This window comes from Phaethon aethereus (assembly GCF_964289735.1).
Source record: "Phaethon aethereus genome assembly, chromosome: 6".
In the NCBI taxonomy this organism is placed as follows: Eukaryota; Metazoa; Chordata; class Aves; order Phaethontiformes; family Phaethontidae; genus Phaethon; species Phaethon aethereus.
In genome coordinates this window covers 28,272,252-28,405,236 of record NC_138580.1, presented here as the reverse complement: position 1 = coordinate 28,405,236, position 132,985 = coordinate 28,272,252, and the positions used below count along the sequence as shown (strand labels likewise).

General features: G+C 39.8%; 1 protein-coding gene across 3 annotated transcripts; it reads left to right on the top strand.

Annotated features, from left to right (window-relative positions):
* Window positions 1-74,526: 74,526 nt before the first annotated feature.
* RAPH1 (Ras association (RalGDS/AF-6) and pleckstrin homology domains 1) lies at window positions 74,527-132,013 on the top strand (the record flags this gene model as incomplete). Of its 3 annotated transcripts, XM_082001319.1 has the most annotated exons (15): window positions 74,527-74,646; window positions 78,128-78,233; window positions 79,093-79,612; window positions 91,318-91,393; window positions 98,871-98,945; window positions 109,461-109,538; window positions 110,895-111,054; window positions 114,670-114,791; window positions 116,758-116,823; window positions 118,260-118,403; window positions 119,630-119,740; window positions 123,462-123,560; window positions 124,166-124,286; window positions 125,359-125,501; window positions 130,037-132,013. In XM_082001319.1, the coding sequence occupies 15 exons, from the start codon at window positions 74,527-74,529 to the stop codon at window positions 132,011-132,013; spliced, it is 3,918 nt and encodes a 1,305-aa protein (XP_081857445.1). The 3 variants fall into 3 exon arrangements, with proteins under 3 accessions (XP_081857445.1, XP_081857446.1, XP_081857447.1); XM_082001320.1 differs by lacking the exon at window positions 91,318-91,393 and having other exon boundaries at window positions 79,093-79,607; XM_082001321.1 differs by lacking the exons at window positions 91,318-91,393; window positions 98,871-98,945 and having other exon boundaries at window positions 79,093-79,607.
* Window positions 132,014-132,985: the final 972 nt, after the last annotated feature.

Genomic DNA, 132,985 nt, shown 5'->3' with positions numbered 1-132,985 from the left:
TCATTGGTATAACAGTTTAATTAGTGCCATCTTTGTGCTAAGGACAGCTCTAGTCAAAATGTGACCCTGCCCAAAAAGCTCCATCAGCTTTAAGGCTAGGCAAGGACTGCAGAGACACATCTGAGCTGTGAAATCCAGACCCTGATTCTGAGCGCAGCAGCTTGTCCGTGCTGCGCGTCCCAAAGACAGAGGCATGTCACCCTCACAGCGACTACTCAGGCTAACCTCAAGGGGTAAAGGCTGACGGTGAACAGGGTGATCCTGCTGGTCTGTTGCGCAGCCCCCGGGGTGCAAGAATAGCATCAGGAGTGTGCGGGAGAGGAAGGCCTTTGCACCCAGAGCACAATGCACCCTGATTACTCTGGACTGCGTGAGTAGCCCAGAGGACCCATAACGGTGGCACACTGGTGAAGTCACTGTATAATTGCTCACTTCTTCCTCTGAAGCCCCACTGCACATGGCTCAGGAGGTGGACCCTTGCATTTAATCTGCACATATACAGAGGTCAGTGCTTTAAAAAGCCCCGATCAGTTCCCTGAGCTGCCTGAGATAACCACTGATTTTCAAATTTGTAAAAGCCTTCCACAAACGACAGAACAAATGTTGAGACACTCAGTGTATTTTGGGGGAGCAGCATTGCTGTAAATGCTTTGTCAAAGAGAGATTGTCAAGCATAATAAGTATAAAGAAGAGGTAGAAGTTTGGCATGTGAAGAAGAGAGGAGGAGCAAGTTGCTACTGGTAGGTGTAAACACCGGTGCTAAAAAAGACTTGATGTTGTTTGAAAGACCTGGAGGAGCCTTCATGAGGAATGAGAAAGGAAAAACAGGGGAGAAAGGTTAGAAAACAAGGAGAGGAAGTTGGAGCTGGCTGCAAAAGGGAGAGGAAGCGGGAAGCCAGGATCAAGAGAGGACACAAACTTACTGCGGGGGTGCCAAGGTGTGACAAGTTCAGGGTCCCATATTCCCCTGCATCGGGTGACAAGGTTTATGTGGGGGTAGGCCAGTTGTCAGACGTAGAACCTTTACTGACTGCCCATGTCCTTCTCTCTGTCAGTTAGCAACAGGAGGTGGCGAGGCACTTACGTTATGCGTGCTGTGCATGTTAGCTGCCGGAGTTGCAGCCCTCTAACCATTCAGTGTTTTCAGGGAATGTAGGGCTCCTTTATCAGTAACATAAAGAAGTTGCATTGATCAGTAGGGGATTTATTATAAGGCCAAATGGACAAATTTGTGGTATTTGGCTTGCCATAAATTGTCTCACACCGAACCTTTTCATTTTGCAGTCGGTGTTCTCCTGAGGGTTAAAACATATAGCTCTCAAAATGAAAAACTCGGGAGAGCCTGGGAAAGCAGCGATATTGCAAAAACTATGTGTCCCTCCTACACCTTCAGTACAGTCCCCTCATTACCACAAACTGTCCCCAGGAACACTTGATCTGAATTAACTACAAGATTTGCAATATTTTAAAGATCTCTCTAGGCCATTTCCTGCCCTCCCCATGCTCCCTTACTTGGGCAGATATCCCAGTAAAGATCCATGGGAGTTTTGCTTGAGACATCTGTTCAGATTTCCATTTCTGCTTTTGTCTTTTCAGCCAGTGTTTTGCTCCTTTTCTCTGACTCCTTGTTATTCTCCCCTTGCTGCTTAGTGCAAAGTGAGGAGAGGAAATGACTAGATGATACAAAGAGAGGAGAAAAAGAAACCTGTCAGAAATGAGCAATAAGGGCCAAGGGTAATGGGAAAGACTGGAAACCTGGTCAAAATTCATTTCCTGATACCTCCCAGCAATGCTGAGACAGTTTGGTGGGTACACTTGGAATTCAGCTATCCAATTTTTATTTTTGTCCCACAAAACATATCCCTTTTGCTTGTAGATGTAGTTACCAGGTCAAAGCTAGCTTAATTAAGCACGATGGAAAAGGCAGATTTTCAATCAACAGATTGCCTTTGGCAGCTGCCCCTGGTATTATTTCAGGTCTGAGAAGGTTTGGTATTAAAACAATATTAGGTAGGAATTAGATTTCTGTAGGTCTGAGCTACCTCTTTAGTGTCCTCTTGCAAGGTGCCTCTGCCTTTGTAATATCACCAATTCACTGTGTCAACTCAGTAGGTTAAGCAGTCACTCAAAAAGCAATGGCAGACAAAATGAAAATACAGTTCATTCTTCTTCATGGTTTGAACCACCCAGAGAAACCTGCTTTCCTCCTCAGAAAAGGCACGTCACACCGCTTCAGCCAGGAAGCAGGTGAAAGTCACAGATGCAGCGATGCTTATTTCTTTTTCTGTGATGAGCTGACATGTCCTTGTGTAGACATGAAAGTGGCTGCACACATTTTTTTCTCATTTAAACATATCTAGAAACCACTTGGTTCTATTTCCTAAGCTGGGTTTTGGCTTATTTTCTTTTTCAATTTCAACAGGAGAAATTCCAACCTAGCTTCTTGTCGCAAACATTCTACTTCATGTTTGTCCTGCAGAGTAAGTGTTGCTTAAATATTTTAGGGATTCGATTGCTTCACTTAAGAATTTCTGTCTCCATGACAACCCTTCTGTGCTTTGTGATACCTTTGGCAAACACAGTGGCACTGACTATTATTTATTTCAAATTATATAACATCTAGCAGTGAAGATGCAAAGGGAAATGGAATTAAAAAAAAAAACAAAAGAGCTAATTTGCACCATTTTCTTTAAAAATAATTTTAAAAATGATCACATTGTTTACTGTATGGGAAGCCTGGTCATGTCAAAAATACCTCATTTTTTCTCAAAATCCACTTCTGGGCCCATTCTTTATCTCACCACTGTGTTCTGATATGGGCAGGCTGCAGAGTTTGGCCTTCAGTGTCATCTCTATGACCTTTAGTGTTCTGTGAAAGAAAATTAATTTCATGTTGAAAGTACTTCCCAAGCATTATATATCTTTTTTTTCCCAGGCATCCAAATCAACTGCTCCCACACTGCAAAAAACAGAACTTTCTTCTTGCCTGGGGTGATGGATGATCATCTGCCACGTGATGGAAGGTGTGGCAGGGTCACACAGCTCTTGTGAATCTTAAAGAAGATCCCATACATCCATTATTTGGAAATGTCAGTTATGCAAATAATATCCTGTGTATGGAATTTCAGTTCTCTGATCTATAGCTGTGTTTGCTTTCTAATGAAAAAAATACCACTTACAGTCATTTGGCTAGGTATTTTCCACTCTATCCTCAGACAAATTCCTACATTTGTGCCTTTCTCTTTCTTCCTGATGCTGTCCTCTATCTACCTCAATTTTCTAGTTTAGACCTGCTTCATATATGTAGTAGCTAACCTGTGTATCTCTCAGATGTCAGACTTCTGACGGTTGTGCTTTGCGTGAGCTCTTTGTGAATAAAGCTCCTGGTGAGGATGTTTTTCAATAGTGGCTTGATTTCTGGGTGCATCTGTAGATGCATCAAAACAAGGCCTTATTTTCATATGATGTTAAATGCCAGGGTCTTTTTAAATCAGACCATGCAGAAGTGGTTAAAGTTGACCATGCCACATCACCAGTGCCTGCTGAGAGGTTTGCTGTGTAATGTCTTAGTGCTTCCATACCTCTGCAGAGCAGGAATAACAGGCAAAGACTCTGTCTCTGTCTTCTCTGCTCCAATGTCATACTTTCTCAGAGAAATAAGGAGCCAGGAACTACGTGTGGCCTGGGAATTTTGATAAGATATCCATATAGCAGTGTTGCTTGGTGTTAAAAATATCATATATCTGAGAAGCCTTTCAATTTTTCCCCCTCTGTTTTGAAGGCATATTTAGAGCCTAAAACTTCATGCTTAGTCCATAAAGCATAAACACTATCCATGCTGATCTATTCTGTTGTTTAAGCCACCCTCTTATTCCTAATATATAATGTTGTTTCATAAAACCCATGAGACGTAGCCCCAGAAGTCTCCCATGCTCTTCTGATTCCTTCCACCTTGATTTCTAAAGCCACTCAGCCCTGCCTCCTCCTAGTCATCAAGCACTGTAGGGCTCTGTCATGAGAGAACTCCTATAATTTATAGTGTTAATGACTCTAGGTGGTGCTACCTTGAATATAAAAGCAATCTAATTAGGCCACCTTCTGGCTGAATCTGATTTAGTCTTTGACTCAGGAGAGGCAGGGAAGATGAGTGAATGTGTGTATGTAATAGTGACTGTTGTATAGAGCAGATGTTGCTGAACACGTTTTTTTTAAGTTCTGCTGCCTCTTTTCTTCTTTGTTGTTGTTGTTTCCTTTTTGTGCTTGGAGCATCAACAGAAAATCTTGGTGTAATATGATATAGCACTTAGGACAAGCAGGATGATTATAAATGGCTCTTGCCTCACTTCTGGATCCTAGAGATGTTACATGAGGTTTGATTCTTCCTGATTCTATAGTTTGATTTTAATGGCTAGATACCATTGGAGCATGCAAGTCCTACAAACAATAGCGTCCTTTTACATCCAGAAACATCTGTTAGCTAGGCACTGTTGTACAGCCTGAACTCTACATGAGCAGAGCTGTGTTCAAACACCAGCATTTTATACCAGCATGGCAGACAAGCATTCTCAGGAGAAACAAAGTCTAATATGTCTTTTCTCATTTTGTAGAGCTTTTTCTTTCCCCTGTCCTTCATGTTTCTCTTTATTTCATCTACTACTTTTAGGGATATGAAGTTTGAGAGCCTTTTCTAAGGGCTCAATGCAGCCTGGGGACCAAATATGTAATTCAAATAATGGTGCTTTGCTGTTCCCCTGAAGCACAGGACCGAACTGGCGCCACTCAGAGTAATATTTTGGGCTGTCACTATTTGATCAAAGAACTTGGACTGGATCTGCCAGTGTTAATGCTTTTAGGATGGAAGACTCCTTTGCTTTAGAAGGGGTTTCCAGTAACCGAGGGCAACACACAACATCTTTGAAATGCCTGTGTTTGCAGAGCAGTGAACTCTCCATGGTAGTGCCCTGCGGGCAGCCTCCAGGGAAGCAGCAGGTTACAGAGCTCATTGGCACATCCCTCCTTTTCCTCTTCTAATTTGTGCTCCTGCCAGTTTGGTCTTGTTTCTGTAGATTTCTATAGCTTTCCATAGCACTCAGCTTGGGGAACAAGCCTGAACTCAAACCCAGCTAACAAAGACAGTTTACTCATAGCCGTAGGCTGTAAGGAATAAGTTTTAAAGATGCCCGAGTTCTTTAGGCTTGGAACCACAGTACTCTCATGTCAGCTAAGTACGTTTTATGCCTTAAGTGCTGTACAATAAATGGTCTTTATTAAACAGCATATCACATGTACTACTAATGCCTGCAGATTAAAACAGCTGCCAGGCAGCAAAACTGTTGCATGCAAAAAAATCAGGTGGACGCTCAAATTTGGAGCTTAAATTAATTCTCAATTAGGAAGCTGCAAATCTTAAGGCAACTTCAAACAAAGCATCTTACAGAGGTTTGAAAATTAAATTCACAGCAATTGTTCTCAACCTGTGTTTAGCTTTGAGGGCAACTGCTTTTATTCTAGACTTGAAGAAAACTTGCCTGGTTTTCCAGTTATATTGGTCTAATAAAAGTCATTACTGCTCTTTAAAAACACTGCCTCACATAGTGTGTAGTTAGGTCATAACAAAGCCACTACCATGTGTGCTTGGAACACAGCCATTTAACACTTTGTTCTTTGTATTCAGAGCATCTCGCTGCAAAACAGCAACAGTTAGAGCTTTCAGAGGAAGTTAGCAAGTACTGGGGAAGGAACATTTGTTTCTAATAAACCAGCCAGCTGCCCACTTACTTTTCAAGTAAATCACCATATTCAGTTAACAGATTTCAGGCCTGTTTAGAGTATTTCTGAAGAGAATAATTGGACTTACTAACTTTATTATTTATCTTTTTAACAATTAATTATTGTAAATTGAAATAACTGAAATTTAGGTTCCAAATAGAAGTATATATTCACTGTAGCTAATTTTGAAAGCCATATGTGAAAATTGGTACAAAGGTTCAACACAGTTAACTTCCCTGCCATCATGCTCAGAATCCTTTCTTAATATTCCTGCTCTCTGTATTGAAAAAAAAAAATTGCTTCTCACTGGGCAATAGGTAGGTACATTTGGCAAACAAAACACAGTATGAGCGCTAGAAAGTATAAAACATAGGAAAAAAAGAGAGTGGGATTCTCCAGAAGAACAAGCCTCTTAGCACAACTTCATTTCCATTTATGTCACGTAAGAATTTTTAAACAGAGCCTTGTATGTGTTGCCACTACACGTTGTTTTGCCTTTGACTCTCACTGTCATTTAGTCCATAGACAGTTCCCAAAGTACCAATATTCAGTGTTTCTTCCCTGCTTCTCAGCCGATTAAATCAATCTGCTCCCACCAGCCTTCCTGAGACAAAAGTTATTTCATCCATGGCTGTCATTCATACATCTCCCAGATAACATTTTAATGTAGTCCTACCAGTCACGACTTTCATAAACTTGATTTACTGTTTGGTTCATTGACCTCACTTTGCAAGGCTTTGCCTCCCTTCGTAACAGCTGGGGACACGTTGCCATAACAGGAGTTTGCCTTCTGTACACCAGCAATTTGCCCTTTCGTGTTCTGAAATCTCCAGGGAAACTCTGGTGGTGTTAATCTTTAATTCCTGGGAACCTACCTCATACTCAAGACACTCTGGTCATCTTAATAAAAATGTAACTAAGGAAATAATTCAGGGTAGCTGAGCAATGTTCACTAAACTACCAAGACTACAAAGGATATTTTCCAAGCAAATTGTTTATTGAGAGTAATATCCTTGGTTTCCAAATGAGTAAGAATTTAAAATAGGCATGAGAGTACATTTGGGAATGTACAGAGCATGCACAGTGTCACCTTTGACTAGTTTGCTCATGCCAATCTAGACCTTCATATTCTCCCATGTCAATAGGTTTCTATTCCACACGCCTGTTGGAGTAATGAGAGACGGATCTCTGCAGCTGAACAGCCGCTCAAGAGCTGACTGGATCAATATATATATTTGTAACCTCCCACTGTATGTGTGGGAATGGCAACAGGAGCCTACTGCATATGCAGGGATATAGAGAGCTGGCAGCTAGGGAATGAAGGGAAATGGGACTGCAAGGGGCAGGAGGAAATGACTAAGAACTGTAGCAGGGATGAGATCACGCTAGTACACAAGCTGAGCAGCAGAAGCACAGAAAGGCAAATGCAAAGGTGTAGAGGATGTGGGAAGAGAAGGAGAAGTCCATAGGATGCGCAGAAGCAGAAGGCAGAGAAAATTTTCGTGGCTTAAATAGCTTTTTTTATTGAAAAGCCCTTCTGCTTGTTGAAAGTTTTAGGCAAAGAAAGCTGAGGCAAAGATGCAAAAATACATAGACAAAGGAAAAAAATGGACTGGAAATAGTCCCTTGTGATGCCAATAGTGCAATTAAGTAGCTTCTGTATAAAATAGAAAGATAAGAACTGGGTAGCAGGGACAAATTCCCACCTCCAGTAGTGTCCCTGGCAAAGGTCTGCCTTTCTGAAGGAAGGCTGTGATTTTGTCTTAGGTGACCAAAACTAATCAAAACAAGGAAAAAGACAGACATTATATTCTGTGGGAATCAACAAGAAGCAGCTTGCAAACAAAGGTTTAGTGCCAGACACAGCGGAAGGGAGGTTGAACGGTTAAGGGCAGAGCGAGGAGCAGACACAACCTAGGCAGCAGCCTCACTGCAGAGTTTCCTGCCTTCTGCTCCCTCCATTCACCAGCGCACTGAACAGCCCTTCAGCAGAAGCTCCCAAACTTCTTCTCTGTTGCTTCTTTATCAGCATTTTGATAAGCTGGCTTGTTGGCACTCCTGAACTGAGGAGTGTTGCCATGAAGTGCCTCTTTCTGTGTTACTAAAAGTTACAGCCTCCCTCTACTGTGGAATTAGCAGATGAACTTTCAGAGGGCAATTATAAGAAATATCTCGGAAGCATGAGAGCCACTTCTTCTTATCCAAGCTCTTAGCCCAGCCCCGCTGTCCTGTCACATGTGCGTAGCAGGAATACTTGTGCAGAGTGGGATGTCTCCTGGTTTGATTTGCAGGGGAATACATTCTAGGATGATAATATTTGACTGGGTCATGGCAAGAGGTTTGTGGTGGAAGAAAAATATCTTAAATTATTCATATTCTGTCAGGGGAAAAAAAGCCATATAATATTGGATTATGCATATTTTATCATCAAGTTGTATGTGAGCCATTAAACTGCATATGATTCTTGCAACTCTTTGTTTTATGGATTAGTTTTACAAAGCATTTTGTGTTCCTGCTGAACATAAACAGCCTCTCATATCTCCACCTACTACACCAAGTATTCTTCTGATTAATTCATGAAGTCTATAATATTCAAAAGGAACCAGGGAGAAGAAATAAGTTTTTAAGCCCTCTCCTAGCTTGGGCAGAGCAAACTATCTGTGTTCAAGTCAGGAAAGCAGATTCCTTGATTGTTTTTTTCAACACAGCACACGTTGTTGTTTCATTGGCATCACATCTGGTCCTCTGTCTTTGCAAGGAACACACATTAGTTCTGCAGCTACACAGTGGACATGATGGTGGCTCTCAGAGGTTATCATCATCAAGGATAATGCTAGAAATGGAGGAAGCATCAGGACAAAATCAGGCTCAGTTGAATCTTCATCCAGAACTAGGTGAAATCCCAAACCTCAGCTCTTCCCAACTGGGGGGACACTGGCACCCCTCGCTACACTGGTTCCCAAGAATCTGCCAGGGCACTGCGCAGAGGCAAGTTCTGTAGGTTCTGCTCGATGCTACTACAGTCACCCACAGCCACACCATGGTAGAGGGGAAGGACAGGCATTGAATGGGGAGACGTACAGCCTCTCCTGGCCAGGTGGGTAGAGCGACATGGCAGACTGAGCTCCCTGGGTGCTCATCACTCTGGCCTCTGCTGGGCTTTTGCCTCAGCATCCCTCTACCTCAGCGCATGTTGAGTGGCTGTAGGCTAATGTCCAGGCATAGAAAGTAGTCCTGAGACTTCAAGGATGGGATGACATAAACTGAAAACTTCACCAAGAGCAAGGACAGCTGCTTCACAGCCATGTTATGACCAAATATAACATAATCTCAAATAGGTGTTCTCTTATCCACGGATGTCTTCCAGGGCCGAGACATCTTCCAGGATGTCTGACACAGCAAGGGATGCTCCGTGTGTAGTACATTGTTTTCACTTTCACAAAACCGATTATCACAGGCTGAGCCTGTCTGGCCACAGGCATGCAACAGAGCCAGAACAGTAATCCCAGTATTTCTAACTGACCCACTGAAGGGAAGTACCAGCAGAAATGAGGGGAAAGCCCAGTCTCCTCAGGCTTTGCAGGCTCCAGATTGCTGGCTGGCTCACAAAAGGCTGACTATTGTGCTCAGCCAAACAAACACTCATTGGAATTTCATTGCTTATTAGTTGACAGCCCTTGGAAAACCTCTGTCTGAAGAAGAAGATGGAAAAACAGTCCCCAAAACAGATTTTTGTGTGTCCCTCATTCTGTATTTCTGTTTTGCTGACAGGCTGTATGCATAATGCAGCAGCAGGGCATTAGAGTGAGCAGTATCACTTTGGGAAGTATCTGGGGAACAAGGTTTTGATGTCTTTCTATTATCTATAGTCTGGCAGGAATGAGGGGGAGACAAGGAAAGGTTGGTTCAAAGTGCTAGCTGTTGTGCCCTTGACTACACATTGATTTTTGTAATGAACTAGGTATCTATCCTCTTGCACTGGTGACGAGCTAGGCTTACTGAACGTTTTCAGAGCTCAGTTTAAAGCAGATGTCATTCTGCTAAATTAAGGAGGCATTTAAAAAGAAATCGCATGATGGTATTGTTATCCTTTCACCCCAGAGGCTCCAGGTGCTCTTAATTCTCACTGGAGTGCCAAATACTCAATTCCTTCAGAAAAATCTGACAAATAAAGGTGAAGTATGTTCAACGCATCACTTTTGGCCATGTCCCTTTAACTCAGGTGTCAGCTGGAGGGGTTCTTGCCACTGTTTCTTGTGTGGTTCTCTTAAAATCCCACTAGATACCATAGCAACAGCTGGATCATGTGCTCCTCTGGTGTGCTCCCTATAAGCAGATGTGAACAATGCTGGCTAATAAAGTCTCAGCAAGTGTTGGACAGGAAAAGGACTGGATTCAGCTTCCACATTTTTTTTGGAATAACTCCCAGCAAAGGCTTTCCATCATTTCTGATGACACAGGTATATCCAGATCTGCAGGCAAAACAGATTTAAGTTACTTCCTCGCTTAATAAAAAGACTGTCAAGGTATCTGACATTTTACAGCCGTTTTCTCCCCATCCTATGTAAACGTTTCTTGGAAGCCTGAGGCTGAAATATGTTTCCATACTCAAATATGTTTACAGAGCCTGAATGAATACTATCCCTGCTTTATTGATGGGTTAGTCCTGCTGTTAAATTGATTACACTCTTTGATATTTTTTGAAACTACCCCAAAGAAGGAATTCAGAACTATACTTATGTCAACTGAATGCTCCATATTCAACTGTGCTTTAATTATTTTCCATGCATGTGGCAAACATTTAAAGTAATACAGGTCAGTTTGGCCTAATAATTATGTCATTGTTTTTTAAATCACAGAGTAAAGCTTTTCACATGTCAAATGAACATTTAATAATGCCACCGCTTAGAGAAAGTGTTCATAATCCTTTTCCTTGACTAATGCGGAAAATCTATGTACAGCCTTATTTATATGCATATTTAGGCAAGTAAAAAATAGTAATTCTCTCTTTTAATCTGATTTCTGCTTCCAAGTATCTCCCATAAATTCCTCCTATATAACTCTAAGCCATGTGCAGTCTCAGCTGTGTCATTCTCCCCAGGTTCAAAACTGACTTGCAACGCACAGAGTCCACATCTATGTCAAACATTGTGTAATCAATCTGTACTTTAATTATGGGTTCTTACAAGGACAAATAAATCATACCTCCATGCAGCATGATGGAAGGACTAAAACCCAAAGTGGGTAAAGAGAATATTAAATTTATTCTCTTAAGCAACTAGATGGAGGTTTAGTAAGAAATCAATGCTAATACTTCTGATGAAAATCTGGAGTAGATTCTGTGATTTGTAAAACCTGAAGTGGCTCTGAAATTGCAGATGCCTGTGGAGTTCTTAAACTAATACTTGTTTATAACGTCTGCATCAATTTAGATGCAAACACTTAAGGGATCTAATTATTTTCCTTCTGTTTTACAAAGTCTCTTTCCATAACACACCATCAAGTTAGAAATCCAGGGAGGAAATATTAAGTAGTAATGTCTGCTGTTGATTTTAGCTCTCTTTTCCTTTTGAAGACTAATGTATATGTGTGTGTACCTCACAAAGGGTCTGCTTCTGCCACCCCCTTGGTAGTGTTACACGAAATTTTTGGTGATTCCTGGAAAAGCTCACTGGTACGGTCAGAGAAAGGGAAACAGCCTCCGGTCAAGTAAAATGACGGCCCCTGCTCCAAAGCCCGAGGTCATCGCATAGCAAGCTGCCTGACAGCTGCATGGCTTCCATAGGTCTGGAGCAGGCTCTGAGCTGTGTATAAAGGCACTGATGCTTAAACAGTGTGGGCACAAAGGGTGGAAGGAACACAGGATATTGATAGCATTGTAATGTTTACTTGGCCGGGCAGGTGCAGGTTTAGATGGGACAGTATCTGCCATTCTCAGGGTCTGTGTCTGAGCCTCTCCCACATGTGCCTCCAGGAGAACGGAGCGTAAAAGGAAGGGAGCATCCTGGCAGGCAAAGAAGAGACACCGAAGGCACGGAGTATCCCAATGCTCAGAGCAGCTCAGGTGTGCTGCTGGTCTGCCGGACTGCCCGTCACTGCCACAGGCTGTTGTGTAGCTCCCTGCGAGCAAACAGTCTGGAGGGTGGCCCACGCTGGCTGGCCTCAGGACAAACCCTCCAGGCCAGGTGGGCCAAGGGTGCTTGTCCTGCTGCTGCCCCTTGTAGGGAGACACAAGTCTATGGCCCCCGGGCTGTTGGTTCAGCATTTCTCACGCGAACAGCAGATGTTGAAAGAATGACAGTGCTCTATGAAAAAGTAGACCAGTTCAGGCTAGGAAGATAAGCTTCTTCTGTACCAGCTGCAGTGGCTCTCTGCCCCTGCCCCGCCACCAGGGACACGTCTTCCCCTGCCAAACCACCCAGCTCCAGGAAGGATGCAGGCACAGGCCTGTAAATTGATATTGCACTTAAATGATTACAGGCTCTTCACCTTCAGCCTGATTGCAGCTGACTTGAGGAAAAGCAAGTCCAGAAATCGAGTTCTGTCTGTCTAAGGGTTTGCTGAATAACTGGGCTATTTAAACCAAGCTAAACCAGAAATTAACAGGCATTGCCCTGGGGATGGTCTTGTAAGCCACGAGGGAAGGAAATAGGCAAATAACCATGAGCAGCTCCTATGAGGATGAATTGCCTGCAGATAGACAGATTTAAAATCAGGAATAACAATTGTGCTTAGAAATGGAAACAATTTGCTTTATAGTTTTATTTGTAGTCATTGTACACAAGCATTTTTGCTCAAATCTCAGGCAGACCACTTATGTTTGTGGAAGGACAAAATCATTTTTAAAGCATAACCATAACCACAAAGAGATTGTTTCATCTCAGATCTGTTTACTGACCTTTCACCACCAGAAAATGCTTTTTTATTGCAGTCTGTGGCAAGAGAAATTCCAGAGAACTGTAACATGCAATTAACAGAGGGTCAGCATTGCAGCTAGGATAAGTCAGGGTAGCTACAACCTGGAGATATACTTACCTACATCAACTGCATGTCTGGCCCCAAGAATGTAAAATAAGATCTGCTCTGCAGAATGAGACTACTGTTACTGAGGATCCCATGACTAGCCTTTATATGGTGAGAAAATGCAGAGTTAATAGGATTTTGCTATTAGTGAATTTGATCTGATACTGTGCTTTATTTTATTCCAGAGCAGCCTGGCAGGTATTTAGCATGAACAAAGCAGAAACTGTAAGAGCATTTCTTACGTATTGCGAACAATTTCCTAAGTGTACCGTTACTCCCCAGGAAGCGGGAGCTCCGGGCGCGGGAGCCTGCCAGCGGCTGGGCTGCGGGCAGCACCTGGAGTTGAGGCTGCCAACTCAGCTCTGGCACCATCACCGTGACACTCCTCACAAACGTTGAAATGCAAACCAGAAAAACCAAGCTGCACCTCTTTATTTCTTGTTGAGTTCTTAAAATAGAAATACTCTGACCTATTTTATTTTTTTTTAAGCTACTCCTGACTATTGATATGTCTTGATATGCCCATGTAGAAAAAAGCTGCGTGTCACTCTTCACAGCAGCCCTGTTCTCAAGACTTAGGTCTGGATTCAGCCCAGCAGCCCTATACTAGTGAATATCCAGCCAGCCGCACTGAAAGCAGGGGTCATTTGACAATGGCTCAGAGCAACCCTTTTCAAGCCTTGAACAGCACAGCTCCTCAAATAATAGTCACTGCCTGCTTTGCTCTTTTCTAGCTTGGCACTGCAATAATAAAAAGCCTCTTTAGAAGATAGTGCACAGTCTTGTGTCGCTCACCCTTCCTGTAATTTACAGGAGCCTAAGGACACTAGTAAGGTCCAAGAATAACAGGCATTTCTGCTGCATTCGAAGATACATTGGCAAAGATTAAAAGAAAAAGCAAACAGTTTAATACAATCCCTAGGCAGCATTGCTCGTGTCTGGCTTTGAATGTAGATGAGGCCAATCTTGAGAGGGCTTTGCCTGTACAGCGGCTGGTGCCTCCGTGCCTCGGGGCAGCAGAGCTGAGAAGGGAAACCCTGTGGGGGCAAATGCCTGAGCCCTGCCCAGGCTGCAGGGACGGTCAGTACTCAGCTGGGCAAGAACCTGTCCCAGGAGCGCCCTCGATGCTGGCTGTGGGTGGGCACGGCTCTCTCCTCATGTAACTGTCTGAGGACTGAGTACAGCGTCCAGCTGAGTAGAACATCTCCCACATTTTACAGAGCCTCTGTTCTTGCTCCCACCAGCTGCTGCATGGCCTTACACACAGTGCTTTCCTTGTTCCTTTGAAGCAAGGACCAGCCTTTCCTGCTGCCTTGTCTCACTAATGGTGGAAAATCCACAGGCCAACACTATAACACTCATCATGACAAGATGGGAGCTTTTGTCCTGACTGAACTTTACCTCTGTCTCTGAAGTGTTTAGAGATTCATGGGAGGAAAGCTGCCTTTTCCTGATACCTTGTCTGACGATGTGACAACCTGGACTGTCATCACAGGGCAGATGCTTTCTGCAGCAGCTGGGCAAAAATAATTAGTACAACCGAGGTATAAGCAATCTGCACTGTCTGTTCCTCAGCAACAGAAGCCTTAGGCTTTGGCTACCTGTGCAGCAACATGAAAAAGTGGTGTAGTCCGAGGGATCTATTACACTAACCTGAATTCAGCTTGCAGCACAGTTTGATCATTCAGTTCATTCAGAACACCCATCTTTGACCTCATTTGATTCTCAGTTAATGTCTTTTGCTCCTCATTGGTACCAGCACATGTATAACAGAGGCCTTCTGGAGGGGAAAAGAGAGGTTATCAATCTGTTGTGTAGACTGTTAGTAGCTGGACTCAGAGGAGCAGCTCCTTGACAGAGTGGGTTTTGTTTCATGGGTTATAGACATTCCTGAGCAAACTTTTCTCTCCTTCTCTTATTTGCATAGTAGATTGCAAACTTTTCAGGCAGTCTGGTTGAACATGAAATCCTTGCAACCAAGAGGTCTGTCATTTGACAGATAAATAACATCATTGATAAAGTATTAAAAGAAATAATAAATCTTTTACCCTCTGTGTCTTACAGCTACCCTGGGTCTGTGGAGATCCCAGCTGTTTTTCAGGAAGGAGACAGATTTATGTAGAGAACTAATGGGCATGTAAATCTCTTCCCCCTATAGGCTGCCTCCTCCTGCATTGAATTTTAGCCTTGGTAAGAACAGTCATAACATCCAAAACCTTTTAGCATTGATTGAAGAGACTATCTGCCATGAAGCCACTCCTCTGTTGAGTCTTTCTGAATTGGGGAAGGAAGAAAAACTAAATCGGAGACAGCATTACAGTCAGTAACAGATTCATACTGATCAGATTCAGAAACATTCATACTGAAAGCCTGCAGTCTGTTCCTCTCCCTGTGAAACTCCTGTTACATATATTGACAGAAGAGAAGCACTTCTGTATCTGTGTGGGACCTTCCAAACAAAGGACCTTATAATACTGCCAGACTCTCATCTCACTCATTTGAATGTCTTAAGAAGAAGCATAAATCTGACATTACCGTAAGGTTCCTACCCCATAGAGAATTTTCATTATATGTGATAGAAATGCTGCTCCAAGTTTATGCTCAGGGTTTCAGGTTTCAGAACAGACTGTAAGTACTAAGAGGAGCAAGTTCATGATAGAACACAGCTCTAGCAAAAAATGGGAAGAAGATTGAGCCACATAAGGGTATAAATACAGAGACTACCAGGCAAGCTGTCTTGCTTGGATGTGGTCCTGGTTGGCATCACCCTGCCCACCAGGTTTGTCTCAGAGAGGTTGCCCCTCCCTGCCTCTGTAAAAGTAGAGAGGGGAAGGACTAGATTTGTCTCCTACTGCCTGTACAGACCCCAGCTTCTCAAACCAGGGGCTGCTGCACTGCAGCAGACCTCATGAGCAGAAGCCCAGTGTACACTGACCATGAAAGAGGACGCACCTGGAACAATGTGCATCTTCCAGGAAGATCATAGAAATCTAGGATTGCTCAGTGACTCTTGTCTTGGGTGTTCAGGAGGGATGGTGAAAGGTGAGAGATATAGTGCAATGTGGCTGCAATTTCTTTAACTCCAGACATGCAGAAGTTGTCCATTCCTAGAAGGGCAACATTTCTCCCTCATGCACACTGACTCAGGGGATGAAATTTCTTTCAGTATAACAGGACCTGTTGCCTGACTGTCTACTTTGCCAGAGAGGTTCCTTCTGTGCTGAATGAATCCAAATGCAGAGCTCACGCAGACTAAGACCTTGAATGCAAGCTTCATTTCTTGAATGGGGAAGGGGGATAATATCAGGCTTTCCCGTGACAAGCTGTGGGATGACACACCAAGGTTAGGGGGACGCAGTGCTAGTGAGGGCCCTCAGGCTGTTGCTTTGAGATGTGCTGGCTATGCTGCAGCACACCTGAAGTCTTATGCAGATGACCCAGGGGCTCCTGAGGTAATAAGAGCCAAGAGGGAAACACCAGTGAAATACCTCAAAGGAATTAAGGGGTATTCCTCTAAGAAAGTGACACAGCCGACAGCCCAGCTGAAGTGCCTCTACACCAATGCAAGCAGCATGGGCAACAAACAGGAGGAGTTGGAAGCCATCGTGCTGTTAGAAAGCTATGACCTAGTTGCACTACTGAAACTTGGGGGGATGAATCCCATGACTGGGATTGCACCTATTGATGGCTCCAGGCTGTTCAGAAGGGACAGGTGAGGAAGGAGGCAAGGAGGCATTGCCCTCTACATCAAGGATAGAGTGTGAAGAGCTGTCTCTGAAGAATAGCCATGAGTGGGTTCAAAGCTCATGGGTAAGAATCAGAGACCATAAGGTCAGGTTGGATGGAGCCCTGAGCAACCTGACCTAGTTGAAGATGTCCCTGCTCATTGCACGGGGGTTGGAGTAAATGACCTTTAAGGGTCCCTTCCAACCCAAACTATTCTATAAGTCTATGATTCTATGATTTCATTTTCAAGAAAGGGTCAAACACTTGATCTGTTCTCTTGTGAGCCATCACCATAGGCAGCGTATTTTCCAGTATCGGCACATCCCAACAACGGCAAAAGCCTGCAGCTGGTTCACCAGCCTCTAGCACTGCCAAATCAGAAACTATGCACCACTTTAAATCCACCGCAAATTAGTCTGGATCTGAGACCAAAGAGTATGCCCCGTCTCGAACACCAAAGCAAGATAGCAGCTCCACCCTACAAAAACCATTCAGCCCAGTATGGCCTGCATACTGAAAACCATCCGTTAGCATTAGCATGCAGATTTAAACATGGCAAGGCAAAGAAGCTGGCAACTAAAATTAAGACGCATAGGGCACAGAGGAGTCCCGTTCAGCTTCTTGCTCATATTACACCAAAAAAAAAAAAAAAAGAGGGAAGAGAGATGCCTTTTGTATTATTTTTTTTAAACACAGCATTATATAGAAAAAACCAATCCTTTTCATTTAGCAAATCCATTTTGTTTCTTGGAGGGTTAAATCCTGCTTGCCTCAAACAAATGAGTAATCCAATTGGCTTCAGTGTGACAACTCCGAAAAGGCAAACAGGATTTGACTCCCTCCAGAATGTAGTACATTGATTTTGTGAATGAGCTATTTGAAATGCTGGATACTTTATGTGCTAGCTTTGGTGCTGCCCATTAAACCCTTGATGACTGCGTCAGCCAGTTTTTCTTGTGCTGAACGTTTAAATGGCTTCCTATAGCTCTAAATTTAAACTAGGGCCTCTCGCTACAAATCATAAATTTGGCCACGTTGGTTTTGTAAGATGGAGAGAAAAGGGAGGAGAAGGAAGCACTCTCTCTGAAAGCAGTAGTTAGGGCAAATTTACTTTTACTGGATGTTTTAGTTTCTTGAGAACCATGTAATCTCCTAGGACTCTTGCAAAACTGTAACTTCTGTACCTCTAATATGAGCGAGCAGGAGTGATTGAGCCACACTGTATAAACTTTCCCAGTTTGCTGGCACCAGGGTCTTTCTCATCTCTTCACTGACTGAATTTCTATGTTCTTACTAAAACTTCTCACAAGAAAGCAGACATTTGAGCTTGCAGTTTGTCTCACATTTGCTACTGACAGTGAAGGTCATTTTCAGAGTAACTTGAATTTCTTTTCTTTGACACCTCTGGTTACTTCACAGAAGACACTTAATTAGACACCTCCCAGCACCCACCTACAACACTTGCACCTCTACAGGAGGGAGGTCCCTTGACAAAAATGTTCATGCTGGCAGGAAACCAGATAAAGAAGATAGATAGTCAAAAGTCCATATGGATGAAACCCATCCAAGGAAAATAGCTTCAGTGATCTAACTTTGAGAGCTGAAAGAATGCGGAAAATCACCCACTGGCTGTTTAAAAACAGTCAGATGCGTAGAGGTGCTGAGTCCAAATAGCAAGAAAGAGAAGATAAAATTGTGACAAATAATGTCCCAAACACCTTGTATGTTGATTTAACTATGCCCAAAGTCAGACTTAGTGTCATCAGACAGAACTTCCGTGTCTTTAGGTTCTCTGTACTTGCCCTGATTGCTCAAACTGCAGTCTCCCACTGCCCCATATCCCCTAACAGGTAGCAAGGATTATGCAACTTGCATTTTTAGACGAATATTTGCATACTTTTTTTTTTGTTGTTGTTGTAAAAGTAAAGCCTACAGAAGGAGAGGGGGAGTGGAGAAAGCTGTTATATAAGCATATAACATAGGGGAATTCTGATTAGGCTTGTAATAGAGAATAGGGAATTCTGATTAGGCTTGTACTGCGGGCTGCAAAATAAATAATCAAAGAAAATGAAGATGCAGGAGCTTACACCAGGACTGAATGTGGTTCAAGGTTTTGTTTCCTGGACACTTCTTTCCTGGTAATACAGATAGTGTCATGGGACTCATCTGTGCTACGGTAATCAAGCGATCTGACACTACCGCATACAGTACGTCTCACCAGGAGGGAGTGTATTGGAAACTGGCCTAGTAATTTTTAACGTGTGCTGCTCATTACTAAATTCAAGCATCATATTTTAAAGAAAAGTCTATGTATTCAGAACAGGCCTCAAACAAAAATGCTGGATGTGAATACCTCCTGTCTGCTGCACCAGGTTTCATTTAGGATCACTTTGGAGCAAGGGACTCTGTGTTCCAGTGCTCCTCCCAGAGCGTGAGGGTGACAGCAACTACAACCCTCTGGCAGGAGAAGGGCACTGCGGCCAGTCTTGTGTGCCGCTCTTGGCAGGATAAAATGCTGGAAATTCAGGGCAAGTGTGCAGGCTGTGCCATTCTCTCCAGAGAAATTTCACACGCAGGACTATGTAATCCATGACTATTTGAAGAAGAAAACTGTTGCACACAGTCCTAAATTGCTTATAAGGACTTTGATTTCAGTAATATTATAGCTTTTATTTTGGTAAACATGAAACAGACTCCCAAGCCTTGAAAGAGCAAATATCATCAGAAAAGAAGACAAAAGTCACCCATGAGCTAATTTGCTCTTTTGCCCAAGTTGAGATTGTTCCCTGGAGTTTATTTTCCTAAGATTTTTTTTCTCCAGTCTAGTCAAAGGTCCTAATTAATAGATCTCAGTAGAAAAAAATACAAAAGTAAAATAATCCAAAGCTCGTGGTATGATCTGAAGTGCTTTCCCGTTCCACTGCGTGAAATTTACCTCCCAACAGTGTGTGGGAAGCCCTGAGAGCTTGGCTCCTGCGGAGACTGTGTCGGCACAGAGGTGGGCTGTGGGATGATGAAGCTGTACGAAGCTGTACAAACCTCGTCTGTGTGAGTATCCCAGATTTGGGGTTTTTTCTGCATCACATGGAGGGCATTTCCAAGCCACCTTCTGGGAATTTGCTGCCCCGGATCTTGTTCACTGGAACTAGGTATTCCAAATCCCCTAGTTAGCCCTACAAATCTTTTTCTTTAATCTTATAAAAACATTTAAAATCTTCATCTTAAAGGTCATAAAAGACAAAACAGTGCTCAGCTTCCCTCTTCTGAAATCCTGTTGATGTAAATTAGAGTGAAATACCCGGCTGAAAGTGAGTTAAAGGAGCAGGGATGAGGCAGAAATTTTACAGTGACAACCAAGACTGCTTTAAGGTTAAAAAGTTTTGCTTTCAGAACCTGCAGTGCCATGTAGGAAGAGTGAAACAGGGATGTAACCGTGAACCCAGCCAGTCAGCCAGCAGGCTGCACTTACAGAAGTTTCAATCCAGTAGAAAACTATTGATTTATTTTCTGTGAAAAATCAAGGCAAATGTTTCAGTAAAAACTTCCCTCTTTTCAACAAATGCAAGTCTAGAAGTGTGGGTTTTTTCCAACGTCAATTGCCAGCAAGTACCATAAATACCTACAAGAACAAATACATTTAGAGGAACAAAAAACAAGCGTTCTACTGGAAGATTCCGTGCGTGCAGCTGAGACTGTGTCTGAGCACATTTGATGGCCAGTGCTGCTGCTGGATTCATAATCCTTTCCAGATAACTCTTTGAAGAAAGAAAGCTTAACCCCATTTGACCTGCGCTTACTCAGGGTGTCTCTTCCACTTCAGCAGCTTGAGCCGCATACAAAGGACCTTGTTTTTGCAATGGTTTTGATAGATTTTCAGGGACACAAACGTGCCTGATTCTGAGGGAGGGCTGAGGCAGTTTGTGCCTCTGGAACTTGCGTTCATTAACCCTAGTTGCAGCTGTGGAAGTCCGTTGTGCCCAAATAATGAAATGCAGCCCTGATTTCCTTTCTTCTGGGTCAGAAGAATCAGGTCTTGACAGCGAGTGACGTTCTCAGCTCTGATAGCAGCTGGGGTCAGCTCAGGCTTTCAGAGAATTAGGCTCTCTGTCTCTCTATGGAAAGTCTTTGGTCTGCTGTGGCTGTTGCTTTGATTTTCTAGTGATGTGTATTTTTATACATGTCTGTAAAAACAAACACAGTTTACCCTACTGCCACACAGATCCCTCGCGATCCCTTGTCAACAATGTCAAGGCAATGTTACACTCAAGCCCAGGAATGACTCATTTTTCACAACTGCGGTCTTCTGAGAACATTACAAAGGCTACAGCGGAAATGGTTTAATTCAGAAGTATTTCCTGCATCACCATCAGTGGCTTATTTTTCCTGGGTCTCCATTTCCTTTGCTTTTCCAATGGTTTGGGTGTTCTATATTTAGCCAGTTCACCGAAGCACACGTGGAGAACTGAACTAAGCACTTGTACAAAAGGTTTTCCCTTGAATTTCTGCCTTCATAGTAGAACCCCCTGTAATTTGACTGTCTTGTTACTCCCACTCATCCCTGCTGAATACAGCTGTATAAGATTTTAGCAGCGCACACTGCATTTTTAATTCACTGTGTGCCTCTCCCTCAAATGAGAAGCAGATGACATCTGCTGCCAGGGTGACTCAGCATGCGAAGAACTGCAGTCGCAACCCAGCAGCCTGTGCTAAATAACCTGACCCATTTACTTCGAAAGTCAGTCAAATCTAAATGCCAGATATTAGATTAAGGTGTGGGTGGGGATTGGAGTGAGCCTAGGAGAGGTGAGGGAAGGGACAAGCACCAGAATAGGGAGCAGTGCCGAGGTGGGCAGTCCTGGGCAGGGTGCGTGCTGATCTGTAGCCCACCCAAACACAAATATCAGGCAAAGGTACTACTGTAGTTGAAGGGGGAGAGAGAGATATGCAGGGGCAGACCAGGGGAGCCTGTAGGAACCTGCCTTCTGCTGTAGGAAGCATAAGGAGAAGGTAAAACGACTGGTTTCGCAGGTGGCTCAGGCAGAGGATGGCCTGCGGGCAGGAGAAGCTCTCAGGAAGCAGTTGCTCGCTTTATCTCCAGCAGTATTTTGGGAGGGAGAAGAGAGGGCACTATCCTGCACATGCCTTGGCATATGAACGAAAGACATTAGGTGGCCAGCAGTTAATCCATTGAAAAGGTGGATTCCCTGCCATTGTAACAACAGATTTTCATTTCCAAGTGGACGAGATCTTTGAAGGGATGTCACATTAACAATCTAATGCTTCTCGGTCTGCCTGGTCAAGTGTAATTTTCCAGCAGTGCTTATCAGTGTCTGAACTTGATTTTCATAGGAATGCAATGTTTTTACATTAGCCATGTTTGGTGGCTGAGCCTCAAAAGGGCCTTCCTGTATGTGTGAAGATATCGATATTAGTATATTCACTGAAAGCTGCTGGTTATTTACAAGCCTGCTACAGGAGAGTTGGGCTTAGTGCTGCTTTCTTTGTGTGTATGACAACACTGTCATATGCTTGTCATATTTTCCTTCAGAGTAGAGGAGTTTTCCATAGATCTCTAAGCTAAGCACCTCCCTACAAAAAGGTTTCCTTATTCGGAGATGAGGAAACTAAACCAAGAAATGATTCAGTGGTTTTCCCGAGTTCACACAATGATTTGGAACTTATTTCATGTCTCTGATGGAAGAAGGCAGGTTTTGTGGCTGAATCTAGTGGCAGAAGTCCTTAGGTCTGAGTCTTTACCCTTTTTGTGACCTAGAAGTTATGTCACAGCTACGTGCTTCCATGTGCCCATCTTTTTGTTTAAAGCGATCAGGATGAGTTCAAAATTTACAGTGATTGTGTTTGGAAGAATTAATGGCTGAGGTGAAATGCCCAGGAGTTCGTGGAGGAGTGAAAGTGTAAAGAATTTGCAGGTTCTGTCTTCAGTCAAAAGGCTCTTTCCTCCTCTAGTAATGTGACTCCTGTTGCAGGGGTCTCTTTTTTTAGGAGCAAAAGGTCCTAGATTACTTTCCCCTGAGATCATTTGCGGAGCTCTCTGCGAGTCCTGGTGGCTTTGACTGTATAGCGTTGCAACGTGCGAGTGAGAAGATGTGGAGGCAGCTGGCATTCATTCCAGAAATACGTGGGCACTGGACTTTGCCAGGGCCACGCCTGGGAATGTCTCAGCTCTTCCACTGCAGGGATGCAGAAACACAGACTGTTTCTTCCTCAGAGCTGGTTACTTCAATTTGGCAAACTCACCTAACTTACTTCTTGGAAAACAGTTTTGTGCTTGAAAGGTCCTTACCCTTCAAAGGTATCGGAGCCTTTGCGCAGACTCAGTCAGAGAATGGTCTGGAAAAGGTGGACTGTTGGCCATGATGTATGTGGCAAAAAGCCAGCCTCAAAGAGGGTTTTAATTTCAAAATGCCACATCACATGCATTACGAAATTATATAAAAAGCAACAGCTGCTCTGCTAATAATTCTCTACATGCCTTAAAATGAAACACTTTATGAACTTGCTATCCTTCTTAGACATCCTTTATCATGATCTCCTAGCAGCTCAAGCTATTTATATTATCATAACAATAAACAGTGTCCATCTTGCTGTCTCATCCACACAGATATCCTTTATGAACATTAGCAGCCTCTCTGAAGTTGACGAAGCCACTTGCATGCATAAAAATGTTCACAGCGAAATGTCAACGATCAGTCCCAGCTTTCATTTTGTTTGGTTATGTTTCACAGGCATATACATTCAGTCATTTCCCAGTCCTTACCTAGAAAGCATCCGCCCCTCTAGTTACACAGGGAGGAGTGAAGAAAAGAACAAACTACAACACGCAGGCGCTTCAAAGGCAGGGAACAATGATATCTGCAGAGCAACACATACACACAGCCTACACAGCCTCTTGTCCACAAGGAGCTGGGTGAAAAGACTAAAGTAGCAACGCAGAGAAGGCCAGCTGTGTCTTCAGGCACAATTTCAGTTGTCATGTCTACTGTAGCATAGAAGATACACCTTATTTTCATTAGTCATGCTGAGGACGAAGTGAAGCTGAGCTGCCAGACAGTGCCTTTAGATCCTGAGTGCACTCTCCAAACATAACATGTAATGAATGCATTAAACAGTTCTACTTGAACGATGCAGCCCTTCAAAGCGTGCGGCGTGAGTACGCTGTCGTTTCATTGCCTGCTCTGATACAGCTCTAATGTCGGAGCCTTTGTCAGCAGGGACCGGAAGGGATGTTAGCTACCAGCCAGCCCTTCCAAACAGTATATAAGGCTGACTGTGGACAAGACGTGTGTCAGAGCTCTAAGCTTCCCATCAGATCATTGAAACGCGAGACCTTTAAGGAAGAGCGGAGTGAAAATTTACTGCGTAAATTCAGTAGTGTACCACAAAAACACTTTGAATGTGAGCTGCGTCGTAAGTAATCAATACTTAATGTTACACTGAGCGCTTCTTGGTTTCAGAAATACCATCTTAAAGGTACAAAGCACTCAAAGGACAAAAATAATCTTTGCATGTCCTGCTAAGATAAACGGGGGATGTTTGCACTGAGTTGATCCTGTTCTGTAACTGTAAGGCTCTAGCACACAAGACAGTGCTCTATTGTCTCATACTTCAAAGACCGTCTTCTCCCTCACCAGAACAGGAACAAGTCTCATTTGAAATGAACAAGCCCATCACTAATTTAAGATGAAAAAAAAGTGAGTCAGCCTACAGATTCCTTTTTCTTCAAATAGCAAATTCCTGTATTTATCTCTGAAGTTCTCACATGTAGTCGATGTGCTGGGGAATAAACTGTACAGCAGCACCAGAGAGCGAGTCATTAAGGCACATATGAACTGATCACATTAACGCATAATTAGCACCTAATTTTCTGGAGATCCCATATGGCTCCAATCATATAATTACAAACAGCAGCACATCGTATCATCCAACAAGAGCAGGTCAAACCCTGACTTTTTTCTAGTGTACATGTTCTGATAATAATAGATATTATTTTTGGCTAGAAATAGACTTGTGGTGTAATTTATGACCCAGCTAATTCTTCTTTTTTCTTAAGAATGAATGTTCTCTTTGATGATCTTGGTGGTGGTGTCTGCTATCTTGCTGCTGTGGCTGACAATAACATAATAAAGCCAACTAGATCACCAGCCCAGTCTTACAACTAAGTAAGGGTCTGGCATCTTACCAGCTCAAATAGTGGTGCACTGGCTGCAGGGCCCAGGAAAAAAACACAAATATTTCAGCTGTGTAGACGGCTATACAAATAGTAGAGCAGAGGCAGCCTCATCTGGGGAGACAAAAGGTATGTGTGATGACCTCCTTCCTTCAAGTTAAACAAGTAAAATCCTACCCTGGCTCATTGTCACAAGTTCCCCTCCTCTGTGAATGTGCACAAAGGGCAATGCACTATATCTGCAACTTGGCAGCATGACAAGAGCCTGGAGAGGATGTTCTGTGGTCAGGTCTCGCTGCGCCCTGTCTGTGTGCCTGCTGCGTGTGGTCAAGGTGCCTGGGGCTGACTGAACACACAAGGCAGCACAATGCCAATGCAAGCTGCCACATTTTCTGCCCTTCTGTCTCTGCTCCTCCACCGGCATCTTTGGTGTTGCCATTCCATGTGTTTGCTCTATCTCCCTGTGGCGCTCTGCTTTTCTTGCACTCTCTTGAGGGGGCACAGAAGTTTGGCAGGAGAAGTGGAAGCTGCCTTCTCTCTCTGAATGTCCAACATCTTGGTCATTCTCCCTTTTCGGCATGGTAGGCTTGGATGTTGGGGCGTGATAGAGCTTTCCTTCTCCATTTCTATCTATCAAGTCTGGCACAATAAGCAGCCTCAGCTGAGATATTTTTGGCTGACAGTGTCCCAACATGCCACGCATTGTGCAATGTACTTGGCTTTGCTTCTTACCACAAAAATTAACAAAATCCATAGCACTGCTTCTTGCCTGTCAGGAAGCTATACTCTGCATTAATCTCTCATTTGAGAGACAGGCTATGTGACAGAGATGATTAATCCTAGCCACAGATAACACTTCCTGTCTTTAAATAGTTTTGGTAGATAAATAACTTCTATAATGAAACACTATCCCACAATGGGGTTTTGGTCTATGCCAGGAACTTTTGAGTTTTAATTCTGGCTTTCAGACAAAATCGCTTTGTGGATAAAAGTAGAAGCCTGATTTTCTTCACAGAGGAGGTACACGCTCTGCTTTTTTTCACACTCCTCAGGTGTTCCAGCTCTTCAGCACCTACAGATGCAACCCTGCTTCTCTGGCCACTTCTTTCGCTATAAACTAGTCATAGAGTTTCCCTACAGATGTATTGAAAGAATAAATTACTCAATGTCAGAAAGATTTTTGTCATGGCTTGAGGCAGATTACAGTCCCGCACGGTGCTCAGAGGCTGCTCTAGGGAGCCTGCATTGTCATCATGGTCCCACCAGTACTCAGTCTTTACCTGGAAAATGTACCCAGCAGACAAAATTCTTGAATCTGGGTCACACATACATTCACTACTGCTCATGGGTAAGATCTGGTCCAAAGCCCATTAAAATCAGCAAGAATCTTTTCTCCCCCTAATTTAAATGGGTTGGAGTCAGGGCTTTGCAGGATGCATGAACCCCAGCCTTCCCCACTTGTGGATAGCACAGTGGTGATCTAACACACAGCTGCCTTCTGAGAGCATGTTTACACAACTGGGGAAGTCTTGGCCTCTAGAAGATAAAGGACTTTCTACCATCGGCACTGTCCAAATGGTATTTTAAAAATAACATTCAGACTCCTGCAATCTCTCTGCAGTACTTGCCATTTAAATCCTTTTTCAAACCACTCAAATAGAGTATGTATTGTATTTTGTATATGTATTGTATGTATATATATTTATATACAATACATATTGCATATGTAGTGCATTGTATTTTTCTTCGATTCCCTTCCACCAGAGAAACTAGAGAGAGGGAGCTGTGACCACCAGGTCTTGGGGCTGGACAAACAGAAAGATGAAGCCAAGTTCCACCCTGTTGCATAATGATTTTTCCTGGTACAAATGCAGGCACAAGGGTCTCGGTGACGGAAGGGAAGTGGTCTTTGATCCTTTTTCAGAGCCAAGTGGGAACTAAGACCCAGTATCCCTCCCTCTGTTCCCTCAAGAGGAGCCAGTCACTACAGTAATGGTTAACCAGAAAAGCAGATTGGCTCACCTGTTTAGCCTCCCGGATCAAGCAATGAGAAGCAAATAAAGTTTCTATTTCATAAATTAGAAGCAGAGAAACTCTTTTACCTTGTTTGCTTTTGGCTTGGCATTTACTTGGAAAGCACTTGGGCAGCGTGATTGAATGACTATGCTAATTCAGCACTACCTGTGAGAGGATCCAGGCACCCAGCTCTTCTCAGAGGGCAATGGTACCTCTGCCCAGGATGGAAGCCACACAGCTACTTTTTCTGATGTTATTTAAAACCAAATGGCCCAAATAGCAAAATCCTTATTTTGATAACAGTTGCATTCAAACATGCTTTTGCTTGTGAAAATGCTGACTACTGGGGCTCATATCCATGAAGACCACTGTTGTCAGAAGAGTTCCCAAGAATTTTCTCAAAACAAGTTTCTCTGCCAGAAACCTAGGCTGCAGCTAAGGTGTCTCAGTGTATGGGTAATGTTTTCAGAGACGGTGGGAGGTCAGCATAAGAATCATTTTTCCTAGTTAACTGTAACCTCTACCATTAGATCAGACGTCCTACTTCAAAATAGGTTTTAGATACTCTGGCTTAATATTTTAACTCTGGGAGATGAAATTTAAGCTCCAAATGTCATATTTAAACTCCTAAATATAGTGGCCTGATTTTCCAGGGTGTTAAGCATATGAAATGCCTGTTGATTTCCGTGAGAAATGCGGGTGCCTGCCAACCATTTTGGAAAACCAGGCCATTTTATTTAGTCATTGACACATAGATTACTAACTTTAAGCAGCCAGGTTTGAGACCTTTTCTAGCTTCATGCAGTCCTGCTTCAGCTTTAGCAGAAAATCACTTCCATTAAGAAGTACCCTTGGCCTACTCCCTTCCAGCCCTATTTTGCATGCTCTTGTAAGTATTCATTTAAGACTGATTTTGCAGAAGCAAACAACAAAACCACATCAATGTGAAATATTCCATTTTATTTTTATGCAGAATAAATAATTTCACAAACATTTTTTAAAATGTTCCTTACAGAGAGGGTGACCTCATTTTTATACAGCAATTACTACTTAGACAGAAGGGAATTTGTGCTGCAGAACTGTTCTCGTTAGTACAGATGACACATTTCAGTGGGAAAGGCAAAGTTAGATATATAGCAAAGCTAAATATATAGCAAAGTTAAATACACACACTGGGTTCCAGCCATATTTGGACTGTATCACAAACTAAATAACACTAGAAAATTAAAAGAGAGCACTGCTTCTCAAGTCTAATCTAGATTGATAGTGCTAATCCCACGTGATGCTTGATCAGAAAGGAATAGGAATGCATGTATCAGGAGAAAACATGCCAGGTCTCTGCTAGAATGAATTTGCCAACTATTCAAACACATTGTCCTACTGGAGAGACAACTAATACAATGGAAAACAAATATGCTTTAACCCATATAGCTTACACTAGTTCAGCATTAGTTGCAGTGACCAAAATACTTTCCTCTTAGAACGCTCTCATGGATGTTAGTTATAATTGCTGCCAAAATTTCCTTTCTCTGACTGATACTTATATAATGGCATAGCTTTTTAGTGGTCTTAGCCTTAATCTTAGACTTTCAGAGAGAATTAGCAGCATGTGTTGCTTGCACACATCTCCTTGCCATCTGTGGATTCTTTAGGTTCAAAGAAGGCAACAAATACATCAACACTTAGGGAGCCATTTGGATCCTGAAATCTTAAAGCGGGAAGCATTTAGGGAAGGTTGCAAATAGTCTGAACCTTCACAGTGGCATGGATGTTGCAGACTAAGATGTCTCAACACAGGCTCAACAGAAACAGAAAATTAATTAGACATACCTTTCAGATAGCAAGGGTAAGATGGTGAGGAGGCAAGTGGGGTTAGGGAAGATTTTGGAGACCTAAGGATGTATCAGAGGGAGAATTTGTCTCTTTGAAGTCTTTTGAAAGGGGGACATTTGTTTCCAAGGGATAGCTTTCAGCTTCAATACATCTTACACTGTCCTGCACACAATGTTCTGACCAGCAGTAATGCAGGCTGTGGTTACATTCTCTTCTGGAAGAGAAGTTATGCTTCTTCCCTCAGTATGCCCAAGGGTTTCTGCAGGTCCACTGTGACATGCCAAAAGGTGGATCTGCACAGGGGCAGTCAGGTGAGCAGGGAGTAGCTAACCACAGTCCTGCTATCAGCTGTTTAACATGAGGCACTACCAGGTTTCTCACTGAAAGGGACTTTTGGAGCTATAGTGATGTGGTCTTGGCATGCTGAGGATCTCGTTGCAATTTGACACTTGTATTTAGTGGCAGGATTTCTATTTAGCTAGCTAAAATTGTTTACAATGGTGTAAGAATAGCTCAGAACTGATCATACTCCCATTTTTCTGACTTTCCAGACACAACCATAGTGTTTTAAACACAGGTGTTAGGCTCAGTCTCATGTCTTTGACAGTGTACACAACAAACCCATGGCATAGTTGGATCCTAAGTAAACCCATATAATAAACACACCCAAGCAAACAAAAGGCAAAGAACATATGGGGTGCTGCTGGGGCTGATTTCTGATTGGTTGTAAAACAAAACCAGTTGTTTTATTGATTCACAATTCACAAAAAGTGAGCACCACTTATAAACTATTGAAAGGAGACACAGCTGTAATCACCACCACTCCCCCAGCCTGGCCAAGCTGCACAGACCCTACCCATCACCATTTTTCTCCTGTGGCACAGGAGAGCTTCTCAGGAAGCAGCCGCTGCATTAATAGCCTTGTAACAGAACACAGGCTCCTATGCAAAAATTTTGTCCTGGTGAAGAAGATGGATGGGGCTATTTGTCTGGAACTGCTGAAGCAGCCTTGTGGGAACTGTCACTCTGGCCAGGTAGCTCAATAGCTGGGCATCTCCAGTTTGGCCACTTTAACCAGACCAGTTGTCTACTGTGTCCCACGGCATCAGGCGTACTGCTGGCACACTGGCCATTAGGGCAGCAGATCCGTCGTACAGCTGGCGCAGCCTGGTTACGTGGGATTTGCTGCCAGCTCCCCGAGTCAGTATTGTCACCCCAGCCAGGAGTATGGGTGTGGTAACGCAGATCCCGTCTCTGCTCTCAGTGCTCTTTTATGTCAAATGTTCACACATATGTAACTACGTCTTGCTAAAGAGCTGACAGTCGGTTTTGACACAATACAAAAAGTGGAAGAATATCCAGTGGAGGAAATGGGAAAGGAAAGACAAGAATAGCAAAGATAAAAACAGGCAGTTGCCCACACTGACTTTGTGCAGTGTAAGCATTGCCAGATTGCTATGTTCGGGCATTTGTATTCTTACTGGTTGCTGTGGTGGTGTTATCAACTTTACAGATGTCAAACTGGAGTGCATATGGAAGAGGTTTGTAAGGGACCATGCAGTGTCTTCATATATTTGTCCAGGGAGTTTATTTTAGGACACAAAGGAAAAGACAACTTGTACTTACAGGAGAAGAGAACAATGAGTCAGTAGAAGAGGAAGAAATGGTTACACTTTGAGTTTTACAAGGATTTGAAACTTATGTGAAGAGGGTCTACTGGGCAAATTGGTTGACATGAATGGACCTCTGGGAGGATCTGGAGGAAGTAGCAAGACTGCAGAATGACCTAGCAAGAGAAGTGCCATTGAGGTGACTGCCAAATTACGGTCTGGAAGAACTCACTGAGGTTGCTAAACATGAACTGGCTACACTAGCTAAATGCATAGGCATACTGCTGCTGGGGGACAATGGGCTCTGTCCTTTGAAGCTATTTTCACACTGTGATACCCAGTTTGCTACTGGTTGGTATATACAATAGATGGTGCAAGTTTTTTGTATCTATTTTAGGCCCAGTTGTCAGGTAAACAATCAGGGAAATCATGGGGTTTAAATCTAATATAAAAAATAACTTTTTAAAGTAAACTTACAGATTTTTCTGGCTGAAAATCTGTCAATTTAGTGTAGGCTTATGAGCTTTCCAGTAACATTTATAAAAAGGCATTTAATAAGAGAGCAGCATACAGTTATGACTGTAGTCTGACTTACATAAAAACTACCTGCCACAATATGATGATGAGTCAAAAGAAAGCACTAGGTCCTCTCTTTCTCTACATATACATATTGATACAGTACAAGTGAAAAATGAGTTTCAAGATTCTAACAGAAGACAAAGTACCTTTCTCCTAGACAGTATAATTTTGCAGGATTTCTCTCATAACCAGTACCAAGCTGTGAAACTATGACTGTCAATCAAGGGATTGACAGCTTGTCAAAAAGCTCAGAAAGCTTGTCCACACAAACAAAGAAGTAATCCTCTAATAAGCAATATAACTGTGGCAGAGTAAGATGGAGGGGGATTTTATTTCCAGCTTTCTTAACACCATATGTTCGCTTAATCCCACTCTTCATTTAGTTAGAGGTAATCCCTGAGTACTTCACTATAAATTACATGCAAACATACATTATGTGTATGGGTGTTCCTGTATATAACACTTCACATGTCTCTCAGACTAAGAGAGAAATCAGACTGATAGCTAAGGCGGTTGCAGTTTCCTAACAGGTGCTCCCAAGTCATCTACCTCAAAAGTACATGTTAAAATTCAAGAAGGATAGTTTCTCTGAAAGAATCACTAATGAAGATTGCTTGGATTTTTCCTCATCAAACCTTAAATAAAGATCTTCAAAGTTGTGCTGAAGTGCCATTTAATTTTTCCTACCTCATCACTAAAATTATTAAAAAAATCATGACAGCCATCTTTGATAAGTCCAGAAGCATCACACAGACCATGTTAAGCATGCTGAAATATTTGTTTTCCACTTTTGACTTCAGAATGAGAGTTTTGAAATAAATTGTAAAAGTTTCAAAATACAATGAGAAAAAAGCTGAAATTGACTTTTCAAAAATCTACTGTCCTTTCATCTACAGCTGTTCGAAAGAGTCTGAAACAACACAACTACTTTCAGTCACTCACTAGTTAAAGAACAACTGCACCAGTTTAAACTACTTTTTTTAAAAAATGTGGCAAGTCCAGCTGATGTCACTTAAGTGGTCAAGACAGAAATTCCAGTAAATCCTAATGTATGATTTACAAGTCATATGTCAAGAATTTCACATATGCACAAAAATGACAGGAAAATAAATAGTTCTGCTCTGTAAACTTTTGGTACAGTTAAGTAACAGAGAACTTCTGGAGAAAGCTGTACTTTCTACTCAGTCTTGCAACTTGATTGTTGCCAGCTGGCTCCTGGAAGAAAAAAAAAGTCCACTTGAGCAAGTCACTATCCAGAATGAGATCTGAGAACAAGACATGGCTGAAGATAGCTGGGAAAGAACAGTTAATAGTAACTGGAAAAACAAAGGGTAGTGCCAGCACGGGGTATACCAGAGATGTGTATATCTATCCCTGCAGCCCCAGAAACTGTGCTACATTGCTGTACTATATACACACAAAGCTTCCCCCTGCAATTATGGCCAGTACATAAATGAGTCTGACTGAATTTAAAATATTTCACTCCATAAGGAAAGGAAGCTAACTGTAGTATACTGGATTTTCAAACTGCAGCAGAAGCTCCAAAATTCTGTTCTGTCTCAAACAGCAATGTGACTAATGTCTCTATTTTATTGCACATTCATAAAATCACTTTAATAATTATTAAATCAGATTTAGCAGGTTATTATTCTGTAATGAGGATTAACTGCATATAAGGTGTTTGGTCAGGAAGGAAAGACACTTTCAACATTTACATTAAAACGTTGCTCTTTTTCTAACTCACTTCTGAAGTGAGCTGAAATATAGAACCTTTTCAGTGTAAAATGAGAAATGTCATGGAGGAAGTAAAAATGGAAGGTTAAAAGTAACCCGAAAGGTAAATGACTACTTGTTGCATCTTTTATGCCTTACTCCCTAATGGTAACAAGGATAACATGAACTCTCAAGCCCTTCTCAGAAGGACTTTCCAGCCTGACCCAGAGAAATGCTTAATCCAGACCCCTGGATTATCCTGGGGCTCTTCCAGTTTGATATCAAGCACAGCCACTATGCCTACAGAGTCAGGAAGGCCATATCAAAAATGTCATTGCAAAGAGAGAAGAACTTTCATCAGAACTGCAAGACAAATTTGATCTGAATGTAGAAGTAGCAAGCAGAAACAAACCCAGTTTCTTTTCCATCCCACTCTGCCACTCATCTTAGTATTTTAACATATTGTGGGCTTGGTTTTTTTATGTAAAGCAATGGTTCTCATGACTGCAAAACTTCTGGTATACTTCTGTCATTTCACTGTGATGTTAATGACCAAACCTCTGCCGTTACACCATAGCAGATGGGATGTTTCAATGCTTTGGAAGTTGTGTGTGATGTTTGCTCCTATGCTGAAAATTCTAATGTTGTTTAAGTTAATGTGTGGAAAAAAATCAGTATTTGCATTTTAAGTGAATTATGTGCCAGAACCTCATAATTCTTATGAATGAGTAACCTCATAATTTTCAAGAGGCATCACTCAAAGAAAGCGAAAGATACTCCAGGGTGTATTTATTTGCAGAGTTGTTTGCAAAGTTATTGCTACAGCTTTGGCCACTTTTTTTAGAGTGGTCATCCTTACCATGTACTTCTTCAAAAACCGACCATGACAGAGTCAGTGTCCTCTACACTAGCATTTGTTTTTTTCATCCCCCTTGCTGTTGTTGGCACCTCATTCCAGTTCATGTCATCTTTTCTTTTTTTCCGATGCCTGTTCCTGGGCCTTTTCCAATTCATCTTCACCACTGAGATTTTTTTCTCCTGGTTTTAAAGGTACTGTCAGATGGAAAAGTATTGGCTCCTCCCTATCCTCCCCAGATAGAAAAGTATTGGCATTTTCTTCATCATCACCAAGAAAATGATGAAAAACCTTGTTTTATGAATGGCTAGTGCAACTACTGTGATTGGACCCACAGCTACATTATTTTCCCTCGTAATATGTTAAGTCAGATGAAGGAAAAAGAAAGGCAGCTAGAGAGTATTAATAGATCTTGGGGGCATGATAGACCTTAAGGCCTGTAACTGTGGTGCACAAAGCTACTCATTTATCTGCCTCTTTGCAAGAATCTCTAGTAAATAGAAGTATTTTACATTATTTTGTTCCTAAAGACATAAAATATATACATTCTAATTGCACTTTGGAGAAGGAAAATTAATAAAGACAATGGTGCCATTCCTCATCAGTGGAAATGCCCAACAGTTAGCCTGCCTCAAGCACTTTCAATATCACTGAATCCCTTGGGTGGGATTTTCCAAAGTGCCAGCATTAGCTCAGCCCTGCTCCCATTAAAATCAATTACTGACTTCAGCCCGGGAGGACAGTCCAGAGAGTCCCTGTGGTGCCCTGTATGTTGGAAGATCCTAATCTTTGTGCGTGCTGTTGCTTCCCTATATTTATGTGCATGGCTGCACAGGTGCTCAGACACATTCATGAGGGCCAGGATTTTCCTCAGAGGACCTAAAAAGGAACCAGAAAGTCAGCTGTGCGGAATAAAGAGTAATGGAGGGTAATATAAATCATGGAGGACAGGGGAACTTCACACAAGATGAAACTTCATCATGTGTCTAGTGAAGTCAGTTAATTGCAGCCTCTATGTCCCAATTCACAGAGCAGAATCTTCCTTAACACATTTTCAATACTACTTCACGCAGTATATTTTCTATCTATGGAATCCAATTGCCATAGGAAGTCATCAAGGCAAAGAGTTTAGTAGAATTAAAAAAGGGCTTTAGGAAGCTTTGGGAGCAAAGACAACATTTGCAGCTGCATGCATTAGATTAAAACAATGCAGCGGACAAACAAGCTTCCTGCTTCAGCAGCATAAGCTGATTGCTTTGAAGGTCAAGAAGAAACGTTTTCTTGCCATGTGTTAGCCCTGCTGATTTATTGAGATGTGTCATGGGATGTTTCAAGTTTTCACTAAAAGGAGTGATAATGAACGCTGTTGGTAGATTATTTGCTTGTCTGTATTATGGCAATGCTGGCACTTCCATAAAAAAAAGAGTGTCAATCAATGAGCCTGTGATGAAAAGCCACCTCCAAAGCGAAGGACTGCTTTTGCACTGATGAGAGCAGAGTTTAGATCCTGGCTAGGAATGAGGCTTCCTTTCGGACTGTAGGGAGGAAGCTTCCTCAGAAGACAGTACTTCTCTAGTTCTCAGAGGTGGAATGTGGGGAAAGTGCATAAAGAAGAGAGTGCTTATATTTTCATTCACAGCCATTCTGTGCTTTGGATTCAGAGCTGTCATCCCACTGTAAATCAGAAGTACTTTAGCTGGAATTATTCAAGATTTTCCTGAGTTAGACTGATGAAATGAGTTCATAAAATGGTGTTTTCATTTCACTGTTTGTGGTGCTCCTCTGTTTGAACTTGTTCCCACACGCAAATAGCAGCAGCCTTTCCTAAGAAGAACAGTAGCCCTGAGAAAGCTTAGCGGCCTTAACCTAGACCATGAGCGGTTTCTGCAATGGATTATGTATCATCCTGGCTGGCTTGAAAACCCAGAAGCTCCTGTCCAAGTCTTCATTCCTGTAATAGGTTACTGTTGTCCTTATACCTGTTGCTTCAAGGTCAGATCCTCTTCATGATATTCTTGTTTACTCTGAAGAGTAGATAAGATCTGAGAAAAGACATTTTTAATGTATAGGCTGGATGAGCTGAATTATTTATGTTAATGGCTATGGTTGCTATACCTGTTTCTAAGAAATGCTGTAATACTTCATCATAACTCCCATTTGGAAATGCCATTATAGTTGGCTGGGCAGCTAAAGATACAGTATAAGTTGAGCAAGCTATTGATGTGCACGAAAGGCTTTTTAATGGTTTTGTACCTTGAACACTGTAGTTGGCCAAAAATTTGATAAAGTAGCAGGGGGAAACAGACTGCTCTTCTCCTTGTTAGAGCTGGCAAGGGGTCACAGGTGCTCAAAGTTCCGTGGTGGGATAGCTGTATGTATATATAGATGTTACCTATATATGCACACATACATATATTTTTGATTGATAGAGTCTGGATCAGACACAGCTAGTCTTCACCAAAATGTGAAATTTCTACTGCACAAGTCATTGAGCTTTCTTGGGTCCAACAAAGCAACCAAAATGTTTTTTTGAATTCTCATATTTCCAGCCTTTGCCTGGTGTGTGGTTTATGGAAATTCCCGCAACTCTCTAATGATCCAAAAGTCTACGTAACCTTCATTTATTTATATTTTCTTATCATAATTATTTGAATACAATAAAAATAAAACCTTTGAAGGATTCAAAGTTAAGCTCAGCTGTCAATGCTGCTTAGCCATACTTAAAATTGAGATTGATAAACAACAGTTAGGGAGAAGGAATGGTCAATAGCCATGGAATTTTTGCCCTGATTGAAAACAATGATCCATTTTATCCTTTCTTATTTGGAAGCAGATACACATTTAAACTGACCTTTTAACCTACTCAAAAGGCTTAATTATTTTTATTATTTCATTAGCTGTTAATTTTATTGGCAAATGTATGACTAAACCCCCTATACTACTTTGAAAACCTTACCCAATGTCTACTGCAGGTATGCACTATTTTTCTGGCCTGGGGGATGATTTTACATTAGTAGCTGATGTATGTAATTGGATAGTAGGATGCACACAGATCCAATCTGGTCCTCAAGCTTAAAATGGTCTGTCTCTGATCTCTACCCTGCATTAAACTGTGTTGTCTGTTGCCTGCTTAGGCTCAGGGCAACTTAGCAAGTTTGATATAAAGGAATAACATTTCCTCGTGCCAAAAGCAGAGTTTGCATTAGTCAGCTGCAGCCTCTTTTTCCTTTTGATACAATTTCATAGTTGACTGTATGAAGCTTTGCACACTTCATGGCCATGCAGTTCCTGAGCTGCTGTGGTGTTGAACGTGACTTGGCAGGGCATTTGTGCTGGCTTAGATGTAGCTGGAGCTGCCACGGAGCTACAGAATGAACCTGGGCATGGCACACCCAAGCCACTCCCTGCAATGCCCGTGCACCCACTGTGCTCACCCCGTGAATCCGAGTCTGCTCCTGGGGGAGCTGCTGTCGTTCTGATCCCTTCAGGGTCACTGAGGATCATTAGGAAAGCACGGTGGGATTAACACAACCTGGAGACACAGTCTAAACCTGCCGATAACATCAGATTCATAGTCACTGCTAGCTCACTCTCACTGCTGATATTCAGCAAGTGCAGGACGGCACTGAAAATTGAAGTACTTACCACTTCTGCTAAATCATGTGAGCCCAGACATTTATTAATCGTGAAACATTTCCACAAATTATGAAGCAATGTAGTAGTAGTGGTCTATTATTTTGAGTGATTGGATCAAAATTATTTTATTAGCAACTCCAGAAGATTACTGGAGTCTCTTTGTGATGAACATATGTATTTTTATTCCACACTGATAATTTATGAAAGAAATTCAGAGTTGTGATTGAAACAGTCCGATTTCTGCATCCAGAACTTTGATCTCAGCTTGTCTGTGATATTGTCAATTGTCAACATTTTATTATGTTGTCCAAAGTTTGGAAGTGATTACCTGCTAAAGCTAACTTACATAGCAGATTTTTTGCTATGTATGTTGGAATTATATGTGTGACCTTTGTCTTTCACATGACTTAATTGTTTGTACACATGAAAATCGTTTTCTCCGTGCACTAACTTGTATTGTAAAAGTTGCCTCTTCACATTTCTTTTGACCTAGCTTATAACCTCGTCAGTAAATTAGTATTTACAGAAGTAAAACAACTAGCATGACTTTGCATACATTGTTCTCATTTATGGAAAATACTGTGCTTTAGCTCACCGAAGTTTTCTCCTTGTCAAATAATGACAGATAAAACCTGACATAAAACATGCCTATGTTCCGGCATGGCACGATACCAGTCCTAGCAAAGGGGAGAAGCACCTCCCCAGCCGCAGGCAGCACGAATGCCATCTCTGCTGCGCTTACAGCTTGGAGCACCAGCACACCGACATCTTCCCCAGCAGCCCACGCAATAAACTATATTGAAGCGAATCTCCTCTCGCATAGCATTATTTACAGTAGCACCCAGCGTTTTATCCCATTTTGTAAATAATTTAAAAAATGGTGATCTCGGCCCTGAAGTTGAGGTAGAATGAGAAACCAGGGTAAACGCCTAGCCGGGTCAGAGCGCGGCCGAGGCTGGCGTAGGGCAGCCGCGGCCGGCTCTGCGGGACAGACGACGCCAGGGTTTCCGTAGCATTTCCAGGATTTGGCAATTTGCTGCCCACAGAAACCCTCGGTGATGGGCGCGGGACGGATAACGTCCCTCAACGCTGCATCTCCGCACGGAACCGCACCGTACGTTCCGTGCCGCCAGCCGCCGGTGCCCGGCCCGGGCCCGGTGAAAGCGCCCTTGCCGCCGCCAGGTCCGGGCGGACCTGCCCCGCGTGGCTGGGCAACGCGACAGCCTGCGCGAGGGCCAGCGGCCCCGGGGGCGGCAGCGCTTGTCAGGGCCGCCCTCCGCGCGCCAATCGCCCCCCGCGCGCCAGCCGCCCCAGCGCCCAAACGCCGCTCGCGCGCCCAACCGCCTCCCGCGCGCCCAACCGCCTCCCGCGCGCCGACCGCCCCACAACCCGTTCGCGCGCCCAACCGCCCAGCAGCCGGCGGCTGCCCCAGCGCCACAGGGTTCTCGCCGCCCCCCGGGCGCTGGCCGCCGGCCCGGTGGGGCGGGGCGAGGTGCGGCCTGCGCGCCGGAAGTGAGCGGCGGGGGGGGGGAGCCCGGAGCGGCGGCGGGCGCTGGGGCAGTAGCGGCGTGGAGGGAGCGGTGTCTCCGCTGCAGGGCAGGGACGTGCTTCGGCGGCCGGGCGGAGGCGGTTCAGCGCTCGGCGGAAGCAAGGAACGGCAAAGGAAGGGAGCGGCAGTGGGAACCGGTGTCGGCGGCCACCATTAGTGGCTGCGGGAGGAGGAGCGGCAGCCGCGGGAGTCTGCAGGCGGAGCGGAGCCCGGGTGCCGCCGCCGGCGGCAGCGAGCGGGAGTGTGCCCGCCGCCTCGCCCCTCTATTTTGTGAGGGGTCGCCGCTGCCCGCCAGCCCGCCGTGGGCTCCCCCGGAGCCGGGGCGAGGTGAGTGGTGGAGCCGCCTTTTTTTTTTTCTTTTTTTTTTTTTCCTTTTTGTTGGGGGGGCTGTGGGAGAGCCGGCGGGCGGCTGCCGGGCCGTGGCGGGCGAGGGGCGGCGTTTCCTGCCGCTTCCCCGCAGCCCGACGGCGGGGCGGGGGCCGCTGTGGGATCTCTGCGGCCGGGGGCTGGGCGGGGAGCACCGTAGCGAAAGAGTGTGACAGGGACGAGGATTAAACGGGCCACGGTCTGTGTCCTGCGCCCCTCCACGCCCCAGACATCATCGGGTGATTTTTTTTCAAAACAGGCTTTGCAATGCTGATGACTGGTGGAGGTCTTTTGTGTGTCTGTGTCGTGTCGTGTGTGTCCGTCCGCGTCCCGTCTTCCCCCGCTTTTGCCCGTGGAAGGCATGCCTCAGAAGAGGCTGGGAAGTGAGCTGGGGATGCGCGAGGGATGTAGTCTGTGGCATCCAGACAATGTCAGCTTGGGTGAGTCTCCACCCTGTGGAGCTGCAGGCAGCTGAGTCCCCTGCGCGGGCATTGCCAAGTCCCTCTGTGCGACCCGGGGGAAGAAAACACGTTCAAATCCTCTTTCCGGGTGTAGAAAAGAGAGATTGGTTTGGATTGTTCGTTACGATGGTTTGTTTTTTAAAAAACAAACTTAAATCTTCTAAGCTTTTTAGCCATACGACTTACTGAGGGCAGGCTGGTTTGTGAAGAGCTTCCCAGGCAATGCTGGTGTCTGCATTGCTTTTCATGAAGATGGGGAGAGTGGTATGTTACGTTTTTTCGCATGGGGAATATCATTGATGATAGGAGGGAAGGGAGGAATGTCTATATACATGAGTGTCACATGACCTGTGTAAAATTCATATAGGTATACTTATTTTTCTTCTGCATTAATGGTAGTTGTTTTAAGAAGCCAGTGACTTACCTGTTCATTTTGGAAGGTTTTATTATCTTGTGTGGCAGAAAATAGTCACTTGTGTGTTTGGGCTCTGTCTGCATTTTATAATTTTTACTAGTATTTCAAGGCTTTTTGTGTTTCTACCTGGTTATAGGTATTCAGAAGGGAACAAACAGTAGTATGTGTAGTATAATTCCTCTTTTACTGGAGGAGTACAGGGTACACTCAGTTTGGCACAAATGTACTGTTTCATGTGGCTAATATCATTACATTGCCATTCATGTGATGGAGGAATGGGGAACTACTGTTCTGTGAGACTGTGGAATCACACCTGCTCCATTTTAAACAAATTGCCTCTTTTCATCTGTTCCCCCTCACTTCCCTGTCTTCCAGACGGGCATATTAACTATAAAACATCTTTGAGCAGAAAAATGAATTTAGATGTTTATTGATAAATGAATTTAGATGTTTGTTGAAACAGTATGTCTAAAACAGCAAAACTTCTGATTTTATTGTCTGTTTGATCAGCTTTTCTCTGCTGAGAAGATTCCTATTAAAATAGAGGAACAGTAAAATCACTTGCTAAATCATCTTGAAGAACAAAAAGATAGGTCATAAATTCTAGTTCTAGGGAATACTTTACATGTAGGTTATATAAAGATGTAGACATGTCCATATTTAATATGCAGATACCCTTCTTGGGTGTGTGGTGGATATTGGAATACAGAACTGTGTTTCTGCACCTAATTTGGTATGTGGTTTTTCGTATCGGTGGGTGATGCTCAAATTACCTTACAGAAATCCACATTAGGGAGGCTTTTTGCTTTCATAGAACAAGGTGGTAAGTGGCACTAAGGAATTTGTTTATTACCTTCCTACAAATTTCATGTTCAAATAGATATTTCCCTAAAATGGCTTGGTTTTCAGACTTACATGACATGCAATGAAGAGTCCTTCGACCATCGTTTCTCTGACTCGGCATGGGATGACAGAGGGAAAAGTATTGCTAAGAGATAAGCTACAGTTCAGAAAAGCAATGTAGTTTACCAGCTGTTAATCTCTTGAAAGAGTACAAAAAAAAGATGTGAAAAGGGACACTGACAAATTTTATATAATCTTCAATCTGCTTTCCTTGCACAATATCTTGAGACCACTGCTTTCAGGTTTAAGTTTAAAAATAGTGTTCCAGGGGAGTACCGCATTCACATAAACTGTTTTGCACTTCCTGTATATTGCAGCCTGTTCCTTTCTTAATAAGGTAAGCTGTGGTACAGAGAACACCTGTTGGTTTAAAGGCATGTATGAGACAGCTGTGGTAACTTTTGTAGGTAATGGTTCAATATGATTGATTTTTTTAAGAGGCTTCATTTTCCAAAAGGGTGTCTCAATCTTCCGAGTATCAGAATATGTGGATATTGCCTCATTTCTCCCTTCCCCCAAACCATGGAAATTTTTTTAGCTGTAAAGCTGTTACGTTGTGTCTTTATTTGAATTTTGCAAGAATATGAACATGTGCTCCTTTATGTCTTCCTTCAGCATTAGGATTTTTATTAAAGTCAGCTAGCTTTTCTAGCCAGAAATAGTTATTTCTTTGTGCTCTTAATTGAACATCTTTATGCTGTATTAATCTGATCTTTATTGGTCATACAACTTGCTTGCCTTCTTCAAATGTCTTTCAGCCACTGGAGGGGAAAAAAAAAAAATCTTTCAAACTGGGACAGAGTTAAATCTCAGTGACTAAGCCAGTTAGGCAATAATAATATGAATACTGCTGAAGGTCCTAGCCATTAAGTAATTTAGATCACATTCTTAATAGTAGAAAAATCCAAATCTTTTGTGTTACAAAATAATCACACCGCCTCTTCTGTTATGTTAAACAATAGTTTTATTACTGGATTTTCAAGTAGAACTGAAATAATGTGCTTCACAGCTTCCCATTAACATCTGTTCATATTGAGGACTCTGCTCATTAAATCTAGAACTTGTTACAGGCACTTGCCAAAGCCGAAAATGTCCAGCTTGTATTTCAGCCCCCAACACTTGATAAACCAAACACTTGATGGATGCTTATTTTGTGATGTTTCACACCCTTTCTGTGCCATTGCTAGAAGAAAACATGTTGATTTACAGCTGACTCGGGCAATCTCAGATAAACAAGCCTTATAAAAAGGGGCAATCCAGATCTGTTTTATTGCTAAGGTTTAATAATATGTAGAAATGACAGCAGACTGCTGAGTAGTCATGTTTAATGTATTTCTGTGTGAAATGTTCATTTTGTTTTAAGAATTTCTAGTCTCAGAAATTCATCAGGTTAATTTAAATTGATGTAATCAGAAACATGATTAAATGTTCATTGCCTTTGGTCTTTATTTTTAGGAGAACAATGTATAAGGTGAAAGTTTTTATACAAAAATATTCTAGTGAGTCTGGTGAGGGAATTACTATACACAGTAGCAAAACTGTTATGATATATTTACTTTTCTTGGGTAGATATTTTAAAGTGTTCAAGAACTCCAGTAGTTGCTGATAAAAATGCACTGATACTGCATGGTAAACTGAATGAGGATTGTTCTCATCTTGTATGAAAACTATCTTCAATATTATCCCTTACTGGAATGTTAACGGATTGTTCTAATTGTTGTATTTGACATCTGTTGGAATGGTCTTGTACTTGTGCCAGGGTGTCAGTACTCTGTCAATATAAGTGTTTAGAACAGCAAGTTGCGTTCATATACTAAAACAAGAGTGCTCTTTTGCTTAAGCTATGTTAAGGACAGATCCAAAACAGCTTACTGTTTCCTGCTGCTTATTACAGCACAATAGCTGATTTCTAGCAGATCAGGATTGGAAAGAAACAGGAGCAAGAAGTGACATCATTCTCCAGTTTTGTGGCTCTGATCAGTTTTATCACGTGTCAGTATTGCACTTTCATGTAAAAAAGTCTTGGAGAAGTTATATAAGAGAACCTGGTCATTTATATCAAATGCATGTATGAAGTGGAAAAATATGCTAAATAGAACATATATACAGAAAGGGGCTGGAGGGAGACTGACATCCATCATCCTCTCCAATAACTTTACCCTTCGGAAGGCTTTGGCAGCAGTTGCATGGGGACTGGCAGAAACTTCTGTTCATGTGATTGTGAGAGTTCAAGTCCACTGCCTATGGCTGGCATAGGGTCCTTTGCTACTGCCAGTGCTGTGATTATCTCATCTTATCCTTCCCTTTCCCCAAAGACTTACCAGTTTGCTGTGTTTGTAAGACCTGTAGTATTTGTGACATATTTTCTTGTCTTTAATATTTGGTTAAATAAAAATTAAAAAAAAGTGTAACCGCGCTGTGCTTAGAGTTGAGATGTGCAATACAGTTGCTTCTTATACTTGTGGGTTTTTTTAGTTTTCCAGTAGGAAGGAATAGTTTAGTAGTTGGCTCCCTAAAGGAAAGCTCCAAATAGAGCTTGTTGCTTTCCCATGGTACATGGATAGACTTTATCTTGATGCAAGTTCTGTCATTTTTTACCACTTTTCTGCTTTAAGAACAGCCATCTTTAGCATAGAAAAGGTGGTTAATTCTATGTGATCATAGTCTTAATGTCTGAACTTGGTTACAGACTCCTGGTAAAAGTGCTTCCCCAAACTAAAATTGTTGTCAAAGAAGTATTTTCTGCTTCTATTATCCTACCGTCATGTATCAGTGACTTGTGAAAAACTGTGCAGGTTCTGTGAGGAAGTGCTGCAAACTCTTCAAGGATTACTCAGTGCAAAATTTCACTTTATTTTGTGAAATCCAGTTAGTCATCATCAGAGGAAAAATGTTTTTGGAGGTGTCCAAAAGACTTAATTACTAGCCTTACAGAAGCTGTAACTGGTAAATTTGCATCATGTGCTTGTATAATTGGATTTTGAAGGCCATGTCCATGAAGTAGTGTTAGAAGTGCAAATAATGACTGTGTATCAAGCATTGGTGATAAAATAATTCACTTTCAAATGGTTGAATTCTTACTCCGATACCGCCTTTGCGGTTAAATCACTTCAGTATATGTCATAAAATTGCCCACTGAGCTAGGTGCAACATTAAAGGTTGACTGAGTTACTGCATATTGTGAAAACTGCTACCTTTACAACATAGAATTCATAAATGTTTTTCTGGTGTGGAATTTCATCATGGAACTTACAGATGGTGCAAAGACAGTTTTGCTTCAAATGTGTTGTTTCAATCAATCAGTGATAAAAAAAATATTTTAATGTGTCTGCATTTCTTTTAAATCGTTTCATTGATTATGATGAAATATCTCTGAAATGTCTATTTGATTGGTTTAATCACTGAGAAAGTATACTGAAACTATTTTTGCCAGATTTTGCTCTCTGTCGAAGGGCTTGTAGATTTGTAGTGGTACTCATGCTTAACTCTAAAGTTGTCAAATTGATCATTGTGATATACCATTAGTGAAAAGGCAAATGTTCAGAAGGAAACAGCTTGTGTACACACTTGCTGGTTTTTCATCTCTCCTCTTTCCATCTCTTCATGATGAGATGTCTCAGATAGAATTTGTTATAGATGCTATAGAAGATAGCATTAGCAAAACAAATGTGCAGGTTCTTTGGAAGAAGTAAAGTTGCTCCACGCATTGTTTATAAACTTCTTCCAATCCTTAAATCTCTGTACAGATGCATTTGCTGTGCCTGGAATAGCCACAGTTCTCCCTGCTTGCATCTCTGATAGTGCTGACCCAGTGTCAAGAACTGCATGTTCCACTCTGTGTTTTTTTCTAGTAGGTCCCTTAATGAAATGGTATTAATAAGAGCAAAAGAGAAACACCTGAGATTAGAGACAACTTTTTTTTTCTTACGCTTTACCTGGCAGAAGTATCCTTAGGTCTTATTTAGCTTTAGTGATCACTAAACTGTTGTATGTTAAAAATACTCTTAAAAAGAAGAGACTGGTGAGATCTAATCCATGTTAAGTTCTGTGATCCATTTTACCGCATGATCCATAGCATGCCAAATTGGTAAAATTGAAGGGGTGATGAATTGTGGTGAAAGGTTCTACCTATGGGGAGCTGTTGAGAGAGGAAGAGAAGCTACATCCTTGTATACATCTTCCTAGACTATGACTATATAGTTTTGCAAAATTAAAGGTTCTTTTATCTCTGGGATGTTAAAGCATTTTCAAAAATAAAGACAAACTCCAGGCTGCTATTTGCATCTTGTGAGTATTAAAAGGCATCTATCCAGGGTTTCAGAATCTGTTGTAAGAAATACTTTGCACCATGATTTTGTAAATGAATTCGTTTTCATATCTAGATGACAAATGTTATCTATACTTACTTAGGCAAGCTGATTTACAAAAGTAGGATGGTTTCTAGCTCAATATTGAAAATAGTAAGCTTTCAAGATGTCTTCAAACATTTCACGAATGCGACTGATTTTGCAGCTTAATGATGATCTTCGAAAGGTGAAATTGGCATGGGAAGCTTATTAGTTTTGCAGAAATACTGTACTTGCATACTAATTGCCTTAATTTTAATCCTTTGTTTTTTTCTACTTTGTGTCTGAGCTCATTGCTTGTTACTCCTCCTCTCTATGGTTTAGAACAAGAAGTATTGAATTAGGTGGGAAGTACTCTCTAACAAATGTGAAATCATTTCATTATCACTATGACAGTGTTCCCTCAGGTTTTCTCATATTATTGGCTGGGAATACACAAAGATAAGATCCAGTGTCTACAAGGATAAGACACCCTATGTGAAATAAATGGCATATCTACTCTATCTTCCTTCAGAAGTAAGGACAATGTTCACCGCACCCGGAGGTTCCTCACAATTGTTCTATGGGAGGTGAATTACTCATGAATTGTGTCTGGACTTAAAATAAAGCCTCAGTCTTTGGTATTGTGCTATTGGCTATTCCTAGGCAGCTTCCTGCTCATGTATGGTGGTTTTTGATTTCATCCTGACTTGCCTACTTCATGCCTGTATAGTGATGAGGCATCTTGCATAGGATTTTTGATTCCATGCCAGAAGCCAAGCATTCCAAGCTCTCTTTATTTATCCTTAGCAATTTTGCTTCCTGCTTTCCTCCTTGCTAGAAGGGTCACTATGATCTTGTTGCACCATTTAAAATTAAGTTAATCATTGTTGGAATCTGTTTTAATACACCAGTGCAAGTTTGGACTTCCCAGGTGTCTGTAATCATTCTTCTTCACAGGTGACTAAAGACCTTTTACACAAATGTGTTTTATAGTGCATTTAAAAACAAAAAACTCCTGTAGTGAAAAAACTCCTTAAGTTGTTCTGAGCCTTTAAAGAAAAATGCCTTACAGACCTCTGTTCTCCAAGGAAGTTGTCACTTACCTCTTTAATGCATGACTTAAGAAAATGACCTTTTACATGGATGTGTAGTTCTGAGTGGCTTTGATAGAAACATGGATGGTTGCACGCCATTCCTGGAAAAGCACACTGCAAGTTTGTTGTGCGTATCAGTGACCAACATTTCTAGTAGTTTGGATTTTACTTGATAGTAGTTGTCTCTGAAGGCTTAAGAAAAGCACTTGTATCTATTAAATAGTGGCATTTTATGTAGTGGGGGAGGAGGGAAGGAGGAAGGCCAGTAGTTTTCACTCGCTAGTGACTTTGCAAGGTAGTAATACTGACTAAAACCTGTGAATTCTTTTGGCCATCTCTGAGCACATCACAGGTCAGGAGGACAACTCTGCCTGAAGCTGGGTAACAGATCACTTTTTCTTTCACCTCTACTCAGATATGTCTCTCAATAAGTAACTTAGTGGTATCTTATGATCAGCTCTGTGAAACTGAAAGGCTGTTTGTCAGATTGATGTGAGTACCAGCAATAAATTCCTGCCCAGGGAGGAAGGAAAGGAATTATTTGCCTAAAGAAATGCTCAGTTGTTCTGGACTAGATACCTCAGAGATTCTTTCTAAGCAGCATAGCAGAAGTGAGAAGTCTCATTTTCAGCAATTACATGGAAGGAGAAGGAGGGCCCCACAGAAAAGCATGAATGTTTTCTTCCCTTCTGGCAGCTGGCAGAGCAGAAAATTGAAGCAATAGGGAAATGAGTGAAATTTTTAGGAGGAACCACATACCCATGTCACGCTTCTTAAAGTGAAACATGCAGTGTCTTTATGAAGACTGTTCTTTATTAACTAAACTCCAGTTGATAGTACAGCATACAACTTAACCTTTTGTGCTTGCTATCCCGGTTAGTGAAAATCTGAGACTTAAAAATGAATAGAAAACAAACCCCCCAAAACCCCAGTGCTTGTGATTAGCTTGAATGAAACTTTCTATTTTGATATTGCTTATTCCTATTTAGCTTGAATCTGTGCCAAAACATCAGAAGGTCCTAAAAAATAACAACAACTTAAAAAAAAAAAAAAATGCGCGGAATGGAGTATTCCTGGAATGACTAGTGTGCGTTGTGGTGTTCAAAGTCCAGTGTAGAGCAAACAAAGTATTTTCAGACTGTGCACTTTCAACTTCAGCGGTGTTTCATTTCTGAAATGTGATGACTTGGGCATCTCTCTCTTTGAAAAGAGGTGTCCCTTAACCTTCATTCTCCTGAAGTACCAGGTAGTTAATATATTACAGGTGTCCTGTAGGAAGTTAGCTTGGATAGACTATTAGGCCTAAAAGTTTGAGGAATGATTTTATGTGTCTTTTTTTTTTTTTCTGGGCGTAGATCCTTCAAAAGTATATTAGGTTTGTGTGGCCTTTAAATTTAAAAGTACACCTAGTGTAGGAAAAAAACATTGTCACTTAACACAAATTATGTTAATTTAATGTACAGGCTGTCTGCTGTCATTGTCATGAAGAGTTTAAGAGTTTAAATTGAACTGCTGTTGCTTGCTTTCTGGCCTAAAGACAAGAAATAATACATGTTATTGTATCATCTGTGACTTTAAATTATTCCTCATATCTAGTACCTTCTGATGATTAATGTTTTCCAGTAATTCTTGTGAAGTCTATACTTTCTTATTTTGAATATGACAACACGAATTATGTCCCTGTATAATGTGTCCATGGGCCAACCTCGTGTCTTTGTACACCGAAAAGTAAAAGGTGCATTAGCATTTGAGAAATGAGAAGTGAACCTGAAAACAGTAATACAATAGGTCTAAAGTGTTTGTAAAACAGGATAATGTGCCTTAAAGCAATGTCTTCCTAAGATTTTATTTAGTTTCTCAATTTTGTAGAGCATAATAAAACCCCTACCTTCTGAGCCTGGATTCCACCCCTCAATTTTTTTTCCAGTCTTGAAGGTACACAGTCTTTTTTTTGTTTAAGATGTACTTCACCTGAAACTAGGCGGCCAGTACTTTTTAATTTTCTGTATTTATGCTCATTGTTAACTTTCTGAGATAAGGTTAGTCTGGCATACTCTTTGAGACAACTCTTGACAGACTATGAATGTTTGAGAACATTTCTATGTATGCGATCTGATGAAACATGATAAAATGTTACAAGATATTGATATGTCTTGTGTAGTACAGTATTCCAGTTAAAGCTGCCTAAATCTTTATTTTTCTACTTTAGAGTTGAAAAGCAAGATAAAGGGCCAGTTCTCTTAACAAAAATGTTAAAAATTGCAGTTGACCTTACGTTGACTGCATTCTTTTAGCCTTCCGGTATGGATTTAAATGTTTAGTTTACAACTGTGCACGCTTTCACTATGTTATGATGTGCCATAAAAGTTGAGAAAGCATAGCCTACTGATACATTCAGCAGCTGCTTCTTCATTCCTAAAATGACTTTTGCTGGATTGCTTTCCTTAAAATGTTGGTATTTTAGCATGATTCAGGCAGTATTATTGACAGGAATATGGAACTAACATACATTCAAAAGTAGGGCTTTTGTTGTTTTTGCAGTATGATTAAATATATTGTTTTGTATCTGGATACTGTATATAAAGTATGCATTCTAAGTTATCACCTTTTACCATGTCTATTTATTCCAAGATGTTCAGACTGAAGTATCAAACTTTTTGAAGTATAGTAGCAGCTATTGTTCAAAACAGTGGTATGTAAGGTATGAAGTTGTTTTTTTTTAATAGAATGTGGAATATGTAGATGGTTAACCAGTTAAAATGTTATTAGTTCACTTTTTAAAAAGATAATTTAAAATTTTGCCTGACACAACTTGTTGTGGATAACTGTAGTGCTGTGATAGAGTCATCTGTTAAACTAAAGATCACTGCTTTGTGGGGGAATTGAAGGTCCAGTAAAAGAAGCCCTTAGTTTACTTAAATATTTATTTCATAATTTCTGAAGTCCTGCTTGCATCTATCTAACATTTAATCGGGGGCGGGGAGTAGCAGCAGTCTGGTCCTGCGTGCCTCAAGAACTGTCTATGTAGTTACATGGAACTAGTTTGAACATATGGTTTGAGGCTTGTATTTCAACACTAGTAAATAGTGACCACCTATCATTAGGTGGGCATGCAGTAGCCTGGTATTTAATGGAATACAGATGGATAACTATGCAGCTTTCATATTTTTATTGACACTATGCTTTATATATTTTACAGATCATGTTTAGAAAATTTGTTTGTAACTAACTTTGATCTTTTTCTTTCCAAAGATGAGCAAGATAAGCACTGAAATGATAGCCATGACTCTGCATTCTGTAAAAAAGAATTGATTTGTGCTTTCTTGTGTATTGTTGATTTTTTTTTTTTAATAGTGTATTGAGGAATTGGACATTGTTTGAGAAGAGGAAGTTAGGTCTGCCACAGAGGAAGCATTATATTATGAATTAAATGCTGTCCGTGTCATCTTTGAACCACACTTTTTCTGCTGTCTTGTTAAATGCATGGGTTTTTTTCTTTTTAGTCTTCCAGTTCTCTGAGTTGCAGACAACAAGTAGTTTTGAAAGTTGTATGTGTAGTGCTTTTGTTCTCTTGTTGGGTACTGGTCTTGGAATGTTGCTTATGAAATGCTACTTGATTTGAAACTGGATGGGTAGAAAAATCCTTTTTTTCTATGCTTAATTCCTTCCTGTACTTGGGCTTATGTTTGTATGTGTGCCCTTGAGTTTTGTTGGCTAGAATTGTCCCACAAGGAGGTATTACATCCACAGAGAACTGGATAGAATATTGTTCATGGTGTGCCCCATCTCAAAATGCACATGGATGGGGGGTGGATAGTATAATTAGCTATACTAGTCCTGTGCTGTGTGCATATTCTCCTCAGCTGGGAGAAGTTCTTTGGAGGATGGACAAGAATTGAAAAAGAGGCTGAGAACTTGCTTTCTGTGACTTGATTACATTTTTAAGAAACATAAACTGTCAGGAATAATAGAGCTGGAAAGAGGTACTGTTAGAATTGACTTTACTACTTAGCACAGAAGGCTGTGAATGATTCCATAGATGTATTGCTCTTTTAATTGTTTTCTTCTGAGAGAAGCTTGTGACATCAGATGAAGAGTTGAGATCAGGAATAAACAAAATCTTAGGATGCATCCCATTTTTTACCAGTATTTCTTCATAAATGATGTGGGGCACGCTCTGGCTTGTGATTGAGCTGTTTCATCTCCAGATCTCGTAAGTGGCTGCACTGAATGGATAGAGACAGTGACATAGAAATAGTACTAACAGCCAGGCATGGATTCCTGGTAGTCATTCTCAGCAGTATTGCCATGGGACCATAGCCAGCCAGTTCCCTTAATAAGAGTGAAGGTCCACTGGCAGCTCTGACAGAACAGCTGCAACTGATGTTTAGCATACTAGCACCTAGCTGTTGAGTCATTCACTGGTGATCCTTCTAGCTACTGTCCAGTGAGTAGTGAATTTTGACTAGTTTCTTGACTAAAATTTCCACGTGCACTTTGATGACCAGTCTTTCCAAGAGTGGTTATTGCACTAACTTTGCACTGATTATGGTTTTATTAGGCTTTTGCTACACTGCTGTATATTCAGGCAGTATCAGAATCTCAGGTTAAGATTTTAGAATACTGTTGAACAATAGAAGGAGAGCAAAACAACATGACCCACATCTTCAGCTTTCTCAAAGTTCAGTAAAACTGAACTGCTTGTATGACTTCAATATGATGGGAAAATTGCCCAGGTAATTGCTTCCTTATTTATTTTATATATATGTATCATCCTTCAAAGTTTGTTGCAGGACTTCTGTCAAATGCAAAAGAGCATTTTCAATAGAATGCCAAATCCAGCTGTATAACAACAGAAGTTGCTTCAGCTTCACCAGCACAATTTAAAATCTACGTTGTGAATAAGTAGTTTAATCCAAAAAAACTCAACTCAACCCCAAAACCTAACTATGTTCTGTGTGGAAATGTTCTAAAGACTTACTTATTGAGACTTAAGTATTTGAAGACTTCTAGTAATGAATTATGTTGGTAGTACTACCTGCCTCTTGTCTAGTGCTTTTTATGAGCACGTTTGCAAAAAGTATACTCGTGTAAATAAAAATAAAGCTTTTTCTTTTCTAACTTTTTGACCTCTCTAGTACAGTTGCAGCTACAAAGTGATAGCAGCGAGTATTAGGAATCCATCCTTGGTCCATGTGACCAGCAATATTTAGTACCACAACAGCAGCAATGTGTGGAAATCTTTCCCAGCTTTCTTCCACTGACTTTTGGGCTTGTTGTTTTTCCCATGGAAGGTAGGCTTTTCTCATTTGTTCTTTACTTGAAAATGGGTGAGGAGTCTCATAATTGGTTTTTTGTTGTTGTTTTTTTTTGTTTGGTTTTGAGGTTTTTTGTTTGGTTGATTTTTTTTTTTTTTTAAGAAAAAGATTTTTGAGGTTTTCCTTCCAGTCTTTTACTTGTAAAATTAAATTTTAAATAGTGCACTATCTTTTGTATGTGTGTAATGTTGTCCAATCTCAAATACACTATTGTGAGTCTAGTATTTCTTGACTTTTTAACACTGTTTCTTCTTTCTGCTATCACTTCCTCTTAGAAAAAGAAGACCTAATTTGTTGAATGAGAAGATTTATATACAGTAACTTATATTTTCTGACTTTGTGTATACAAATTGCTTGGATTGTCTGCTGCACCCTGCAGATAGTTTAGTCTTAACCTTTTCCTTATGATGTGAAGAAGAGGTCTTCTGGCTTTTTTCAGTGCTTGATTATGAGCGGGGGGGCGATGATGTGTTTATTCTTTGCACCAAGAAATCTGCAGTGCCATAATGAAGTGATTGGAATTAGTCACTTCAGTTTTAAAGGCTTTTGCAGGACTTGACAGTGGGAAAAGCCTAATTTGTGAAAAAGTATTTTACTCGTAATAAAAAAGAATTTTTAAACTGCTTTGTTAATGTCTTTCATCTAATTCTTATACCACGAGACCTATGAACTGAACTTGTGGATGATTGTTTAGACATGACATTGTTAACTAGATTTATTTTTTAAAATTTCTATTTTGGATGGGGCATCTGAAATATTTTACATAGTGGTGTCAACAAGCACGGGGGATTTTTTCTAAGCTTTTCTTTTGTTTAAAGGAACATTTATTAAATGTTTGGGTTGCCCTCAACCTGATTTAAAGTCTGATTTTTGTCCCACCCCAACCTGCAAAATTAATTTGGCAATCAACTTCTCAACATTCCAATTTATAAAGAAGTATATAGAGATTAAATGCACCAGAAATGCTCAGGGATTGTTAAGCCTACATACATAGCTCAGATGTTAGTGGATATTTTAATTTTTTTAATGAAATGTTTTGTTATCATTTGATCTTTTTAAAAACTGTTGCTTTGAATTATGTCAAATTCTTTCAGCCATTGAGTCACAAATAACATAACTCAGTCTATTAATTCTCTCCTAATAAATGTATGTGCTATGAAAATTCAGATGTCTTGTCTGTTTTAGCGTAGACTCTGTTACTTCCTTTATCACTTTATCTTAGAGGCCCAAAGTTAACTTCCCTCATGTATGCTTAGAACCAACCAACTTGTCTTTTTTCAGGGTGCAGTGTGAAAACCCGTGTTCCTCATGAAACATTTTCATATGAAGTTGTGTGGTACAAGCCCTGTTATATCGCTGGAAGTTTTCTTGAAAAGCATTGATGACAGTGTTCTTGGATGCTAGGCTTAAAATCAAAAAGCACTGATCACGTTCTGAAAATGTTTTGCTGAAGGTACGCTACCTGTTTTAAAATTAAATTTCATTATGTTTGTTGGTTTTACTGATGCGTCGTACTAGTTGAAAAGCTGGAGTTCTACCTTGCCCTAATTTTCCAGCTTTTAAGATCCTTGTTTGTTTGATGGTCAGGAACCAAAACAGTGTCCTTACAGTTTTAGGTCTCCTTTTACTATTGAGTAGGGGAGATTAATGTCAGGGTATACCTTGACAAAAGAGCTGCATTTCTAGCTACATGTTTGCTACCCATTCCTCTGCATGTTTTAGAGTTGGTCAAGTGAACTACCTGCTGTAATCTTAAGTGAGGAGGATGACATGCTCTGACCTGTATGAGTGCACTTTAACGTCCTTCTTGTGAATGAAAAGGAGAAAGAAAAAGGGAAAAAGAAAAAAAAAAGCAGAGGTAGTGATTTAATAGTAAGAACTGCAATACCTCATCTTTGAGATGGAATGGCATCTCTCATTCTGAAGGGTGAAGATGGATGAAGCCCATCACCTGTGTAGATTTCAGGACCTCCAAAGAAGCAGCTTCATTTCATTCCAGTGTTCCCCTCATGCTGATGGAAACAGATATGTGGCGCTATCAAATGTAACATGCCATTACAGTCTGGATGTGGTCCTTGGCAGAAGTTATTCATAAATAAGTATACATAAGGAAATTAATTTAGTTCATAAGCTACCTCTACTGCAGAGACATGTTGGGATGCAGGGAGAATGTGCAGAAAGCTCCCAGTGGAATGAAATTTATAACTGCAAAAATTATTTCCTTTTTTGGCTTGTAAACTTGTTCTGATATATCGCAAGCTGGCCCTTTAAGGTATGCGAGGCTGTAGCTCCTATCAGCAAAACTTTATAAATCCTTTGGCAAGAGAATGGGAAGACGTTGCCAACAAGACTTGGACCTGAATGGGCATTTAGAGGCCTGAAGGAAGGTAGAAAACCAATAAACGCCATTAAATAATTTTTTTTCTTTTTAAGTTTCATTGTAAATCCTTTCATGGTGCTGCTTTTTTGATTTAATTCTGCTTGAGATAGAGAGCGAAGACTCAAACATAATAATCTTTTCTACAAAAAATGAAACGAAAAAATATTCCAGCCAATTCACACCTCACTGTTAGCAATCTGAGGAAATGAGGCTTTAGGCTAATGGGATGTTCCACAACCTTCTGCATCGGCATAAACTTTTTCATAGTGCAGTAGAGAAACAGAACTCGGAAATTATTTTGCTTTTAAATACTGAGGTGCTATTGAATTAAGAGACTTATTGTAATGTGGCTTTTAAACTGCCATCACCTACGTTTTAAATAACTACTTTTGCTGCTTTGTGGCTCATTTTGGCTACAGCAGATTAATGCAGATCAGTTCTTTCTTGCCAACCCTTGACCTTAACAAGATGTGAATGTGGTCCAAGTAATTACCATTTCTGGTGTCACAAATGACATTCTGTATACAGTGTGGTCAACTCAGTACAGCTGCTTTATCAGTAAAAATAGTCATTTAGTGTCGTATTCTGTAGTTTATTCATCTGGCTCAATCCTTAGAGAGATCTTTATACCAAAGAAGATATTTTTGAGGAAACAAAAATAATTGTTCTTTTGGGATGTTCAGGAAAAAACTTCACTCTCAGGCTTGCCAAGTTGTTACACAGCTGTTAAGATGATATAATGGGGTTTTGTTTGACTAAAGTTGTAAATATGACCCTCCTTCCTCCTGCATTTATAATTAATCTAGCTATATGCAGAATTTGTGATAAATCTCTTGCAAATTTCTCTTGAGGGAGAGTACCTATGAAGTGCTTACAAACTTCAACCTGCAGTTTATATTTGCTTATGAAATGGGTGACCTAATTTTCTGTGAACTAGATACAACCTCCTCCCTTAGTCCTGCCAAAAGAATGTAGATCTAGAATAAGAGTTTGTCCTGGTTTTATATAGCAGAAAAATATTCATCTGGGAGAGTTCTGGACTGCAATACTCTCAATCCTGGGAGAAGTTCACTATGGTTAAGTTGCAATAGAGCATACTTAGACTTTAAAAATGGGCTCAGAGTGGACAGTACTTTCTGTTTTGTGTGTGTCAGGTATTCCTGCATTTGTTCTGAGCCATGTTTCCTGCTGCTTTCCGAACTATAGTGAAGGAAATGATCAGCCTTGTGGACACAGGCTTAAATATTTTAGAAAGGAGCTGAGACTGACTGCAGTGATACTTTGAGGTAGTATTTTGCCTTAGGAAAGGCAGGGCTCTGAGCATGATGCAAATACTGTATGCATTACAATGTGAGCCTGGTTTCAGCACTGTTTTTCTAATTTTTAATGCTTAGAAATTGCATTTAATTATTTTTATATGAGGACATAAAAATTTATGTTCTGTAGGAAAAAAATGAGGTTGTGTATTAATAAAATAATACATCTATAAAAGGTTTGTTTAACAATATTGTAATATCAGTATGTCTGTAAAAGGTGTTTTGTGTTTGGTTTTCTTTGCTTAAACAATATTTGGCAGTGTCATATTTATAGCAGGGAAAGATGAAGGAACTAAAATATCTGAGTAGTTGAGAAAAGTAATCTATTAAGTTAGTCTTCTTGCAAAGTTTTCCATTTTTCCATTGAATTCAGGAAAGAATGGGCCTTGATGACTTCTGATATTAAGATGTGATGGCAAAAAGAGGCAGTAGCATTTGTTTCTTGACACACTGTTGCTTAAAGTTTTCTAGAGTTTGTGGGTTTGATCCTCAGCTATATAATAAAATAATAAATACAGCATATGTAGTGTAGTATATAGTTTCATGGTCATCTTTAGAGCCAGATATGGGGAAGACAAGGACCCTGCTTTTAATGGCAACAAGCTGTTTTTGCAGAGTATCATGAGAAACCATAGCCACAGCTGAGAGTGTAGCTGGTTGGTACCCTTGTTTGACTACTGAGTATGCCTGTTAAAACTGAAGGTACTCTTTACACTAAGTAAAGGTCTAGCAGAAGGTATTTTAAGTGTCATTCCAAAGGAACCTTGCAGTCTTGACTCTGGCAATATGGGGAAGAGGTTAATTTGCCCAAGTAACTCCAGACTTAGCTTGGCACTATTAATATCTGGTCATTACACAGAATTTTGTGAATCCTAGGTATTCCTTGCTTGGAATGATGAGTATTTGTTGTTGTATTTAGTTTTTTTAAAATATTAAAGTATGTCCAAGTATTCTTATGAAAGAATTTGAATTTAGATGTTCCTGAAAATATTATGGTATGACATTAACCATTCATGCTCATATCGTTTCATTTTCTGGAAAAAAACCCCAAAACAAACAAACCCTCAAAACACAGATGTAGTTATTAGCATGTAATGGTTTATAAAGCACATGCTGTAGTCTGGGAGGCTGTGAAGGAATGTAGGAGGGAGGGTGCTCTGTTGTGTGCCTGAAGCTGGTTCAGGCTGAACCTGAATGAAGCCTGAAGCATTTCACTTTCTCATTGCTCACAGCAGATTCGGGCAGTTAGCTGCATGCTGGTGGTGCCAGCAGATTGCGCATACTCATCTCAATGAAGCCATGTACAAACTTCAAAACAAATGTGAATTTGTGTATCGTGGCTTAGGTTTTGTATGCAGACCGCAGAAGGTTTCTTACACTGGCAGGAGAGGCAACCTATGTCAACTAGTAGTGTATACTTCATACAATGAGTAATTGAAGTCGCTTTAACTTCATGGAATTGGTAGTAAACTGCACAATTACAGCTGTACCCGAATGAGATATTCATAGAATCATATCTCGAGTTGGAAGGGACCCATAAGGATCATCAAGTCCAACTCCCTGTTCCTCGCAGGACTACCTAAAACTAAATCATATGACTAAGAGTATCACCCAGATGGTCTTTGAACTCTCACAGGCATGATGCTGTGACCACTCCCCTTGGAGAGCCTGTTCCAGTGGCCAGCCACCTTCTCAGTGAAGAACTTTTTTCTAACGTCCAATCTGGACTTCCCCTGACGCAGCTTCATGTCATTTCTTCATACTATTTCATGTAGCAAAGGAGTGTTTACATCTAAGGAACAAATGTCTTGTTTGTTCCTGCTAATTTGGGAAAACTGTGCTATTAGTTTCCTGCTAATGTGGGAAAACTGTTGAAGTGTAAGCCCTTCCTTTAAAATTTTACTTTTAAGTGGAATTTGTGTTGCAACAAGTATTCATTTGTACCTTTCATCAGTTCTGTGATGCATTTTAACAGAGCTGTGCCTTTGCTAATGCACAAACATTTCAATATTATAAATACCTATAAATTACTCTAGTGAGTAAGTAACTTACATTGGCAAGAGAGTTTTATTATTTTATAAATAGTATATTTTAAAATTTTTTTATGTATATGTGTATATACATATTTACAAGCACAGAGGTGCTTAGATGTGTTGCCTTTGGGCTGGTTCTGAGACCACCAATTCCACAGATATATGCAAGGTCCTGTGCTTGTGAAATAAGTTTTTAGTTTCCAAGAATGTCTGATGAATGCTTGTAAGCATTAAATGAAAAAGGACAACAGGGAAAACACCATTTCTGCGTTTAGCCTCTAATTTGAAAGCTCTCTGTAATGGCAGGGGCATGCTGTGCCTTCATATCTTGTGCCTCAGTGCTACAGAGTTAATGCTTGAAGTTTTCTGAATTCAGTTATTAACGTGTTTATGGATGGTAATGCTTTACTTTTGCTTTAACCCCCCTCCCCCCCCAATTGTTCCAACTTCTGTTTAAATGTAATCTTCTCTAGGGGTTAACTTGATACCTGAAAAGTACTAAAACATTAAATGCTTGTAATGAAAAGCACAAGCTTTAAAAACATGCCCATCCCTGGAAACATCCCAGATCAGGTTGGATGGGGCTCTGAGCAACCTGATCTAGTTGAAGCTGTCCCTGCTAACTGCAGGGGGGTTGGACTAGATGACCTTAAAAGGTCACTTCCACCCCTATGATTCTATGTTTGTAACTAAAGTAATTTACTAGGACTTGTTATTTTAGTGATTTGGTAAAACCGATCCAATTTTAATATAAATAAATGCAAATGCAGTAAAACTATCATTGCTCTCAGGGTCATGCATATGTGTTTACATATGCCCTACAGTAGGTAGCATTTGAAATTTTCTCTCTACTAATTGAAAAGCTAAATGTTTCTATTTATTATGAACTTGGGAACATAATCCACGTGTTTGAATTTTTTAATAGTACACTGTGAGCTAGAAGTGGAGTTACAAGTTACAGGTAAGCCTGTTGCAGGTGAACTTGCTGCTACCAAAAAGGGGAAGTCCCACTTGTTTCTTTCTCTGTCTCTTCTCACAGCTGTCTGGTATGAACCCAAAAGAATGTGTTGGCTCTAGTATTTGTCCAGTCAAAGCATGATCTGTTTCTGCTTGCAAACTCAGCAGAAAGGTTATTTTGGTGTTCGGAGTGTTGATGAGTTTTCTAGTGGTTTAGAAGGTTGAGCAGGCTCAGTGATGCTCTGGAGCAAAGTGATAGTGGATGGAGGGGAAGGAGAGTCCTTCCTTTTTTTGATAGCCATGAGGTATTAGGCTGACTCAAGCTTTAATGTGTAAGTTATTTTAAACTGTAGGAACAGGATCTTTAAAACAAACCAAAACAAAACTCCCCAAAAAACCTCCGGAAAGCTTGTAGAAACATTTTTCTAAAAACTCCTTTAGAAAGGGCTGTAGAAGGTTGGCTCTGGAATAGAGGAGAAGATAACTTTACGGTTTTGTTGCTTCTGAGCCGGTTGTCAGTGTTTTCTAAATGCAAAGAAAACATCCATCCAAAATGTGGGGGGTTTTGTTTTGTTTTAATTTCTTGCAGCTCTTAAATGCTGATAACAATAATAAATTGCCTGAATTTCTCAAATGCTTTGCTAAAAATAAGTGTTTGTAGATTTAGCCAGCTGGTAGGGTTGTAGGTGTGTTTGAGGAATGAATTGATCATGCAGAGTAACGCAGCTGGGAGGTAGGCTGCCCCGTTCACAGTACCATGTTCCTGAGAATATGCCAAATTGAAGGATTTGGTATTGGAAGTACCTTAACATTCTGGTGCTCAGCTTCTTCATCTGAACAGGCTGTATATTTATCCCAGGAGAGGATAGGAAGGAAGAAGGAGGAATTGTGTGCTGCAGCCCCTCCTTTCCTATGTGACTGGAATTGTTGCGTATGCGCAGCTCAGTGTGTGCTTGTAGGTGGATTTCTTTCTGAAGGGGAAAGCACAAATGGTCTGCTACCTTCAGCATATCACACAGCCTGCTCCCAGCTTTGATTCTCCTGGGCAACTTGAATGTGGTCTGTGTGAATGATTTTGAAAGTTGCTCCCTGATCTATCTTGAGAAATAGACAAGCTGAATTCACCTATGACTTTTTACTAGGTAACATCTGCCAAATAAATCCATTGTGATGGAGGAGAGGCTCTGCGGCTACCGGGAAGAATGGCAGTCAAAGGGTCATTGCTATCAAAAGAAATAATCCTGCACTTTGCTGCTGAGGATTCTGTGGGAAGGTGCTGTGTGGTGAAGGCCATGAGACATCCTGTAAAGTACCATTCTTCTTGACTTCTTGAAAGCTACAGGGGCTGTTGATGTTCACAATTCAGTTGTGATAGAAGGGTACCTGTCCCCCAGATTGATGAATGCCATGGAGTATCTCATTCCTGTCTCTATGAAACTTGTGTTTCTTAACATGCAAATAAGACTGCTATACAGTATTTTTCAGTGTGACCCTTGCTAAGAAGCCCTGGTGTTTAAAAGGCTCCTTTTTGTTTTTTTTAAACAAAAAAGTGAAAGTTGCATGGGAAACAAGTACCTATGTTACTTTCAGATGGCTTTAAAACTAGCCATAAGTTACATCAGTGTGATCTAAAAATTGTGACTTTAAAATTTTTTTGGTAAACTTTAAAATTATTTTGGTCAGCCTTTGATGTTCTTTTTTCTCATCATCTAAATCTCTTACCTTGGTTTATCGATTTACCACAGCATCAAACTTAAATGAGAGACAAGAAAATTGAATACTGAGTGATAGAACTTCCAAGTGTGTTTATAAGCAAAATGTGATGTTAAACGTAATGCACAGTGTATATATGTCTGTGTGTGTAATAGCTGCACTCAGCCACCTGCTAAGGATTATCCTTCATTGAATAAAAAAAACTTGTTAGTTTAGAAGTTGGGCTGGGGGGGATTAGTTTAAATCAAGAAACTTTTTGGAAAAAATCTTGTAACTTATGTTCGTGAGTGGCAGTATGGAGCCTGACTCGATTTATTTTTTCCCCACATTTGCAGTAGCAAAGCAATCTACTGCCTCTAGTTTTCATATGCAAGAAAAGTTCCATTCACAAGAGCTATCAAGTGTGGTGGCAGCTGACTTTACAGTAATTGTTTATGTGACTCAGGTGCTGAGCTGTTTAGACAAGGCCTCTGCAGCTTCGTATCTGAGCAGTTTCTTAGGAATGCTGGCCTAATCCCATGAATTTAAATCCTTCTGTTTAAAAGTCCTTCTTTAACAAGACGCAGCTGACAGCCCTGTCTTCCATGGTTGTTCTACTGTATAGAAGTTTTATGTTCACTTCCTCAGTGTCATGACTTACGCCTTTTTTCCATTTTGCTATGGAAACTGCTTTTTCTTTTTCAGGGATGTGTGCTTTAAAACATTGATTCTGGGTTAAATATTTACATTTGGTCTTAGTCTCTACAATTAAATTCTAGATAAAGTCCTTTTGGTATGCATGAGTTGGTGCTTAACTGGCTTTTAGACTGCTCTAACATTTGACATAACAAAACTTTTTTATGTTGAGGCTGCTGTCTTGCTTTAAGTGCTTTTTTTCCCAGGTAGTAGAGTCCAGAACTGGTGTTCCCCCCCCACTCCCTCACTCTCTGCTGCCAAGGTTTATTTAGAAACTGAAGTAATGCAGCTTTTCAGTATGAATATATATCTTTAGAGCCCATCTTAAGTATACAAAATTAATTTAAACAAATTTTTTTAATGAGTTTCATGAGGCTTATAAATTAGAGATTAAGGTCAGTGCTCAGTAGACAATGCTTAGATTCCAGTTAGCAATCTGTGACAAATTTCATAGCTTTATAACTCAAATTGCTGATATTGGCTTGAGTTATGATGTGGACTTCTTGGTTTAAGATAATTAATCCATACTTCTAGAGAAAGGATGTTGAATTGATAGTAGAAGCAAAATCCCAAGTGAAGAAAAGAAAAAGAAAAAAATAAAAAGAAAAAGTGCAGGGAGAAATATTGTCAGCTTTCTCTTTTCTTAGAAACTTTGGAGAGAGTTTTTCAGTGACATTCTGCTAAAATGGCAAATAAGAATTAAGTTGTATTTTCAGCCTTTATCAGTGATGAGCGTGCACTTTCTGTATCTACTCACAGACTTTCTCCTCTTCAGCAATTTGTGCAAGCTTTACTAGGGAATAGTGGTGGCTTTGGCACCCTGCTCAACGTGATGTCTTACAGAAGCTGCTTTGTGGATTGAGATCACTTCTGGAATGGCTTCTCTCTTACTTTTTGAGCGGAAAAAAGCAAGTGCTGAGAAGTCATGCCAAGTGTAGGACTTCCCTCGAGGGATTTTTTTTTTTTTTCTTTTTGTGCCTGGTGGAGTTGGATTCTTCCAGTATCAACAAGGAAAATGGTGAGTTGCAGTTTATGCAGCAGGAAGTTGTCTTTCTCTCTTGTAATTGCATGTGAGGTTTATGGCAATCTGAAATTGTACCTAATCATCTGCGAGACCCAAGGGGAGATGCTGATAAAATACTTTCTCAAAGCAGTGGTTCTCCTGCAGTTATGAGATTCATAAACATGTTTTTCCACCTACATCCGTATTGTGCAGAACTTGTCTGTACTTTCTCCTTTTCATGCCACATTGTTGCTCCTAAATTTCATTGTGGGGCAAAGGCCTCTTCAGCCCATGTGCCTCCCATCACTACTTAGTGAGCAGTGTTGGTTACTGCCAAATGGTCCCCTCCCCTTTCCCTCATAGAAAACTGCCCCATTCCTGCTAACTTCCAGTCTTTCTTTCCAGTCTTGACTGCTGAGACTCATCAATGCTCCATATCAGTCTTTCTCCTAGATTCACAAGGCTCTCATCTATGTAGAACTTCCAAGCCTCCCACAAGGCACAGCTCTTCCATGGAAAAACCTCTCCTTTCATAGGATTTCTTTCTTTTCTGGTAACATAAAGGTGTTATAGATCCATTTTTTTCCCCTGTCTATCAGAGTGGCTATCCTCATCTGCCTCACACCTCAATAGACGCACATCCTTCTGTGTAGAGGTTTGTGATGAAAAAAGAGTGATGGGGCTAGAGAGGGGATTTCATGTCCCTGCTTGCAGTTTGCAGTTAAGTTGGAGGATGAAAGTTGATGCCCATTTAAATACTTAAATCTGGTCTTACTAGTGGCAAATAATATATAAAATAATTGAGTCAGGGTAGCCTGTTGTTTAGGTATGTCTATTTTTTCTTTAAGCCAGTGTTGTTGTTCTGCTCAGCTTGTTAAGAGTAGGTTTAAAGTAAATCAGATGTCTTCTAGATTGAATATACTTCTTCCTTCTTTGATAATTTTTCAGCCAAAAAGATTATTTGCCTACTCGTCCTCTGAACACTTTTTCTCCCTCCCAAGTGCTGTTTCTTAGGTTATGCTCTTTTGTAATGGCTAACTATAAACAACAAAATGTGTTGACTCATAAATGCTAAGAATGAAACACCTATGTATTTTAGGTGGAAAACATTAATTTGTGGATTTTCTGAAAAATAGACAGTTGTGTGTTTTGACTTTTTTTTCCTGGAGATGGTAATTTCAGCTCTAGTGAAATGCAGCTCTTCACAATGTAATCTTAATTCTTACCAGAAATCCTAAATCAACTTCCAGCCTGTTGCAGCTAAGGTTAACATAAAGAATATATACCCTGATAAGAAAGTTTAGCTAAAGCAACCTGTGATTAATGTTTATCATAGCTAAAGCACTAATCTTCCATTTTTTTAATGAGGGTTCATAGGCTGTCACTAGGTCCTTGTTGAAAGGGATTTGGCAACTTATTCTGAGTCTAGATAGTACCCACATAATACAGATTGCCAGTGTCTGGAGTGGTATCTTAAGTGAGCATTGACATAATGATTATTTTTAACCTTTGAGATGGTCCCTTGTGCAAAAATTAGTTTTTAACTGTACTAAAGCATAGAGTACCTCAGAGTCTTATGAGGAGATACTCTCACGAGCATTGTTATTTGACCTATAACCTAAATGATTTTCTTATGCCTCCCTCCTGATTGGTTTGATCCTTTGTATATACCATCTTCTATAAGCACTGTTAAGATGTCCACTTTTACAGGTAGGTGGCAGTTACTTGCTTTATTTTGCTTTCTTATAGTTGAAAGACAGCCTAATATATGTGTAAAAATGAATTTCTTTGAGTATTTATTCCTGATTGAAAAAAACCCTGTACAGGCACAATAGACTGGTCTGTAAAAGGGCGTGAATTTTATAGTGATCGGTTGGCAAGTGCTCCTTCCTTTCCCAAGTGCAGGGTGAGCGTAAAAGTGCTGCTGTTAACCTGGTGATTGTTATTGCTGGGCCACAGCTACAAGAGTATGTTGGTATTTCCTGGGATCTGTGTGTAAGGCCAAATATTATAACAAAATTCATTCCTATTCTTAGTCTGCTGATGGAGAAGAGAGACTACATAATCTTTTCTGGAAAGGATGAATTCAGTTGCAAGAGGCAAGTAAGCTCATAAAAAATTAATTTACATTGTGCCATCTAGTGCTTTTCTGGATTGAAGAGAAGATCCACAGGGCAGTGTTGTAGACTGGGTATCTGTGGAACTATCATTCAGGGAGTGGCCAGAATGGTATGAATGTACAGCACCTGTGCACAGACTAGTCTCACCTGCTCTGTTGCATTATTAAATTACTTCTTAGTTTAGTGTCGGTAGTAAAGTGATTCCCTTTAAATGCAGCTGACAAGTTTTTCAGTGCCCATTAGGTTTAACTATGGATGTATACCAAGCCATTCTTTCATGCTGTGTCTCTTCTTGTGTTGTTTGAGACACCCCCTCTTACAGAGCGTGCATCCCTTCATGCAGTTTCATGTATTGTGGTTCAGTCACCTATTGATCCTGAATTACAACGTTTCCTGTTCACTAGGTTTCCTTACCAATCACACTGACATAGAAGTACCTCTTTTTGCATTGTCTGCAAATAGGATAGTCAATGCAATGTGCATTTTGAACAGTAGGGATGGATGCAACTGTATACTGCCTGGGAGGGAGAGCGAAGAAAGTAGTTCTGGATCACAAAAAGATGTTTTGCTCATGTCTCAGTTGAATCCTTCTTTTGAAGGCTGTTGTGTGGCCCTCCTACAGAATAAGACCATCTTGATTTTGTTGTGTTATTGCTTGGTTTTGATTTTTTTTTTCTTATAATTCAGTCAACATTAGCAGCTATAGAGGAAAGGCAAGGCCAAATGAGACTTAGCAGAATTAGTGCTGTTTTATTTGAAAAATGTGTTAGACCTTTTGGATCATCATTTGGACTGTTGCTAATAGGATGTCTGAAAATGTTGTCTTCATTGCAAAATAGAATCATTTGACTGGTTATGTAAAATACCATGTGTGTTTCTGTACTTTTTTTAGTCAGATTTTATGTTCTGTTGTTACATGCAGAATGGTGCTGAAGGTACAGTTATGGATATAGGCAGTTTTCCTTGTTCTGTCTTCCCACACTGTGAGCAGTTTGCTTTGTATTCCTTGCCTTGGCCCCTTTTTTTGTAAAATGGAAGTCTTCCTTCCTTCATTCTCCCAACGTATCTGGTGTAGTTTTGATGATAAATGCATACAAAGATGTTAAAGGCTTGCATTTTTACTTGAACTATTAGGCCCTTGGGAAGTTTCAGTAAAAGTTCAGGCATCTAGGTTCTTCATTACCTTTTCTAAAGGTTTTATATAAGCTTTTGTGGAGCTTCAGGCTGGCTGATCAGTATGTGTGAGTCTACCACGTCATTAGGAGATGTGCACTTCTGGATCTCTCATCCACTTCCTTTGTGTACTCCAGGGACAAAAGGATTGCCTACATTGCCCTTAGTGTTCTCATATCATTTGCAGCTGTGTGTTAGGATAATAACTGCAATTGAATCGAATATTATGCTTCAGGACTTAAGTGAATTGCCTGCTGTGAACAGGGATGTATGTCTTCTCCCTGTGCTGCCGCATATCTCCTCCTTCCACCTCATTTCACATTTAATAAAATATTTAGGGGTGTTACGTTTTCCTGAAATGTGCGGCCATAGCTAGAAAAGCAGAGCAAGAAGCCCAGTGGCCTGAGGTAGGGAATCCTCATTCTGAGATGCTTGGATGGAGTCTGTCTCCGTGTTCTCAAACTAGTGGCTCGAGTTGGCTGAAATCTGTTCTGCCTCTATCCCTCAGATCAAATCAGCAAGAAATGTCCAAGGGCTTTTCTTTTTCCCAGTCTGTATGGACCAAGAAACACCTCTTAGAGGCATCTGAAATTTATTTTCCTTAGTAATTTTTCACTTATTGTAGAGGCTTTATCAGCCTTCAACCTGGAGGAATATTAATGGACTGCAATGTGCAGGAAGTATAATCTTGAGGATTTGTAGGAAGGATTCTTCTGAAAGAAAAACTCAGGGTTGAAATAGCAGAACTTGTTGTGAGTCACTTGTAGTTCTTCAGTGGGTAAGAAAGAGATGCTTTTTATGATCATTTACCTAAGCAAAATTTGCCATTTATCTAAAAACCTCTTAAGACAGATTGACCTGATTGTGCATTTATGTCCTCTTCAAATACGGTCATAACATATACTTTGAACATGCTCATCTGGAGTCAGGCATAAATAACCCCCTTAAAGGTTTGAATTATACATTCTTAAATCGTGTAATAAAGCTTTAACTTGACTATGAACCATTTTTGGACATCTAGCTGTCTTCTCTCAAGGTGGCAACTGCTCTAAGATATTTTTGTTTCATTTAGAATATAAAATGCATCCTCTGTCTACTTCCTAACAATATTTTTAAAAGATTAGTTATGTAAAAAAAAAATATTTACAGAGATACTCTTCTTGAAGTTACTGCATGAAACTTAGTTCTGCCCCTCTTTCTGCATCAACTTGTTAATGTTTGTTATTCTTTTTTTTGGACACCATTCCAGAGCTAAAACTGAAATGGGAAGAGATGCTACAATAGTGTTGGTGTTACGATAACTGCATAATGAAGATTCTGGAAAATTAGAGCTAATGTATGTTTTAAAGTACATCTCTGCTTACCGGAGGCAGATTGAACTTTAAATCTATATTAAAGCTATACGTTTTCTTAGCTTTCATAATCTCACTCTGTTTTCACACAGAAAATTCTCTAGTCTTAGTTGCTAAGACTAAGATGTTGTTGGCTCCTGCAACTAATGAGTGTCATTGTTTTAGAGAACACCTATATTTTATCCTCTGCTTGAAAAACACTTTAGCTAAGGCAACTTTTGTTTTTATGATCTCTGGCTAAGCAGTTTTTTAGAGCTGTCTTCAGGTTGTCTTCATAAAGAATTTGCTGTGAGACATGATGTAATCTAGGATGCTTTTTTTGTGGGAATTAATTTGATGTCCACTTGGGTACTCTGGCTGGAATCTTGGTTCAGGAAATGGGACACAATAATTGATAAAGGCCTTTCTTTTCAAGGCAACATCTGTTTGGCTAGATGTGAGATAGGCACTGAAATATACTGGAGAGAATAAAGGTTTTACTGTGTGCCTTCTCAGCAGCGCAAATTTAAGATGCAATTAGATAGATTCTTCAATAGACATTTCAGTAATTTTGGTGTGTCCCTTCTTACAGGAAGAAAGATCTTTTAAATGTGTTTTGATATACAAGGGGACACCCTATGGAGACTAATTTAAAATTTCAGGCTGCAATTATGGAACACTACAGTCAATATAAATAGTAACTCTAATACAAAGACAGCTTAAGTGATAATGAGAAACCAACCCCATGGAATATAGTGTAGACTTCTGCTTGGTTCACTTTGCATTTTACCCCTCTCTTCAAGCTTTCAAACAAAGGGCTGGGCAGGTGGGTATTTTGTGTGTGGTTTTGCTGTGGCACATCAGAAGCATTTACCATTGTTCGTTAGAAATCAAGATGATGAAGTAAACATTCTAGTATCTTCAGTTTGTTTATTTCAGGAAATGGTGGGTGCTTGTGTCAACTGAAGTTAGAGGGGGAAGTGTACAAGTTTTGATTAAATACAAAGGGACATGGTAGCTGCACTGGATGTGAATATGGGGAATTATGTTTTTCTATCATGCTGCTAGGCAAAAAGAGGTTTATTCTTTCATATTTGTATTGTCTGTGGGGAGTACTGTGTTGTCATATCCCTGCTTAACAGAGTCTGCTTCATTCTAAAGATTTGGTGCTGAATCTGTGGAAGACCAGGGAGCAACTGTGGTATGTTTGACTTCCCTGGTTAGAATCTCTGGGGGTAGTTGTTGAACAGCCTGTTGTAATCTGAAAGGCGTAACAGTGCTCTCATGAACAGCGCTGAGTTTTAGAAAACCTGTATTTACTGTATGCAGCACCTATGTATTTTTGGGGGATTCCAAGAACAATGAGACAGTTTTGCTTTGATGGTACCATCTGATATCTGATTAAGACTTTTTTCTTCTTCCAGTTGCTTTTTCAAACAATTGTTTCATTAGCAGTTGCTGTAATTCATGTAAGTTATGTGTTCACTTGTGTTGCTATAAATATTTATGTTACAAACTTATAGATAATGTAAAGAAAAACATTCTTAAGAGCTTAGTGAAAAGGTTGTTGTTTAGGCTTAAAATACAAACAACTAGAGGCAAAGGCAAGTTCTTGTACAGGCATGTGCTTAATTTTAGGAAGAGCGTTAGAAATCATGCTGTGTATCTTTGACTGAATAACTGTTACTTTCAGCAGCTTTTAATGGATCTTTTATTGAAACTCTAGCATTCCCACAATTCAAAACGTGTTTTCAGACATGAAGATTTATTTCCTGTCGTTTCAAAGATATGTTCTTGCATGTCTCACAGATCAATGGGTAAGGGGGAAAATATTGTGGGGTGTCTGCTTTTGCACCTCTCAGCTAAACCTGAGAATAAGGCCTTACAGTGAGGGTGCCTGGTTTTCATACTTGCTGAATTTCTGCAGCCCAGAACAGCTGCCTGATATAAAGTAAAATACTTGAAAATGTAATATGCTCAAACTGCATATTGCTTTTAAAACTTATTTTAATGTATTCTGTAGTTATTTGTCTTCCTTCTCCCAGTTGCTTCGACTAAGTCTTGTACATTTCAAGTTCTGGTCTTGACTTTGTATGTTTGAAGAATAGGATTTATTGGTAAAAGCCAATGCCCTATTTTAATTTTGAAGAACAACTTAAAGGACCTCATGTGTGTAAACATTTGTTCATTTCTTTTTGCTGACCCTATTTCCAAATGTCTCCTAACTAGTTTATTGTAAGGAATGTAGTCAATTTTCGAAAGTAATGCTATGTCCCTTCTTTCCATGGTAGCTGGAATGCAGTGGAGTTTTATAGGACAGATCAATTGAATTGCGGCAGATAATGTGCTGATATAAAGAAAACATCCTTAATGAATTGAGGAGGGAGGGAAAGAAGGGCAGGAAACGGGTAGTAGACTTGAATCAAAGCTTGTCACGTTCTGTAATAATCCAGTGACTCAGTATTGAAATACATTAGTAACTATGACTGCTTTATACACCTTAATTATATCTTCAATCTATTGATGTGGTGATCAGGTGCAGCTATTTCTTTCTTGGATCTTACATTGAGGCAGATAGATACTGCTGTCCAGGACCTCAAGAGGTCACCCACAGTACTTCGGGGCATACAAATCTCTTGTGCAAGGCATAGATTCAATGTTTTTCCATTTTAAAGCTGTATTGGGTAAATAAGTTTAACTGGCACAAAAGAGTGCAAAGGCTTTTTTTTTAAACTGGTACAAAAGAGTGCACAGGTAGCTTTTTAAAATGTGGCAACAGATGCTATCTTTTTATAATACATAAATGCAGAATTTTAACTATTAAAATTGTTGCCCGAGTAATTTCAGAAACATGAGGTTATTGGTTTTAAAAGGTGTCTCTGCTTTATTTTTTATCAGACATTCGGTGTGTTTTCACCATGTTGTATGACTACAAGCCTGGAAAACTATTGCCTGAAGCATGGTTTTAAAAAAAAAAAAGAAAAAGGAAAATCAAATTGGCTCAAAACAGTATATTGAAGGAGACTCACTTGACATAAGATTTTTATTTGGGATGTTTTGAATTTCAGTTTTTTGGCTGACAGATTGGGACCTCGGTTTTTGAATTTGAGAAGTGTTGGAATATCTGTGTGCTGTAGGAACTTTGGGATGTATTCAACTAGTACCTGTGCCATTTGAAGCTAAAAGAAAACAAATGCTCTTTTGTTCAGGTTTTCATCTAGATTACTCTTAATGTAAAGTGGGTTATAGGACATTGTATAATGCACAAAGAATTTCTCATAACTTTCTAATCCCCCTCCAAATATCTTTTTTAGGAGTAGTTAATTTCTGAATATTTTATGATTATGAAGAAGAAACATGGAAATACTAAAGCAACTGATCTGCAGTGTGTCATTGGCTTAGTGTGCTGCCAAGAGAGAAATGTTAGTGTCAGTTATAGCATAAGACTTTCTTATTTTTTACTGAAAAAACATGCTGGATTTGATTGGTCCCTGTCATGCAGACAGAGTATTAATATGAAACAAATAAATTATGTGCTCAAGCTGCCTTTCAGTATTTACCAGAACTTCACGAAAATGTGTAGAAATGTGGATCTGAGCTTTGGCTGTCCGTTTTGTGAAAGCATTTCAATTTTTTTTTTCTGTGTAAGTAACCTGATTTCTTTAAGCAGTCAGGTGAATACCTTCTAGATTCTTATTCTTGTATTTATGTGTGCACACTATACTTATGTGCTCATATGGTATAGTACTGTAGTGTTCTGTCACATACAACTTCTTAAACAGAAATGGATATGGGCATGATGACACATGGATAATCACAGATGGAAGAACTCCCATTTCCAAACCAGCTCCAAAGAGTATGTTTTCCAAACCAGAGTATGCTATATAGTTCCTTTTGGTTCCTGAGGCTAGATATTAAAATGCAGAAACCCAGTTACTTGTTCGGATGGTGCTTTTGAATGTTGTGTACTGTCTACTGCATCCCTATAATAGATTTGTAACTAAGGAAGAAAATCCTTGGTTCAGTAACAAGCATGAGCTTGTATAAGCTTGTGTTTAATAAGAGAGGTTAGGGTGAAAACATCAGTTGCCTGAAAGAAAGATGGTTTGTTTTCATTTTGGGGTTTTATGCTGTCAGTTGCCTTTGAACATACTTAAGTGTCTCTAGATCAAAATGCTTATTATAGTGCTTCTGCAATTATAGTGAATAAACACATTCTTGTACTGACCCTTTAAGCACATTGGTGTTTCCAGCTGGACTCAGATTTCTATTTTTGTTTCTTTGATAATCTTTCCATCATTAATTAAGTGTGGTGTAAACAAATCCTGCAGTCTGATTCTTTTACAACTACTTTTTCAGTGCAGAGTGTTTCATTATAAGGAAATATTGTTAATATAGTAAAATTTCCTATTGTCTTGAACTGGATTGATTTAAGGTGGGAACTACCATCTTAAAGTGCAAGTCTGCAGAATGGGGTCTCAGTGAAAGACACTTTTGATTATAATTTACCTCTGTCCCAAATCTGTTACTTTCTGATGACAGCAATTTAAGTTTCAGAATTCTGGAATGGTGCCTTGTCTTGAAATATGTCAGTGATATATTTGAAGCATTGTTCTTGGGCTTTTCATCTTTCCTCATGTGTTTTGATTACACATAATCTCATGCTTCCTCTGGCATAGTAAAAGCTACAATGGCTTGCATAAGAATCGACTTGAAAGAGTAAATGTTTCTTTTTTCCTAAATTGTTGGTAAGGGTTTTTTTTTCCTTACAATGCAATTAAAATAGTAGGTTATGATTATATGTCGCAACTGGTGATTTCTAATGAAAGCCTCAGTAATTTTTCATAAAATAATATTAGAATACTGTGCCTCATGCATTTAAAGGTAAACAAACCTAATGAACTGTTTTGAAATTAGACAGTTGACTTACAGCAATTATGGGTCTGCCTGTTTAAATAGCATTTCAAACAGATAAAGTTGACTGATGCAATCCATAGTGGATAATGAAATAGTACATAGACCACACTTTAGTGCATGAAGCCTTACTTGTGTTTGTAAGACTATACCATGTTGGTATCTTACTTTTGTCTAGGTATCCCAGAATGATGCTGCTCATTATCATTACGTTCCAGTCTAACAGGCACTTGAACAAAATAGAAGGTGAAGTGTTGAAAAATAACCTGAATCCTAAAATTACTTTGGCACTTCACCTGGTATGAGCTAGCAGCTACTTAAACTCTGCTACCTTGCAAATGCTTTAAAAATGTAAGCAGCTTTATGGTGTCACACTAGAACAGTTATTCCTTTTCCGTTTCTTAGACCTAATTTATTTTTAAATGACTCCTTCAAAAAAAACCAAAACACCACACACAAAAAAAACCCCAACCCATAAACTTATGCTATTTTTCTTTCTTGTTATAAATAAAAATGTTATGTCCTTAGAAAGGTGTGATAAGTCCCAGTTAGGTCATGATTTGCTAAAGTGTGGTGCATGTTTGCTGTGATCAACAAGAGAGAGAAAGAAAATGGGCTCTAAAAAGGGAAATGTAAAGCTTTTTAATTGGAATGTGCACTCTTTTTGAGTTGTTACTGTTTTGAGTTCTTATGTCAAAAAGTTCAGATACTGTTATATGAGCATTTTGTCTCTGTCTTAATTTATTGAGTTAATCCTTTAATTAATGTTCTTGGGGATATTTCCTTCCAGTAGTGGAGCTTGTGCTAAGAGATCCTTTTTACCGAACTAGTAAGTTAATATTAGCTGTTTCTTAAGTGAGACAGTATCCTCTGTGTGCCTTTTGCAAGCAAACGTTGACAGGCTGATAGGAAATGCAGCTGACGTTAGGAAGCTTGGGTGGGGACTACAAGGAGCTGGCAAGTACTACAGGGTTTAGTGCCAGACTTGCTGACACAACAGTACTTTACTTGTAAAAGTTTTCTTTAGGCTGCTAATTCTGCCTTCAGAGTAACTGGAACTAAAGCAGTGTCTCTGATGCCAAGTTAAAATAGCTAAAGCAACAGTTTTTTGAAAATTGAGAATACTGGTTTCTTTCCACAGCACAGATTCTCAGAAATATTAGTAAAAAGAACAAGCTCCTCTCTTAATGAAAGGATGAGTTACAAACCATGCCGTAGAATGAATGCACTGCAAAACAAGGCCCATCTCACTGTAGAGTAAGTGGCAAAAATAGCTCAAAGAGGGAAAGGCTAGCAGTGTAAAGTATCTGTAAAGACTGAGCTCTGTCTGTTTTATGTCACATTTTCCATTTATTTGGTTTGCCAGTTCACAGTTGTATTTCCTAAGACGTGCTTTTAATAGCTTCCCTTAGCCTTCAAATAAAAATTCTTTACTTCAAGTATATCTGGACTTTGAGAAATGCTGTGTTGTCAAATGCAAACAGTTACAGCAGTTTGACCATATCACCTTAAGTATAATGTGTTTTTTGGGGAATTTACAAAATTTCCGGTCCATGTAAAAGCCTAAGGAGTAGGAAAGCAAAGCTTTGAAGGGGTGTGAAAGTGGAATCCAGCTTCTGTTTGTTTTGCAGAAGTTCAGGCAAAGTATAAGTTGCTGCTACCCTGCTGTCTCCATTTCTGTATGGAAGGGCTTTCAGGCGACATCATGGGGAGGAATCTTGCAGGGGGAGGCATTCCAGACTTACAGAACATAAAAACTGGTGCAGTCTTGGTGGAAGGATGCAACTCGATTACATAAGCATATTGGCATTCTTTGGATTTCAGCACCACTCTTAGATTTTTTGGGAAGAACTTCCTCCCCTTCCCTGGAGTGCTAGAAGTACTTGACAGGACTCAAGTGTTGGAAGAAATGAGATTCAGTTAGTGAATTTAGTCTGTTCAGCGTTTGCTCGGTGCAGTATGCCATGCCAGGTTAGCTTTAATATTATTGCTGCTTTTAAGGTAAGCAGCTGCATTTTGCTTTCTCACAAAATTAAAATCTCAGCAGGACACTTCAGTGGCTTTGCCTAGAACAACTGAATGGCTGTGTCTTGTATCTGTGGTAGGTGTTGGCTTCTGTTGTCCTCTGTATTGCAGATCACCTCTGAAGTCTCCTGTTCCCTGATCAGTTTATCGAGGTAAAGTGAACTATAAGCAATATGTAAATAGAAGGAAAGGCTGTTTTTAAATAGTGGATGTTTTTTGCATGAACTATTGTCATATAAAGGAAAAAACAGATTTAACAGTTTTTCTCCAAGACGACCTATATTCTCTTTCTTAACATCTGTCATCAGTTCAACTCTGCAGCACTGTGGTATCTTTCAGACCAAAATTTGTCTTTTCCTGAAAACTAGCATTTAGAAAGTTTGCTTTTAAATCTATGAAACATAAACTGGTGCTTTCTGAAAGCTATGTAGCAAATTGCTATGTAGTCTGTGACTTGACCAAATCAAACTGCACAGCACTCTATGAATTTTTTGTGTAGTTCTTGGTGACGATCTGTTCTTATGTCTCCCTGGACATTCTGTAGCACACCTCTAGGATTTACTAGGATTTACTCTTCTGTAGCACCTGATCACTCCCAAATTGTTGCCTATGTTGCCACCCCTCACCCCCCCCCCAAGTATGTAAATTTTAATTCTGAACCAGATCTTGGGTATAACAGTGTGGATATACCCAGGAAGGCATGTGTGTCTTAGCTCCATATAAGGGGCTTGGAGGATATGTTTGGGGAAGAGAATAGAGGCTTGTTTAACAAAAGATTAATTTCCTTTGAGGTGATAACAGATAACCTTTGGAGAATGTTAAGTCTTTATCATGGTCACTCAAATTTGTTGAATGAAGGAGGGTCTGCTAGCTGTAATGATGACTCTCTGCTTCCATGGAGGAGTTTCTTTGTTGGGCAAAAATTGTGCAGTATCACTGAAGTGATCTGGACAGTGTCTATGATTTAAGCTGTAAACTGTCTCATGGGATGTATTGCTGGCATTCTGTGTGGCCTATTTAAGCATTTCTGTTTACAGATGTGTAGAGTCAGCTATTTGCAGTGCAGTGAGACTGTACGTCCTGTGGGTTGAATGGTGTTGCTTAACTGTGGTCAGCTGAATTCCTTGGACAAGAGTTGAATTTTTGTAATGTAAAGTCAATAGACTTTGCCAACGATAGCTGGCAATGAATGCACATGCAAGGCTAGCATGAAATAATTTCTGGTGGTGTATTAAATATTGTGGAGTCTGTTCTTCATCTTTTTCTGCATGGTTCTGACAAAAGTGATCTGCAAGAATGGTGTTTGTTATTATCTGTTGCAGCTTTCACACTAACTCTTTACTTGTGAGCAGGATAATAAACTGTGAATGTATGCAATTTTTATAAATCTTATGGACAGACAAGTGCCTTGTCTTCAGAACACTTTTTCAGAAACTTAGTAGCCGACAGCAGTTTTCTTAGACACTGATACAATTTGAGTATCAAACCTCAATTTTTTTTCAGATGGAGCAATTATCAGATGAAGAACTTGACCATGGTGCAGAAGAAGATAGTGATAAAGAAGATCAGGATCTGGACAAGATGTTCGGGGCCTGGCTGGGGGAACTGGACAAGCTCACACAGGTTAGGGAGGTTTCAGTTACCTCACAGAATAATCCTTTATAAGTGTTAAATATTTCTTTTTAGTTGGATGCTAACTACTTACCACTACCACTTGCAGCAAGGTATACTGTAGCATGTAACCAGCTCAGTACTCTTTAAAGGTTTCTAAATTGTCTTGTTTTCCCCATTTCAAAGTTGTTAATTTTTCACAACCTGTTAGCGTGACTTTTCCCAAAGGGTATGATTCCTTCTGACAACTATGGAATTGGTATTTTGTCCTCATGTATATAGAGAAACACTGACTTTAGCTGGTTAGTGGTAGGCTATATCTCCAAACGTATGGTTGGACATTGCCCAGCTATGACAGCATTTATTTGTTGTTCCTCAATAGCAATAAGAAACAAGAAATTGTGAATGTTGCTGCTGATGACATGGTAGGGTGCCCTGATACACCCTAGAGGGCTCACCATAATACCAGAATACTCCTCCTGCATCAGAGAGGCAGCGGATAGGACAGTTCCTTCTTTCTAGTGCTTTTCCTTTCCTTCACAAGCAGCTCTTGCTTTTTGTATGATATGCCAGACTCCTCGGGTGATAGGCCAATTTTCTATGATTGCCTGCTATGTTTTCTTCAGCTGTGTGAGCTGGCCCTCCCAAGTAATATATTTCATCCTCTCCCTCTGTCACGTAGACTTAAACAAAGGTATAATACCTCTAATTTCAGTAAGCTAGAGAAGAGGCAGCTTTTCTCATCTTCATCTTGCCCAAAGACTAAAGGGAAATTGAGCTAATCATGTGACAGCATTTAAAATTCAGGCTCATCTCTGTTATCTTCCGGTTAAATCTCTGCCTGCAAGATCTAAATACAGATAGCACTGTAGGGGAAAAAGATTTTTATTTTTTCCTGAACTTGTGCATGCAGGGCAGTAAAGAATCCTGCTTTTTGAGATGAACGGAAGACAGTGTGAAATAAATCTGTATATTGTAATTCTTGTTGTCTTTTTTAACTTTCTATAAAGGATTTTTAATGGTAAGTGGGAACCATTTTGAAGGCCAAGGCCTTGTAAATTACCTCAAATGAGGATCTTCACAGAGGAGCACAATAGGTATTTGGTCTTAGACCTTTTGTTCTTTGCCGCATTTTTTATCAGGTATGAGCAGCCTAGACATATAACCATACTTTACTTGGGGCTTACAGCTATACTACTGACATACAGACTTTATGGTGATGTCTCAGTTTGTGTGCTGATCCATGCAAAATTCTTAAAACCTACTAACATATAGTTAAGGGCAGGACCCACATTATTTGTTTCTCACTTTCATATTCTTGTACAACACAGTCTGCAACATAGCCTGACAGTTGCCCCTGTATCTTTTGTGACTACTGAGAAATTGTTTGCCCCAACTTTGAATGACCTCATACGGTTTTGTATAAACAAGTTAATGCAGTTAGTTGTGTCTCACTTCGTCTGTTTGGAAAGTAGTCATGTCTTGATGCAGCTGTCTCAATAAAGTCCCAATAAAGAGGAGTGATTAGAGCTAATTAGCTCCAAAGTGCATTCTCCTGTGGTCACAGCATTTGTTGCTTTTTGTCAGCTGGACTCATAAGAGCAGTAGGAGGTAAGGTTTTTCTGTTTCTGTGTTCCTTGAACTTTAACTTCTTTTTTAGATTTCCTAAATGTTTATTTTGGGGGAATTGAAAGTGAGACTCTGATTCCTTTCCAGACGGAAGTGCTTTTTAAAAGATTTGTAACTGTTAAGATGCTCATGAGATCATTTGAATTCACTTTGCCTTCTTTAACTCTTGGTCTACTAAAAGCATTATAAAATGTAGTCACAAAATTGGCAGCACATGTGAGCAGTGTTTGGCACTGATGCAGAGTGCATTAACATTTATCCTGCTCTAGTTACCTGTCTCTGTGGGGCAGGTTAAATGACGAAAATCTTACCTTGCTTCCCATGATCATTCAGAACTAAGCTTTTGGTTCTGTTGCAGTTTTCAGCAGTTCTCCAGACTGCTAGTTTAGCATCATAATGTGTTGTGGAAAATATGCTCTGATAATAGTGAGAGCATATCACATGTGTTTCCAAGGATGTGAAATAACTTAATTATTATTAAATTCAGTAAAACACATTTTAGATGCTTTTAACCAGCATGTATTTGTTTTGCAGGAAATCTTTTGTGGCAGTCTATGGGTTCAATCTGAAGGAATGAGCCCTAACTTGCCTCTTTGTCTCCAGTTTCACTGCTGCCTCTAGGGTTATAGATAGATTATTGTTGTTGTTGTTATTATCTATTCTGTGTGGGATAATATGTAAGCTCCATCAGACGTACTAGAGGTTTTTTCGACCTGATGAAAGACAAAGCTGCATCACTGGCTTCTCATTGAGTGATGATTGACTTCCTGATAAAGTGATTTTATTTTTCTTTTAAAGTTCAAGCCAAACTGAGGAGAGAAGGGAGTTCAGCAAAAATAAATGAGGGAGGAGAGAAGTGCATTTGATTTTTAACAAAGGCTTGAGTAAAGATATAGAAAATAGAAATAAAAAGCTTAGGTGAGAAACTTTGTTCTTTTGGAAGTAGAAGGTGCTTTTCTTTCGGCCAAGCATATCTTCAGGAAAGCTTTGTCAGTACAAGCATTTCTTAAATTCAAACCCTCTGCAGGCCTATCAAGCCTCCGGGACAGCAAGAGCTAGATTCGCCATGTAACACTTGTCACTCCAGGGGCAGCAGCTTCTGACCCTGGTATGTACCTCTTGGGTCACCAGCTGGATCATAGTGCTCTACTGCTTGTTACTTACAAAAATGCTGGTATATTTATTATAATAATATGCCCATATTAGCCTTCATAACTTAACAATTCAATGTATTGGGTAGAAAGATGTCTCCTCTTTTTTTTTTTTAACCTGTATTAGTTTTTCTAAAAATAAAATTATCCTACATACAGTGTCTTGGGTTTGCTTTCACAATTTGAAATTTTTCACAGGAAAAGCTTATTGAGAAAAGTGTTTCAATTTAGTCAATTTAAAATCCCTTTTAAGAAAATAGAATACTTCATTGAATGCTTTTGTGTGCTTGTGCCATGATTATGCCCATAAGCTAATGAGGCATTTCTTGGAGAGGGTGCCACAGTTTGAATGTGTTTAGGTACTTGTGCAATTCACTGCAGAGAAGTTACAGGTAAGCCAGCTGTCTCTGTTTCAAATGAGCTAGTATGTAGCACCACTTAAAAATGCATTTGGAATATGCTTCCCTCCATCTGATTCTAAAAAAAAAAACCCCAGAATGTGTCTAACATCTTTTCCCCATTGAATGACTCAAGCTAAGTCTCTGTGGTATGGTGACGTATGTTTTCAGTATAAGGCCTGAAAAAGATAATTTTTTTAATATACCAGTTTTTGAAAACTTTCTCTTAGAGAAAATTAATTTTCATTCATCTTGCAGGTGTCCAGTTCCTTGTCAAACTTTATTCTGCCCTTTTTTTTTTTTTTTTTCCCCCAGAGTTTGGATACAGACAAGGCTGTGGCACCAGTGAAGAGGTCACCTCTCCGTCAGGAAACCAATCTTGCCAACTTCTCATATCGCTTCTCCATGTACAATTTGAATGGTTAGTTGAACCATTTATCCCCTCAAATATTAGTTTAAGAAAAAAAAAGTGTTCCAGCTGTAAATGAGAACATTGTAATATATAAAAGCATTTAAATACACTTCTAGCTGAAGTGAGAACATGTTTGCTGAAGGCATTGCTTTCTGATGGCACAGAATTTTGACTATCCTAAAGCAATATCTTTTACAACACCTAGTGTCTGAGAATTGTAGCCTAGTGTTTGTACAGAAATACATTTTCTGGGGTCTGGTCTCGTGAAAGAATGAATTGATGTGTTTCTGTTAAATGGGGAGAAAGAACATCTTGCTTCATGAGACAGAATGCAAGAATACAGCTAGAGAATGCTTTCATGTTAAAGAAAAATAATGTTTTTCCTTGTCTCAAAATAGCTTCCCCTTAATATAGGACGTCTTAATTTAAAGGCATGAATATGTGTATAGTATTTTGTGGGTTTTTTTTTTTAAAGCAGTGTCACGTATCTTGCATTGCTTTAGCAGAAAATGCTTAGCAAAACATCTACACTTTTTTGAAAAGCGGAGGCATGATACTATAAAAATGTATTTTTAGATTAATCAGTTTAAACTTTTCAAATGTAATCTGAACATTCATAGACTTCTTCTGTCAGCAAATGTATTTGACCTAAATAGTTTGGGGTTTGTTTTTTTTTAATTGCTCTTAGACTGGTCAAGAGTAGTGGTGCAAATAAATTTCTGCTTAGCAGTGAGCAGGGATTTTGCAATACAGGTGGGAAAAAAGAATACAGCTTCCTTTACTCCCTTACCCTAACTGTTAAATTTGGTAACACAAAGTGTACAGACAAATGAAGTAACTCTGCATGTACTGAAAACTCTTGTTGCAGAAGCCCTGAATCAGGGGGAGACTGTGGATCTAGACGCCCTCATGGCTGATCTCTGTTCCATTGAGCAGGAGCTCAGCAGCATTGGCTCTCATTCAGCAAACAATTCTGCAGTGAAACGCCTTGCCACAGAATCCAAAGCTCAGAAACCACCCGCTAGCCGACCTTCTACTAAGCATGGCAGCATGAAAGGATTCTCCTCATCTGGTAAGGTGACTAAACCATCACATGCCAACGTATCTTTGGATGACATCACGGCACAGTTAGAGAAGGCCTCTCTGAGCATGGATGAGGCAGCCCAACAGTCTGTTGCAGAAGACACCAAACCAGTAGTTACTGCTCAGCACAGGAGGACAGCATCTGCTGGCACAGTGAGTGATGCTGAGGTACGCTCAATCAGTAACTCCTCCCGTTCCAGCGTAACCTCTGCAGCTTCCAGCATGGACTCCTTGGATATCGATAAGGTGACAAGACCTCAGGAACTGGACTTGACATCACAAGGGCAACCAATCACCGAGGTAGTGTAATTTTGCGTTGGGTTGGGATTTTTTTTATATTCCGCGCGCCCCCCCCCCCCCATGCTGACACTCCTAGCTAAATGTCTTCAGTGCAGTGGGGTTGATTAAAGATTAAGATTGCTTTTGCATGGACTGCACGTGCTGTGGCTACTTCTTTCTCTGTTGTTTCTGTCTGCAAGGAATCTTTTTAGCGAATGTGTACTTCCTTTTTTTAAGGTCTTTCTCCATCTCCTCCTCCTAAGCCAGTCATGGATTTTAATGTTTTATAGTTAATATTTTTATTCTAAGTAAATCTCACATACTGCTTTTAACTGAAGTTTGAGGAGTGCACAGCTGTGGAAAAAAGGAAGTACAACTGACAGGACTACATTCCTGTTACAGTACACTTAATACCTGAAATACATGGAGCAATTTATAAGTACCTATATGGAGCTATATTGTACCATTAATTTGCTTCTACTTAATATTCTTGTTTAACGTATGATGGAGAGAACTCTTTGAAGCGATGCACAGCACAGGAGAAACAACTGGGCTGGGATACAGCAATAGCAGGTGTTCAGTTGGGATTTTGGTGCCTTAGCATTACTTAATTGGAGAGGAAACTTCTCAGTGAAAACAAAGACGGTTTGGGGAACATTGAAAGTGCTGGTGACTTGTGTGAGGAAATGGGGACAATGTTCCCGTGAATTCAGAGAACTTATTTCTACAAGACAGCTTCTAGTTTCTTCTCTGAAACAGAAATCTGGCCTGTTCAAAAGTCAGTTGTACTAATATGCATGTTCTGTTTCACGGGAGAAAATTGGAACAAGCTGAATTTATTCAAATAAATAATTAACACTAATTTGAATGAGCTGTGCTGAAAGCATGCCTCTACCCATCTGCAGTAAAGGTTCATCTAATGTGAAGAGTGAATGATGTAGAGATGTCAGTCTAATGATCAACTCATCAAGGTCACACTTAGATTTAAATCTTTATTTGAAATGCTGAGAAATGAATGAGTGACAGTTTACCTAAACTTTCTTTTTGTATAAAAAGTTGGTGTTCATTATATTTTTATTGGACATTCATATTGAGTGAAGCAAAACAGAGGTAGATAGAAATGTGTCCTTTTCTCTTTGGAAGGTTAAAATGCAAACCTTTGCATTATTGCTGTAGGCCTAAGTATTGGAGCCAGCCTATGATAATCATTGATTATACTGTTGTTTGTTTGTCAGTCATTTTCTTTCTGTGGTGTGACAAGACTTTTTTTTTTTTTTTTTATATCTGACTATTACTCATGCTGAGATCTCTTTTTGTGTAGTAAGTTAGGCAATATTGCATTTTTGTCTTTGCTCAGGATAAAAAGATGATTTACTTGAACTAATCAGTTCTGTAACTTGCATAGCACAAGAAAAACTTCATTTTTGCATTTCTTAATTTGTAAAAAAGCAGGATGTTTTCCGCAGTTAATTTTGCAGGTCTCCCTCTACATCTCAGCCTCTCTTACTTCAGGAGTGATACGCTCAAGGCATCAGTAAGATTGCCCTTCTTGTCTCACAGATTTTTTAATTCTTTGCATGGCATGAGTAATCAACAGACCACCTGCTGCACTTCAGTAACTTGATGTTGGTGAATCAAGAGACAGAGGCCAAGAAGTTGCTTTGTCTTCACAGGAAGCTAATCTGTATTGCTGCAAGTGTTGCAGTTGCTCTTTCAGTTGTTTTCTGAGCTCTTAGCCGCTGACTGCAAGGCTCAAAATCACCCCCAAAAGCTTTTCTTAACAAAGACGTGTGAGAGATGCCTTTATAAACCTGGTGATTGCTTCTCATAAGAATGTGGCTATTGTTTCTCTGCCCAGATAAGTTGATAAGAATGATTCCTTTGAAGGAAGTAGCCAGAAAGCGTTGGTAATTTGAGAACCAAATTCTGCTCACCTCTTGAGACCAAAAACCTCTACGCTCATTAACAGTACTGCTTTGTTTTTACTCTGTTCTTTTTAATTTCAGTCACCCGAGGGAGGTGGTCAACTCAGAAATTTTCCCCAAGTTTACAGAATTGGTATTTAAATACTCAGTATTAAAACTGTTAAGGGATGGGACTTTTTACTTTGAAGCGGCTTTTTTTTTTCTCACCACTGGTGAATGGAAAAAGGGAAAATCACATTTGTTTGGAGTTTGTGACAGATGGTAGTAGTTTTTAAATTAAATTCACCTTATAAATGGGCAGAAACCCAAGGATTTTTTGGCAGAATCATTGGGTACCAACCAAGGAGTTTATTTCCTTTTTCATTCATTTAGTGCCTGAAAACTACTGTTTAGGGGTTTATTAATCTTCATGGCTAGGTTGTGAACCAAAATACCTTTTCCTAGTGGGGCTACCCACCCACCCACACAGTAGACTCAATGCTGCTGTTTATCTAATAGGGGACATCCCTCTGAGGAAGTAGGCTTTGAAGAAGACCTAGTGCCCATGTAAGAAAAAACCTCTGTTTTTTATGCAGAAAGTGGGAGAGGCTATTACTTCATGGCAATAGCAGATCTGTTTTGAGATTTGTTATTTTCACATAGTGCTTCAGGTTAGGTCTTTTCTTTTGGCCTTTCTTCCTTGAGACTGTCTGTAGTTAAGCTGACCTTTAAAATTTTTCTTTGCCACTATGGCTCTTATGAAAGAGGTCAGTGACTTGGCAGCTCTACCCTTTTGACCGATCCTTTCTGTCCTCTCCAGGCAGTATAAAAAGTCATCCTTTTTTCCGCAGCTTAATGTTATGTTCTTCCTCTTGTGATTCCAATAAAATGAAGTAAAATGGAAGGCACTTTTGATAGGAGGAAATGCTTGTCTGGAAAAAGGAAATGAAGCTTTGCAGTTATTAACTTCAGTATTCTATCTTAAAAAATCATTCTGCTGTATGTTTAAGAGCGCTCTGACCTGGAAGCGTAGGGAAATCCCATAAAAGAACTGCCATGCACTGGCCCACTGAAGGTATGTATAGTCTAGTACATTTTCTGACTGATAATAGTGGCAAATCTCATGGAAAGAGGTTCCAATTCCACAACCACCAAAAACGGGAGGATATGACTTCCCTTTCCTCTCTTCCTTCCTTCCTTCCCGCCCCAGAGCTCTTATTTATATCGTTTGTCTACATTTGTTGGGTTAGCATTTGGACTTGATGATCTTAAAAGTCTTTTCCAACCTTAATGATTCTGTGATCTCCTCCCTTGACCCAGCTTTGGCACTGATTGGTACTCAACACACCAAAACTTAACGCTTTTATTCTGGGGCTCATTCTGTATTATTTGGGCGAATTGCATAGGCTCAGAGGAGTCTGTGTGCTGATGCGCAGTAGGGGGATTGTAGCCAAGAACTGGAAGCTGGAAGGGAGAGCAGGAGTACACCCGTTGGGTGGCAGTGGATTATTCAAATCTTTTTGCCTGAGCAAGTGGACAGGCACCTCAGTGTCATTGTCTTCCTCTTCCTTTTAGCAGTCTGTGTGCTGTAGGAACTTCCTGGGTTTGAAGATACATCAGCACCATGACAGATGATAACTCTTGGTGGTCCTGTTGGCCAGGACCATCCTTGTTCTCATTCTGAATTTGTCTCTATGCCACTTTCAGGAGAGTTGACTGGAATTCCTTGGGTTGTCTGAAATCATGGTTTTATTAGTTGTCATCATGATTGGTTTAATTTTCTCCCTTTCATAACACTTCTTACACTATCTCTTTGGACACCATGAACATTAATGTCTTCAAAGACAATTGCTTTGAAGTCTTGAGATCCTGTCTTGGTGGTACTAAGTGTTGTTGGTCTGCACTTATGTTCTTGTCTTCAGTCTCCTCTAAGCATTGCTGAGTAAGAAAAGTTGTTTCTACCCCACCCCAACCCACTGTAATTTTTGCTAAATTGAAATTTGTCTTTCACAAAATTATTTCCCAGATCGTTGCTTGAACAGTATTCTTCCTTGAATTGGTAGGTTACATTTTGTATTCTGTGCTTTTAGTTGTGTAATGAGTGGCATACTCTTTAAATCTTGGTTTCTGCATGTGGGATACTTTACTTGAATGTAGACCGAATGAGTGATGTAATAGCATGAGTTAAAGGTAGGGGAAATGATGGCTATGACTAACTTGTCCCCTCCACCCGCCCATGTTATCTTTTTCCTTCTTCCTTTGGTCCCTCTGATGCCAGGAAATTGTCTCTATTTTCCGTGGGCTGTGCTAGAGCAGTAGAAGAAGGTAGTGGGGAGAGAATAGAGAACTGTGGTCATCAAGCTCATGTAGCTAGTTCTGCCTGATCGGTGAAAGGGTCCATTCATGGACAGTCATTGTTACTGTCCTGCATGTACTCAGTGAAGAGGTTGCAGATAAGTTTGAAATCTGCCATCTGGTCTGGCACAATAACAGCATCACCCCCCGTCCCTCCCAACACGATGGTCGTCTTTATGTCTGTAACCCAGTTTGCACAGCTGAGAGATTCTGACGTACGTATGAAGATAATGCATAATTTAACAGTTGGTAATGCTACATGATTTTTTTTTTTTTTTTAGCTTAAATTCTTTGTAGTTTTAGACTTGATCTGTGAGAGGTGAAAATCATGACAGGGGACTACCAGTGCACTAAAACTACAGGTTCTTTGCTTCACTTGGAAGAAGGCAGCAGTAAACAAGGGAGCTTTTGGGAACATGACAGTTAGTAATGATTGTAACGTAAGCTCAGTGCACATTAACAAATATGTATTGGCTAAGAACTCCTGTGGGATAAAGTGGAAAACTTGAAATGGGCGTAAGGAGAGACAAAGTTTGTGTCCATGGCAATTTTGCCTTGGTTCTTGTATGGACATGTCACTAAAATAATACTGCTACACAGTGGCATAACACAGAAGCTTTTCTACCTCTTAAAGATTATTGTAGTCCTGGTTTATGTGTGATTACTAAATGTTACAGTGTATGAAAATGCAGTTAACTGTTTATAATCTGTATGGTCTTCGGTAAGCAACAGTGGCTTAAAATAGAGTTTGATTGCTGAATCTCAAGTATTATTTGTAGGTGATTTAAAGAACAGTTGTGGTCTATTTTAGCTGTTGGAGGAATGGACAATTACTGGCTCTTGTATTTTGGGAGCTGAAGGTTTGAGTAGTTTTCCTTATGTTCCATGTTTTGTGTGCTTAGCAGATGTGAAGGATCTTAGTCTCCAATTTGTGAGAGTAGTCACAGATATGCAACAAACAAGGCATGACAGACATTTGTTTTCTGTTTTTTCTGAAGACTCTTTTTAAAAAAAAAACAAAACTAATTTCATTTTCTGCCAGTTCTATTATGTCCTTAGTTTTGTATATAAAGTGTATTCTGGAGTGTTTTCGGTTATCCTTTTCCTAAGCTGAAAATAGTCAATGGAAAGACTCAGTTTTAAACACAATTAGACCATCTCTTCCTCTTTCTTTTTTTCTAATTATTAGTCATAAAGTGCTTTTTAGTAAGTCAACAGTAAAGGAAAATTCTGGATATTTATCATCTTGAAGCATTACTTTGGCTTCCATATTTTTTGGCCTAAGAAGTGTGAGCTGTCCAGTTTTCAAATGTTCTTGAAATATATGCAAAATGATGCTTCACTTGACATGTTTTTGGAGGCTTTCAAAATACTGAGATAAACATATCAGTTTATGAAATATAAACAATACTGATGTATTTTGGCAATCAAATGTGTTTGGCTATTGATCATGAAGTTTATGCATGACAGTAACAGTTTCTGACATATGATGCACTAGAACCCAAAGATTTCTAATACACTTTTCCCAATGCCTGCAAAACTAGCATCTAAACTTTTTCCCACATAATACTTATGTAATCTGCAAAGCAAATGATTGGAAGGGTTTGGGGTTTTTTTGGTAAGAATTTTGAATTGGAATCAAGGGAGATGTTCTAAAAATGTAAATTACTGCACATGCATAGAATGGTAGGTTTTAAAAATTGGGGTATATAGATTTAAAATAAGGGCAATGAGAACTTAAACGTTATCCTTGTATTGGTAAATCTTGATTCTTCAATCAGTGTATCTGACTTATTTCATAGCCATGAATTTAAAATTTACGCGGTAACTTTTATTCATGTGCTAAAGTGTAGCAGGAACTGTAAAACATGTAAGAATATATTTATCTTCTGAAATTGCTTGTCAGTAAGAATTTGCCTCACACTGCTGAATAAGCTTAAAAGTTCCCGCCCTGGAAGAAACAGGAAAATGGACAGTATGATACATGTCTTGTTTGACATAGCTGGCTGGCAAAGCTAGTATCAACTCAAAAATTACAGTTATGGTTTATTTTATTACCGTAAGTACGAACACTAAAGGAATCGTCTATGCCTAAATGTTGTTCTTTCTGATTGTTCTGTGATGTTGGAGTCTTCTGTGGACGAGCAGCTGAATGACTCAAATTCTGTTATCCCAAATGCATTTATCTGCAGTTAAAACTGCTGCTTCAGAAACTTTCCTGGTAGCCCCTTGCATGTGGCAGTAGTGAGATGACTGTCTCCAGGAAGTTGTACTGTATCAGTTAGAATTTGCCTGCGGTGTGCTTGGCCTTTCTTCTATTGTGTTCTTCTAGAGATACCAAACACTTGATGGATTCTATTCTCTAGTTGTTCTGGCTTTCTAAGATGAAGGCACATAGTTCAAGGTACATCAGCCTTCACTTTCCAGTTGCAGTAGGCTCTTGCCTGTTTATGAGGAAAGAATGTGAGCTGGTGGCAGTGGTAGTCAGCTGAGCTGGTACCCGCTTAAAATGGTTAGACTTCTGTGTATGTATGTGCATGTGTTATACTAACAGTGGAACAGCTGCTGTTGCTGATGGAAGCTCTCTGCAGTCCAGTGACCTATGTTATCCTTTTAGCTTCCCCTCCTGCCTCTTTACATGCATTGATTAGAGAAGTCACTATCACAGACTTCATCAGTTGTAGAAGACAGTTTGAATTGGGTGCTGTGTAAATAACCATATTTTAAAATAAATCTCACTGCTTTCATGCTGGTTCCACAGCACTTTAGAAAAATGCTTGTGTTTGATAGGATTTATTGAGAAGAAGTTGTATCATTTGATACAGACAAGCTAAGAAAATCGTTGCTCAGAAGTTGGAACTCTTAATAGATTCATCTGCAAGAGACAAAATACCATAGATCAATGACCATGTAAATCTAGGCAACATACCTCTCAGAAGCAGCAGTCTTGGACCAAGGCACTAGACTGAGTTGAAGAATGAGAATTCTTGCCTTAGGATGTTACCAACTTTTGTCAAAAGCACTGCAGGGAGTTGTATTCTTTGGTTGCAGTTTCCGGTGAAGATATCTCTCTACAAGTTGTGATTAATTAATGCAGCTTTTGAAACAGCCAATTTATTTGTAGATATACCAGTCCACTTAACCCCAAGACAAATTCCTTTACCTTTTTGCTACATCTAATTAGATTAGGGAAGAGAAATACTACATCTGTAGGAAATTAGCAACAGATTACTTGTTTGTCCTTACTTCAGGTTGCCAAAAATGAAATTTGGAACAGATGACAAAAATTAAGAACACAGCAGCCAATTGTGGAACATTAAACTCTTAAGAGGAGAAAAGAATTTATGCAGTTTTCTTCAGTTGTGTATACTTCTAACTTACAGGATGAAAATTAGGGTTTGTCAGGTTTGTAAAGGAGTTTGAACCCCAAAAATGAGACTTGATGTTCTGAAGAAACAACTGAGAACTGGCCTTTTAGCCATGTCAGTTTTGTGCATGCTGCTTAGTGTTTAGTCTATTATAACAAAAATTGTCTGCAAATATAAAGAAAAGTCTTAATTTTTAGTTAACCAAATTTACAGCCTTGGTTACAGTTTCCTGTGTTGGACATTTACTAGTCTCATGTTTGTAGAAGTTAGTCAAGATTTTAGACCAGCCACATCAGGGGTTTGCTTTATGAATGCATGTTTAATTTTTTTCGTATGGCTTATCTGCTTTTAACCAAAAGGGTAGATTTGTGACTTTTAGCTCTCCAGCTGTGTATACCAGTGTTACTTAATACAGTTACTACTTAGTGTAAAAGGCAACAGATTCAAACAAAACCAGTTAAAAGCTACATGTACTTCTATTCCTTACCGTTTCTTAGCTGCTTTGATGTCTTGTTTTCTGTGCTGCAGGTAGAGCGCTTCCCAGGGTGAAGTATCTGATGATCTTTCTCTAACTAATCCAGTTGCGCATGAATTAGTTTTACTGAAGTTTGTGGGGTTTTTTTTTCCTTCCTTCTTTCAATCTTCCACTTAATGCATCTCTTTTTGGACAGATCAGACAGCCATTTTCCATGAAATTATACTCCATCTTACTTATTTTTTCCTGTTATGTTTTGGGTTTTTTTTTCTTTTTGGACGATTCCAGTGCTTGAAACATCCTCCCTGCAGACAAACTTTATTTGGGATTTCATGTTTTATTTATGCAAACTTAGGTCCATGCTACTGCTGAATTGGGCAATCTTGCCCCATCTTGTATTGGCATTAGTGTTTGTGCAGGTGCCTAGTGATTTGGATCAGCTTGTGGTCTCCCTGAAAAATAATCCTTCTGAATTAGTTGTTTATTGATCCACTGGACCACATGGTCAAAATCACTGCTGTCCACACAAAAGAGATGTGAGAGCACATGGTTGGGGGAAGGTCAGGTCTGCCTCTTGTGGCAGTTTAGTCTTAGATTTCTTAAAACGAGTAGTGAAACTAAGCTTGAACTGAAATGTTTACTAGCTTTTTTAATCTTTTCTGTCCTGCTGTGTCCCAGGGAATTTGTGTTTGACAGGAAAGCATCACAATCTGACCTGGGAGGTGTATGGGCTAGCAAATAGTGCACCTCACACATGGTGCAGCAGTTCCTTAATTTGAAATGTCCACAGACGTGTTTCTTAAATTGCAGTGAATTTCAATAGGTTCAGACTGTAACAGTCAGAACTGGCATGAAGTTGTAAGTGTTCCTAGTAGTTAAGAAATACTTGCAATAAATAAATATATTTAATTTTTTTAGTCCTGATTGGTGTTTTTGTTTTGTTTGAAAAAGTTGTGAAGTTGAACACTTAAAGTTAGGATATTCTAGTTGCTTGCAGTGAAGTGGAGTTGCACAAGTTCCAGGAGGAGAGTTGGCCGCTTGGGAGCACAGAGTAATAGCTTCAGATTCTCACTTCCCGCGTCTGGCTCCAATATGATCTGCAGAAGCCAGGCATTGCAATTTAAAGGCGGTTGCTGTACTCTCCCACCGTGGATCCAAGCATTCTCAAACTTGGGCAATCTTTTGTTCAAGATTAGTAGTATGCAGTCCAGTTGAAGGGCTGGGCAGTGCTCCATGAGAGGATGCAAACTTTTTTGATTGTGATGCTCCAGTCTTCACTGAGACTTTATGGACTACAGTTTTAATTCTAAAGGCTATGCTCAGACAAATTTGGTTAACTTCACATGGGACAGCACAAAGCAAGTCTTTGAGGATACCCATGCCGATAATCTATTTCATGGTCAGATGTGCAGAGGCCTTTACAAACATCCATATTTTAAATGAGATACACCTTCCTTTCCTTTCTTGGAAATACTTCATCTAATGTAAATGACTAGTAATCATCCTATAACAGTAACCCATCGTGGAAAATTTGTCTTAGCCAGTTACAGCTTGGCAAAATTTTTATAAGCAACTGAGAACATCTTGTATGTGGAAGTATCAGGCAGCTCCATTATCTAAAGCTGCCACTTCAGTTTCTAAGTGTCTGTTTTCCTTTTCTGAGGTTTTGGTAAGAATAAAGTAATCCCTTTTGCATTTGTCAAACCTTAACTGTATAACTCGGTTACCAAAATTAACATATCTGAAACAAGTACTGCTGTATCTTTGAAGGAAAAGGAGCAAACATTGGATGACACACTGGAAATCTTAGGCACTCAGCTTTTTAGTAGCATAATATTCAATTTTTGATCCCTTAAGAACTTCACACTAAGAAGCTTGCCACTACCACGAACATTTTGTCATGAGCCACAAATGTCCTGGGTTTGGTTTTTTTTTTGTTTTGGTTTTTTGTTTATTTGTTTGTTTGTTTTGTGGGGATTTTTTTTTTCTGGTGGTCTGTGTCTCCCCCCCCCCCCCCCCCGAAGATTGTGGAAATACAGAATCACAGAATCACTAGGTTGGAAAGGACCTTTAAGATCATCAAGTCCAACCATTAATCCAGCACCACCATGTCCCCTAAACCATGTCCTGAAGCGCCACATCCACACGTTTTTTGAACACTTCCAGGGATGGCGACTCCACCACCTCCCTGGGCAGCCTGTTCCAATGCCTGACCACCCTCTCAGTGAAGAAATTTTTCCTAATATCCAATCTAAACCTCCCTTGGCGCAACTTGAGGCCATTTCCTCTTGTCCTATCACTAGTTACTTGGGAGAAGAGACCAACACCCTCATCGCCACAACCCCCTTTCAGGTAGTTGTAGAGAGTGATAAGGTCTCCCCTCAGCCTCCTCTTCTCCAGACTAAACAACCCCAGTTCCCTCAGCCGCTCCTCATAAGACATGTGCTCCAGACCCCTCACCAGCTTCGTTGCCCTTCTCTGGACATGCTCCAGCACCTCAACATCCTTCTTGTAGTGAGGGGCCCAAAACTGAACACAGTATTCAAGGTGCGGCCTCACCAGTGCCGAGTACAGGGGCACGATCACTTCCCTACTCCTGCTGGCCACACTATTCCTGATACAGGCCAGGACGCTGTTGGCCTTCTTGGCCACCTGGGCACACTGCCGGCTCATATTCAGCCGGCTGTCAACCAGCACCCCCAGGTCCCTTTCCGCCGGGCTGCTCTCCAGCCACTCCTCCCCAAGCCTGTAGCGCTGCATGGGGTTGTTATGGCCAAAGTGCAGGACCCAGCACTTGGCCTTACTAAGCCTCATACAGTTGGCCTCTGCCCATCGATCCAGCCTGTCCAGATCCCTCTGCAGAGCCCTCCTACCCTCCAGCAGATCAACACTCCCACCCAGCTTGGTGTCATCTGCAAACTTACTGAGGGAGCACTCAATTCCCTCATCCAGATCATCTATAAAGATATTGAACAAGACTGAATTACAGTGTGAGGGTACTCAGAGATCTAAAATAGTATGGCCAACTGGAAATAAGATAAACCTCTACTAAATGGACATTCTTCTTATATGTGCTTAGTAAATGTCACCAGAGTGTATTATGTTATTTACTGGTATGGAGGAACTGAGATTGGAAGCAGATAAGCTTGTGTAAAGTGACAGTATGGTTTTTTCTATTTGTAGTTTTTAGAGAATTTAACTGACTTGTTGGTTTAGTGAGCAAGTGGTTGTGAAAAGAGAATGTTACCTGGGTTTATTTTCTGATTTGTTCCAAAGGTAAAAAAAGTGTGTTGTGTGCCTGCTGATGGTCTACTCTAGTGTTTTTATCTGAGATTACTGACTCTCTCTTACTGTGGTCGAAAACATGCTTGCATCCTATCTCCTCCCTTCCCATAGAAGAGAGCCTGAGTCTCCTCTTGTCTTCAAAGAATTGATCATTTGTCCGTAAGAAATTTGGATGAGGGCCACTGCAACATCTTAATCCAGTTTTGCTGTCTTTGCTTAAGTTAATTGCCATCACTGCTTCTTTCTTCACTCTTCTGAGCGATAATAAAGCCTTTCTTTCTCCTTCCTCCCTTTCCCCTCTTCTCCTTTTGCATCCTTCCCTCCCCATTTCCCTACATTTTTACTGTTTCTATGGGACATTCCATCAATCAGTCCAAGCATGCCATTAACTTTCCAGAAGAGGAAGCTGGAATGACCCCTGTAAGTTATGACATGTTTATAAGGCTTCTGTTTATGTCAATAGTTGTGATTTTTGTGCTGAGGGCAAATTGACACATTAGTGATTTGAGTTTAATTCATTAGTATCCCAACAGTGCAGTAAGGTATCCATGTATATCATGACAGTCAAGTTTTTTAGTCCTCTTTATCACTGCCTATTGTCTAGTATTTTAAGTAGCGTTGCCCAATTAATAACACTTAACGCTTTTTCTGAAGCATGATTGCTCTTGGCAGTCACAGAATCAGAGTCATTTAGGTTGGAAAAGACCTTTTAAGATTATCGAGTCCAACTGTTAACCTAACACTGCCAGGTCCACTACTAAACCATGTCCCTAAGCACCACATCTACATGTCTTTTAAATACCCCCAAGGATGGTGACTCAACCACTTCCCTGGGCAGCCTGTTCCAATGCTTGACAACCCTTCTGGTGAAGAAATTTTTCCTAATATCTAGTCTAAACCTCCCCTGGCGCAACTTGAGGCCATTTCTTCTTGTCCTATGGCTTGTTACTTGGGAGAAGAGACTGACACCCACCTCACCACAACCCCCTTTCAGGTAGTTGTAGCGCGTGGTAAGGTCTCCCCTCAGCCTCATCTTCTCCAGGCTAAACCACCCCCATTACAAAGGAAAGCAGAAAATGGATTTTTTTAATTAGATGGTCATCATTTTATATTGTGTGCTCTTATACATCCCATATAAATACATAATCTCAGAGTTTGCAAAGAAAAATTTCAGGTCTCCTTTCCTATCTTTGTCCCACTTCGGGATCAAATTACAAAAAATATGTTTAAACAGTTTTTAATTCTTGAGTTCTCTTGAAAATAGTGGATTCTAATACTTTAAGCTGGAGTCTAAAGAATTCAACATACTGATATAGCTGAAATGAAAGCTATAGTAGTTATCTTTTCAACAAAGTTTTGCAAGGATGCAGCTCTCTTGGACACTGCTTACTCAGTTTGCCTCATTTCAGTTAGTTTCTTAGAGACAGAAGGAGGCTTTATAAAAAAGATTTTTGTAGTGTTTCTCAATGGTCATTAAATCTGGAATAGTAGCACAAGAGTGCCACCAGCTGGTTTAATTAGGTTTGTATGTTAATGTTAAATTGTTGAAGAGTTTTGCATGAAATGTGGCAAGGTATTTATGTACACAAGTCCTCAGTGTCTAGTCATTGTATTTTTTTTTTTTAATGTACTGAGGTAAGTTATTTTGTTGTACATACCTTGAGTTAATAATGTCTTTGAACCTACAGATAATATTTAACCAGAAAGGAGTTTTTTCTATTGTAACATACTTACGGCATTAGAACAATAAGATAAAATACCTTAGAAGATTGCCACGTTGTCGTCGTCTTACACTTGCCACCCAGGTTTTATTCATTATTTGCAAATTGACAGTGTAAAGAATATATTTGGCACCTTTCATTTTGTATTGTACTGTTTTTAAACCTGCATGTATGTATTCTGAGCCCTTACCTTAAAATTAGAGGAATTCAATACAACTGTATCTTAGCAATGAGATTGAATCTCTCTAAATTTGTCCCACTTCTGTACTGAGTGGTAGTCAGGTGTGTAAAAAGAGCATGGATCAGTGTTTGATATGAATCTGATTGTCAAGGTTTTGCAAAAATGTGCGAGTAGAATTGAAGAAATGAGGCAATGTATATAGCATGTTACCTGTGAAGGAATGGCCTGCTACAGTTGCAAGATGGGCTACACAGTCTGCATCTTTCAGAACTTAGCTAGACAGCTCAGTTTATCACCTCTTCTAAAATGATCTTTACTTCTTAAAATATACCCATCAGTTACTCTCTGCAAAAAAATAATTCTAATATGTTCAGTGTTAGTAATTCAGTGTTGGTTTAGAAATAATTTCAATGGTTGCTTTTGTGTGTTTCATTTCTTGGGGTTTTTTTGTGGATTTTTTTCAAACTGGCTTCTGTCCTAAGACCTTCAAACCTCAAGAATTAGAACAACTCACTGAACTTTTCATAAAGGAACTGGCGGGGATAATAGGGGAGAAAATCTTGCGCTTTTGGCCATGTAGGGGGTTACTTGTCATTTAGTATAGTGTAATCAATTATATTCTGAATATTTGAAAGGTATTTTCATTTTCCTGGTAGTCCATCTGTTCTATTATGTTTAGCAAACATGTTTTGTAGATATAGAGTTGGTGATTGGTATGAAGATATTTCAGCATTGAAAAAACATTCTGGCATAAGCAACTACATGTATGTAAGAGGAGTATTGTGTTGAGTTCTCTGAAAACACTGTGAAATGCAATATTTAATAGCTGTCCATGAACTTCTGGTATTTAGGCCTGAAAATAATGGATGTTACATTCCTGTCTTCAAAAAAAGGATATAGGAAACCTTTGAAGTCCAAAACATAATTTGGAACATGACTATATTCCATGTTTTTATAAACATCAAGGCTAGCTGTCTTTCCTGAATGAACTACATGAGAAAACTATTTAAAATTTTTTGTTCTAACAGCATCTACAACTTTTAAATTTTAATGTTAATTTTACCCAAATCTAGTTTTCTGTGTTGTGATTATCCATACCAGCTGAAGTTTGTTATGGAGACATTAGTAGGCTTATTTATATGCCTTTTTTTGTTAGTTCTGAAATTTTGATCACCATAGTCCATCTTTTAATGTAAAAATGTTTCTGTACTTTTTGTGCACAGTCACTTTGTCACCCCTTGACATAGATCACCAGGCTATGGTATTTTGAGTTCTGCCTGAGTGGTGGTTGGTGTTAGATTAACTGGGAATCCTAAGTGGAGTCTGGCTCTGTATTCACCATTTAAAATATCAAGGTATAAGTGTGGATTTTTAAAATTCTTCTGTTGACAGAGTGATTTTCTAGATCCCCTTTTGGTAGAAAATTTTAACATCTGCTAATGCCTTGTCGTGGTTTAGCCCCAGCCAGTAACTAAGCACCACGCAGCCGCTCGCTCACGCTCCCTCCCACAGTGGGACGGCGGAGAGAATTAGGAAAAACCTCGTGGGTTGAGATAAACACGGTTTAATAGGGCAGAAGGAAAGAAGGGAACAATAATGATAATACCAACAAAGGAATGTACAAGAACAAGTGAGGCCCAATACAGCAATTGCTCACCACTCAGTGATCGACAGCCCGTCCCCGAGCAGCGATTTCCGCCCCCCGGCCAACTCCAGTTTATGTACTGGGCATGACGTCGTATGGTAGGGAATATCTCTTTGGCCAGTCTGGGTCAGCTGTCCCGGCTGTGTCCCCTCACAGCTTCCCGTGCACCCCCAGCCTGCTTGCTGGCAAGCCAGCACAAGAAGCTGGACTGTCCTTGACTGCTCAGCAACAACCCAAAATCAGCACATTATCAACAGTTTCTCATCCCAAATCCAAAACACAGTCTCACACTAGCTTCTGTGAAGAAAACCAGCTCTATCCTGGCTGAAACCAGGACAGCCTATTAAGTGAATTTTTTCTACCTCTAGTGGAAATAACTTTGTGAAGCTTTTTCAGTTGCACTGCATTTGCATTAGTCATTTTATACAAAAACGTATGAAAAGGTATGGCTGTAATTCATGGCTGTATTTTATTGAGAAAGCTAGCCTGTACATAAAAAAATACAGCTTTATAATTCTTCTACTAGAAGGTTTTTTAGCCAGCTCTGAACTGTGCACATGTTATATTCTATTTGGGTTTGCACCCTTAGTTGAGTGCTGGCCTAGAAATATGCGATCTTTAAAGAATTTGGTAAATAAATTAGGCATCAAGTCTTTGACTCAGTGTTACTCATGTTGAATAAGCTTCACTGAGTATTTTAGTGAATGCAGCGATTAAATAGCCTTCCGACACTGTTGCAACCTAGCTTGTATATAATTTCATGCCTGTTTTGCATGTTTTTGCCTTCTCTGAAGCTTTTGCCAAATTTTGATACTTTTATGATGTTTCAAACTACTTTTACCTTCCAAGGATAATTTAATATTCTGGTTGCATGAAGATTTAAAAAATTTAAAACTGAAAATACCCATTATGAGAAATTATGGCCTTGTACTGTGGAAGCAGTCAGCTTACTGCAACAGGATAGAAAGATTATTGGCATTGCGGGGAGGTGTGAGCGGGACGGGACATACTACTTTGTGTAGCTGGAATTGTTTTTATATCCTAAATGAACCTAAGATGATGCACTGGGGGGCAGACCTCTTTGTTGCCAGGGCATGACTTCTCTTTTTGTGATGGGAGCAAGTAGGAGGAGAACAGATGCTTTTCATGGTGGAAGACTAGAACTACCTAGGAGTAATTGATGTTTTTTGTTTGTTCATCCTAGACTTCATTGGTATTATTTTTAGTCAGAGAAAGTACTTGGGGCAGAAAAGTAGGTTAATTTATTTGGAAAGATCAAGCATTTATATTGTCAGAGCTTTGATACATATTTGAACTCCAGAAGTAGAGAGGAAGAGTGGGCTATTTAGATCCTCTCTGTGGTCCAATGTGATTGTAGTATCTTAAGAAAAAAAATAACAAAATATTTATCTTTCCCTGAACAATGGACTGTTCCCAGGAGCCTGCATTAAAGGGCCACATCTGTTCGCCTCAAAACTTGATGTTTAAGCTGAAATCTTTCCTTTGAAATGGACTAAATGCTTTAAAACTATAGATTGTGAGAGTAACACATTGTTGTTCTAAAAGGAAACTTACTTTTTTTTCTTTCTCTAGTAGTTTGTGCAGGTCAAATATTTAAAAAATGTTATGTGCACATAGTTGTTGTTCAGCCAATCTGTAATTCCTAGAACTTGGGCTTTCCTGTTGCTTTGCTACTTGTGCTCATTCTAACTTGTGGGTATCTGCAGTACTGCAGAATGTGTTACACAGTAGGAAGGGGCCATGGACAAAAGGTGTCTGGCAAAGAACTCTTGTCTTTGTGTTCTAGACATGTCTCTCCAGCTAAAACTCACATGGGTAGTTGATGTCACACTGTTATTTCACATTTTACTGGCCAACACCTGTTCCCATGAAATACCGTCATTCTTGATTTCCAGAATAACATTCCTGGGGTTACTGGTTTTCATATTTTGCTGCAGGTCTGGAAAGCAGTATTAGCAAAGTCCTCAGTGGTTATTATTTTGTAAGAAATACATGGTGTTCCCATTTCTGGAAAAAATAAAAGTTCCTTAGTGGAGAAAAGCTCCACTGTACTTAAATGCAAGATGGCAACAGCCAAAATGACCAATGATAGGAAGAAGGTTAAATGATCTGCCTTGAGCTTCTCTGTAGCAGAAATATTCTCCAGCAAATAGTATTTCCTTTAAGGAGCAATTCAATATCCCTTCTTTATCCTGACACTATTGTTGACTGGTAGGTTAAGAAGAGAAGATGGCTAAACCCCAAGGAAGAGGCTACAAATGTACATGGTAATGTTCTTTCTACTGCAGTGCTCCATTCATCAAGAAAAAGTGATCCATATTAACTAGAATTTGTGATGTCTGAGAAGAACTCTATCAAGAAACTCTTTTAAAGAACTTTCTTGAACTTGTCTTTGGATTTTTATGTATATTTTTGAGCTCTGCATTGAGCCAACCAATTTATTCCAGAAGTTCTGTAGTAATATGTTGTAATGAGACCATTCTAAAATGACTGTGTGTGAAGTTAGAGCTTCTGTGTAGGAAAGGATGCAATTCAGAGTAAAAATGCACCTAGCAGAAATCATAAAAAGAGAATCAGTCTGCCTTCAAGTTAAGCAAAGCTGTATTATTCACCAGCAATATTAGCATTGCCTCAGGCTTGCTTAAGCTGAGTAAACGAACTGTTCTTTAAATGATAGCCTTTCTTAAGTATCATTGAAGTTGCTGGAAATCCTGTGTGTATAGAAAAAGCAGAATGTATTACTTCATCGAACCCAATGATATGATTATGTCAGGAAGTCTAATCTGAGAATTCTGTATGACTGTAAACAAAGCATGAGACCTTTTAATTATACCAGTTCCTGCATCACAAAGCTCAGATCAGTATGTGCTTGAGGTGTGAAAAATTTGTCACTAGGCAGCACTGCTGTGCTTCTAAAACATACGATGTAGACACAGCCAGTAATTAACCTGCAGGCAGAAAAATCTTCATTCAGTTTGTAGCATAACCTGTGTCTGTATTAGTGGCTAAGTACCAGGTAGAGCTTGGGCTGGAGCCTAGATTTTACTTCAGACGCCGTGTAGAGTCTTTTCTGAGTTGTAACGTCTGAAGCCTGCTAAAGAACCTTGATTACTCATCCCAGCATGTGGCAGTCAAATCAAGTAAACTCCGCTTGCAGGAACTGTATGCACCAAACTATTTGATATTGCCTTGCATGAAGTTGTAGACATGGTCTCTCAATTTTTTTTCCAGGAGACTATACCTTATTGTGGCTCTTAAGAAGAGACAGGGATGCTGTGCTGCTAATTATTAAACAGGAGTATAGTAGGCTGCTCAGTTGTCATGCCTTGTTCGCATGTTGTGTAGCATTGGACCGATTAACACAAATAAAGCTGAGGCAGCTGCAGCCACATGGGACAAAATTTGCAGTACAGTGGTGGTATAAGTGCCGCAGTATTAATACTCTTAAGTGCCGCAGTATTAGCCTAATTTCCTTAACAGACTTGTGACTCTGTGGTTCTGCAAATTCCTGTGGGCTGATGGTTTTGTTGTTCCTCTGTAGCAGATGCTAGAGAAGATAATCACACTGTTAACTGTCATTAACTGATTTTTGCCTTTTGAGAAGTTCTTCTCTACTGGTTGCTACTGATTTTGCTTCCCCTTTTTAGATAGATTAAAATATATTTTCTGCTAATTTCTTTTCCAAAAGAAATACGGGGATTTGTTTCTAACTTCTTGGATTGTATAATTTGGACTGTATAACAGAAGAGAGACTTAAGTCCTTTAAAAAAGAAAGAAAAAAAAATTAACTGTAAGTCAGGTTTGGATTATTACTATGGTAACACTTTTTTTTCTTTAACTGTGGAAGCAGCAGCCAGTGTAGAAAGGATGAAACTAGTTCCTTGTCTCCAAGATGACCAGTTTTTGGTGGCTTTATGTTTGCGTAATGAAATTAGAATGTTTGGTTTTGGAAGACTGGATAGGATTTTGAAAAGCCGCTGTAAGTGCATGTTTTCTTACTTCTGTAGTTCTAAATGTCTTTAAAAATAAGTTGTCTCTTGCAGAAGAGAAACCAGTGGCAGGTAAGCAAATATTTTCTTAATTCTATTGTGTGACATTTTGTACAGGGGAAGATTAAAACAGTGTTCTCTATTGGCACAACTGCTTTTATACTAGTGTGTTAGGCTCGTAGTGTTTGGGAATGTTCACGTTTTTATGGGTGGGAAATGAAGTGATGATGTAGGGGTTTTTTTCCTTAAACTCTACTTTATCTTCTGTAATCAAGACACTATAAAGTTACTATACTGACTTCTTTTGACTTAATGTTCTTTCTCTTTCTTTCTGCACAAGCACTCCTATTTGGACAGGGAAACCTCCCTCCTTCTGAGAAACATTGCAGGAAAGCCTTCTCATTTGCTGACCAAGGTGATGCTTCTTCTTTCCACCTGTATGTGACTAAGTAGAAAGAATGCTTTTGGTGTGTGCTATGCTCCTCCCACCCCTGCCCTTTCCAGGAACCTGTGCATTTGCTTATGAGATTTTCCTGATAGTCCAAGGTGCCTTTAAAGGCTGAATTTTATTGTTTGTTTCTGCAGATTTATCGAAATGTTTAAGTTCTTGGCAAATACTTAATAGCCATTCAGCAGGTAAAATGGCTTAGCTGAAAAGGAAATGTCCTGAGCTATAAGTTCTTTTGTTCTGTTTCTATGGAACAAAATATTTCCATTTTTTGTTGGAGTAGACCAATCTATTTCCATTCACTAGTTTAAAAAAAAAAAAACAAACCCACAACTGTGGAAAGTAGTAGAGTATTCGGTACTGTTAAAAGGCAGTAGTATCCTTAAAATAAGTTCACTTGCAGTATTGAAAATAAACTGTAGTAATGGGATTATTTTTTTTTAACAATTTGAATGCTGTCTTGATATAATGTGGGGAGAATATCCTAGTAAGACAGTGGTCTAATGATCCAGATAAGTACAAATCCTAATTATAAATTCATTTTCTTTACAGGAAAGAGGTCAATAATGTACTAAGAGAGCACAAATTGCCATTCAGTTTAACAATTACATTTTCTATATATATTTCCTTTTGAAACTAGAGTAGGAGGGATGGAGCAAGCTGTAAATCTCCTTGATGAAAAAAACAAGCTGGGATGAAGAATATACAGCTTCACATTGTTGAGAAAACTTTGAATCTTCAGTAGCTGAGGTGTCAGATATGTCTGATGCTACTGCAAACCACCCCTTGGGTTGTTTTTCTAAAATAGGCACTGTAGAGGAGAAACCTCAGGCAAGCCTGAAGTGGGAAAAAATGTACCTTGGTGACTTCAAAACAATAAGGATAATGTTTGCTGAGCATAAGCAGTCTGTATTTTACAATGAAAGTTTAGAACTGTTTTACTGCTTTTTCTTAAATACCTTAACATTCTTCTTAAAATGCTCAGCGTGCATCTTGACAGCAAATTTTCAGGCTGTCTGCTAGAGGAGTATAAATAGCCAAAACCAAGTAATTTTCTGCTCTTGTGATTGTTTTGCGTAAAATTTAAGTCCATGCCTCTTTCTTCTCCCCGCCATCAGCTCCTTGCCCCTGCATGCCCAACAAAGCAAATGGCCACCAAACCTTGCTTGATTGCAAATAGATTAACAATGGCTGTGGCACAAATAGAAAACATAATTTTCTGTCTTTCATCTCCATGTGTTTTCATATCCTCCCTTCTGTTTTTTATCTACAGGATGAGTGTTTGTTAGCATATGGAACTTCAATTAAAAAAATGCATAAAATATTAAGTCTGTTGTGTCATATTACCACGGACTGCCTCATATCAGTGATTCTAATAGACTCCTGAAGTTAAATGTTTGGAGTTATAAGCCTCTGTCTGGGCGTATTAAACTTTGTAGCCCTTCGAGTCAGGTGCTTTTGGTGGGCTTGCTGATGTTCTGAGGATAAAGTTTGTTGTTAGCTCAGCTTAGGACTGTTTTAGTACAGCTGTACCCTCTATTTCTGACTGCTGAGCATGCAGTCCTGATGTGGATATTTACTGGTTCTCTTCTGACCTGCTGCAGAGAGAAATACCTTTAGTAAAATGATGAAATGGAAGTTCACTTTGCTGCTTTGATCTCTTCAGCTTGCTGTAACATTAGGTAAGCCCCAGTATGAGAGAAGCAGTCCCAAGAAATGGGGCTTTGCCTTGCAATTGTAGCAAGGTGTTAGAACAGTTAACTGCAGGATCATGTTGCAGCACTAGTATGTCAAGTATTTCTTATTGTCTTATTGTTACTTGTATTCTTCCCCTTCTTTAATCTGTCTACCGCTTATATTGAGACTAAGACACTTTAGGGGAATAATACTATTTTTACCCTCTGATAATATAACTAGTTGTAAAAATTCTAGTCATGGACCAGATTTGTTTTGCATTACAACTATGCACAAACACAGTTCTTGTCACAGCATAGGGCAGATCTCAGCACAGAAAATGATCTATTCATTGTGGTGGTCTCTTCATTTTTAAACATAATGCCCTATGTTATTGTTCACACACATTCAAGCCCTTTTTTTGAAAACAGAAAGAAGTGAAAGCATATTAGTGAAATAAGTTATTGAATATGGAAAATAAAGCAATGTATCTTTAATGTCAAATCTGTAAGATTGATTGTCTGTAGGATTGGAATTAAGCCATCAAGTGAATACTGAAAACTAAGCTTATGGCTGTGAAATACAGAGCACATACAAATAATTTTGAGAGTATTTCAGGGCTCAAATATATCCCAGTTTAGGACATGAAAATAGGAAATAGAAATGTAACATGCTGGATTTTGAAGTTACCATTTCTTCTGTTATTCTGATGCATGTGAAGCTGAAGGTGATCAGGAAGCCAGATGGTGGTGATTTAATGATGTAATGCTTCAGATATGTATGTCAGCATCTGGAGGAAAGGAATCATGTTATGCCCTCTCTTCCCAAATATATAGTACTTCATTATTCTTTTCTTGTTGACTCGAAAGGCACATATTCTTCTTCCAAATGTTGGTTCCTCTGGTTTGTAGATTTTGGTTACTATGGCACTGTAATCCCTTCAGACCTTTGAATAAATCAGTTGTGAAGCTGGCTTTATGCGTCTTAGGTCAACCTGATTCAGATGCGTTCATTCTTGAATGAAGCATCTGTTTGAGATTTTTTGTAATGAAGTTTAAAAATACAGCAATTTATTTCTAATCTGCAAAGGATGTAAGCATAATGTGGAAACTCCAGCCTCCTACAGCCAGTTTTTGAGGAAGTTGTGATGGCCACACATGGAAACCACAGAAAGGATGTAGGTGGTTAGTGGCAGGGTTTTGTGCGATGCTGAAAATGATGATATAAAATTTTTATTCAACAAGCTGCTTTATACTAATCCGCTGTGATCGGCATGATGTTCCTGTGTAATTTTAATGTAACCTCTGTCTTGGAATGAATTATAATAAGCTATTGCGGATACAGTGTTAGACAAACAGCCTATGTTCTCAAATCTGTGTTTCTGCCCTGACTCCTTCCCAGTCAGTCCTAGTGCCCCATCTGCTACGTTGTAGTTTTCTTTCCACTCTCAAACTTCCTTACCATGGTTTCTAAGGCTTATTTTCCCTCCTGGTTTGTTTTTTTTTCCTCTCCCCTTTCTTGCTTTTTCCTGGTCTCAGATCTAGTACCTTTGATACTAGATAAAGTAACTATAACTAACTGTAAAATAACTATTTGCCTTAGGTAGCCCCAATGAGAAGCGTGGCCTAGAGCAGTTGACGAGTCAGATCCTATTCAGGAGCAAGCAGGAAGATCATCTAGTGCCGATGGATGCTTCAAGGGATAATGAGCCAGTGAAATTTCTTGCAAATTTTTGGGGTTTTTTTCTTCATTGCCCTTCTTTCAGAGGGACAGCAGAATGTATGTCCCTGCTGAATAAAATTTTATTCTACCATACCTTAGACCATAATTTCAAAATGGCATGAAGACTAGCTGCAGGCCATTAACCAGTGGTGCACCCCAGAGGTCAATACTGGGTCCGGTACTTTTCAACATCTTCATTAATGATCAGGTTGATGGGGCAAATGCTAACCTGATTTCTGGCTCAGACTTGGACTAAGTCCCCCACCTCTGGCCCAGACCAAAAACTACTCCTCAGCACTGATCTCTTTGCTCCAGCTTGCCTTTGGCTGCCTAATTCCAGCACCACCCCAGTGAGCCTCTAGGTGCTCTTTTGCTCAGCCCTAACCCTGTAGACAAGCTAACCCTCATAGACAAGCTGTTGAGGTATGGGATGGATAAGCAGACAGTGGGGTGGACTGAAAACTGTCTGAATGGCCAGCCCAGCGGTGGTGACCAGTGACACCAAGTATAGTTTGAGGGCAGTAACTAGCAGTGTATCCCAGGGTTCAGTACTGTGTGTAGTCCTCTTTAACATCTTCATTGCTGATCTGCATGATGGGACAGAGTGTGCCCTCAGCAAGTTTGCTGATGACACCAAACTGGGAGGTGTGGCTGTCATGCCAGAGGGTCGTGCTGCCATTTAGAGGGACTTAAGCAGGCTGGAGAAACGGGCTGACAGGAACCTTGCAAAGCTCAACAGAGGGAAGTGTGAAGTTCTGCACTTGGGGAAGAGCAACCCCATACATGAGTCCATGCTGAGGATCACCCAGCTGGAGAGCAGCTTGGCAGAAAAGGACCTGGGGGTTCTGGCAGACACCAAGTTGACCATGAGCCAGCCATGTGCCCTTGCAGCAAGGAAGGCTAACTATCTTAGGCTGCATTGGGGGCAGGTGGGTGAAGGCGATCCTTTCCCTCTACTCGGCACTGGTGAGGCCACACCTGGAGTAATGTGTCCAGTTCTGGGCTCCCCAGTACAAGGCATTTACGAAGCTACTGAAAAGAGTTCAACAAAGGGCCACGAAGGTGACGAAGGGACCGGAGCATCTCTTCTGTGAGGAGAGGCTGAGAGAGCTGGGACTGTTCAGCCTGGCAAAGAGAAGGCTTGGGGGGGGATCTCATCATGTGTACAAATATCTGAAGAGAGGGTGTAAAGAAGATGGGGTGGAGCCAGGCTGCTTTCATTAGTGCCCAGTTACAGGACCAGAGGTGATGGGCACAAATTGAAACACAGGATGCTCTGTCTGAATATCAGGAAACAATTTTTTACAGTGAGAGTGACTGAGCACTGCCACAGGTTCCCAGAGAGGTTGTGGAGTCTCCATCCTTGGAGATACTCTGAAACCATCTGGACACGGTCCTGGGCACCTGGGTCTAAGTGGCTGTGCTTGAGGGGGGGAGTTGGACAAGATGATCTCAGCCATTCTGTGAAAAGTATGAAAAACAGATTTCCCAGGGATAGGGACATCCCCATTTTTTTAATATGGCCAAACTTAACTTTTGCTTTTCTTCATCCTTTGAGGTAGCTGAGGTACTGGTTTTGCATCATCTCTTCCTCAACTTCAATTCGAGATAGACACTAGCATCGCGGTTTTCTTCCCAGCCAATTGGTTTAATGATATTACAAGCAAATAACGTTCTGATCTTGTTAAAGTTGCACTTTAATAAGAAGCAGCACTGCCAGGTTTGTCTGTGAAAATTTCCTTGCATCACATTTCTAGCATTAACACTTTGCCAAATAGTATATGTTGTGTAGTATGGCCCCAGATCAATGCGGGGGAATGTGAAAAGCTTAAGTACTGGGTAACTGTGATCAAGCACAAGGGAAGTTCTGGAGAGATTCATAGATACCATTTTTCATTTAAGTTCATAAGCAACTGCCACCTATCTCTTGGCCTTCCTTCTTTGCCCTAATAGGCTGTGGGGGAAAAGATCTTTTCTGTAGGAACTTGTGACAAGAGCCAGTGTGACTTGATGCATTTAAAATATAACTGCTGCTTTCCAATTTTCATTCAGAAGACATCTTCTGTGTTGGAGTTAGACTTCTAATGGCAAAAAGTTTGTGAGTGGTGCACAGAAGTAGATCAAAGGAAAAATATGGCACTACCCCAGTGTCATGTCATTGTAATATTTAAAAAAATTGCAGGTGAATAATTCTCAGACACAACCCACAAAACAATACTACTGCTTTACCTGCATTTCCATATTTATTAACATGATACAATGTGAAAATATCTCAGGAATGTGCCAGAGAGATAGAAAACCCTGTATTAAGTTGGGAAGGAAGGAGGAAATGTTTGATGACTCTCCATTAAGGAGGATGGGGCCTTCACTGAGAAAAATGGCTGCTTGTACACTCACATTTAGTGAGCTTTGAAAGAGAGTAATGTCTTTTTTCCCTTCCTGCTCTACTCATATAGGTTATTCTGGATTATTTTGAGCAGAAATGTAATAAAACATACGTTTTTGAGAATGCTCGTGAGCTACTACTGTAAACACAAGTTCACTGTTTATAAATGGGCTGTGCCAACATTGCCACACATGGTGTTTCAGGGTAGGGGTGTTCTGCCTGTCCTAATGAGTTTATCAAGAAATACAGAAAAACTGCTGTTAGTGTTCACTCATTGGCTTTTCCCCTTCCAGTGCTGATCACATACACACTTGTTCTAGTGGTCCTTTTTTTAAATAATAAATGAAAACAACCAACAGAAAACACTTCATTAATGTGATTGATGTTCTGATTGATACACAGTAAACATGAGGCTAATAAAGATGTCTTGAAGTTTTGGGGAATTAGGTACAAATTGAGATGTTAATATGGTGTTCTCAAGTAACAGGAACCTGTGTTTCAATAAAAACTCTGCAGGAAGGAGAGTCTTTGCAAAATAAGTGATTGCCTTTCTACCTGAGGCTAGACTGTAGCTAGGAAAATGAACAGTGGATACTTGGTTCTAGTCCTTCAGAAGTCAACGTGACTTGTGTTTTTCGTTATCTTCTTATCTGCATTCAAAGAAAGACTTCAGAAAAAAAATTCAAATATTGAACATAAAAGAAATTTTTTCTTTTACACATGTTGTGACCTGGGTATCTACCCTGCTAATTTAAATGAAATGTGGACTTTGTTACTTACCTCTTACCATTTAATTACTAGCTTTCCTAAATACTGTAACTTTTTTGAAGTGATCTCCCGGCTCTTTTTCCATTCTCCCTGTTTTCCATTCTCCCTGTGATCTCTGTAAAAGGGATCAGTTAATGACACTTTCAAAATGTACAATGAAACAAAAAATAAAACCCTGACTTAGAAATGTGAGGCATAAAGTCATTTGAGTAATGTCAGCTCTGTCATAGCACACATCTTGCATATTTAATGTTAAAACACAGCTGGAATATCTTTAGCTGCACATTTAACTGGGAACTGGGGCAGGAGACTGTAATTGTCATTATATTAAGGAAACCTTAACTTTAGATTTTGGGGGGTAATTCTTTCCAATATTCCAGTATAGGCTAAAAGTATTGAAAACTGAGTTCTGGTATAAAAATACAAAGAAAAAGTCATTAACTTAAGACTGTTGCGTTGCAGAGCCGTACTCCTTCAATTTTAGTTCACAATACGTTAGGATATTTTGGATGAACAAGTTCTTAACCAAAATATGTTGACAGGCATTCTTTAAATCAGGTGTGATGTTTTCCATAACCAAAAGTAATCTCAACTCAAAGCTTTAAAATACAAGTATAACAATACTCCCAAAGTTGTCCCATTAAAGTGAGGAGTTTATGTTGCAAATTTACAGGCATATGTACTGCTACTAAAAGTGAACATCCTTTTCCCGTCAGAGATAGAAATTGCACTCCTTTATGTTTTGTGGTTTTACGCGGTGGGTATACGTATGCATCTCCTTTATGCTTTTCCATAGCATCTATGTGGCCATAAAGGCAGTCCTGTCACAGAGTGGATACTGCTGAATGTTTCTGCTGTGTTAATTTTCAACCAGACACCTGACCGAATTGTTTGTGTGGCCAAAGCAGCACTATGCTATAATTGAGAAATAATGCTGCGCAAGGCAGGCAGGCATATCAGCCGTATCAGATACTTACGTTGGTGTATGCCACTTGTGAAACCATGACCTAAACAGCAGTCCTGCCATTTATGTGCATGTTTATTATGCTTTGGCAACCTAACTCGCATCGCTATTACTAGAAGGATTTACTAGCAATGATGAAACAAATACCTAACTTAAATATGATTTGACTGTATGTCCTGGCCTTGTTAGTTTGTGGCATTGAATAGCTTACAATTGTGGTCAGGTATTTTTGCTACCTGTCACCTTTCTTTGTGTGAAATGAAAAATGTTGTTAGCTTAGCACAAGCTGATGGGTTGCATGTCTTTCCTCCCATTGAGAAGTTGTCTTGGTTCTGTGTACAGGAGAGGAGAGAGCCTGTGTTTTGTGCCTGAGTATAGTTTTGGGGTGGCTTTGATGGGGAAGGGGTGTGGATAGTTGTTTTCTTGGGCCATTAGGAGAGAAACAGAATAGATTGTTACAAGTTTTGAAGGATTCTGTAATTATTAAATTATTTCATTAAGTAATCAAAATAGATAGTTGTTCCTCCTGCTTCAGTGAAACATCATTTGTCACAACAGCACTGATGCAACTAAGCACTAACTATAAAGAAAAACTTGAATAAAAATCCTTGACTACTGTGTGCTTTCAGAAATTTGTAATTCTTACTTCCTTTTTCTCTGTGCATTTTCAGTAAGTAGATTCAGACCTCTCTTTATAATTTCTTGCCAATTGAAACAGGTTCTTATTTTTTTTATTGTAATTCTGGATTTTTGTTTAAAATTAAATTTCATTTTAAATTTCATTTAAATTTAAACTGGCTTTGTTAAACTCTAGTAAAGTATAAGAAATCCTGATCCCTGAACCCACATTAAAATTGAGTGGGAAATGAAAAGTAATTGGTAGGTGTTAAAGTAGTAAATCTTCAAAATCATTTTTTGGTCTACATATTTATTTATTTTTAAAAGCATTTTGGAGAATAATGGGTTGTAAACTTGGAGATCGACAAAGATATTGAGGCTGTGTTGGCGCAGGTATATGAGAGGCCCCCAGCTGATTCCTTGTTGCTTGCTCTCTTGTTTCTGCCTGTGCAAAATTGTGCTGCTTGACTTCAGTGAAGAGCAAAACCAAATGTGCTGTCAAGCTTTGTACAGCAATAAAGGTTTATGGTTGGGTTAATGAGCAGCTTTTTTAAACCATAAATTACAGTTTCTCCAAATGTATGATAAAATTTTAAAAAAGCCTTTTGCTCTTGTTGATTTCATAATTTACAGGTGCATAGCATCACTTTTAGAAACATACAAGTATTTAAAGCCGTGTTTTCTAGCAGTAGTTTATTTCTACAGATAGATATGGTTAATGTTAAGGAAGAATATTTTAGAGTTCTAGGTGTGTTTTACATTTAAGTGATTCTAGGTATCATGGCACTGTTTGTTTTTAATAGAATGCTAATCTGATTTAACCTTTCTAAGCTATATGACACCATCTTTACGGTGAATAAAAAGCCATAGTTCCCTGTAGACTAATAAAAACCTATGTTCCTAGGTAATTGAGTTCCCAGATAATATTTCAAGCTCACACTATTTCTGCTTGTGTCAGCTTACTGGTTCATTCTATTGAAAAGAATTATGTTTCTCACAAGGCAGCCTATTGTCCTGTCTAGCTGATTTTTTTTTTTTTTGGTGTATAGTATCGTCACAGGTGTGAGGGAGCAAAAGTTGTTAAGTGAGAGTACATAAGTAGCATAGAGAATACCCTTTAGCAGTTAATAGGAACATTAGTTATTTACTGAGAAGTTGAAAACTTAAACTCTGGATTTCAGGACAGCTGAATCTTGACTTTTACAAGAAAAGCAACCATCTAAACACATGGTAAAGGAACCACAAATTACATTCATGCAAGAAAGCAATGCAGAACTATGTGTCTGTGGCATGCTGAGTGTTGTTGTGATGGGCTGTGCTACTTTTGATCTGTGAAAAATCTCTAAGGAGATTGAATATTTCGGAGGGCGTTTGTTTGTTTGTTTATTCAATATGTTTGTTTATTGTTCTAGAGATTTTGAAGTAGTTATGATGCTTTTAAATCTTAGCCACAATGAACATCCACAACTGAAGATTTATAAAATCTGAAACCTGCGTATGGCATCTTAAAAAGAGTGGTTGCTTGTTTAGCTGCGTATTTCAAATTCACTGTCAACAGAAGTATCAATAATCTCCAGAAATTAAAAAACAGTATTGCTAGTCTTACAATATGCACGTTTTTTAGCATCAGCAAATAGAATAGATTTAAATTAATCTGGATTTTTAATGCATTTTCAGTTGTAACAAAAATAGATTACTTAGAAGAGCATCAAAGAAGAGAACACTTGTTTGCTTTATGTGTCTTAGAATACTTAAAGTGAGGAGAAATACAGCCTGGGTTTAGTAAAGATAAAGGGAGTATTCAAGCTACTTACTTACTGCAAACGGATTTAATAGTTTAAAATATTCCAAACCAATGCACATAGTGTGGAATCCTATTTATAGGATTTGTTTCCCCTACTTTCTGTCTGCTGTTAAATTCTGATTTTATCAGTGTGCTATTTATGTTTTATGTTGATCAACCAAAAATCTATTGGGTGTACTCAATTGTACACTCTTGTTGAAAATGTATTGTCCCAATCTATGACTGTAAATACATGATATGCTAAAAATATTTGCTAGTAATGCACAAGGCTACTTACAATATGGAAGAACAGAGAAATGCCAAATATGTCTATACAAAATACATACCTCCAGTATGTTCTTTTGGAGGTAATGATAGTTGTATTTCTAAATGTTAGTTGTCTTAAAAAATGAGTCTTCATCATGACTAAGAAGTAGTTGAGGATTTATACGTGGGTAAATCAGCATTTCAGTTCATGTTTTAAAGCATGGTAGCCTCCAAATTAAATCCACTAAAACTGGACTGAAGTTAACGTTAACTGGAGTTCTGTGTGTTGTGTCCCCCTAGGAGGAACAGGCGGCTAAACTCAAAGCTGAGAAGATTAGGGTTGCATTAGAGAAGATTAAAGAAGCACAAGTGAAAAAGGTAAATTATTTATACTCGTTCATAAGATCTTTATTTTATACTTACTCACCTGGCAAATGCAGGCAAAATTCTTTTAATTTGTTTCTATTAACCTTAAGTTGCCCTAAATAAAATAGGAACACTCTAGTCTTCTGATCTTGAGTGATAATGTACTTTCTCATTTAGACGGGATGTAACAAAGAAAATCATAGCATGTGGAAAAACATGTTTTTCTTAAGGAATAGCTTATTTTGCAGCTAGTGCAAATTGACTTTGCCAACTTCCACCCAGAGCTGAAATGAAGGTCCAGCCTCCTGAGATTGTCTTTGTGTATTAAGCAGTCAGACATTTAAAATTTTTGTCTGTTTTCTCTACAGACCCCTTCCCATTATGCATAGCAGGATTTTCCAGTGATAAATGGAATACAAGTACTCCAGACTACAGACAGGGATTACTAATTGGAGGAAGTCTACCAACATTACTTGATGCACTATCAAAGAATATAAAGTGTTCCCTTGAAATTTAGCATTCTTATTTTACATTTGGAGTGTCTCAGTAGCTTAAAATGCCATTTGCATTTACTGTTTGTTTATCAAAAGCTGAAAAACTGTCCTGGTTGGAAGATGAGAATTAACAAGCCACCCAGTATATTACATCTAGTATGCTTTAACTTTTCCAGCTGAACAAGGTGTAAGAAAGGAACCAAAGAGCATAATGATTGCCAAGAAGAATCTATTCCCTGAAGTTTTTTGATTGCTTAAAAATTGGCTGCATTTTTCTTTCTGGACAGTGACCTCTTTAAAGTGCCTGTGAAAAGCCATTGTGTTTTAAAAGCAGATTTCTTTTGCACTAATGCTTCATACTCCCCAGAAGAAGGTTATTTAGTATAGGTATATTGTTTACATAATCAGCATTTCTAGAAAATATGGAGGAAGTGGGCAGAAAGCTTGAATTGCAGATCTAAAAAATTCTGATCCTATGTAAGGTTGTACAGAACTCTGTATCTATGTTTGTTCCACCAAATATGTGAGAAAAATTGTCACAGAGACACTTTATTAATCGGAACAGGACATTCTGGCAGGAGGGATTTTTTTCCTCCTTAACACACAACTAAAGCACAGTGTTGTATTATTGGGAAGACCTTTATATTTACTCTATTATACTGAAGGAGAACAGTATCTGGTTAAGTGTCTATGATACAGATATCTAACCACCATTTATGGCTTTTTACATTTTGAGGGAATGTTTTGATTGTACTTAATATTTTATGCTATTTTAATGAAAACTTAGAAAAAGAAACAAGATCTTAAAAAATATGGTTTTATTTGAAATGTGGGAAGTTAATCCTCCTTGCCTTACTAATTTTCTGCTTAATAGTTGGTGATCAGAGTCCATATGTCTGATGACAGCTCAAAAACTATGATGGTGGATGAGAGGCAGACAGTGAGACAAGTGTTAGACAATCTGATGGACAAATCTCATTGTGGTTACAGTTTAGACTGGTCATTGGTGGAAACCATCTCTGAATTGCAAATGGGTAAGTAATAATTATAATCACTTCTAATTCTTATTTACTGATGTTATACTTGTCTGTATCTATGGGCTCAGAATGATGTAAATTCTTGTCTTCATAATGTTCATCCCATTCATTCATGTAGTAAATGTTCATGCAATAAAGCTCATGAATGACATTGTTTCAGAATGATCTGGGAATGTTTTCTTCTTTTCATATTAAAAACACGGCTAAATTCGGAGGTGTGATATAGGAATTTTACTAATGTCTAGTCACTGAGCCTCTTGGTTTTGATGCGTTCCTCACAGAAGAAAGAGGTAAGGGATAAATCTACATTATTTTTCTGTTAAATATTTTAATGCAGTTGGCAATATGGCTTTCAGGGCTGTTAAAGCTCCTTTGCACTGCATTGCACATACCGCAATATAAGTTGTTCATTTAGGCAAGTGATATAGTATCTGAATGGAAAAGGAGGGGGAAAATGGGAGAAAAACAATTTTATTAATCGGTGTTATCAAAGAAGAATTACATCAAAGAGCTGTTAAGCACCTTACCTGTTGACTAAAGAAAAGCAAATTAGTATTTCCTCCCTTTTGGTGAAACCTTTTCTGTTTCAGGCAATGTAGCGTGTTAACTTTGCTTATTGTTAGAAAAAAAAGGTGTTGTAGGGTGACAGAGTGTCCTTTGAATCTTCTACCTTTCATATGAAAAATAACACCTTACTGGGCTCAAGACCTTAAAATTTCAGTAAATGAAATCTTAGAAGTTGTCCAGTTTTGAAACCAGAAAGAATTTGCACAAATTCTATGTAAATCCAAATGAGGTATATAAAAATCAAAGCTTTAATCCTGTAACATTTTACCAATGAGAATACTGTGAATAAATAACCTTATTAGTTCTGCAATAGTTTTATGTTTCCATTATTGAAAAGTCTCTGAATGTGTAGATAGCAGTATCCTGGTCTCAAGGCTTAACCAGGGGCCTTTCCCATCCTAGATTTCCTTTCATAAGATCCTTCCATTCACTGTGCAGCCTGGAAGCAATAAAGGAAAAAAATATTGGAAAAATATTTTCAGCTTCTGTTAGAAACAAAGAGAAAGGCTTCAGACAGAAAGATAAACTGGTATTTATCCAAATTAACAGTGTGACTGAATTAAGATTATTTTGAAACAAAACCAGGTTTTAACAAATCTCTCTTCGGGTGTTTTGCAAGTATATGCATGCCCTACTGTATGGCCTCAGTGACATACTGGGAATGACAGAATTTGACTGCTGTATTGAAAGAGTTTCAAGCTAAAGAACATCTTCTATTAAAATTATAGAATTTTAAATTCAGACTACAACATGATAAACCTAAGAATGATGCAAGAGGATAGAATTCAGTTTCCTCTTTCATTTTTCAGTTTGGCTTTTCTTGATCCGTGGTAGGGCAACTGTTTTTCATAAATTTCTTTTTTTTTTTTTTTAAAGAAATCCAAACTGCAGCCTGATTCCTATATTTTATATTGGAACTTGAAAAGCAGTTGGAAAAATTATTACAACAAAGCTCTCAGCCTATGTACTATTGTATATTGTATTGTGTTGTGCAAATTTGCCAGTGGTTCGTCTTTTGAAACCTCTTTTTCTGGCAATGCCTATGTGAGAGGAACTCACTCCTTTGTCATCCTTTAGCAAGACACAGAAGACCTACGTAACTTCACAATGTATTTTTACTGTGTTGTCTTGTCAGTTGATTGCTCATTGATTGCACAGTTCAATAAAATGCAGTGAAAGCTTTAAGCTAACTGTGGAGAAAGACATGAGGCCTGTGGAGTTCTGATTATCTTTGCATTTTATGTGGTCTGCTTCAAATGCATGTGGTTAACTGGTTTTTGAGGAGTCTTTGATTTAGGTACACGTACTTCAAGTAGAAGGCCACCTGTTACTATCTGATGGTTTAACCAGGAGCTTTATGTACTTTCAGAAGATATTATTTCCAGAATGCAGAATGAAATGTTTTTCCCAGTTTCACCCTGCAAGTTTGTGACAGAAACAACCCTGGAAGGTTTCTTTTGGTTGGGATAAGGGTTGTATTAATTTTTTAGTTAGTGCAGACTACATCTATGAAATATCTGTGAGTTACAATGTTTTAATTTTAGAGTATGTTTAATAATAGCAACATTGCATTATATGCAGCTTTATATACTATAGGTACATATATACTCAGTATTCTTATAATAACAATTGATACATTTTGGAAGCTATCCAGTTTCAGTAATGAGGCTGCAGTGTGATTTAAGCTTTCACAGTCCTCAGAAGTTTCTTTGTTTTGTTCTTCTCTTAGGTAACTCCTTTTTTACTTTCTTGGAAGACAATATTGCTGTGTTACTGATAGAGCTTGATGAAATTTAAGAGTTGAAACTTGAAAGCTTCTTAGAAAGATCTCACTGAGACTTCAGTAATGTTGTGTTGTCATCTCAAACCTTAATCACTTTCCTACAGATGACATTTTGTTGCATTCACTCTGCTTAGTATTCTTAATTACCAAAGATGTTGAGATGTCATCTGTCATCTCAGTCTTCATTAGTAATAACTCCTAGGTCTGGATGTGATCAGTGCCATATACCCTCTGTAAAAATGTGGTATAATTGATTTTGTGGGGAAAAAAAACATGTTCTGCTTTCAGATGCAGTTGAAAGGCCAAGAAAGTCCCAAAGAATTCTGAAAGAAATAATTTGCTGAAATTATTGAATGAAAAACTGTGTGGCCTACGCAAAGAGGGAACAAATTACAGAAAGCAAGATTCTACTTAACAGTCTTTGAAAGGAGGAGAAAGGTGGTCTAGTGGTTTCCCAAAGATGTATTCTTCCTTATTTATTTTAGAATAGGGGTTTTCAGATACTCCTCTACCATTTCAGTAAATTTTTCTCCTTTTTTCTTCCTCTCTTCTCTTTTCCCTATTTTCAGCATCTTGTACCTAATGATAACTATCTCAACAGAGAGTCAAAGCTCAGAGTTCTCGGAAGCCATTGCCGGTACATCATTTATTCAGCAAGATAAATTATAAGAAATGGACAGTGTCAGTTTTCAGACTACTTCTACCATACGCCCACTAACCATGAATATTCTGCATTTCAGGAGCATTTTGTTTTCCCTCTTACTATTGTCTGTTACCTTTTTTGATACTTTACAAGTGAGGTAGTGATTGGGCATGTAGAAACAAATTTTGTGCTGAAAAAGCTGCCTAATAATAAATTCCTCCAGGGATTGTGTGGATTAGAGTACATATAAATGTGATAACCTTCTTATTTGTACTCATGACATGTGAAATGTCGTCATTTGAGTCTGCTGTGTTAATGTGGGATGGTAGGCTTTGTCAGGTGGAAAAAAAGAAAACACTTCATATATTGATGGAACTATAAGCCTGAAGAGACAGAAGTGAGGGTGTTGAGTGAGTGTATGTGTGAAATTGAACCAGGTACATCTGAAATTTGACTAAATTCTTTTAGTTTCTTAGTGTAAACTTATTCCTCATTTTAGTAGACCTTGAACTCTATTTTCTCTACATATATACCCTGTCTCCCGGATAGGACTACAGACTAGTTTCTATCACAGAATGTGACAGATTCAAATGTATTTGCTATCTTGTTATTGCTGCAGAAAGGATCTTTGAAGATCATGAAAATTTAGTTGAAAATCTTCTGAACTGGACAAGAGATAGTCAAAACAAACTAATGTTTGTGGAACGTATAGAGAAGTACGCACTTTTCAAGAATCCCCAGGTAAGCCTGAGATTCATGTTAAATGCGTGTTTGTGTGCGCACATGCATGCCTCATTGCAGTTTCTCTACTTTTTTTGGTAGCATTCATTTCCGTACTTTTATTTTGATACTTGTGTATGTATTAAAATGCCAGGCAACTTTACATTTTGGCACCATGTACCCATCCACATTGTAGTTGGCACAAAAGTCCCTAGCAGAAAACCATGAGCTGAAGCAATCTCTTTGCTAAGGTGTTCGTGAGTAATTTTAATGGAGATGAAGGCAAGCAGTTTCATGGCATTTACACCAATACTTAGTGCTGTTCAAATGTGTAAATATGCAAGAAAGGTGTTGACAGATACTGCTAATAGAAATGCCTCTCCGCTGTGCATTCTTATGTTGCTGGCAGGGAGGGGAAGAGAAAATCAAAGAGAACAGCTACTCAGTAGTCAAATGGCAATTGAAGAGAAGAGAGCAGGGTCCCACGCTGTGGAAGCTGGGACCTGCCTCTGTTCACCCGTTTTTCCTGTTCCCTGGCTAGGAAACCAAAGGCCCCTCTTCTCTCTCAAATGACCTCAAAGGGCTCTCTTCTATCAAATGGTAGCTACAGATTTGATACCCAGTTCTATCTACAGCAGCAGTTCAGTATCATAAGGGAGTGGAGGAAAAGAAACAGAAAAGCAGAAGATAGCTCTTTGAAGAATTTGAATTGGAAAGAACTGGATATAATACCACTTGATCTCTCTCTTAACTCTTACCTAATGTATTCCCTTTTGCAGTCATAGATTATTTTTGTATTTGTATGGTACCTATGTGGTAATTTCTTGTATTTAATCTGAGTATCAGTTTTGCATGCTCATCCTTTGGGACATCATCAGTGTACTTGATTTTAAAAATTTTTTTTTTTTAAAGCAAGAATTGAAAACCAGGTCTTACTCAAGTGCTTTTTGATGAAGCAGCAAAACTCTAAATTCTTTTTAAAAGCATGTAGTTGATACATTTACTATCAGTACATACAGTAGGCACTGTCAACAAGAATGAGGTACCAGCATAAACCCAATATTTCTCCGTGGTTTAAAATACTAAACTGGCTAAAGTTTGTGAATATTGTTTTTTTCCACTATAAGAGCTAGGGGTTAGGATGAGAAAGATCTTCATTGTGCTAGTCCTTTCCAAGCTGAAGAAGAGTACAAAACTTCACAGTACCTATGCATAGTTAGGTTCCTCTTAAGAAGACAAGGAGTATTTAGTACTTCATGAAAAACAAATATTTTTATTCAGCAAAACTATCAGGGCAGGGTGGAAAGAAGTACATTGCCAGCTGCCGACCAACACCCCCAGGTCCTTTTCCACCAGGTAGCTTTCCAGCCACTCTTCTCCAAGCCTGTAGTGTTGCATGGGGCCGTTTTGGCCCAAGGCCAGGACCTGGCACTTAGCCTTGTAGAATCTCATACAGTTGGCCTCGGCCCATCGATCCAGCCTGTCCAGATACCTCTGTAGAGCCTTCCTACCCTCAAGCAGATCAACACTCCTGCCCAATTTGGTGTTGTTTGCAAACTTACTGAGGGTGCACTCAATTCTCTCATCCAGATCACTGGTAGATATTAAACAGAACTAGCCCCAGTACTGAGCACTCGGGAACACCACTTGTGACTGGCTGCCAACTGGATTTAACTCCATTCACCACAACTCTTTAGGCCCAGCCATTCTGTCAGGTTCTTTTACCCAGTGAAGGGTATACCTGTCCAAGCCATGAGCAGCCAGTTTCTCCAGGGAGTGCTGTGGGAGATAGTGTCAAAGGCTTTACTAAAGCCTAGGTAGACGACATCCACAGCTTTTCCCTCATCCACAGTTTTGTTCAGTTAATGTATTGTTCTTACATAATAGATGGGGGTTTTTTCTTACTGCGTCAGAAAGGTAAACGAGAAATGTTATGGGCCTTGATTTCAGAATGCCTATAGAAATATTAAGCTTTCTCTTGTTACAGAACTATCTTCTGGGGAAGAAAGAAACCTCTGAGATGGCAGACAGAAATAAAGAGGTGCTGCTAGAGGTAAGACTGCCAAAACAAAAAGGGCAGAATGGTCATTTCAGAGCTTGAAGCTAAACTCTAAAAGGTTGTGGTGATTGAAGTTGATGGATGGACCTGTGTGTAATTCTGGAACAACTGTGAATGGAATGTGCTACATTTGAAATAAATGTCTATTTTAATGTTACCCTGTCTCAGATGTGATCAGTTAATAAAAATGTGTCTTAATTTTATTTAATAACTGAAATACAATACACAATGATAATTGAAATGAAGTTACCTGTAACTATGGCTAAAAATATTTGAAATTTACGTAACTCTCACCTGGTTTTTTTGACCTGTGGTGGTAGTGATTTTTTTTTACTAGTACTCTCCAAATTGTTACTCTCTACAAAATTCTGTAGCATTGGTTCAGTGACTGCTTTATATTAATATTTTAAATTTTGTTACTAAGCAAAGTAGTTAAAAATTGTTTCAATTACATTTTAAAATAACCAAATATTAAATTTAAAAATGAGTGACAGAAAAGGAAGTCAATTATTATTGAACACATTAAATAGTTTACAGGACTAAGGACAAAAAAAAAATGCGTGGAGCAAATAAAGCAAAGAGTAAACATAGCCTCCATAAGCTGAAAACTGAATGGTTTTGTGGCATTTTTGTAGAGACATACCCATGCTTGAAGTGTCATAGCTTCCACTTGATGTCCAGAATAATGATTATGATTTCAGTAGTTACACAAAAGTAAATATTTTGGGTATTTAATTTTGGATTATACTTAATACAATTTAACTTATGAGTAGCTTATACCTGCTCTTAGTATATTGTTAATATGGATTTTAATAAGTGGTCATGTGAATGCTGTGGATCAAAAAGATGCTTGAAGCCATGACGTGCTGAAGGTTGTAAATCTATCAAATTCTTTCAGTCTTCTAGGATTAATCGTAAATCTCTGTGCTCCATATAATCTGGAGTGTATTTAAAGTGTTTGTTTCCCTCTGTTATCTCTTTATAAATAGAACCTTAACAGAACTTGTAGTGTTGGCAGTTAGTAACAACAAAGTACTCATGGAATTAATTATAGCTGTATCTGATGGATATATAATTAGGTTTTGTGTATACTTATACTTACGGGGCTAGATCTATAAGGTGACTTCATGACTTTAGTAAGGCCACTGGTGCATCTATTACTGATAAGCAATGGTTAGAAAATCTTTACAGTGGCTGCTAATATTTTCTTTGTCGTTCTTGCACTGAGAAAATGCTAAGATCCCCTATTGTGTTTGTCTGAATTACCTTATAGCTTCTACAGTTAATGTGTAATTCGTATCACTGCATGAAAAAAAGAGCTGTCGCTGTTACATGTGCATTCCTTAGATAAAGAATTTCAGAATTTCAGTAATGAAAAACAAACCCCTGCATGCTGTATGTTCTTCCCAATCCACTGTGTTTATCATCAGGAATGTTTCTGTGGAAGTTCTGTAACCGTGCCAGAGATCGAGGGAGTTTTGTGGCTGAAAGAGGATGGTAAGAAGTCTTGGAAGAAACGTTACTTTCTTCTTCGAGCTTCTGGAATCTACTATGTCCCTAAAGGGAAGGCAAAGGTATGCTACTTTAAAGCAATTTCCTTGAATTATTTATCGCTGGTAAATTGTGCACACAGGTCAGCCTTAAATTTTGACTTAGCTGTGCCTTGCTTAGTGCCACATCCCTTAATTAAAGGTGCAACTTTATCATGGAAATACTGTGTAAATTACTGTGGTGGCACTTGATGTGAAGAGTGTACCCCCAAATTTAAAAATACAAGAAGACAAGGGTCTGTGCTTTGAGTGAGCTTGGGGTTAGGTGTTCAGAAACACTTGAGTAAAAATGGTTGGTGGAGTTGAGAGGCTGTTTTTTTCAAGCAGAATTCAGATGAAGGACCAAATTGCACTGCAAATGCCAATCATAAAATATCAGACCAACTCCACAATGAGTCTGCATAATTTCATTGGTTTTAGTTGATATAAATGGGATTCTTTTCAGACCAATTTGTGCTATGTTTTTTGAAACTGGTAAATATAATATAATTTCTTCAGTGTCACTTACTGCTGTGTATCAATAATGAAAAGTAAATAGAAAGCTGCTACAAATGCATTATAGCTTCAAGGCCGAACTACTGTGAGTTCAAGTTGTCCATGAATCTATCAGTCTTGATAGCAGCAACTGATCCCCAGTGCAGGAAGTCCACTTCCCACACAAATGGCAATGAACAGGAAATCTCTGTCAACGTATCAGCTCCCTTTAGAGCTGAATCTATCTTGGATGTTCTTTCCACAGCCTTTGGCTTCATTAAAACCATCTGTATGCAAGATAGCCTGTTGAAATTCTGTGCCCTGCAATCACTGCCAAACATCATTAGAATTTTACTCATGGTCACACTGGAATTTGGATGCCTTCATTATTACCAAGATGAAATGTAACTAACAGCTGTTAAAAAGTTCCTGGTCAACCAATCCTATTTACTTTCTCCTGATACCATCTCTGAATAAACAGTAGTAGTTTGATGTAAAATGTTGTCAAAAGGCAAGATGCAGACAAAACACAAAAAACCAGACTGAATTTGGAAAAGGGCATCCTGGTTAAAAATGAATGTCTGAAGTAAGACTTTGCATGGCTGTAGCTCCTTCTTGTATTGGTAGTTTTCAAATCAAATTGAAACTAATATTTGACCTTAACTAGACCTTATATTGGTATCGGATCTTAATACTAAGGTGATTTTGTCAGTGTGTGTGGTTTTCTTATAAAGATGTTTTGTAAATGATTAAATTATTATTTTTGTATTTAATAGGTCTCACGGGATCTCGTGTGCTTTCTACAGCTAGATCATGTCAATGTTTACTACGGACAGGACTATCGGAACAAATATAAAGCACCCACAGACTATTGTTTAGTGCTAAAGGTAATTTGTCAATTACTTTGAAAATTCTCCTACTGAAAAGAGCAATTAAAGAGCTTGAAACATTTCCACACTAATTTTAGTCCCTCTTAACTACACTTCCTAATTGTGGAAGCAACAGCTGATTAACACAGCATTAATCTTGGAAAAGATTATAATTTAGAGTACACTTCCTATACTAGTATAACAATTGGAAAACTATACCTGTCAGTTTTCAGTGTGAATCTCTAATTTATCTTCATTCTGCACATGAGGAATCTAAATTGACGTAAGTTACAATGACAGTGAGAAAGCTATGTTTATCTACATTTTCTGTGGAGTTGTAATGAGCCTCCTTGACAGAAATACAGTTTTTAAAAAAAAAAAAAAAAAAAAAGGAGAAAATGCCATGTGGGGAGTAGAGCAGACGGAAGAAATTACTATGAATCACTTTCTTCCCCATTAAGCTGACAGATTTCCTCTACCTGCCAGAAGATCCATGTGGATTGCAAGGTGGGGTGGAGATCACAGAGAGCAGAGGAAGAATGACTTTACTGGATTCATGTAGCACCCTAGGCTTCTCTGACAGTGGCCTGCCTTTATAAGCTTCTTAGGGAAAAATTAGATGTACAGGATGGTCTTGCAGAGATACTTCCACAGAATACTTTTTCAGCCTTTAGAAATTTAGGGAGCCAGGCAGTGGATCTTGGTTGTTTAATAGCCCTAGGTGCAGTCTTACTCTTTGAGTATGATGTCTCTTGGGATTACAAGAAACTTTGAGAATGCTGCAGCAGTTTTTTTTTTTACTTGCTTTTTACTTTTTACTTTACGTTCTTTTACTTGTTCTGAACCATCAATTGCTTTCCATTTCATTTTCCTCTAGTTCTTTTATAGGAAGTGAACAGTTAGTGCACAATTGTTGCCTGTTCTCCATGCTCCTCATGGCTTTGTAACCGTTTTCATATTGCCCTGAATTGTCTTACTTCCAGACTGATGAGTCTCAGTCTATTTAATTGTTCATCATGCTCTCAAACATAATACTAAACTTCTTTTTTTCCTTTTGGCAACTCTATACCTTACAGCAGTTCAGGTTCAGTGAGATATTACCCCTTGAAACGCTAACTTCAGGGAGTTGCCATCTTCTCAAAATGTAGGTCAATAATTGTGCAGAAATTGATATTAGAGAGTCAAGTCTATCCATGTTGCCCAACCTGAGGGAAAGGGAATGCTGTAAAGGAAGAAACTTCTGAGTATAAAGGACAGGTAGAAAACAAATGTTACAAAAGCAGTGACCTGGTCTTAAACTGATATTTAACACCTTGAGTACTTGAAGTTATTTTAAATTGCATCAACTCATCTCCCAGTCTCTCTTGACTCCTACACAGTGTTCAAAATTATGTCAGTTCCTGCAAGATAGCTAGCTACAGTGCTATTTTAAAACAGGTTTTCACAGTATGTTCACAAGAAGTAAAGTGCCTTCATGGATGTGAAAATGGTGCAAGTAACAAGATTTAGTTACACTTGCACTTACAGTTTTCCTTTGACCTCTTACCTTCCCTGATGTGTAGCTCATGTGGTGTTGCATATGTCAGTACATTAGAATGTTTTATGTACCTGGAGTGTGTGGCTGCCTGTCCACTGTATGAAAAAAGGATTTCATCTTCCAATAGACAGGGCAACATGCATTTGGGCCCACTGAGAGGTAGCCACTGAATATCAAATATGGTACATGATATTAAGGGAGAAGGCATACAGCTGAAACTGGAACTATTTTCCACATTCTTATAGGTCATTGGCACAGTCAATTGAATGCAATTAAAACAAAAAAAGTTAGTGTTTGTAAGTATTTATAAATTCCTTGAAATAAATTGATTTTTTCTGTTTACATGTGTCACTTTCCACATCATTTGGACAGGTTATAATAGTGAATATATTTCACTAGATCAGTTAAATAGTGAATTATTTTTTCAGACTTGTTGACCACACAGAGTAAACCAGACTAAGTCTTATCTAAGTATTGCCATTCCAAGCATAAATGAAGACATGAAAATGTTAAAGTCAAATTTTATTGTGTCTAAATTTTCCCTTTATTTAAGTAAATTAATGGAGTAGAGTTAATCAGATAACTTAAGACAAAGTGAAACTATATTTTCAGTGTGAAACTGATGAATCGCCAAATTACTGTATAAGCAGGATTGAGTCCTGCCTTCGTCAATTCTTAAAATGTTATAAATGATGTTTTATATTAGTACCAACGTATAGAAGCCATAGAGGTTTTTTTAATAGAAACTCAGTTTTGTGCCACCAAGATTCACTAAGCTGGGAAATACCTCCACAACATGAACATGTTTTTGGAGAGGTGAATGGCAAATACAAACTCAAAGGCCGATTCTCACTGAAGTCCAGAATGGATATGTCTTTATGTGTTTGCTTCCTTTGTTTATCTTGAACCTTATTGTGCAAGACAGGTGCTGTGTTAAATTGTTAAACATAACATTTGTATGCTTGTATATAGTATTAGCTCCTTGGTCCTAAACGTTAGATTTCTGAGAGGTTCTTTTGTTTCTATATAGCCAAGTTTTTGAACAAGTCCAGGAAAAAGATGGCTTGTTAACAAAGTAATTGTTTGTGCTTCTGTAGACTCTTCTTTGTTATACAACATGTATGTGAAAGAGGCTGGTAGTGAAAAATGAAAAGTTATCTAATGTCATAATTCAGTTATTTATATTCTGTTGGTGGAGATAAACATGTTCATGTTCATTTTGAAATAATTATGTTTGGAAGACAACAGCAGAAAATACTCTGAAAGAGATCAAAAGTTTTTTGATATATGTTTCAGACGGTCTTCCATAAAACTTAAATACAATCATCAAGCAAAACTGTGTCACTGAACTGTAAGATAACAGAGGAAATGATAAGAAATTGAGTAGGGTTGCCCCAGCAGCTATGACACATGTAACTTCTACAGCGTGGACAGGAAACAATGGAGTAATCCATCCAGAATGATTTCCAGTGTCTAATTTTTTAAAAATATACATTTCTTGACTGCTGAATTGGTAAATATAGCACCTTTTTTATACATGCATATGGGACCAGCAGGTATTTTGGATGATAGCCCTGCATCAGCAGGGTGGGGACCTTGAAGGCTCTACAAGCTGAAAATGGAATCGTGCTTAACAGCATGTCATTTGAGGAGTGTCTCACTCAAGCCATGCAAAAGCAGGGAAGACCAGCGTGTCTGTGTGTTCCTCCAGTTTGTTTTGGTGTGAGAGGAAGGTGAAATATCAGTTGTCTCCCTCAGGTGGTGAGTTAGTCCAGAGACCAGTGAAAGGAGACAACTCTTTACACTTTCGCAGTCTCTTGCTTATGTTTAGAAAAGGTGTTTGCAAGCTGACACTGTTCTTATCACTTGGTTTGAGAGTATAAAGATTTCTTCCTAAGAGCCTTACAGGTACAGAAGACTGTTGGTAGGTAGAAAGTGCAGCACTAAAATACCAAGTCACCCTTTCTTAGTGTTTTAAACCTGAAACCAGTGCACACTGGACATACTGCCAATCTGTGTGTGAAGCAATCCCCACTGCCACCTCCTTAAATACTCTCAAACATTTTTAAGTGGGCTCAGATACAGACTACTGTTGAAGAGCTTCCAGCATTAAGTTTCTCTGTATAGACCTCAACAGATAAATGGCTTTCCTTGCATTCCTAGCTATTAAAATATTGATGAGGATCAAAAATTTTTCTGCAGCATCCTCAGATCCAGAAGAAATCCCAGTATATCAAGTATCTTTGCTGTGATGATGTAAGAACACTACACCAATGGATCAATGGCATCCGCATTGCCAAGGTAACCTCCTCTGGGCAGTCTTGCACTGTTGTCATGAGTTGTTGTCATTAAGTGTTTGAAACCATTTACAGTTACTTAGCAAAATACATGCTAAATCTAACTTCCCTCTGTTTTATTCTGAACATTAACTGTACAATCTTCTTATATATTTCATTCCCTAGCAAAATTGTTAGGTTTTGTTGTTATGATAGTTCAGTAGTTGGTCCCTTTCTTCTTGTTTCTGCTGCACCTCTGTCAGATGATGAAGTTCTAACTGACATTATGGCTAGATTTTAGCCAGCTCCCATACAGATTTTAAAAAGAAGGCTTATGGGAAAAGAGAATTGAGAACACAGAATTGTGTTCCAAGATCCCCAGCTTGGCTTAGTTTATACATTGGCCCATTTCTGGCTTGATGCTATCTCTTCTAGCATAAGTAAACTCTTCTTCTTTCTTTCAGCAATTGACTAATAAAAAAAATCAATGTTGCCTGAGGTTCTTAACAAAGAGCCTGTTGTTTCTCTCAGGGAGTGGGGAAAGGTGGCATAGATAAGCCCGAGGTGGAGCTCAACAGTCTGAAAAGGGTACACAACCTATACAGTTGTTAAATTTGTCATTTTGCTTAGTATGGGAAGCAACTATACGTGAACTATCAGGAAGCATTGAAGAGGACGGAATCGGCATATGACTGGACTTCCTTGTCTAGCTCCAGTATCAAGTCAGGCTCCAGCTCATCTAGTTTGCCAGGTAATAATGTGATCTGTCTCATAATAGAAAGATTTAATTACCTTAATTAAGATTTAATTACCTCTGCTATCTGGAGACCTCAAGAGAGACTATTGCAGGAAATGGACTGTTTCTCCAAAGTCTTTTATCCTATGTTTAAGTCTGAAACATAAAGTCTATGTTTAACATACATACATATATATAAAAATTACTATATTACTTGCAGTGGTGTAGGTATTTGGAACATATAGTACTTTCTTGTTCACCTCCAAAAACGACTGTTTTTCTGATACTGAGAAGAGGAAACTTCCTTTCAAATTCCTGATGCCTCTATCTTCACCTATTTGAAAAAAGAAATCAAATAGATGTTTTAATGATGCATAGAGACTTGTGTGTGTAGCTCTTAAACTGTTTTTGTTGACTGAAATATTTGAAATTGGAAAATGAGAAATAGTCACTGCCCAAAGGCAAAGATCCAATGTCTTTAGAGTCAAATTTTTAAAATACTGTTTCTGTTCCTGTGTCAAACTGTGTGTGCCCGCAGTAATATGCTCCTGTTTACCTCTCAGCAGGACTGGGACTGTTTTTTTGTAGCACATAACAGTTTAAAAATTGATGAATGGTTTATATAGTTTCATTTCACTGTTCAGAGCTGACTGACACTTTGCCAGGTTATTCTGAACCCTCAGGGGCAAGTGTCATTATTGAAAACAGGCTATTGTGTGAAAGTGTTTTGTCCAGTTGTGCTGGGAAGGAGTGCTGGAGAGAGCAGGCTGCATGCATTGCATGAAATGGGGCTTTTCCCAAAGTGCGGGGAAGTTTTTACTTTGCAGCCTATCTGACACGCTGTCATCTTTGTGGAGTTTCAGATTTGATTAATACCAGGGATCTGTTTCACTGTGGTGTTTTCCGAACAGCAACGGCCTGGATGTGAGCTAGAGCTTACGCAATAGTTAGTGGGAACAATGTCGGTGGCACAACATGTTTAACAAGTGTCACCAATAAATGTCACGCAGTTGCATTATAAGCACACCAACTTTACTCTTGCATTCAGAAACATATGCTAACTGTTTCTTAACTTTCTTCTAAACAGAATCTCAATCAAATCATTCTAATCAGTCTGACAGTGGAGTTTCTGACACCCAGCCAGCTGGTCATGTCCGTTCCCAAAGTATTGTCACCTCCATGTTCTCCGAGGCCTGGAAACGAGGCACTCAACTGGAGGAGTCCAGCAAGGTAACAAGAAGACTTTAGCTTGAGAACCAATGGCCAACAAAACGTATGAGACAGTGATACCTCTTCCACCTCTGTCTTGAGCGGGTTTTCTTCTCTTTTTTACACTATGCTATTGATGTGCACTGCCATATAATTGTTTTTGCAGGAATCACTTTTTCAGGGAATTCTGAAACTTTCTGTTCTTGCTTTTATTTTTGTGCACAGAAGCCCTCTGTTCTTTGAAGGCATGATACAGCCCTTCCCATAGAGTCCTAGTAACTAATGTTGAATAAAGACAAAATAAAAAGATTGGCTGTTAACAAGTTGAATGAAATTCTTTCACTAAGATCTTATTCCACCAGATAACTAGCCACGTTTCCATTGTAAAGATGTGAATAACTGAGACCTGAAGGCAGGTGTATCTATCTAAGAAGTACTCCAGTAGTTATTACTCAAATGTTTTCTATTACATTCGGTGGAAATGGAAACAGTAACCATAGGTATGGTCAAAGCAAAAGTACTAAAATTGACAGCAATTGTGGATTGAGGCAGGTTTGGTATCTCCTGTTGCTGGTCAAGGGTTACAAAAGATTTTAGCCCATTGAAGCCTGGGGCTCAGGTCTGTGTGGTTTGGTTAGTTTTCTGTCCTTTCTGTTGTAGTTGCCTGGTGTAGTTCCTGGGCAATACTTCCAAACACAGCAGGATTACCACTTAAGCCGGTTTGTTGTCAGGCTCAGAGGAACTTCCAGGTTCCTGAACGGCCATCCCATCAGTATTAACTGCAGCAGCTACATGTGGAAGTACATTAGCAGGATGCTATGAGAAGCCGTCTTCACTCCTGTCAATTTTGAATCTTTCCCAGACCCCAGGTTCAAGCTAGAGAAGCAAGCTTCTTAAAAGTAAAACCACGGGTCACTACACCTGACATTGGTGTATCAGATAAATAACTAAAAAAATACACAACATCACATTTTCAAATAAGAAAGGACATGTGGCACAATGTGAAAACTGACATGTCTGCATTCTTTGGGATTCGTAACTTTTTTGCAGTGCCTGCTGGCTTGGAAATTGTCTGATTCTAATAGTAATGTAGTACTCAGCCCAGAAATGTAGCCTGCTAAATTGTCATCCAATTTTTCTACTGCATGAGTGCAACACCTGGTGCATGTTCATCAGCAGATGGCTTGTGTATGTGTGCAGGGTGCATCATTTCTTCAGGAGTGGGGTGGATGCAAAAGATAGGGCACTTGAGTCTGTCTAGCATGTATCTGACGGAGGTGAGGGAGTACTGCTATGAGAACTGTAATGGTATAGTTTCCTAAAGTTTTGATTTTAATGTGAAAAATCCTGCTGCTACACTTTCTGTAAGCTTTTAGAGAAAGGTTTGAAGTTTACCACAATGGGGTCACAGTTGTTCTTATCAAGTCCATACTGCTGCTGGCAATTGCTTGTTTAAATAAACCCCAAGAATGTTTGTGTTACCTGACTAAAGCCATTTTAAAATTAAATATTCAGACTGCTCCCTGTTGAGGGCCATCCATGTTTCAAGATTTCATCAATTTGAATTCCTTTCTATGCACAAATCCAAGAAAAAGTATGTTTCTCTTCCTTGTGAGTAACACAGGTGAATGGATTGCCTTAAAATTTCCAATGAATCCAAATTAAATGAACAGTGTAAAATTATAATTTGAAGCCATGCTAAAAAGTTCTGAGTAAACTGGTGACAAAATTACCTTCAGTTAAACTATAGTACATGCTTTTTTGTCCTGTACAGGTCTGGCCCAAGGAACTTAAATAACTAATAAATCAAACTGACAGTGGAAGATGTTAAACTGTGTGGCATGAAAGGAAATAACAGTGTTGAAAAAAATTGTAACTTACATGAAAAGTAGTTGCCGTTGCAGTGATACTGAGACGTGCTGGTTTAGGCAGATTAGTCTCCAAACAGTTACTTCAGAGATGGTTATTTCACAGTGCTTTGGTCACTCCTTGTCACCCTTGTCTCATCCTCCTCAGCAAGCAGGGCAGAACAGAGCATGCTTTGGCTCGGCAGGGAGATGACATTGAGGCTGGCCAGCCTCAGAATGTTGCACTGGTTGGCCAGTGGCTGACTGCTCAATGAGTTAAAAATGGGTGAGTTCTGCCTGCTTTTCCCTCATTTACCAGGTGCTAGTAACTTCACAACAGTTACCTAAAGTTGAAAATATATTGAGGTTTCTAGCAGTCTGTTATATTTGCTAACCAATCCAAAAGCAACGGGTATAGGAAAAAGGATGGCAAACAGTTCAATTGCAAAAGCTTGTTTTCTTAGTAAAAAAAGGTAAAAAACAACAAAAAAAGCACAGTTATTTTAAAAAATAGATACTGTTCTCTTTGTAGCATTCCTGAGAGTTCCAGATAGTCATGAAGATGCATGTTACAAACATGAATTGATAGTATGCAATAAGTAATTTTTCAAGATACACAGAAGGACATCACATAGTTATAAGGACGAAAAAGGACAATGATGTGGTTCAAGGTTCTTCTACAAACAAAGTATCACTGAATATGTTTCTGGTTGTGGACATTTAATTTGCTTCTGTGGAGATTGGAGGGGCTCCCCCTCCTCAGACGCACAATAGTCTTTTCCCTGTGCTGAGTATTTAATTAGATCACTGTGAAAATTAGTGTCTTCAGTGGATATGAGGAAAAATCCTCTCTGTTTCAAATATATCTAAGATTAAAAACCCCACCTTTCCCAAAATGCAGGTGATCTGTCCATATTTTGAAAGATTGCTGTTTGCCCAAAGAATACCTTATTCATCTGTTCACATTCTTCACAGTTGCCAGTGCAGATCTCATTATGTCTCATTTTGCTTGTTAGATTTTGAACACGCTATTTCGAATGGGATGCTACAACAGGCATCAAAATGTGTGCTCGCTGTGTATGCTTTAAGTGACAAATTCAAGATGCTCCAAGGTCTTGCCATTCAGGGACAGCTGTTCTGTTATGCCTTGGTCTCCCTCTCTGTCCGTTTTATGCCGCTTTTATTTTTCCTGTTGCCTTTTGCTGTCTCAGGTGTCAAAAGTGAAGGTCAGCACACCCGTGGTGCCTTATACAGGGCACAATTAAGGTCAGGTGGTGCTACTTGAAAATTCATTAACCTGGGTGATTGGGAGAGTGGTAATTTATAGACTAACACTTGCAAGAGATCAAGATTTCTCTCCTGTTTTGTTATGTGAACGCTTTGATTTAGCTCCAGAACTTTTGCCTTCTAAACTTAGTGTAACCGGTAGAGGCACACCCTGTGTGTTATAAATTGCTGTTTGTCGTTTCTGACTCTAATCCTTTGGTGGTGTTCTGCACATATAGAAGCTCTATGCACCTGTATTTAGAACAAAGCAATATGCAAGCCTGCTCATGCAGTGCAAATGAGCATAATTGGGCTAACTTGTGGCAAAGTATCTAATAATGAAGTATAGGTACCCAGGGTGGTGAGTTGCCATGTTGGCATTGCATTTCTAATGCATGTTTCTATGCTGTGGACTGTGAAATTCACAACTTGGCTTGTAGCAAAACAACTTTGTATTAGGAGGATGTTTGTAAACTTGAGTAATGCAATTATGTTTTTAATTTTTAACAGGAACATAGGCTTACAATTTTAGAGAAGCAATTTAACTTGAGCAAAAGCTGACGAGCAGACTAAAACATTGCCTGCTGCTTTCCCATTGCTCTTTCCCTTAGTCAGTTTTTCTCTGTCTTCCCTTTTTTTTCCTGTTTAATATAATAGTTGCATGTATAGCTTTCCTTTCCCAAGCTAACTTTCTTTTGTAGATCTCTTCTCATCAAAAGATCTCATTTCCTTCTGGGGAAATTTTCCTAGGAAATCTCAATTCTCCATCTTTTTCCTCATTTTTTTTCCTTGCCAGTCTTGGACATCAGAGCATGTGGAGTGGAAGGATCTCGGTATTCCTGCATAGAGCTTCCTCTTCATGTGTTTTAGAGCAGCTCAGGATTTCTGCATTTTGTAACGCTGAACAGCGTAAGGCCTGAGCTAACCAACGTAAAGGCTTGACAGATGCTCTGGGAGGCCACGTATGCTTTAACTCTAGTTGTACAGAGCTGAGGAGATGTCGGCAGAGTTTCTTGCCTCTGTCATGGCCTGTGGTGCTTTGGGGGGTGCTGTTTGGGTCGTTACACTTGCCCAGAGGAGGACCAGTGATTCTCACTGGGTACAGGGTCCTGCCCCACAAAAGTGACAAGGCTGGTGTATTTTCTCCCTGACATTCAACTTAGCTTGGAGCAGACCTGGCCCCACCAATTCTTGCCAGCCCCCATCCCTGCCTGCCCCGTCAGACTGCACGGTCCGGGCTCGTCAGCATACAGGGCTGTCTCTTGCTGCGTTGTTTTGCTAATACTTCCTGCATGCTGTAATCTGCTGCTTAATTTTAATGACAGGCACGTTTAGACCTTGACTTTATAATCTCTTTGTCTCCTTTCCTCCCTCCCTTCCTCCCTCCCTCTCTCTCTTTCTTTTTCTCACTTTCCACTTTCACTAAAAATCCCTTCCCAATAGGCCCGAATGGAGCCTGCAGGTCGGCCCTTCGTGTCTGTCACACCTCCTGTGTCCCCGCAGACAAAAGCGGTGACACCCTACACAGCATCGCAGCCCTCCCCACCGCTGCCCCCGCCGCCCCCCCCACCGCCGCCGCCCCCGCCCCCTCCGCCCCCGCCCCCGCCCCCCCTCCCCAGCCAGGCTGCCCCATCCGTGGGCTCACCCGCCACCATTTTTGTCAAGTACAGCACCATCACCAGGCTGCAGAACGCTGCCCAGCACGGCGGGCCTTTTTCCAAAGCTGCTGCTGCGCAGCAGGTCCCCCCACCCCCCCCACCCTCGGGGAAGCCTCAGATACCAGTGCCCCCCAACGGGGTCATGCCGCCTCCCCCACCTCCGCCGCCTCCCCCCACACCAGGCTCGGCCATGGCACAACTGAAGCCGGCACCTTGTGCCCCTTCTGTGCCTCAGTTCACACCGCCCCCACCGCCCCCCAAAATCCATCAGGTTCAACCAAATATAAGCCAGGCCATGGCCACCGCCACCTCCTCGTTGCCACCACCGCCGCCTCCTGTGCCTGCCCCACCACCACCCCACGCACCCCCAAAGCCTGTCGTGGCAGCTCCCCCCCCCCCGCCTAGTGGGAAGGCAGCATCACCAGGGGTCACACATGTCACCCCCCCTGTGCCAGCTCCATTACCCCTTGCAATAAAGAAACAACCAAGTGTCACCTCTCCCCAGGTGCCTCCACTGCCCCCAGCCCCTCCTGGCCCCACTCCCCCCCCAACGTTCCCAAAGCAGCAGAGTTTCTCTGTGAAGCCTCCTCCCTCCCCTCAGTCCCCAGTGCCGTCCGTGGTGAAACAGATAGTTAGCCAGTTCCCACCTCCTCCCACCCTGCCTGCCACTGAGCCCCAGCCCCTGAAACCCCTTCCACTGAGCGTGGCTCCACAGTCGCCTCCAGCAGTGAAGGCAAAGCCCAAATGGCAGCCCGCTTCTGCTTCCTCACCAGATTTCCCCCCTCCTCCACCAGAGAGCAGCTTAGTGTTTCCTCCTCCACCTCCTTCCCCAGCTTCCTCTGCAGGTTCTCCCCCCCCCGACAAATCAGGGTCTCCAGTCAAAAAGACCAGCAAGACATCAAGCCCTGGAGGGAAGAAACCACCTCCAACACCTCAGCGAAACTCCAGCATCAAATCCACCAGCTCCACTGAGTACCATGAGTCCAAGAGACCTTCAGTGGACCGCCTTGTCAGCAAATTTGCACACCCACCAGAGCCGTTAGGGTCTCCTTCCAAGGAGTCATCGCCTCCTGCAGCCCCTCCAAAACCAGGAAAGCTCAACCTTTCTGGGGTGAGCCTGCCCATTGTCCTTCCACAAGGAGGGATCCCACCCAAGGCTCCTGCTCCAGGTGTGTCTGGGAAAGAACCTGTGGTTGAATTCCCTTCACCACCATCGGATTCAGACTTTCCACCACCACCACCTGAAATAGATCTTCCTCTCCCACCAGTTGAGATCCCATCTGTGTTTTCAGGCAGCACCTCCCCAAAAGTTGCTGTTGTCAATCCCCAGCCGCAGGCGTGGTCAAAACCATCTGTGAAGAAAGCCCCACCACCCACACGTCCCAAGCGGAATGACAGCACTCGACTGACACAGGCGGAGGTCGCAGAGCCACCAGGGTCAGCTGGCCCTCAAGTGCCCACTTCACCCAAGTCCAGCCTTAGCGTTCAGCCGGGATTCCTGGCAGACCTCAACCGGACGCTGCAGCGGAAATCCATCACCCGGCATGGCTCCCTCTCCTCCGCGCGGATGTCCAGAACAGAGCCCACAGCCACCATGGACGACATGGCCCTGCCTCCACCTCCGCCAGAGCTGCTGGCTGACCAGCAGAAGACGAGCAGCTTCGGAGGCAGTCATATATCTGGCTATGCAACGTTACGGAGGGGGCCGCCCCCGGCACCTCCCAAAAGGGATCAGAACACCAAGCTGTCGCGGGACTGGTAGTCAGTCCCCAGCGGCCAGTGCTCTCTGTGATTTGTGGGCCACTCCATGATCGGCCAACCTGTGACGGTGTGCTCTTGGAGAGAATGTGGGGACGTGGATGAGAGCCCCATCAAAAGAGGTGACCTCGAACTGTAGCTAAGGCTAAATGTAAAGACATTCCCCTTTCATGGCTAGGCCAAAAAAGTTGGGGGCTTGGGGGTGTTGATACCTTATTGGGAAAAGTGGGTAGAGAGGCATTGACTTACCCTTTCAATTTCTTCTACCCTTCATATGGATTGGACCAAAACCCCATTTTCTTACTTTTTCTGCATTTCGGGGAGGGGGGTGAGATAATTTTTTGTAGTGTTTGTCCATGTGAGACATGTTTGTGCATGTGTTATAAATGTAGGTATATAATATATTGTGATATATTTCGTCGCAATTATAGAAGATAACCAGAATGTTTTTGTAGAACCGTATTTATTGTTTCAGTCACTATATTATCTGGAATCTGACTCTGTAACTAGTCAATTCTTACCACAAAGATGAAGATGTAGGGGGCACTTTAAAGAAAGGAAGGGAAAAAAAACCAACCTACAAACCTCTTGGCAGTTTGTGGTGGGTAAACAGTGCAGAGCAGAGGTGTTCTGCTGGTAACTGTACGTTGTCCATTGATTGAAAAGTACAGATGCAACATACCAAAACATTCTGGTCGTAATACTACTGAAAATGCATATGTTCTGAGGAAGAAAATAGATTTTATATATAGTGGGCTGGAGTGAAATATATTTATACTATAAAGAGCCTCCCCCTCCCTTCCAAATAGTTTAAAAATATATACTGCTACAAATTATTTCAGTTATTTCTCCGTGCAGTGAGTAGGATAAGTAGGTATTATTCCAATCCATTATGCATTCTAACTTTATAATAGGCTCGATCGTTTGTTTCTATGACTCAAGATGAATATATTTGCGTTAACCCCTTCTGAAAGCT